The sequence below is a fragment of the Phodopus roborovskii genome, unplaced genomic scaffold, assembly GCF_943737965.1.
Source record: "Phodopus roborovskii unplaced genomic scaffold, PHOROB, whole genome shotgun sequence".
Lineage (NCBI taxonomy): Eukaryota > Metazoa > Chordata > Mammalia > Rodentia > Cricetidae > Phodopus > Phodopus roborovskii.
In genome coordinates this window covers 15,205,885-15,350,063 of record NW_026126480.1, presented here as the reverse complement: position 1 = coordinate 15,350,063, position 144,179 = coordinate 15,205,885, and the positions used below count along the sequence as shown (strand labels likewise).

At 38.1% G+C, this 144,179-nt stretch overlaps 9 protein-coding genes and 2 pseudogenes across 9 annotated transcripts; all 11 read left to right on the top strand.

Annotated features, from left to right (window-relative positions):
• The first annotated feature begins 27,967 nt into the window (after positions 1 to 27,967).
• On the top strand, positions 27,968 to 29,461 carry LOC127228076 (hemoglobin subunit epsilon-Y2). Its single transcript, XM_051192513.1, has 3 exons — positions 27,968 to 28,119; positions 28,234 to 28,456; positions 29,204 to 29,461. Exons 1-3 carry the CDS (start codon positions 28,028 to 28,030, stop codon positions 29,330 to 29,332), a joined length of 444 nt encoding a protein of 147 aa, XP_051048470.1. The 5' UTR covers positions 27,968 to 28,027; the 3' UTR covers positions 29,333 to 29,461.
• A 2,217-nt stretch (positions 29,462 to 31,678) lies between these two features.
• Positions 31,679 to 33,466, top strand: LOC127228077 (hemoglobin subunit beta-Y). Its single transcript, XM_051192514.1, has 3 exons — positions 31,679 to 31,836; positions 31,961 to 32,183; positions 33,287 to 33,466. Exons 1-3 carry the CDS (start codon positions 31,745 to 31,747, stop codon positions 33,413 to 33,415), a joined length of 444 nt encoding a protein of 147 aa, XP_051048471.1. The 5' UTR covers positions 31,679 to 31,744; the 3' UTR covers positions 33,416 to 33,466.
• A 4,134-nt stretch (positions 33,467 to 37,600) lies between these two features.
• LOC127228078 (hemoglobin subunit beta-H1) lies at positions 37,601 to 39,048 on the top strand. Its single transcript, XM_051192515.1, has 3 exons — positions 37,601 to 37,748; positions 37,873 to 38,095; positions 38,905 to 39,048. The coding sequence occupies exons 1-3, from the start codon at positions 37,657 to 37,659 to the stop codon at positions 39,031 to 39,033; spliced, it is 444 nt and encodes a 147-aa protein (XP_051048472.1). The 5' UTR covers positions 37,601 to 37,656; the 3' UTR covers positions 39,034 to 39,048.
• Positions 39,049 to 69,516: 30,468 nt separating this feature from the next.
• On the top strand, positions 69,517 to 71,035 carry LOC127228074 (hemoglobin subunit beta). Its single transcript, XM_051192510.1, has 3 exons — positions 69,517 to 69,659; positions 69,769 to 69,991; positions 70,772 to 71,035. The coding sequence occupies exons 1-3, from the start codon at positions 69,568 to 69,570 to the stop codon at positions 70,898 to 70,900; spliced, it is 444 nt and encodes a 147-aa protein (XP_051048467.1). The 5' UTR covers positions 69,517 to 69,567; the 3' UTR covers positions 70,901 to 71,035.
• Positions 71,036 to 84,230: 13,195 nt separating this feature from the next.
• LOC127228075 (hemoglobin subunit beta) lies at positions 84,231 to 85,777 on the top strand. The gene is made up of 3 exons (XM_051192512.1): positions 84,231 to 84,397; positions 84,507 to 84,729; positions 85,510 to 85,777. The coding sequence occupies exons 1-3, from the start codon at positions 84,306 to 84,308 to the stop codon at positions 85,636 to 85,638; spliced, it is 444 nt and encodes a 147-aa protein (XP_051048469.1). The 5' UTR covers positions 84,231 to 84,305; the 3' UTR covers positions 85,639 to 85,777.
• Positions 85,778 to 90,007: 4,230 nt separating this feature from the next.
• LOC127228079 (hemoglobin subunit beta-like) lies at positions 90,008 to 91,331 on the top strand (annotated as a pseudogene).
• Positions 91,332 to 100,517: 9,186 nt separating this feature from the next.
• On the top strand, positions 100,518 to 101,483 carry LOC127228058 (olfactory receptor 52Z1P). Its single transcript, XM_051192496.1, has one exon. The coding sequence runs from the start codon at positions 100,518 to 100,520 to the stop codon at positions 101,481 to 101,483; it is 966 nt and encodes a 321-aa protein (XP_051048453.1).
• Positions 101,484 to 107,591: 6,108 nt separating this feature from the next.
• Positions 107,592 to 108,542, top strand: LOC127228065 (olfactory receptor 52A5). The gene has a single exon (XM_051192503.1). It carries the CDS (start codon positions 107,592 to 107,594, stop codon positions 108,540 to 108,542), a length of 951 nt encoding a protein of 316 aa, XP_051048460.1.
• Positions 108,543 to 112,371: 3,829 nt separating this feature from the next.
• On the top strand, positions 112,372 to 113,857 carry LOC127228960 (igE-binding protein-like; annotated as a pseudogene).
• A 14,611-nt stretch (positions 113,858 to 128,468) lies between these two features.
• LOC127228064 (olfactory receptor 52A5) lies at positions 128,469 to 129,419 on the top strand. Its single transcript, XM_051192502.1, has one exon. The coding sequence runs from the start codon at positions 128,469 to 128,471 to the stop codon at positions 129,417 to 129,419; it is 951 nt and encodes a 316-aa protein (XP_051048459.1).
• Positions 129,420 to 135,710: 6,291 nt separating this feature from the next.
• Positions 135,711 to 136,670, top strand: LOC127228061 (olfactory receptor 51G2). The gene has a single exon (XM_051192498.1). It carries the CDS (start codon positions 135,711 to 135,713, stop codon positions 136,668 to 136,670), a length of 960 nt encoding a protein of 319 aa, XP_051048455.1.
• The last annotated feature ends 7,509 nt before the right edge of the window (positions 136,671 to 144,179 follow it).

Sequence of the window (144,179 nt, the reverse complement as noted above, 5' to 3'; positions counted from 1 at the left end):
ATACTGAACTGAATTTAGTACAATTAAAGCAAAATGTTATATGGGGCATAATGTGAGAAGGAATAAAATAGTGTGAAGATGAAGAGGTCAGTGATTAAAAGCATCAACTGAGCATCAACTGCTATTCTAGAGGATCTACATTCAATTCCCAGCACCCACATAGCCACTCTCAGACACTTAACTCCAGTTCCAGGGGATCTGATGCCCTTTTCTGGCCTCTGTGGACATCACACACACTTGGTACACAGACATAATATGATGGCAAAACACCCACTAGCATAAAATTAAAACAAATCAAAAAGAAAGAAAGGAAGGAAGGAAGGAAGGAAGAAAGAAAGAAAAGAAGAGAAAAGAAAAGTGAAAGGAATGAGATGGATATGAAGCTGGGCAGTTGGGTCTAAGTGTGGAAGTTGGAATTGCATCACAACATTAAAAGCAGCATGCTTCATAGTAAATTGTGATAGTGACTGCTGGTGATTTGCTATTCTAGGCAAAGACCTTATGAGAAAAAGGCTTGTTAAAGTCTAAAACAACACACAAAACCTTGCAAGACTGGAAATGAAGAATGGCCTGAAGATGTGCTACAATGATATGATGGTAGGAAGAATTCTGCTTTCTTCGATCCTCAGTCTCTGAACTGTCTTTAGTGGCAAATCCTACCATGAGGTTCAACAACAGTCATGCGGGATTGGAAGCAATTCAACACCGGATTTCTGGGCCTTTATTAGAAACAAATTTTGTTTTAAATAGTATTTCTGTAGTATGGAACAAAACAAAATTTCCATTCTTGTACAAAGAGGAAAGACAAATCAAGTAAAGAAATCTCTGTTACCCACCCCTCCTCTCAGAAAGAACAGAAAGAAATATAGGAAGTAATGAATGCACCAGATGGACTAATATGCAGTTCCATAGCCAAAGGCAAAAAAAAAAATCTCTTGTTTGGAAACATAAAGTTTAATGGACAGAAATAACTTGGTTAAGGCACACATTTATTCATATGATAATGAGGGAGATGATATGATTTTACAGTCTATCGATTTTTTTCTAGTACTGAATTGATTTTTTCTTCACTGTCTTGTTCTTAGTTGCTAAATTAAATTTGTGCCTGTCATTTTTATACATGTATACAATGCATTCTGATTACTCTTCTCTCTTTTGTGTCCTTCCCATATAAATTTTCTCCCTCCTCAACAAGCCCCCTTCATGTTTTTGGTTTGTTTTGTTTGATATATAACAGAACCATCTGCATCACTGTGAAACTCTCCTTTAGAGACTAGTGGGTTCACAGTCCTTTAAATGGAGGGTGATAATTCCCTAATCCTCAGAGTCTACCAGTATGCTCATTTTTGAAAAAAAAAATTCTATTACTTTGACATTATACTGTAATTACATTATGTCTATCTCCCCCTTCTTCTCTCCAACCCTTATTTTCATTAATTGTTGTTACATGTTTATATGTTTCTAAATACAATCTATTCAGTCTGTACAAAATTACTTGTATGTATGTTTTCAGGGCTGACCAATTGATGTTGGCTATTCAAGCAGTGTACTCTTCCTTGGGGAAGGTTAGCTTTCATGCTCATTATTCCTTAGTTGTCTATAGTTTTTTTTTTTTTTTTTTTTTTTTTTTGTATGGTTGAGGCCTTGTGAGCTTTTCCAGATATAAAGTGTCAATCATTGCTTTCTTTATTCAGCTCACATTTAGGCAATAATGTTGATGAGATTTTATGAGCATAGCTACTGAGATTTCATCTAATATCAAACTCTTTGCTCCTCTGACTATGACAAATTAGTTGTCAAAATCAATGAAGAAACAGGTTGAGCACTGAAAATTAGTTTCTGTAAATCTGCCTTTATACATTACAATGTTAAGGGAAACTTACAGTCCATGTTTAAAAAAGATAATTTATTACCTTGAAGACCCTTTTAAACTATTAACCCAGTGTCCACTCACAGATACAATCACATATAAAGTCATTTACTGCACAACTGAGATACAGACAATACCCTTCCCGCAAGAAGCATCTTTCAGACAAGTGTCCTCATCCTCATGCTGACATTCATCACCCTGATGCCAATTTCCTCAGTCAGGAGTCCTTTATAGTTAGTTCTGGACTCAGGGGTGCACTCCCACTGTCGGGGAAGGCAGAATACTTTATTCTCTCATGTAGTGAGTTCTGCCAGGCAGTGGCTCTTTCCCCTTCTGCTTAAAGTTATATTAGTGAATACACACAAAATAGTATTGCATTTCTTAAAAAAAAAATAAAGATTTTCTTTATGATGCCGCTGGGGCTGCTGTGTTGAACTCAGGATAGACTTTTATATCTTACAGATGTACCAATTATCATGTGTCAGTTCTTCCAAAGGCTTTGCATGAACTTCCTCAATTCATATTTGTGATGACTTAAAGGAAAAAAATAATCTTTAAAAGACATACAGCTACCCAAAATTCTGCAATTTCACAGTGGTCTCATGATGCTGAGTCATGGAGACACTTAGCAAATTAAACATGATCACAAAGACCATGATTCTTTTCACACCTCTTGGAATCTGAACATTTTCTTTTACATCCACATACGTGAAAAATTGACCAAACATCCAAAGGGTTTCCTGCTCTGAATCCCATTCAGCCTCTCTCCTGCATGGTCTGTGTCATGGACATGCCAGTCATGGACTGGTGTGCAGATGGTGAGAGTAGATATGTGTAAACATGTGACATTCTCCAGACATCTGTTCCCATGGTGAAACAAAGGCATTGGTGTTGTGCCTGTTTTCTTAATCTTTTATTTCTGTTTCTTTCTTTGGTAGTACATTATAAAATGGACATTGTATAGATCCATCACTCCAAACTAAACCCCATTTACACATATAGTGCTGAGCCCTGTAACAGAAGTCATGACAATTCCTTATATTTTCAACTTTGTGACATAACCTGATTAGAGAGGTTGTAATTTTTTGAGATTATGTCCCTTCACTCAGCATAGTGCTTTTGGGATTCAGAAGAGTTCCTGGATTTGGCAATAGTTTATTGCTCTTTAAATAGGTATTCCACATGTGAATATGACAATTTCCCATTTCCCAATTATTTTCAATCAGTGCCAACTCCCATCCTTCCCTGTAGGTATCCCCGAGACATTTTCTTGACCAGAATAACTCAATAATTTCATTTTAAATCTAAATCTTTCTTTTTTTTATTATTCATTTGCCTTATTGAAATCACTTAAGTCTTAACAGCCTTACATTTTTTTCATTCTCTTTTCTTCAGTCTATATCTCATGAGACACTCTCCCTAGGCAGTCTTTTTATCAGGCTTCTGACAGGTTCTCCTGCTGTATTCATTGGCCTTGGCTCCCCAGATAGTCTATCCATGCCTCTCTCCAGAAGCATCAAATGTTATCTTTGCTGAACAGCTGCATTCAGATGCATTGTTGAAAGATGAGGAGCAAAGAATAAAATGTGAAGAATGAATTAGAGTAGGTGTTAACATAATGCATTAACCTTCAATTCCACAGTGACAGCATCTTTTCAATATTATGAAGAGATGGGAAACTATACAGGTGGCTTAAGTGGGCTAAGTATTTTTATTAAAGAGCATACACTGTGAAACCCTGGTGGATTTATCTATAAACATTAGTATGTGGTACAAGCTTCTCTCTATTGTTGGTTAGGGGAAATAGTGATTACACTTCTAATGAGGCTCTGCATTTATGCTGACCCCTACTTCAAAACAGATGGAAGTTGAATGTGTCAGTGAAGCTCTGAGGGAGAAAGAGGTGGACTAAGAGTTTTTCTTAGTTGTCTGTATTTCTTCATGTAGAGTGTAGGCCTAGTGGGCTTTTATTCCATCCACTTTGGAGTCTCTGTTAGTTTTGTCTTGTTTGGTTAATGTTTAGGTAATCGTGCTGGTAAGAATTCATGGATGCAGCTTCTGACATCATTAGATGAGGTATTCTTACAGAAAACTTCACAATCCTTAGGCCCTTACAATCTTTCCAGCTCCTTTTCCACACTATTCCCCAAGCTTCAAGTGTGGGAATTGTTATGTAGATGTACCCACTGTTAATAGACTGCATAACTCTCTAATTTTTGACAAAATATTTCTCTAAGCCTAAGGATATTTTCTGAAATAGATGTTATTTAGGGCAAAGGAGCCTAAATTCTGAAAAATATGGTACAATTTAATGTATTTTTATCATTTCTAGTCTGTCTTAGGAATTATAAAGATATGATTCACTGGGTTTGTGAACGGCATAAATATTTCTAATTTTATTTCAGGAGTTTGGGGCCTCTGTGACTAATGGTTATGGGAGCAACACCCATCACTAAAATATTTGTACTCCTCTACAGTCATTCAGGTCAAGTGTCTAAGCTTGACTCAGTAGGTATTAAAAATAATGTGCTCCTGACCAAGATTTAATACCTTCCTCTGCCCCCAACCCCATTCTTTCTCTCCTTCGATGCAGCAGATGACAAAGTCAAAGGCTGGAATGTCAGTTTTCTGTGTTCTCCTCAAGAGATTTTTAGCCACAGACTGTGATAGGAACACACATCTAAACTGCTGGATAAAGTACCTAAATTAGTAAAGTGAGTTATGCTTATGTATGTTTTTATTGTTTGCATCCATGTCAGCTTAGTGGTATCAAAATTTATCTTTACCATGCTTCCCATAGATGGGGCTCATGGAGATCAATGCCTCACAGTTCATAGCATGTGAGCACTCAATCTTCCTTCCTTTACAGAATCCTCTATTCTGGTAACACAGTCATTGATCTGCCATGTGGACAGTTGTCCTTGTTAACACAGTCATTTCTGTTGCATGTCAGACATTTGTTACTGTATCCTGCTGGTACTTTCTGGCATATGCTTGATCCAGTGGCTTAACCTCATCACCTCTCTTGTTTCTCCTGCCTCTGTCTGGCCATGGTCCTCTTAGTCTGACCTTGTGCTTAGATTAATAATTGGTATGGTCTTTTACTGAAGTGTCTCACCTTGGTTTGTGAAATATTGTAAATAACTATTTTGTATGCACCATGTACACTTTTTTTATTTCTTAATTTGGAAAACATCTGTCAGTTTCACTTTAGTACAGGAAGCCTGAAGAAACTTACTTAGAATGGCTAAAATCAAAAACACCAAAGACAGTTTATGCTGGACAGGATGTGAAGAAAGGGACACACTCCTCCACTGCTGGTGGAGTGCAAACTTGCACAGCCACTTTGCAAATCAGTATGGTGGTTCCTCAGGAAACCTCAGGGAATCAGTTTACCTCAAAATCTAGTAATTCTACTCTTAGGTATATACCCAAAAGATGCACATTCCTACAAAAAAGACATCTGTTCAACTATGTTCATAGCAGCATTATTTGTAATAGCCAAGAAGCAACCTAGAAGCCCCTCAACTGAAGAATGAATGGAGAAAATGTGGTACATTTACACAATAGAGTATGACTCACAGGAAAAACACAATGGAATCCTGAAATTTGCTGGCAAATAGATGGAACTAGAAGAAACCATCCTGAGTGAGGTAGCCCAGTAACAAAAAAAGAGGAACATAGTATGTACTTACTCACATATGGACATAGAGAAAAGGATTACCAGCCTGAAATTCACACAACTGCAAAAGCTAGGAAACAAGGGAGACCCTAAGAGAGACAGACATACATGGTCCCCTGGAGAAGGGGAAAGGGACAAGATCTCCTGAGCAAATTGGGAGCATGCAGGGAGGGGAGAGGGAGTTAGGACAAAGAGAAGGGAAGAAGAGGAGTGGAGAGGTCAGCATGAGGGAATAGGAAGATTGAGATAGGGAAAGATTAGAGGAGATCAAGAAAAGAGATACCATAATAGAGGAAGCTATTATAGATTTAAGGAGAAATATGGCACTGGGGAAATGCCTATAGGTCTACAAGGATGAACCCAATTAACAATCTAAGCAATATTGGAGAGGCTACCTTGAATGCCCTTCCCTGATAATGAGATTGATGATTACTTTATATGCCATCCTAGAGCCTTCACTCAGTAGCTGGCGGAAGCAGAAGCAGACACCACAGCTAAATACTACCCCAACTCCTGGAATCCAGTTACAGAGAGGGAGGAGTGATGAGCAAAGGGGTCAAGACCAGCCTGGAGAAACCCACAGAAACTGCTGACCTGAATAAGGGGGAGCTCATGGACCCCAGTCTGATATTGGGAAACTTGCATTGGACTGACCCAGATCCCCTGAATGTGGGTGTTAGTTGGGAGGACTTGACAGTCTATGAGTCTCTAGTAATGGATCAGTGTTTATCCTTAGTATATGAATGAACTTTGGGAGCCCATCCCACACAGAGGGATACTTTCTCAGCTTAGACATATGGAGGAGGGCCTAGGCCCTGCTCCAAATGATATGACAGACTTTGAAGACTCCCAATGTAAGGCTGGGGTTTGGTGGGGGTGATAAGGGAGGATGGGACAGTGAGGGAACTGGGATTGACATGTAAAACAAGTTTGTTTCAAATTCAAATTAAAAAAAGAAAAAGAAAAGAAAGAAAGAAACTTACTCCAATTTAATATGCCACAGCCTGCTGGTCTTCATATGGAGTGGTCTCAGTGATCACTAGTGAAGGATAAGAAGAGAAATGATGATCACAACAATAAAACAAATGACTAAACCCAAGATAGCTTGCTTTAAGTGGCTTATATTTATTAACTGACAAGTAACTGACAAAACCAGAGAAAAATGATGAGCTGTTTTGACCACTAGAGGGAAGGCAGTTACTATGAAACCAAGAGACCTAGGTGTGTGGATCTTTAAGTGAGGGAATGGGTGAAAAATGTCTTGGCTGGAGATGGTTATTTCCACTTTAAAGGAACAGGACACTATGTGTTCTGCATAACGTCTCTATTCTTCATAGTACCTTCAGAGAAAATGTCAATACTTCTCCACTTACATTATTTAAAAGCAAAGTCAGTAAAACAGCACTTTAGATTTGCAAATGCAGAGGCTTTCAAATGATTTTACTGTTAGGCAGTCTTTTTTTTCAGAAAAGCAGAAAGGGAAAATTACTTTTAAGTTAGTGTATTAGAAAGCGATGTTTGCTAAGAAATAAACTAGTAACTGAGTTTTTATTATCCCCCTTCCCAATTCTTCAATCCAATCTCTTCTTCTCTGTATCTCTTCCTACAATTCTCCTTAATTTCTCATTTTTCAAAAATATAAGAATTATTATCAGGTAGCAGAGGCTAGCTTCCTCAAGGTAGATGAATGTGTCTGGGAAGACAAAGTTGCTATATGAATCTATATTACATATCATTTTATAATATAAACTTATTTTGCAGTTCTATATAAAATATCCAATATTTGACATCTTAAATATACTAAGTTATAATTTTCACTTCAGAAAAGGAAAAACACCTTCAACATTAGTGAGGATTAAGTAAGACGAGAGACCTAAAACTTTCATCAGACATGTGAACTGACACAGAGTAAGTAAGTGGTATTTATTTATTTTTTAAATTTTATTTTATATACCAACCCTGGTTCCCTCTCCCTCCTGTCCTCCCATTCCCCCCACCAACTCATCATCCCACCACCCATCCACTCCTTATGGGAGTGGTGAGGCCTTCCATGGGGGATCATCAAAGTCTGTCATATAATTTGGGGCAGGACCTAGGCTCTCCCCCATGTATCTATTTTGAGAGGATATCCCTCTATGGGGAATGGGCTCCCAAAGCTCATTGGTGCACTAGGGATAAATACTGGTTCTACTGCTAGAGGCCCTATAGACTGCCCAAGTCCCCCAACTGATACCCATGTTCAGAGGGCTTTGTTTGGTCTTAAGCTGGTTCCCTAGCTGTCAGTCTGGGGCCCGTGAGCTCCCACTTGCTCAGGTCAGCTGTTTCTGTGTGTTTTCTCAGCATGGTCTTGACCCCTTTGCTCATCACTCCTTCCTTTCTGTAACTGGATTCCTGGAATTCAGTTCAGTGTTTAGCTGTGAATATCAGCTTCTGCTTCCATAAGCTACTAGATGAAGGCTCTATGATGGCATTTAAGGTAGTGATATTTAAATAATGTCAAAATTAAAAAGTTGAAATCTTTTAATCTGAGCTAAATTGATCTATGCTATACTACAAGGTTCCAGTTTCAACACTATCATCCTAATTTGGGGCCAGAGAACTCCAGACTCCTGAAAATGATTAAGTTGTCTAATGGCATATTTCTTTTGAAGGCCTGAACTCATCCATGTTTTGTTTTGTTTTCATTTTCTATCCTTCCAATATGACAATATTGTGCTATATTTTGGAGAATTATTAGTTTTAGATTTTTGTGGATTGCTGAAATAACGACAGACTCCCTTCCTCCCACGAAGGATCTCGGTACACAGTTGTTCCAAGCAGGTGAAATAGATTTGCCTTCAGTTGTGTCCTTACTGCTGAGAGCACCAAGCTCTAACCTATCATTCTGAACCACGGTCTTACAGACAGTCCTGGTTAAACTCACCAGGTCACAAAACTAAAGAGGAAGACATAATGTGTGAAAGAGGTGGTACTGATGAAAATATGAGTGAAACAAGACAGAATGGGTGGTGAGAGTAATTAATTGAAAGGTATTATATACTTGAATGGATGTGTAGAAGAACAAGTTTAAGTCAGAATGATTTACAAAGAGAATGCAGTATAACAGAGGGACCACAGAGGGCAGCAAAGTTGTGCTCATCTTAGTTCCAACAACTCCCACTTATACAGTGTTGAGCACACACTTGCTATATTACACTGTAAGATTTGCTTTCATGTTTATAAAAGAATAAATGACAAATTATAGAAGATGGTAGATGGATTATAGATATATAAATAGATGGCAAATAAATATTAAGTATGTCTTCAAAATTATCTCCCTTTGTTAAAAAAAATTAATGTATTTTTTGAGAACTTCATATGAGTAGTATATTTACATCATTTCACCTTTCCCTTTCCTCCCTCCAACTCCTTGCATGCTCCATTCCTTTTCAAATTCATAGCCTCATATTCTTTAATTAATAGTTATTTGCATATATTCACACATGAATCTACAAATACAATCTGCTGAGTTCATTTAGTGTTGATCACATAAAATGTTCCTGTTTGGTCTCTATTCTATATAATGATGTTAAAATTATTCAAAAGACATGAACACAATTTATGACTCATCAGTTTCACAAGTGGCTGAATTAAAATGTTTCATGAGAGTGATAATAGAATATAGGCTTAAATGGCTCCTCTTTTCGCTACACCTGAGATCCCAACTTTCAATCTTTATAACTCAATCTGAACACAACAGACCTTGGGAGTAAACAAGCATTTTGAACTTAATCAACAAGGAATGAAGAGAAGTGTATCAGCCTTCAAAGCCAGAAATCAAAACCAGCATAGGACGGAACCAGGCCCTGAACATGAGTGTCAGTTAGGAGGTCTGAGCACTCTATAGGCTCTCTGGCAATGGAACCAGTATTTATCCCTAGTGCAGGAATGAACTTTGGAAGCCCATTCCTTGTGGAGGGATACTCTCTCAGCCTAGATAGATGGGGGAGAGCCTAGGCCCTGCCTCAAATGATGTGACAGACTTTGATGATCCCTCATGGAAGGCCTCACCCTCCCTGGTGAGTGGATGGGAGGTGGGGTTGTGGGGTCAGTGGGGGGCATGGGAGTATAGGAGGGAGAGGGAACTGGGATTGATAGAAGATCTTTCTAGTTCTCTAACACTGAAAGTCATCTCCTTTGATAATTTTGCCATCAGGCACAGGATATGTTTAACCTTTTTACATGAGGTGATTGTCATGCAGTCATAGAGTTTCCCACTAGGCAGTGCATTGAGAACACTTGTTCTCTCTAGGACTTCTATCTTGTCACAGGAAAATAGCATCTACGAGCCTTTTATTAGCTGTTCATTCCCATTCCCAACAATTTGAATGGCCAAGTGTTTGTCATTGACAATAAAGAGATTATCTCTTTATTTTGGAGGGTCATGAATTAAATTTTAATCTACATCTGGTATCTTTACCAGCCAGCTTTGGTACATATATGTGATGTGTGGTCCATTCTCTAAATTACCCAGAAAGTACCAGGAACTAGTCATTAAAATTACTCACCTATTGAAGTAGAGCTACTGGCAGTTAATGGTTTCTAAGGGAGACAGAGAATTTGAAGAGTTCCCTGACTGATTAGCTAATCTAAAATGGTCAGCCTTAGACACTTATCAGCAACACTAAGCGATTTCAGTGGTATCTATTTATAAACTTATATGCCTAAGTCATATACACAATTATATATAAAATTTAATTAATTTGAGGAGTGGGAGGTCTTCAATAATTGGAGAGAGGGAAATGATTAAAACACCACTATTATTTGAAATGCTCAAAAAATAAATAAAAGAAAAAATAAAACAAAAATAAAGTAAGTAGGAAGGGCAGTGTAAGAACAAAGGAAAAAAAACAAAAAACAAAAACAACAACAACAACAAAAAAAAAAAATCAGAAACCCTCATCTGTTTCATTGACTGTTTCAAAGACAAGCATACAGAGGAGAGGTATTTTCCACAGCTGGTGTTTGAAGAATATGAGGTTTGGAGAGGAACTGCATTCAGTATAATGATCTTGCCAACACTGTTATTTAAGAGGAGGGATACAGGGTGCATATAGAAACTCAGTGTTGTTTTTCCTTATATGAGGGTAGCCATGCCCTGACTTAGCAGATCAGCAACTCTTTGTCCTCTTGCATCCAGCAGCCATGTCAGAATGAGATGGAATTTCCCTGTCCCTTTGCTAGTCTGAGCCCCTCCCAGCCACAGCAATGGGAGTAAGATCCTGCCAGAGCTCTGATAACACTATCTACAGGACCAGGAGGCCAAGCTCCAGAGACTTGGCCTTCCAGCTATTGAACAAGAATTTATTTAAGCCATATATTTGTTTCTAAAGAAATAACTGGATGCATAACCATCCCATTCCGTGACTACCTTGAAACTTTTTGTTTTGTTTTGTGTGTATGTTTCTTTCCTTCTGTTCCTTCTTTCATAAGGAAAGGTTTTAGAGGCCTCAACTTCATGTAAATGCACAGGCCAGCAGGGGAAGGGCTTTGAGTTCCAGCTCAAAATTCCCATATTAAATTTAATAATATTAAGAAAGTCTCTAGCTTTTTCTGTTCTTTAGCTTTTTCCTCTGAAAATAATGGGCAGTAGTAAATTATTCTGAATGGAACTCTGAATGGAACTCTTTTCAATATATACTACATCAGTTAAATGTATGAACTTCCTCATTTTCTATGCCAGCAAAGTCACTGAACTTGAGACCCTCTATTGGCAGTCTGCCCAAAGGGTTTTCTAATTTAGTGAAACTCTCCTTTTTAACTAGGCCTACTGAACACTTGATGTGTGGGTGCTTTACACAGTCAAGGAAAAAAGATTCCCCTCTCCTTTCTATTCAAAAAATTATTCCCTTCCACACACATATTCATATCTAATAGGCCATTTTAGGTATTCAAAAGGAAGTTTTCTCCAGAACACTGTTCATCAGATCATCGATATGCTGAATACTCAGAACTTTTTGTTAGCTTCGTGATTCAGTTCCTTCATCAGTTATATGATTTTTTCCCCCGTTGGTTTATTTCTCCTTATTGAATTTTAAGTTTCTTTTACAGTGTTTTGGTAGTTCTTCAAAAGTTTCACAGAATGTGTTTTGATCATATTCACCCTCCTAAATCCTCTCAGATTCATAACTTTCTGTCATTAAAAACATAAAACACAAGTGCAAATCTGGCACTAGGGAAATGTCCAGAGATCTACAAAGATGACCCCAACCAACAATCTAAGCAATGGTGGAGAGGCTACCTTAAATGCCCTTCCCCGATAATGAGATTGATGACTACTTTATATGCCATCCTGGAGCCTTCATCTAGTGGCTGGAAACAGAAGCAGACACCCACAGCTAAACACTGAGCCAAACTCTTGGAATCTAGTTACAGACAGGGAGGAGTGATGAGCAAAGGGGTCAAGACCAGCCTGGAGAAACCCACAGAATCAGCTGATCTGAACAAAGGGAGCTCATGGACTCCAGTCTGATATTGGGAAACTAGCATAGGACTGACCCAGATTCCCTGAATGTAGTGTTAGTTGGGAGGACTAGGCAGTCTAGGGGGCCTCTGGTAGTGGATTTGTGTTTATCCCTAGTACATAAATGGACTTTGGGAGCCCATTTCAACATAGAGGGATACTCCCTCAGCCTAGACACATGAGGGAGGGCCTAGGCCTTGCTCCAAATGATATGACAGAGTTTGAAGACTCCCCATAGAATGCTTCACCCTCCATGGGAAGCAGAAAGGGGATGGGATGGGAGTGATGGGGGGAACAGGGGAGGACAGGATGGTGCAGGAACTGGGATTGTCATGTAAAATAAGCTTGTTTCAAATTTAAATAAAAAATTATTAAAAAACCAAATAACAAGAGCAAACAAACAGCAACAAAACCCAAAGCCTATGGTTCTTCCCAAAATATTCTTGGATGTGGGGCTTTCCACCAGAGCATGGTTGACTTATCAGAAGTTACACTCATAGAGTAAACTCACCATTCATTGCCCAACGGCTAACAATTGCTGGTAGCTCCATGACTAGGGGTGGGATTTTTACCCAAATACCCTCTCTCCTGTGTGGAGATCAGAGTAAAATTTTTGGGGTCAGTTCTTTCTTTTCATGTTGTCAAAGCAGGATTACTCTTGTTTCTGTTGTACTTCAAGCTATTTGGTTCATGAATTTTGAGGGCAATTCTCTTACCTCTGCCTTCTATCTCATCCAAGAAGTGATGGATTATAGATAAGCACCATAGCACCCAGCATTACATGGGCTCTGGGTACTGAATTGAAGTCATCAGTCTTGTGTGACAAATGCTTTTATCCACTGAACCACCCAACTGGCCCTGATAGAACATGTTTTTGATTCTACACTGTATTTTCCCAAGTTAGTATAAAATTATATCATGGTACTGATGCATTTTGATTCTTGGCACCCATGGTGGATAGTTCATGACAGCTTGTTACTCCAGATCCAGGTGATCCCACACCATTTATCCAAAGCCACAAAGACTAACTTAAGTAGAGTGGGTATACTGGTTATAGATGAGATAATTATCTTCATGAATCTAAAGACCATGATTTTCTGGTTTGCTGTTATGTCTAGCACTTGTTAAAGGGCATCCCTGTATCTAAAGTATACATGTTTCAGTACAAAAGGGTTATGTTCCAACTTAGTATATGACCTAGAATTAAACTATTTCCATATATATTCTCACACATACTCACACACACACACACACACACACACACACACACACACACACACACACACACACAATACTGCTTGGCAAAACCAAGGGTTCAGCCAAAAATCTATGAGCTTCCATTCATCCTTATGATAGTAAGTTTTTACCCATGTGTGAAAAGTTCCAGAAGGGCTGGTCCTGGTGAAGTCTCATATTCAAAGAGTTAGGAAAAGCCCTATGCCATGACATTTAATCCTAAACTTGATCATATATCCAATGAAAGATATATAAGGCACATAAGAAGGTTCTTCATTTACTTTTTGATGAGATAAATCAATGGCTATGATGTATTTAATGACAAAACAGAGCTAAAATCATTCTGTTAAATGGAAACTATAATTCTTTCTCCATAGTCAGAACTCTAGCAGGTAAAATTTGGGGCTTATTGAAGCTTCACCTAAATTCAGAGACCTCACAAAATATGAAAATTAAAGAGTCCAGAGACTGTACCAAACATGGTTCCTTTCTGTAAACTGGTTTCCTTCCTTCCCCATACTTCTGGTGTGCCTTTCTCCCTTCCTCAGCTTATCTTGTGCTTCATACAGATGCTCCTTCCCTGTGATCTGAGGGCTTTTATAGTTTGAATGACCATGACAAACATTCTTCTGAAACCTGGGAGACAGTCCTGATTTGCTTTTAGTTTTCTGAGAGGTACTGAGTTTAGGCACCCCCATTTGCCCTTTCTTTTGGCCTTGACCCCCCCCCCCATCATCTGAGATAGTTTATGTGAGAAACACTTCATTAAGAAAAACTGGAGTTGTCTCAGTTTAATATCTGGAAACAAAAAGCATAATAAGAACAATCATATAAGCAAAAAATAAATAGACATAAGGATGAAAGATAAATGAGGGTTGTGGGGAGAGAGATTAAGAGATGAGGCCTACTATTCCTCATCAAAACCTTTTGTGGTGCATATAGTCCAAGAATTTTATCCTTTTAAATATTCAACTCACTCTATGGATAGTTACCACAATATTTCTTATTTTTGTCAGACAGGATTGAGTCAGGACATTTTCATAAAGTCAAAATGTCAGAGAAAATACCAGATTCAGGCAGATTAAAGATGCTGTTGAGAAATCCTTATTGCCCTGATGAGGATTCAGTGAATTAGAGGAAGCAGAAGAACCAAGCTATAGATTGAGGAGAAAACAATAGGGAGGTCTATGACTTAAATTTAGGAGTACAGGTCTCCAGGACACTGACTACTGAGAACTTTTACTCAGCAAACCTACTGGCCCCTAGGGACTTTGAGAGCTGCTCTGGAAGATGTGTCTATCAGAGGTCCCAGATTGGACAGTGTTGAAGCTAGCTGCCAGCTATCAAGAAGGGTCACATACCTGCTGGCTCTGATAGATCACCAGTTCTCGTTTTCACTCTGGGTGGAGTCTGTGACTCTTAGGAAAGATAGACCTGAACATGAAAGCAGGAGAAAGAGGTGGGGAGAAAAAGTGTATGATATACATACATACATATATTATGTCCTACCACACTAGGCTCTCATTCTCTCAGCTTTGTGAGAAAAACTCTCCTGATTTTAGAATCATCATTTATAAAAGTCAGAGTTGCAGTCATGTATATCCTGAGCAGTTATTTGATGATCAATTGACACATACTTTCTATGGATCAGTGATCAACAGATCAGCTCAGAACTTTGGTCTTCCTTGTAACCAGAAGGCCCAAAGCAGCAAGCCAAGTTAGAGAATAATAAGACCACTCTAAGAATTGTAATGTAGCCTTAAAGCTTTATGATTATTTGGTAATGGGTGGATAATATTTAAAAAAAAAACATAGTCTGTCATATTAGGACCATCCAACTAGATACTTTACCTAATTCCACAGACCAAGTTGAAGATCACTGATAGCCATTTTGCAATCCAAGAACACCTCTCTAATCAATGAAGATCTAATCAAGAAAAGACACACAAATATCTACTTTTTATTTTATTTAATTTATTATTTTACATGTAGATCTCAGTTCCCTCTCCCTCCCTCCCTCCCTCCATTTTACCCTCTCTACCCCCTCACATGCACCCTGACCACCCTCCCCTCCCATCCCCCCACCCCAATTTCACATGTAGGGCAATGCCATCCAGGTGGGGCCATGTAGATCTGACAGGTCATTTGAAGTAGAGGCTAGGACTTCTCTCCTGTCTCTACATTAAGGCAGTATCCCTCCATGGGGGAATGTGTTCACAAGGTTCTTTTGTACACCAGGGATACATCCTGGTTCTACTGTCTGAGGTTCCTTAGACTGCTCAGTCCTTCTGTCTGAGACCCATATTCAGAGGGGCCTGAGTCAGTCCCATGCTGGCTTCCCAGCTTTCAGTCTGGGGTCCTGTTAGCTCCTCCTTGTTCAGGTCAGCTGTCTCTATGTGTTTCTGCAACCTGGCCTTGTCCTCTCCATCTGAATTTAGGTTCTAGCTCTACTCAGTGTTTAGGTACGGGTGTTTGCTTCTGTTTCCAACAGGTATTAGATGAGGGCTCCTTGGATAAGTTAGTTGTTGATCTCACTATCCGGGAAGAGCATTTATGGTAGCCTTTCCAACGGATGCTCAAATTGTTAGTTGGTGGCAGTCTGGTCAGTCTCTAGACTTTTCTTTGGGTTCAGTGTTCTCTTCAAACCAATATTGGCTCCCACTTTTATAGTCTCTCTCTCTCTCCCTCCCTCTCTCCCTTCCTCTCTCTCTCTCTCTCTCTCTCTCTCTCTCTCTCTCTCTCTCTCTCTCTCTCTCTCATCTTCTATTCCTACCCTGACTCAGTCTTCATGGTCACACGTGCTTTCCTCTCCTCCCCTCTCTTTCTCCTACTTCTCTCTCCATTCACTGCCCCCCCTTCCCCTGTGCTCTGGAGAGCTTTCCCTTCCTCCTTCTGTGAGGGACTTTATATGAATCTCTTAGAATACACCTTGTATCCTAGTTCCTCTGGTGGTGTGAATTATAGGCTGGTAATCCTTTGCACTATGTCTAAAATCCATATATGAGCGAGTACATACCATGTTCCTCTTTTTGTGACAGGGTTACCTCATTCAGGATGGTTTCTTCAAGTGCCACCCACTTGCCTGTGAATTTCTTTTTTTTTTTTAATTTAATTTTTCTTCAAATTTAAAACAAGGTTGTTTGACATATCAATCCCAATTCCCTCACCTTCCCATACACTCCTATCACCTCCACCAAACCTCAGCCCATCCCCTTTCTGCTCCCCAGAAAGGGTGAGTCTTCAAAGTCTATCATATCATTTGGGGCAGGACCTAGGCCCTCCCCCATGGACACACAACATTCTTAAACATAAAATAGCTTTTAGGATCCTGAGCATGAATTGAGAAGATCATGGCATGATGAAGAGTTGGAAACCTGATGAGAGATATTTGAAGATACAATCTATTTAGATTAATAGAAAATTAAAAGGATAGTACTCAATTGAAATCTTTCTATATTACATTGTCATTGTAATTATATGATGGTTAAATTCTCTGATGCATGTGTAATTAAATCCAATAATGATTTTTTTTCTAGTTCTATCAATTTTCCTGCAAATTTCATGAGGTCATTTTTTTAATAGCTGAGTAGTACTTCATTATGTAAAAGTACCACATTTTCCTTATCCATTCTTCAGCTTAGGGGCATCTAGGTTGTTTCCACATTCTGGATATTACAAATAATGCTGCAATGAACATAGTTTAGCAAGTGTCCTTGTGGTATGATTGAGCATCTTTTAGGTAGATGCCCAAGACTGGTATATCTGTGTCTTCAGGTTTATTCCCAGTTTTCTGAGAAACTGTCATATTGATTTCCAAATTGGATGTACAAGTTTGCACTCCCATCAGCAGTAGAGAGTGTTCCCTTTACTGCACATCCTTTCCAACATAAGCTGTCATCAGTGTTTTTGATCTTTGCCATTCTGATATCTGTAAGATGGTATCTCAGAGTCTTTTTGATTTTCATTTCCCTGCTACCTGAGAATGTTAAACAAATCATTTGAGATGTCTTGTTGACTGTGTTCTTTGATTCGCAGATGTTTCTCAGTTTCAGAAGGTCCCATTTATTAATTGTTGTGCTCAGTGTCAGTGCTACTGGTGGTACATTCATGAAGAAGTCACTGGTGACAATTCATTCAAGGCCACCTCCCACTTTATCTTCTATCTGATCCATTGTAACTGGATTTATGCTGAGATCTTTGAACCACTTGGACTTGAGTTTTGTGTATGGCGATAGACATCTATCTATTTACATTTTTTTTTTACATGCTGATATTTAATTATGCCAGCACCACTTTTTGAAGATGCTTTATTTTTTCCATTGTATGGTTTTAGCTTCTTTGTCAAAATCAGAGTGGTGACTACTTTAATGGTTATCAAAGAGCCTTTACCCAGTAACTATGAGAGCAGATACAGAGATCCATAGGAAAGCATTGAGCCAAGCTCCTGAAGTCCTCCTGAAGAAAGGGAGGTGAGATTGCATAAGCCAAGGGGGTATGGGAGTGGGTGGAGGAGAGAATGGGAGGAGAGGCAGGAGGATCACTGTGGTCAGTATATAAAATAAATGAAAATAAAATTTTAAAAAGGCAAACAGTAAAGGAAATAAAGTTAAGAATAGCCAATTATACTTCTATAAATCAAAATGAAATAAAATAAAAATCTAGTAATGCATACCACCTTTTGTGTACTGAATTGCTAGAATCTAATCAGAAATGGATTGTTTTCTTCACGGTTGAGGAAGGAACACAAACAATAGTGCAAATAAATTTCTGTATGGCAGAACTAGTGATTATAACCCAAGTATACTAATATGTTGTGGTATGTACATATAGTATGTTGCTTCTTGCTAAGTATGTGATATTGAGAACCAAAAAGATGATGTCACTGGCCAAAGCCTACAGAACTCTCCAAAGTGCTGAGGCATTCTCCAGTAACAAAACACAAAGGAAATAGTCTATTGTGAGCTCAATGAAACAGAAACATGGACTTCTCCTCCCTGAACACCTCTTTGAACATTTATTTCTTGAAAACATATGATCAGGTGACCATAAACATATACTACCATTTTGTACTTTGTATGTGAAGTACAATGATTGTAAGATCAGAATAATCAACCAAACATCAAAGATGTTGTATGCCTTATAGTATCTCTAAGAAAAGATGTAATTCTTAATGTAAAGAGAAGCCAGCAGATGTATCTTATTAGCCTGCAGAATTGCTTTCATGTTTAAAAAGTAGTGAAATTACATTTATAACAAAGATCAAGCCAGTTATCCCTCTAGCATGGAGCAAGAAGAGGCTCACATCCTTAACTGAGGGACTATTGACAGTTGTTGGCTTTTGGGTGAGGAAGAGTCCATTCTCTTTAAGGAAATGGCTCCAGAGTAGTTCCACCACCCTCTACCATCTATGGGAAGGATGAATGGGACTCAGGGAACGACTTAAAAGATTAAATTTTAAAAAAGGACAGGAGATTAAATTTAGGAGTGAGCAGGTAGGGGGTAGATCTTGGAGGGGAGAGGGGAGAAGAGTAGATATGGTCAAAATACACTGTAGAAAATCCTTAAAAATTAATGGAAATATTATCTTAGAATTAAATATATAAAAATTAGAGTTCAAGACACATGTCTTTATCGTAGTTCTTTAGCCATGACAGTATCTCATAGGAAAGTTTGTGAAAAAAATTAAATATATATTAAAAATGTCCATAATAAAAAGAGATATTCTCTTGAATAACAGCTATTTTTCCAAATGATTAATTATAAGTACATTGCTGAGGGAAAAGTAGAGGACATAAATGCTCAAATTGCCTAATGAGCCCTTGGCCAAGTGACAAATTGAGTTAAGGATACTGTCCTAACAACTGACTTCCCATCCATTGACATATACTCAGAGTTTCATTGTCCCCAAAGCATATAAATCTATCCATCTAGTGCATGTCTGTGTGACATTTTACCTCTCTCTAATCAGGCCTGAAGATATTAAACCAAGAAAGAGAGCATATACTGTGCTGCTACAATAGAAATACTCAACTTGCTGCAAAATGTTACCAGACCCTCTGCTTGCAGGGTCTGACAATTGAATAACCTCATGTATTACTGGTATAAATCTTACTTCACAAGCTAACAACTTCAGAATCATTCCGTGCTTCATAGTGTAGTTCTCATATCCAATGAGAATGGAAGAACTCAATATCAGGCCTGTAGAAGTTCTGATCTCATTTGTGACAGGCCTGTGCTCTCTTGTTCAAAACTCACCTGCCACTGTCCCTCTAAGGCAAAGAGTCTTTGTATTGTTTGGGGGCAATGCCTACTGGTCAGAGTCATGCTAGGGAGAAGATAATTTGTATAGGGACAAAGTAAAGAAAATGAATGCATAGGGGCATCTGGATAGAGAAGGTTGACCAGAAGTTCCAGCATGATAGTTTATAATCAAATATCTCCTCTGAAATTACTTTTGGGGACCTAAATAGTGTTTTACAATAAAATGAAGCTGCTTAAATTTGAAATTCAAGTAATAGCCTAAATATTAAACTAGCTGTGGACAAACTGTTCAAACAGCTTGTGAGAGACACCAGCATTCAAACCCTAACTCTCACTTTCTCCATTTTGTAGGCAAGGGTGTTGAAGGCCTGCGGGGAAAAGTAAATCCCTCAGTATCATACAAGTAGAAGGTCCAAGAGCCAGACTAAGGTTCAAGGGTAACTTTAAAGTCATCGAGATCCCAACCTCTCCCCTTGCCTGTGGCTCTTGCTTAAGAATACAATATTCACTCAGTATAAATTTCTAGAATTCAACATATTTGAAACTTATATGTGAATCTGTATTTTCCCTAAAGAGATATGGTAGAAGACATGTATATTTATGAAACAAAAAATAGATTTAACTTTGTAAATTAAAAAAGAAGTACCTCAAACATCTTTCTAATCACTGTTCAAAGTAACACATGAACTTAATAGTTACATATAACTTGAGATAATGTTGTTTAATAATTAATAGCTACTAAGCATGTACAATGTTCATAGTTCTCTAAACAACAATTTAATACTTAAAGACCTTTCATACTAGGCTATATTACCATTCTGTTTCAAAACCTGAAGAAGCCAAGCAACATGTTCAAGTTCACTTAGGAAATAGGTGATATTTCTAAGAAAACAAGTTCCCTGACATTTTTTCCTTCTTTCTCCCTCCCTCCCTCCCTTCCTCCCTCCCTCCCTTCCTTCCTTCCTTCCTTCCTTCATTTTGAGTCAGGATTTCACTACATAACCATACTAGCCTAGAACACACTATGTAGAGCATGCTGGTCTGATACTTAGAGATCTGTCTGCCTCTACTTCTCAAAGTTTGGGATTAACATAGAGTGTGACATCCTCCACTTTATGGTCACCCAAGTCACTGATAGCTTAGTTTCATCAGTAATGGGCTAGTTTTTGTTGCAGACCGTCACTGTCACTGGCATCTCATCCTTTTATATGGCCTGCTTTAACTGAGTAGGCTTATGGAAATTCTGGTGTAGAAGAGAGAGAGTTGCCTGTCCTAAATAGGGAAGTTGCTCTGTCTGTTACTGTTGAGCAAGGCTTCTGGATGTAATAAATCACATTGAGTCAGTGAATAGAAGAAGTTCTCTATACCTTGTCCAGAACAGGGAGAGAGCACAGGTCTACTCAATAAGAAAAACCTAGTTTATGTCCTTTACATCGTTACATGTTGTATTTGTCCCTTAGTTTTTAAAAGACATCTGCACTGAGAAAGACATGTATTTCCCACCTTTTAATATCTATGAATTATGGGACTATTACAACATTGTATTATGATTATTTGTTAGCTTTGACCAGGACTTCTGGCAAATGACATGTGTTAGTCTCACTTATTCCTCAAGCATTGATAATAATATCAGCACACTACAGGTGTTCCAAAACACTTCCTGAATGACGATTAGGCTTTCTATAAACTCACAACCCTCTTATTTCCTCCAGTCCCCATCTCTGATTTAAATAAACTACAGTTTTCCATTCCTTCATATTTTGTCTCTAGGTATCAATTGTTCCATTCCCATAGTCCAAGCACAGAGAAGGTTGGCTGGGCCCCAGCTGAGTCAGCTCTCATACACTCCCCCCACCGCCACTGTTTGGGCGTGTTTGGACTTCTGAGCTAGCATCTGGCCTGAGCACAGCAGTGCTGAGTCATGCTGAGTAATGCTGAGGCTTAGGGTGTGAGGCCAGATGTTTTCAGCCTTGAGTGATGAGTGCTATCTGGGTCTCTAGCAGAAAGTCCACAGAGATGGTGGCAAGAAGAGAAGTTTGCTACCTGGTGAAAATATTGCATCCACCAGCACCATGAAGGAAAAGGGACCCCGAAACACTGTGTGAGACATATCCTAGAGCAGTTTGTTTTCTGATTAAAAATTTCTCATTATTATTATTAGATGTCATATTATAATTTGTTCCTTTGAATTCAATGATTACACTTTAGTTTCATACCTAGAAGCAACAGGATCACACGTTTTATTACATGCACACAAGTTTTGTTCATAAAATATGCAATAGTTAATCAAATGCTATTAGAATAGTTGGGGTCATTGGACCTGTACCTGGTACTTCCTGGACAAATTCTCATGTACCCTGAATTCTAGCACAGAAACTTTTTAGGTTAGAATCAGTATTATAAATGCTGTAGGATTCTCCCACTCTCACACCATTTTGACCATGTAGGAAATAATCACAGGGATATAGGGATGCAATGCACATTTAGAGGAAGAAAAGGAAGCACCCAGCCCTCCTTTGTTAATGTAGAGCCATAGCCAGTGTAGCAAAGATTGTCACTGCACAAGTGTATTTCCTCTGATTATTCTGACATCATAGAGTTTTCTCTCTTCAAAGAAAATGTAAATTTCTTCCAGCTAAAAGGTCATGACTTGTAAGTCACTGGTCATCATCTGAAAGGGATATTGCCTGATATTGATTTCACTGAAGAACTGATATGTACACAAGTTCCAAAGGTGGCTTCTAACTTCTTTAATTACCCATGCAGTATGACTGCCATGACTTAGATTGTTAGTTGGGATCATCTTTGTAGATCTCTGGGCATTTTCCTAGTGCCAGTTTTCTCCTTAAATCTATAATGGCTTCCTCTATTGTGGTATCTCTTTTCTTGTAGTGGAGAAGCTATCTTTAATGTCCTTCCCTGATAATAGGATTAATGAGTACTTTATATGCCATCCTAGAGCATTCATCCAGTAGCTGATGGAAGCAGAAGCAGACACCCACTGCTAAACACTAGCCGAACTCTTGGAACCCAGTTACAGAGAGGGAGGAGTGATGAGCAAAGGTGTCAAGAGCAGGATGGAGAAACCCACAGAAGTGAACAAGAGTGAGATCATGCACCTCAGACTGATAGCTGGGAAACCACTGTAGGACCCATTGAGACTCCCTAAATGTGGGTGTTAGTTAGGAGGACTTGGAAGTCTATGGGGCCTATGGTAGTGGATCAGTATTTATCCCTAGTATACAAATGGACTTTGGGAGCCATTTGCACAAAGAGGGATACTTTCTCAGCCTAGAAATTTTCTCAGCCTTGAAACATGGGAAGGGTCTGGCCCAAAATGATGTGACAGACTTTGAAGACCCCCCATGGAAGGCCTCACCCTCCCAGGGGAGCAGAAAGGGGATGGGTTGGGGTTTGGTGGGGGTGATAGTAGAGAATGGGAGGGTGAGGGAACTGGGATTGGCATATAAAGCAATCTTGTTTCAAACTTAAATTAAAAAAAAAAAAAAAAAAAAAAAAAAAAAAAAAAAAAAGAACTGCCATGGCAGTTTTGATGTCATGGTTGTGATGACTACAGGTGTAGATGGAGGACAGCACAAAGTTAAAGTTTGCTTATTCAGCCTCAAAATCTTTATACTGATACAGACTCCCATTTGGAAATTAATATGAATTGGCATGAGTAGGTGTGTGTATACTCATGGCAGGCATCCTGCAACTATGCCATTGACACCATCATTGTGCCCACAGCTCAGGTGTGGTTTTTATTCATTTTCTCAGGTAGAGTAGAGTCATGGTCTAGAGAAACCATGTGAAGTCCAAAGAATCTCTGGGGCAGCCAATAGGAAACCTTCCTTTCCTACAGTTTCCCTCTGGGCAAGTTCCTTAATTACTAGCTTTTTAATTATATAGCAGAATTTAATAAAATTACAGTTGAAAGTCTCTGTTCCGGGGGGTCATTTTAGCTCCTTCATTACTCTTTGAGTCCCTCTTTTGATCATTTGAGTTTTTTTGTTTGTTTGTTTTATTTTCTAAGAAAAAATTCATCTCAGTGGAATTTTGAGAATGAAATTTATTTCCTTGGCTCTTTGGGTGTCATAAGCTACAGTCATGATATCATTGAAAATTTGGATAATAGCCACACATTTGTAGCAATATTTATATAATTATGAATGTATAACACAAAACATATTTATCAGGCCTTCCCAAGGCAGGTCCTCAAACTATCCCATAGCTCCTTCCTTCCATCTATTCATGAAGGGACAATGATGGAACAAAGAATGTAGGAGCCTGAACATTATGCATCTCACCCTCTCAGGAGAGCCCCAACCTTGACTCAGCTCTGTGCATCTCTGGTCCTTATCTGTCCCCACAGCCTCTCACTCCACCCACTGTCACCATCCTAAGTTCCAGCCAAAGAAAAACAGCAGCTCTTTCCACTTCTATTAAAATATAATAAAAGAAAGTCCCAAACACCCAGACAGATGAAGACAAATAAAAAGAAAGGAGAAGGAAAGAAGAAAAAAAAGGAGGAGATGGCAGGAAGGAAATAGGGCTAGTGAGAAACCTCCTTACAGGCCTGAATGAGGCTGTTCTTGAGGCGGCACTGTCAAGGACCCTGAAAAAGGAAGGCTTCTTACCTTTCTGAATACCTCAGACTCAGTAACCCAGAGGCTGAGATAACTTATGCTCAGAATAACTCTTCTGAGCTACAAATATTAAATCCTGCCAATCTCAGGGACAATAATCACATGGCTTCTCATAATTCTCACTGGGGATGACCTTGTTAAGGAATGGGACCTGACCTTTGTCAGGGTGGCTGTCATTTAATCTATGATTACTAGGCTAACCCTCACACTTTTGCATTTCTCCAGAAAGATGTGAATTTGCAGTTCAGGAATTACCCTATGCTATAACTCCCATATAGGACACTACAAATGCTGAAAAGGCATTGCCTAGGCAAGGGATAGTAGTTTTTCCTTTTTTTTTTTTTTAGATTTCAAAAATTACCAAATCTAAAGACATTTTTCATCTTGTCAACTAGAATTCAGTTGGACCCTAAGCACATCTTGTGGCAATGTCCAATAGATATAGACATAAATTCTAACCTCTGCCCATAAGAATAGCTTTTGAGTGAACTTTATTTAGAAATTATTCAATATTTAGTTAGTGTATATCTAAGAAGGGCTACATTTGAATACAGTTCATCAGTTGTTAATTGACTTAACTGGTTAAAAACAATGAAATTTGGCTATCCCCTAAGGTAGTGGTGTTAACTGAAGGAGAAAATTAAAACAAAAAGCACCCACCCTAATAAGAGTGTCTATCTTTTGACTATGTCAGAGTGTTTTGGTAGGTTGATCTTGGTTTGTAGAGTGAAAGAGGTGAGATTATTCAACACACAAAAAAACAAGAGTTCTCCAGAATTTTAATCCTGAAAACAGACAACTTTGCAACTTAATTTATTCAAGGACTCAAGTTTAAAAACAAACAAACAAACAAACAAACAACAATACAAGTATGCTGAAGAAACCAAAAAAACCAAGTGACAGTTTGGAAGAAAATAGGGCATTTATGACTTTTCTAGGTTACCAGAGTTAAATATGAACTTCAAGTTCCACAACTGAAGGAACTGGAGACTAACTGGGTGGCTGTGGTTTCCTATTTCCTCTTCCGAGTAAAAACATCTGTGGGTAATTAAAAGCCATACACATCTTTCCCTGGTTTACTTAGGGTAACCTTGGAAGTCAGTCAAGCAGGTGTCTATGCTCTGAACTGAATAGAGAAGTCACTCTGAGATTGAGATACAACTCTGCTTGCTGTGAAATGTGAGGCTGCTGCTTTAAGAGCTTCTGATGCTGCCCATGGCTTGTTCCTCATTTTCTGCACTGATACTAGGGAAAGTGTAGGCTTTCTGTGGGGATGCCAACTTGTTGCTCTTAGTCTGAAAATCATTCCTCAATAGTGCAATACTTAATAGAATTCTTATGTCCCATTTATTACTGTTATATGGATGTGAGTATAGACATGCAAAGGAGGAAAAGTAAGTGACTGTTTCTTTGAGTAAGAATTGCAAACTACTTTTTCCTGTTCAGTAACTTTCATTAATATTTTTCTATTTTAAAACTTTTTATGGTGAAGAACAACTACAGACACCTTTTTTTCTTTTTCCTGGATAACACTTAAAAACATGCATTGAAGGGATTATTTTACAACAAATAATGCATTTTTTCAAGTTCCCATACTAGTAGTATATAAAATTATAAAAATATTTGATTCTTTCTTTTGAAACACATGGACAGTCCTTAGGAGTGAATCCAATTCCTGGGCTTTGTACATGCTGACCAAACACTGTATTGTTTGAGTCTCTCAGAGTTGGGTTTCTGAGACAAGGGCCTTGCTGTATAACTCAGTCTGGCATACAGCTGTTTTATTTTTTGTCTGTTTAGTCTTATTATTGCATAATGAAACATATTTCTCAACCTAGAATTCTATTTTCCTCGTTTGTCTATTCTAGTCAAGGAAACCTTAAATTGGGCCCATAGAGCACTTTTAAAATGTTATGCTATAGACATTACAGTTACCTTTACCACTAATCATTATAAAATAGATGCGATGGTCACTATGGATCTACTACTAAATCTAATATGTTCATGAGGAAGTGCATACAACATTGCACCAAAGGTATCTAGCTATTTCAATATGTGTGTGGTAACTACATTGATATTCTTAGCGATCCTATGCTTATAATTTTATGCACACTATTTAGTAGTTAACAGTCTATTCAATTAGTCTATGTCATGAAAAAGATAAGTTCATATCTATATTGGCCATTGGTTGGAATCTGTACCCAAAAGATAATGTAGGTTTAAAACTGAGGGTAGAAAAGATCAGATTCAATAGTTTGTAATAATGCCAATTTGGGAAGACTTTAAATTAGATAAAAGCTCTGCAATATTAGAAAGAAAACTAGATATATTCTCATGTGTCAGAAATGGTTATGTTATACACATAAGGAGATACCATAAACATCAAGGCAAGCCAAAGAGAAAAGCATGTAGGTAAACTTGGAGCATGAAAAATAGAACTAAACTAAACAAATGTAATCTGCTGGAAGGGAAACTCTCAGGACTGTTAGGAGCACAGGGAGCAATAGAGGAGGTGAATAATAGAATGCATGCAGAACTGGCCAGAGGCAGGGACTCTGAAGGGCCACTAGATTATGGCAATGTATGAGAACTTTTCTGTAGATAGGAAAGCTAAACTGTGCACAAATCTGCATCCTCCCTCTCAGTCATCAGTTCTACCTTATTGTTATATCACCTTTGTGATTTGTTCCTTCATTTAAATAAAGTGTGGGTAATGATAATTATATTACCAGATGCAGGTTAAATAGGATGGTGTAGAGGCTATCTCATATGCACATGGATGCAATTTGAACACATACAAATGTAAATTTCTAACTTCAGGTCCAACAGGTAACAGCTGACAAGCAATATCAAGACATGAATAGAAATCAAGCTCACTGGAGATCAGAACCTTTGGATATAATGATGACTGAATATCTCCAAATGTTTCTCAAGGTAACTGATGTGTCAATTCACCTATTGCTGTTGGATCATAAGACCTACTTTAATGTAATTTTAGTTTCATTTCACAGATAAGAAATGTCTATATGGAGATAAACAAGAAAAGAGCACAGGGCAATATTTCCAAAGGAGCCAAGGTCCACAGAAGATTTGTCAGAGGAGTCTAGAAGTACAGAAGGTGAATTTGTATACATCTTTTCTGTGGTGTTACTCCCTAGTGTATTTTAGAATTGAGCTTTTGGTCCCATTGTCAATCCTTTGTTACTGTATTCATCTGATACATGCAACCATATATTATTCTTGTTCACTTGGGGTAGCACATATATAGAAGATATAGTTTTCGCCCACATCTCCCAAAATAAGAACTAGATATGATCTGTGTCCACAGCACAAATTCTTTTTTAACTTTGAGTTTGTTCTTACCGTTGTACCCATTTTTTACCAAAATGTTAAAGTATTTTTACCAAAATGTTAAAGTATTGTTAAGTTTTTTTTCCTATAGTGAATTAAACTTCTCTCTCTGCCTTTGTTGGAAAATGTGATGAAAGAGATTAGTATTACCTTAAAAGTTTACACAGGGGTAGAGCAGAATAAAAAACCAATAAGTAAAAAAAGATGTTTTTGTTGAAGGCGGAGCCAAAAAGAAAAAAAATGGCCCCATATCTAAAATGTATTATCATAAACTCAGTGTACAGTTACTACTGACCCTCCCATGATTTGGCTCCACCCATGAGGACCACAGGTCAAGCTGACCAATAGCTTCAAAGCATTGTACAGATCAAAGGCTCAGAATATCGTCAGTGAAGAATAAAAGGCCACCACTTCTAACAACAGCATGTACCTGCTTCTGACACTCCTGTGATCACCAGCAAGCTCGCAGATCTGACATCATGGTGAACTTTACTGTTGAGGAAAAGGGTCTCATCAATGGCCTGTGGAGTAAGGTGAATGTTGAAGAAGTTGGTGGTGAAGCCTTGGGAAGGTAAGAGTTGGTTGTTGACCCATCTGGGAGAAGGGTGAACAGTTCCTTGGACAAATGAGCAGGAAAGTCAAGAATTCTCAGGATCCCTTATTGTCTACTTCCCCCCCCCCACAGGCTTCTTGTTGTGTACCCATGGACCCAGAGATTCTTTGACAGCTTTGGGAACTTGTCCTCTGCTTCTGCCATAATGGGGAACCCGAGGGTCAAAGCCCATGGCAAGAAGGTGCTGACTTCTTTTGGAGAAGCCATTAAAAACCTAGACAACCTCAAGTCTGCTTTGGCTAAGCTCAGTGAACTGCACTGTGACAAGCTACATGTGGATCCTGAGAATTTCAAGGTGAGTTCAGGGCAAACTCACAAATTTATAATGCATTTGTCTTGGGGACACAAATGGAAGCTGAGAATATGAGTGATATTGATGCTAATATAGATCTCAAAATTCATTGGTCTAGGTAGGATGACAGTGGATGGCTGCAAGAAGCCTAAATTAGTTTACAAGCATTTAGACGATTTTGTCATGACAGACTTTTGTTGTACTTATTGTGGGGAGTAATGGGAAAGAATGGCAGATCTGTGCAAGAAGAAATGGAATCTGGAGAGGGAAAATAGCTTAACTTTTCTAGGTCATAATGGTTGATGTTGAAGAAAAGATTTGGGGTACAATTTAAAGATGGACTTTCTCTATCAACATTATAGAAATATACTACATTCCCAAGTGAATATCGTGACAAGTGGAAATTTGTTTCTACATTTGGGGTGGTTTTAAAACTCCACTAAGGGCACTTATAGCACAGAAATTCTGTATTTACAGATTTTAGACAACTGGTGCATGAGAAAGTAACAAGAAAAGCAAATGAATATACTGGGAAGAGGAGAAAGTGTGAGAATTCATGCAGAGCAGTGGTGAGGGGGAAGACAGAAGTACAATAGAATAAATGAATCTATGCTCATCAGAGATGACTGAATGCAGAGTTTGAGGCTGAAGATGTTATAGCATAGGCTCAAGATACTTCTTTGTTTTTCATGTATATTCTTTTCTGAACCTTCATTTAACACACCAATCTGTTTGTCTTTCCTCAAACAGCTCCTGGGTAACGTGCTGGTGATTGTTTTGGCTAGTCACTTCGGCAAGGAATTCACACCTGAGGTGCAGGCTGCCTGGCAGAAGCTGGTGGCTGGGGTGGCCACTGCTCTGTCCCATAAGTACCACTGAGCCCTCTATCTAGCTGTCCAGTGATCCCGTGTGTCCCATATGCCCTGTTTCTGCTCATGCGTACTGGACTGGTCCTTGAAAACACAGTTTGTTTAATAAAGATCATTCATTCTAGTAATCAAAAAGTCAGTTTTGCCTTGTCTATTTACTTTACTGATAAAAAATGATTAACGGGTTTGTGGGATATGGGAAGCACAGGAAGATACCTGAGTTTTTTGAAAGCTAGAAGGTCTCAAGAGAGGAAAATAGATGCCATGGAGAGACCCAGAGAGAGTCTAAAGACAGGAAAGAATTCTCAAAGATAAGAACGCTAATTTAGTGGAGAAGGACTTGGGTTTGTAACATATAAAAAGTTACTGTAGAGGGTGAAGAAAAGGTTGTCAAGTGACATATCATGGCAGGTTATGACACATCCCATTTCCAGTAAGAAAAAGCTTTAGAGATCCAAGATCTAAGATAGGATTGTTATTTAAAATTATTTAATGCACATTTTCTTCCTAAAAGGATTTATTGTATAATCAATTGGTATTTTCTTCCCTGGGGAAGACTATTTCTTCAGTTCTCAGCATTCTTTAGTTGCCTGTAATTCTTTGTGTGTGTTTGAGTCTCATGGGCTTTCCCTAACCAATGTTAGCATGTGTCACAAAACACTCCCTGATCCTCTGGCTCTTACAATCTTTTGTCTTATTTCTGTATTATTTCTTGGAACCATAGCTTTGGGAGTGTTTTTTAAATATATTCCCTGGGACTGGGTTCCACAACTCTGCATTTTGATATGTTGTGGGCTTCTGTAGTTGTCCCCATCTATTGCAAAGAGAAGTTTCCTGGATTAGGGACAAAGGCTACGCTTACTTATACATATATGCAAACAATAAGAATTAATGACGAGCAGGGTGATGGTGGCACATGTCCTTTATCCCAGCACTCGAGACGCAGAGGCAGGTGGATCTGTGTGAGTCCAGAGCAGCCTGGTCTACAAGAGCTAGCTCCAGAACAGCTAGGGCTACATAGAGAAACACTGTCTCAATCCCACCCAAAAGAATTAATGACAAAAGAAGATATAGATTTGAAAGGGAGAAAGTAGGATATATAGAAGGGTTTGGATGGAGAAAAGAGAAGGGAGATATATTGTAAATATATCATAATTTCAAGTGTTTTTAAAAAGATTTATTATTTTAAGTTTTATGAGTCAGTGTGTATATCTGTATTTAAGTTTGTATATGTGAAAGGAGGTGCTTCTGGAAGCTAGCACCATTGTTTTACACTAGAAATGGGGCTCAGGTGGTAATTTGACTACCATCTTACTCATGGCTCATGCAATAGATAATGTAGCTGGTTTTCTCTCAGACTGTATGTTCCATACTGGCACACTAATAAAAATTCCTTTCACCACTATATAGGAAGAGTGAAGAAACTTGAAAGCTCCTGGTGTAAGTCACTACTAGGAATGAAGTTCCTAATGAGTAATTCTGTCCTAGGTGTGACAGCACATGTGGACTGTTACTGTATGGAAATACCCTTCTAATTCAGGATTATTTTGTGAACACACATTATTTTGTGAAGACAGCCTGGTTGAAGTAATCTGAAATGTCAACCATTCAGCCTTCTAGTACTCAATTTGCCACGAGGACAGAGAAGGCTGAACCCACATGCTGTATCACCAGACAGCTACTTTTTTACAGTGGGGATGACAACTGCATGGTGACAACACAGTGCATTCACAGGGTAGAAAATGCTGTCATCTACACACAGTAGATTGCTTTGTTTCAAAGTATGATAAAGGCAAATGAAGAGACATGCTCTATTACACCACAGGTGTTTATTCCTATTCACAAACTGAAAGGTAATAGGAACTGCTTTCCTGAGGCTATGGGCAACTAGGGAAATCATAGCCAAATTATAAAAAAAAACATCCAAAGGTTGGCACACCACTTCTTTGTCATACATGACTTCTGAGTATGGGGCACATTTCTGCTACCAAGGTCCTGATTCCCATGCCTCAAAAGAGCCTCAAGCTAAGGCTGTTGCTTCAGCTTTAATATACTGGCTGATAGAGAAAAAAGGGAAAAGTGTGAAAAACACACTTGCAAATCTCCTGTTTGGAGGAGAAGGGAAGAAAGAGTAGAAGCTATGAAAACTTGAGCAGGAGGGTCTCCCCCCCCCCATCCCCCACAAAGGAGGGAAGGGGCCTACTTGAAGATATCTTAGTGCAAATGCTATCTAGACCTTGCTCCACTAGACCCCACCCTGTGTTGCCCAGCCTCCCTTGACCAATAGCCTCAGAGTCCTGGGGGAGGGGGTCAGGGGTGCAAGGTCCAGGGTGAAGAATAAAAGGGCAGGCCTTCAGCCACTTGAACACACTTGCTCCTTCCCAGACACCTGCGGTCTCTCCAAGCTTCTAGACTTGACACCATGGTTCACTTCACAGCTGAGGAGAAGGCAGCTATCACAAGCATATGGAATAAAGTGGACTTGGAAAAAGCTGGAGGAGAAACCTTGGGAAGGTAAGATCTGAGACCAGGGCAGGGGAGGAATGGAGAGAAAATTGAGCTTGGCAGAAATAGCCAAGCTTCCTTTAGGGGTTTTCAATATATTCTGATTTTAAACTGCTAATGCCCTGCGTTTTAGGCTCCTGATCGTCTACCCATGGACTCAGAGATTCTTTGACAAATTTGGAAACCTGTCTTCTGCCCCGGCCATCATGGGTAACCCCAGAATCAGAGCCCATGGCAAGAAAGTGCTGACATCCCTAGGCTTGGCAGTTCAGAACATGGACAACCTCAAAGAAGCTTTTGCTCATCTGAGTGAGCTGCACTGTGACAAGCTTCATGTGGATCCTGAGAACTTCAAGGTCAGTGTCAAACAATTCATGTGCTAAATTTAAATATAACATGGGGAAAAGAATTGAAGTTAAGAGCATGATTGGTTCCTAATGCTTTGGCTTGCTTCTAGGAACTTATTCTTCATATTGGGTTGCCTTGCCCAGCCATAATACAAGGGGAGGAGCTTAATCCTACCCAAACTTGATATGTTATGTTTTGTTGAAATCCATGGGGACTGGCCCCTTTCTGAACAGAAATAGAGGAGTGGATAGGAAGATAGAGGGATGGTGGAGGGAGGGGATGTGAGGAAAGGAGGGAGGGGAAACTGAGGTTAGTGTATAAAATAAATGAATTAATTCAATTATTGAGAAAGAAAAGCATGATTGGTTATGCTGGTCCAGATCTTAAAATATCTGTATTCAGAAACTTCTATAAATTTGTAAATATGCAGAAAAGTTTTTTAGAGAGACATGTGGTGTCTCAGTATACAACTCAGTTGTTAAGAATGGTATTTCAGGGTAAATGAAGCCTGGGACTCAATGTCTACCAAAAGGACAAAAAGTGCCAGCCTTTGAAGTTGGTTACAAATCCCCTACACTTAAAAAAAATAAATTAGGCCATATATAGGACTAGAAAAAAAAATTGGAGTTGACCCTTTGTTTTAGAGAAGGAGAAATTCACTGTTTATGTGGACTCTAAATGTTTGCCACTTTAGAAAAGATATGAGAGAAAATCAGACAGACTTTTCTTACCAGTTTGATGATCATTCTAAAAAAATTTACAATCCCAATGAGCAATATAAAGAGTGTCTATTTTCTTCATTATTGGAAACTTGCTCTGTAGTGAACATATAGTCATAGCAATTCTTCATTTATGAAGCCAATCCATTGACAAATAAGAAAAGGAACAAGAGATGTATAAAAATTGTCAGATTGAGGCAGATTGAGGAAGCAGGCAGGAGGAGGTTGAATGAGAGCAAGGAGAGCATTTGAAGATTGAAATTGAACCAACCACCTCATTAGGTGGATAGGAAGTTGGGAATTGGAGTCCTCAAGGAACTCAACTTAAATATTTTTTCCAAGTAAATTCTTTCTTGTATCTGTTTTTCTCATTTTTGTATTTACTCTTACAGCTCCTGGGAAACATGTTGGTGATTGTTCTTTCTTCTCACCTTGGCAAGGAATTCACAGCTGAGGTGCAAGCTGCCTGGCAGAAGCTGATGGCTGGGGTGGCCAATGCTCTGTCCCTTCAGTACCACTAGGCTCCCTTTCCTGATGACCAGCACTGCTGTGTACTCCTCATCCCCATTCTACACAAGACCACTGTGCTCAAATTTGAAGTCATAACTTCTGCTTAATAAAGCCTATTCTTTTCAGTAACGTGAGTCATATGTTCATTACTTTTGAGTTATAGAAAGAGGGTTGATGGGTACATGGTAGGGGAGAGGCACAATAGGACACCCAAGTTTCTTTGAAAACTTATCAGAACTCAGGAGAGGAAGGTAGATGATATGGGAGTTTTCTGTGGTGTCAGAGAGGGTGAAGAGTTAAGAATTCTCATATAGGAAAGCAAAGACGAAGGAATTGTATGTCAGTTACTAAAACTTAGGGTAGAGGATGAACAAAATCATGGCAAATGATAAAATGCAGGGTGTAATATGTATTGTTTAATTAAGATAAAGCTTTGTACAGATCTAATGCTTAAGTTGAGATAATTAATCTGCTAAGATTTTTTATTTTAAGAAATGATTTGTCTCTCTGCCTGTCTGTGTTTGGGTTTATGCATGTGAGTGCAAGAGTCTATGGAATCCAGGAGCTCTGGTCTTACTGGAACTGGAGTTACAGGTGGTAGTGAGCTGCCTGCCATGGGTGCTGAGAACTGAACTCAGTTCCTCTGAGAGGAGTATTTACTCTTAAACATTGAGTCATCATCTCTCCGGTTCTAAATGTGGATCTTTAAGCAGACTTCATCAGGCACCCTCTGAAACTGGTTCCAAGAAAAATTACTAATTTTTAGAGAGCAGTGAACATCTGAGAAAATGTTTCAATGAAATCACTATAGCTGGCTGTGTTTTAAAGTTAATTGACTCAATGAAGAATCAAATCTAAGAGATAATGTTCACTGTAATTTTCTGTAAGACTGTAATGAGAAATGAGATGGTGATAAAGGATATAAAATGAACTTTCTCAGGTTTGGTGGGGATGATGATTTCATACATGGGAAGTATACATGAAAGCTAAAAATTTCTGTAATCTAAAGCCATTGAAGTAGATCTTAATAATTTGATAAGAATAGAGGGTATTGAAAAGGCAAAATATTGGCAAAACTAAACAACAGGGACCTTGATTATTAAAACCTCAATTTCAATACTTTATTGGGTAGAAAACAATAATGGGCAGGAAACCTGGTGAAGCCTGCTCATCATCCCACTACTTAAAAGGTTAAACAAAGTGTCACAGTTTCAAGGACTGCCTGAGCTACAGAGTGAGTTCAACGCCAACCTAAGAACTTAGTGAGGATACTGCTCAGTGTGGAGCAAAGGAGTAATGTGGGATGCCAGAGATTCAATTCCCATTACTACTACACTAAAAATACTGAATGAATTGATTAGTAACCAATTAATAGTCTCAGGAAAACTGACTGAAGAAGTGGGACTATTGAAAAAAATATTCTTCTTATGAATCCAAAATTAGTTTAAATTCTTGGGAACTGGATGTCACACTGATATAAAAGTTTAAAATAAAGAGGTGAAACAAGGCAGTCAAGGTGATGATCAAAGCTGGGATGCAACAGACACAGTGCCATATTTATATAACATATGAGAAGAAAACAAGAGGCAGTGGATGGCAAAATCACAAATCTTGAGTTGGTATAACTAACAAAGTGTGCTTTTACTTGAGACACTCATGGAGGCGAATCACACTCATTGCTCAAAGACATTCAAGTCCTGAGTCAATGTCATGTCAAGGTTTGGGATCTTTAAATGGTAGACATTAAAGAGCAATACCTCTCTTGGTTCCATAGACTGGTCAGAATATGACTGGTGAATGGTATTTTGTGTTTGTCTACTTTAAAGATGAGGAAAGAATAATATTGTTTCAGGCTATTGACAACATTACTCTTTGTGATCCTGCTGGCCTTTCAATACAACACTAAGAAAAATCAGGCCTTATACATAACATTCACATTTGGTTTTCAATGGGTCTGTCAATAGATGAGACAATGCCCAGTTGCATCAAGTTCTTTTTCTTCTTTTTATCACTTCTATCAATTTATTATTTTTGCCTCCATGTATGTTTTGCCTCTAGATGTCAGCAGATGAAGGATGGCAATTGTGCAGTTGTGGGAAGAAGAAACAATTTACCACTTGTTTGAGAGCTAGATGTGCCCATTCCACTCCAATGTGAAAAAACAATATAACTAAGAAATAACTCTTAAAATATTTACACACATAATCACATGAATAAGTCAGGATGATACAGGACTGGCTTGTTTGTTTTATTTCTAGAGACAAGGTCATAGTCTGTAGCCTGGATGGCCTAGAACTTGCTATGCAGACTGTGCTGGCCTCACACTCACCAAGACTTGACTGCCTGGATTAAAAACATGTCATTATGTGCAGTTGATGATAAGATAGTTCAATGACAAAAGGATAATACTTTGGTAGTATACATTTACAATAAAATGAGATAAATGCCATACCACTGAAATTGAATTCCATCAGAAATAAGCAAGAGATTTATGTCATTATAGCATCTCATCTCTACCATGGAAGATGAGTTCCTCACATTCCTCAGATTGTATTTGCACTGTCACAACACACCTGCCATGATCCATTTTGTTATTTATATATTCTTTGCACGTGGATATTATCTGCTTCAGTGCCATGTGAATGCTCATTTTTTCCTTCTTCAGAACACTGAATTCATTCTCACAACATTTTATCCAGTAATTTCCTATGACAAGTGACAGGATAGTCATTCTGGACACAGCAAAGTTAATTCCTCATTATATACAGAAAATTATTCTGATGCTACTGTACCCTATTGAAATAAATTCCTCTCATTAATTTTCTTTCTAGGAATAATATGTAAAAATAATCTTTCTTTTATTCATGTATTCATTTCTGTATTTTACATCTCCTAGTAAATGAGCCTAGAGGAAAGTTTTATTCTGTTATTCATATATTATGAATCCCCAGAACTGATAATAATTGTGACATAGTTATGGAACACATAATGACTGAGTGAATGTTTGACATTATATGAACAAGCTGTCATAAAGAAAATATTTGAAGATTCTGACACAACATGACACAGGGAACATGGAGGGTATATTGACAAGCAAGAACTAATTAATAAAATTTGAAACAAAATTGCCCTAGAAATCTGAGGACAGCAAAGACTGCAAATGATTCCTGTATCACTTTTTAGGTTTCTTGAAGATGGTAGTTATTTTTCAGACATGTAGGATCACAGATTTCTCCAGAGTCCACTGAAGAGCAACTGAGACTTATTGGTTAAGATCTTTGGAAGCTTAGACTCTGGACTTCCAGATATCTGCCAAGATCAGACTACAGAAATAGAAACTAAAGAAATATATGTATGTATGTCTAGAAATAACTTCTTTTGAAAAGAACAGAGCATGTTCCTGAATACCAATAAAAATCTCTATCTACAATTACAATGAGGCAGCTAAAAACCTGTGAGAGTTGACAGCAGAAAGCCAGACAGCAGAATGAAGTTCCTAACGTGTAATTTTGTTCTGTGACAGTGTGTGTGGACTGTTACTAGATGGAACCATCCCTGTTACTTCAGGGTTATTTTATGAACACACAAAAAATGTAGACAGAGCCTAGTTGAAGAAATATTAATCATTCCTTTTTCTAGTACTCAACCTGCCATGGGCACAGTGAAGGCTGAACCCAAGGAAATAGGGAGATCATGATCTCAGCCTATAGAAAAATCATCCAATGGTTGGTACACCACTTCTTTGTTATATATGACTTCCTAGTAAGGGGCATATTTCTGCCACCTAAGTCCTGATTCTCATGCCTCAAAAGAGCCTCACACTCACTGAGGCTTTCACATGTTTGCCTATGCTTCAGCTTTAATATACTGGCCACTGACAAAAGGGAAAAGTGTGAAAGCTACCCGGGCAAATCTCCTGGTTGGAGGAGAAGGGACCAAAAGAAAGGAAGAAGGGAAAAAAGAGTAGAAGCTATGAAAACTTGAGCAGGAGGGTCTCCCCCCCCCATCCCCCACAAAGGAGGGAAGGGGCCTACTTGAAGATATCTTAGTGCAAATGCTATCTAGACCTTGCTCCACTGGACCCCACCCTGTGTTGCCCAGCCTCCCTTGACCAATAGCCTCAGAGTCCTGGGGAGGGGGTCAGGGGTGCAAGGTCCAGGGTGAAGAATAAAAGGGCAGGCCTTCAGCCACTTGAACACACTTGCTCCTTCCCAGACACCTGCGGTCTCTCCAAGCTTCTAGACTTGACACCATGGTTCACTTCACAGCTGAGGAGAAGGCAGCTATCACAAGCATATGGAATAAAGTGGACTTGGAAAAAGCTGGAGGAGAAACCTTGGGAAGGTAAGATCTGAGACCAGGGCAGGGGAGGAATGGAGAGAAAATTGAGCTTGGCAGAAATAGCCAAGCTTCCTTTAGGGGTTTTCAATATATTCTGATTTTAAACTGCTAATGCCCTGCGTTTTAGGCTCCTGATCGTCTACCCATGGACTCAGAGATTCTTTGACAAATTTGGAAACCTGTCTTCTGCCCCGGCCATCATGGGTAACCCCAGAATCAGAGCCCATGGCAAGAAAGTGCTGACATCCCTAGGCTTGGCAGTTCAGAACATGGACAACCTCAAAGAAGCTTTTGCTCATCTGAGTGAGCTGCACTGTGACAAGCTTCATGTGGATCCTGAGAACTTCAAGGTCAGTGTCGAACAAGCTCATGAGCTCATTATTAACTTTGCTAGGAACTCTCCTGGAAGGTGAGGCCATGAATGGCAATGCCTTTACAGTTTCTAAAGTACATGGGTCCAAAACCATTGTCAGTAAATATGCAAAAGAAGTCTAAATAAGTATTTTGCTGTACAACAGTTGTGGAAGACAAGTATATAGAATAGACTGCACTCCTACCATGCCTGGGGCTTTGGGTTAGATCCCTAGCATTGGGAGACAGAATGTTCAAATATTGGACTTTTGTTTTTAAAGGAATGTGTTTTTAGAGATTAGTAGATTTATGGAAGAATAAACAGAATTTGAATTGGATATCTTGTCATTAGGAAGGGGAAATGTCCTATTTCTCTGGTGCCTAATAATCAATGCTTTAGAGAAGACCTATGGAATAGCAAAAAAAAACTGATCTTTCTTATAATTTTGACAAACATTCTAAGTATTTTACATTCCCACTGAGTCATGACATAATTGGAGATTTCTTTCTCATTGATCAGACACTTAACTCTACTAAGCATCTTGTTGCACTGGAATCTTGTGTTCATTTAGATTATGTCAGGAAGCAAGGAATACAGAAGGTAAAATGTGCAGAATGAGGAATGGTACAGATATATCTGGTTGAGTGTAGAGTGGGTACAATAGGAGTCACAAAATTCAGTTGTCCAGTGTGTCACAGCTGAAGTGATAAGTAGTGGGGGACTGCAATCTTCAAGGAATGTAATTTTCATATACAATCACTTTGAACTTCTACCTATCAATTGTATGTGTTATTTTATTCTTTACAGCTCCTAGGCAACGTGCTGGTGATTGTCCTTTCTACTCATTTTGCTAAGGAATTCACACCTGAGGTGCAAGCTGCCTGGCAGAAGCTGGTGATTGGTGTGGCCAATGCTCTGTCCCACAAGTATCATTAAGCTCTCATTCCTGCAGAACCGCAATCCTGTGTGTCTTTTATACTCGTTTTGAGGACTGGATTAGGTTTGAGAGCATAGATTTTGTTAAATAAAGTTGGTTCTTAATAATCTAATGCTGAGTTTTGTTTTGTTTTTTACTTTTTTGTTGATGGAAAATTTTGGTGACCATATGGGTAGGGAGGAACGAACATATTGTGGGAAAGTAGTATGGCTCAAGGAGGATGGAAAGATGAAGAATTCTCCAGGAAGAAGAGAAAGCGTTCACTCAGTATATAGTAGGATACAAAAATATTTACTGCACAAGGTAAAAACTAGGGTAGCAAGTGGTTAGGGGGAAAGAAGACTAGTGAGAGGATACAATTTTTCTTAAGTTTCACTTTATGTATATGAGTGTTTTTCCTACATGTTTGTGCATGTATTACATGTGTGTAGACCAAGAGAGGATCACATTTCCTGGAAGTGAAGGTCCAGCTAGTTGTGAGTTGCTATGTGGGTTCTGGGAATTAAAGTCTGGTTCTTTGGAAGAGCAACAAATGCTCTTAACTACTGAGCTTTCTCTCTAGTCCCAAAACATGCTGGAGATTAAGAGAAAACCTTATGTATCTAAAATACAAGCTAAATGTATTAGTTTTAATGAATTGTACATTTTAACAGCTAGATATACCTTGTGAGACTGCTATATTAAGTAAACCGGGAAATTGAGTGTATTTGGGAACTTTCATAAAAGAGTCACAGGAATTTCTATAGCTACATTTTCTTTTATTCATTGTGTGATTGGCACAATGAACAATAATGGCTAAGGTATTTGGTGTTCTGGATTATTTAATAGGATGTATCATGTCATGAAGTAAGGTTATACTTAGAAGAGGAGCAGTAAATCCAGGGATCATTTGAGAACAAGGAAGATTTCATAAAAGTGAAGATTGCATAATTTTAAGAAGGCTCACTCTCTAACTATTGAATGATTTATTGGTATCTTTTACTTCCCTTTTTTTCCTGTCCCTCTCTCCATCCCTCCCTACCTTCTTTCCTCTCTCCTCCCTTTCTTTCTTTCTTTCTTTCTTTCTTTCTTTCTTTCTTTCTTTCTTTCTTTCTTCCTTCCTTCCTTCCTTCCTTTCTTTCTTTTTAAATCTGTCTGTCTGTCTATTTTATAGCCCAACCACAGTTTCTCCTCCTTCCTCTCCCCCAAGTCCCTACCCCCAACTCTACTCTGCTTCACCCCTCATTAGCTCCTCCTCTGTTTCTATTCAGAAAAGGACAGGTCTTCCATGGATATCAACAAAACATGGTATATCACGTTGTAGTAAGACTAAACACTAAGCCTTGTATTAAGGCTGGCAAGACAACCCAGTGTGAGGGATTGGTCCCAAAAGCCAGCAAAAGAGTCAGAGGCAGCCCCTGTTCTTTCCATCCCATTTCCTTCCTCTCCTCTCTGCTTTCTTTAAGCAATTCATTTCCCTTTTTCCTTTCCTTCTTTTCTCACAGCCTTTGTTTCTCCTCCCCCTTTCCTTTCCCCTCCCCATCTTTCTATCCATTTTCTCCCTTCCAGCTATAAATTTGACAGTAGAATTGAAATAAAAGAATAAAATTCCCTTTGAACTTTTTTTTTTAAATCAATTCTTCTCTCATGTAATGCATCTCATCTGCAGTTTTACCTTCTGTCATTTCTTCTAGTTTCTTCCCTACCTCCCCTCTCCCTTAGAATTCACTCCTCCTCTATTTCTCTTCAGAAAAGAGCAGACCCCCTCCAGGGATATTAACAAATTCAGCATAACAAGTTACAACAAGACTAGGCACAAACTCTCATATCAAGTCTGGCTGAGGCAATCCAGTAGGAGGAAAGGGGTCCCAAGAGCAGGCAGAAAGTCAGAGACACTCCCACTCCCACTGTTAGGAGTTTCACAAAAATACCAAGCTAAACAACAATCATATATATATATATATATATATATATATATATATATATATATATATGCAGAGGACCTAGCTCAGACCCCCGCAGGCTCTGTGATTGCCCCCTCAGATTCTGTGATCGCCTCTGAGCTCTGCTTAGTTGATTCTGTGTTTTCCTGGTGTCCTCAGTTTCTTTGTCTCTATAATTCTACTTCCCCCCTTCCATTATGTTCCACAAGCTCTGCCTAATAGGTCTCTGCATCTATTTCCATTAGTTCACTCTATGATTTTCCTTGAGAACAATAATCTTTGACTTTCTGTGCCAACATTTTTTCAAAGCACGGTTAGAATTAGCCTATTTGAGTAAAAAAAAAAAAAAAAAAAAAAAAAAAAAAAAAAAAAAAACAATATGATTTGTAGTTATTTCTATGGTCTTTTGTCATATTATTATTTTAAATAGCTATGTGATAACTATTGTGTGTGTGTCTTTATATGTTTCATAAAAATGTTCCATGATAGGCCATTGTCCCAAACCTATTTCTATAGGTACCAGAGTACTGTCTATTTATTCCATTGTTTATGGACATTCATTTCAATAAAAAAAATAAAATATTTTGGATATGTCAGGATTTTGTCAAAAGGGAAAGAAAATAAGGAAAAATTGAAACAAAGCACATGTGCATTTTACCACTTGAGTCCATGGGTTATACTTTAAAAAAGAGACAGAAGTTATGGGACTGACTGGAGGGAGAGTGGATCTGGGAGGACTAATGTGATTAAAATACATTTTATGACATTCTCTAAGAATTAACATTTTTCAATAAAAATTTAAAAAATACTACAGAAGACACAAATTTCTAGAGAGAGAGGAACTGAAAAGTCAAGACACATTCTACCACATGAGACAGAAGCATATGTTTGGATGAGGTGTTTAGAAGCAGTAGGTAAGTGAGACAGGCCTGCGAGATAGAGATGTTATGAGCAGTTTCCCACCAGCCTGGTCCCAGAGCCACATTAGTCCCAAAATAACATACAGAGACTCTATCAGTTATGAAACTGTTGGCCTGTTACTAGTATTTCTTATGGACTAGCTGTGTCTTAAATATTAACTCATTTCTATCAATCTAATTATTTCCACATGGTCTTATCTTACAAGAGAAAGGGTCTGGACTTCTTACTTCTCCCATAGACTACATCTTGACTGTCTCTACTACATCACCCAGAATCCTCCTTACCTTCTAGTCCCACTTATCTTGCTTTCCTATTTGCCAACAGTGCTTTATTTATTAACCAATAAGAGAAACATGTTTACAAAATGACATCTCTCATCATGTCTTCTTTTCTGTCTAAAATAAAAACAAGGGTTTTGATTTTAACAATGTAAAATATTTGACAAAAAAGTTATCAAATAGGAACTATAGTTAACAATATTTAGTCCATTAACATTTAGCAAGATTTAAGAAAATATTACATCATCTATCCTATCTTTGTGAGTCTAAAGTCTTATATGTAACTTACCTTTAATCCAAACTAAGGAAAAATATAACCATAACTATCTGTCTTCAACTCCCTCAAAGACCACAAAGGAATAGTATATAAGCTCTAGAAATGATAGAGACAACTCACTGCCTGCTCACTCACCGGAAGTTCTATAATGTTCCATCTTCTGCCTATAGGCCCTAGTGTGTCTGGCAGACTCCTCAGCAAAGCACAAAACTTTAAACAGTACACCTGTATTGGCAGTTTGTCAGTCACTTTTCTCTGTGTCTGTGCAATGTATGGCATACTCTTCCATGAAGCAGGAACCCTGTGGCAATGTCCATCTTGTATAGCAGTCACTTTTCTGTGGATCCTTCACATCTACTTTTTAAAGCATTGCGTTAAACAGTCTAGACAAGAGCAGGATCTTGCCCAATTGGCTAGTCTTGTCATAATGTAAGCAAACTCCATAACAAGTTTCTTTGTTGTCCACCTTCCTTTGTGATACAGGTGGTATTGCCAGGAACAGTTATGTCTCACTGTCAAGAAAACCCCTAAACCATTTTAGATGCTATATTTTGTAGGTCTTTACAGGGTTTGAAGAATGCCTATGTCTCCAAATGTCTATAAAAACCTAACAACCCTAACTATAAGTTTTGACTATTATAGATAACTATAATTTGTACTTAATTATACATTACAATTTTTATTAATTTATTTTATTTTATATAACAAAGTCCAATTAAATGAAAACAAACATTTATAGACAAAATTTTGGAATTTAGGAATTTAGACATCGTTCTTTCCAAACTACTTCCTGCTGGTAAGGGGCTCTGTCATGGGGGATTCGGAGAAGATTCAGAAATTGTGGCTGTAGTCTGTAAGGCTGCTTTGTTCAGCTGTTTTGAATGTAGGATCACCTGGTACTCTGTTTCAGGTGGTCTGGCTTGATCAAACCACATTAGTCTGGAAGGAATCCACATCTTTTCATTTTCTGTGGAAACAAAAATAGAAATCCTTTTCCCCAGTAACTTGTCCTTCAACTTAAATTTTGGAGTCAAAGCATTTTTTTAATTTAATTTATTATTTTACATATCGATCCCAGTTCCCTCTCCTTCCCTCCCTCCCTTCCCTCCCTCCCTCCCTTCTTCCTTCCCTTCCTTTTACCCTCTCTGCCCTCTCACATGCACTCCCTCCTCCCACCCCAATTCCATATGTAGGGGAATGCCATCCAGTTGGGATCATGTAGATCTGACTGGTTATGTGAAGTAGGGACTAGGGCTTCTCTCCTGTCTCTAGATTAAGGCAGTTATCCCTCCATGGGGGATATGTTCGCAAAGTCCTTTTGTGCAACAGGGATACATCCTGGCTCCACTGACTGAGGTCTCTTAGACTGCTCAGTCCTTCTGGCTGAGACCCATATTCAGGGGGGCCTGAGTCAGTCCCATGCTGGCTTCCCAGCTATCAGTCTAGAGGACGTTAGCTCCTCCTTGTTCAGGTAAGCTGTCTGTATGTGTTTCTGCAGCCTGGTCTTATCCTCTCCATCTGCATCTGGGTTCTAGTTTGACTCAGTGTTCATGTATGGGTGTTTGATCCTGTTTTCAACAGGCATTAGTTGACGGCTCCATGGAGAAGTTAGTTGTTAATATCACTCTCCAGGAAGGGCATTTATGATAGCCTTTCCATGGAAGCTCAGATTGTTAGTTGGGAGCAGTCTTTTAGTTCTCTAGACCTTTCTTTGTGTTCAATTTTATTGTCAAACCAATATTGGCTCCCTCTTTTATGTCTCTCTCTCTCTCTTTCCTGTCTTCTATTCCTAACCAGTCTCAATCTTCCTGGTCGCACATGTTTTCCTTTCCTCCCCCTCATTTTCTCCTACTTCTTTCTCCATTTGCTGCCCCCCCCCACTTCACCTGAGCTCTGGGGGACTTGTCCCTTCCCAGTTCTGTGAGGGACTTTATATGAATCTCTTAGAATACAACTTGTATCCTAGTTCCTCTGGTGATGTGAATTATAGGCTGGTGATCCTTTGATCTAGGTCTAAAATCCATATATGAGTGAGTACATACTGTGTTCCTCTTTTTGTGACTGGGTTACCTCATTCAGGATGGTTTCTTCAAGTGCCATCCACTTGCCTGCGAATTTCAAGATACCATTACTTTTTTCTGCAGAGTAGTATTCCATTGTGTAGATGTGTCACATCTTCATTAACCATTCTTCAATTGAGGGGCATCTAGGTTGCTTCCAGGTTCTTGCTTTTACAAATAGTGCTGCTATGAACATAGTTGAACAGATGTCTTTGTTGCATGGATGTGAATCCTTTGGGTATATGCCTAAGAGGGGGATGGCTGGGTCCTGTGGTAAACGAATTCCCATTTTCCTGAGGAACTGCCATACTGATCTCCAAAATGGCTGTACGAGTTTGTACTCCCACCAGCAGTGGAGGATTGTTCCAGTTTCTCCACATCCTCTCCAACATAAGTTATCACTGGTGTTTCTAATTTTAGCCATTCTGGCAGGGGTAAGATGGTATCTCAAAATTGTTTTGATTTGCATTTCCCTGATAGCTAAGGATGTGGAGCATTTTCTTAAGTGTCTTTCAGCCTTTTTGATTTCCTCTGTTAAGAATTCTTTCTTCAGTTCTGTACCCCATTTTTTAATAGGGTTATTTGGTGTTTTGTTGACTAGTTTCTTGAGTTCTTTGTGTATTTGGGAGATCATCCCTTTGTCAGATATAGGATTGATGAAAATCTTTTCCCAGTCTGTGGGCTGCCGTTTAGTCTTGTCCACTGTGTCCTTTGCTTTACAGAAGCTTCTAAGTTTAAAGAGATCCCATTTATTAATTGTTTCTTTCAGTGTCTGTGCCCCTGGAGTTATGTTCAAGAAGCGGTCTCCTATACCAATTTGTTCAAGGGTACCTCCTACTGTCTCTTCTAAGAGGTTCAATGTGGCTGGATTGATGTTGAAGGTCTTTGATCCATTTGGACTTGAGTTTTGTGCATGGCGACACACATGGGTCTATCTGTAGTCTTCTACACACCCTCATCCAATCGTGCCAGCACCATTTGTTGAAGATGCTGTCCTCGCCCCATTGTATAATTTTAGCTGTTTTGTCGAAAATCAGGTGTCCATAGGTGCGTGGATTAATATCAGGATTTTCAATTCGATTCCACTGGTCTGCCTGTCTATTTTTCTGCCAATACCAGGCCGTTTTCAGAACTATAGCTCTGTAGTAGAGCTTAAAGTCAGGAATGGTGATGCCTCCTGAAGTTCTTTTATTGTATAGGGTTGTTTTGGCTATCCTGGGTCTTTTGTTTTTCCATATAAAGTTGATTATTATCCTTTCAAGGTCGGTGAAGAATTGTGGTGGAATTTTAATGGGGATTGCATTGAATCTGTAGATTGCTTTTGGTAAGATTGCTATTTTTACTATGTTTATCCTACCTATCCAAGAGCATGGGAGATCTTTCCATTTTCTGGTATCTTCTTTAATTTCTTTCTTTAGAGTCACAAAGTTCTTATTATATAGGTCTTTTACTTGTTTGGTAAGTGTTACACCAAGATACTTTATGTTGCTTGTGTCTATTGTAAAGGGTGATGTTTCTCTGATTTCTTTCTCTGTCTCTTTATCGTCTGAAAAATGTAGGGCTACTGATTTTTTTGAGTTTATCTTGTATCCTACTAGATTGGTGAAGGTGTTTATCAGCTGTAGGAGTTCCTTGGTAGAGTTTATTGGGTCGCTTATGTAAACTATCATATCATCTGCAAATAGAGACAGTTTGACGTCTTCCTTTTCAATTTGGATCCCCTTGATCTCCTTTTGTTGTCTTATAGCATTAGCTAGAACTTCTAGTACGATATTGAAGAGATATGGAGAGAGAGGACAGCCTTGTCTTGTTCCTGATTTTAGAGGAATTGGCTTAAGTTTCTCTCCATTCAGTTTGATGTTGGCAATTGGTTTGCTGTATATTGCTCTTATTATGTTTAGGTATGTTCCTGTTATCCCTGACCTCTCCAAGACCTTTATCATGAAACGGTATTGAATTTTGTCGAGGGCTTTTTCTGCATCTAGGGAGATAATCATATGGTTTTTCTTTTTCTGTTTGTTTATATGGTGGATCACATTGATAGATTTTCATATGTTAAACCATCCCTGCATTCCAGGGATGAAGCCTACTTGGTCATGGTGCATGATTTCTCTGATGTATTCTTGAATTCGGTTTGCCTGTATTTTATTAAGTGTTTTTGCATCGATGTTCATCAGGGATATTGGTCTATAGTTTTCTTTCTTAGTTGTGTCTTTGTGAGGTTTGGGTACCATAGTTATTGTGGCCTCATAAAAAGAGTTTGGCAATGAACCTTCTGTTTCTATCTTGTGGAACAGTTTGAGGAGTAGTGGTATTAGTTCTTCCTTGAATGTCTGGTAGAATACTGCACTGAATCCATTAACCCTGGACTTTTTTTGGTTGGAAGGCTTTCGATGACTGTTTCTATTTCATTGCAGGTTATAGGTCTACTTAAGTTGTTTTTCTGTTCTTGATTTAATTTTGGTAAGTGATAGTTATCCAGAAACTTTCCATTTCCTTTGAATTTTCAATTTTTGTGGAATACAGATTTTCCAAGTATGACCTGAAAATTGTCTGCATTTCCTCTGTGTCTGTTGTTATGTTCCCCGTTTCATTTCTGATTTTGTTAATTTGCATGTTCTGTCCCTGCTTTTTCATTAATTTGGATAAAGGTTTGTCTATCTTGTTGATATTCTCAAAAAAGCAACTCTTCGTTGCATTGATTTTTTGTATTGTTTTCCTAGTTTCTATTTTGTTGATTTCAGCCCTCAAGTTGATTATTTCCTGGCGTCTACTCCTGCAGGGTGAATTTGCTTGTCTTTGTTCTAAGGTTTTCAGTTGGGCTGTTAATTCTCGTATGTGACTATCCTCTGTTTTCTTCATATGGGCACTTAGTGCAATGAACTTCCCTCGTAGCACTGCTTTCAAGGTGTCCCATATGTTCGGGTATGTTGTATCCTCATTCTCGTTGAATATTAGAAAGTCTTTAATTTCTTTCTTTATTTCTTCTTTGACCCAGGAGTGTGCAATTGCACATTGTTCATTTTCCATGAGTTTGCAGGTTTTCTGCTATTTGTGTTGTTGTTGAATTCCGATTTTAAAGCATGGTGGTCCAATAAGATACAGGGGACTGTTCATATTCTCTTGTATCTGTTGAGGTTTGTTATGTCACCTAGTATGTGGTTGATTTTAGAGAAAGTTCCATGTGGAGCAGAGAAGAAGGTATATTCTTTTGTCTTTGGATGGAATGTTCTATAGATGTCTGTTAACCCCAGTTTAGACATAACTTCTGTTAATTCTTTTGTTTCTTTGTTGAGTTTCTGATTTGTGGTCCTGTCTAGTGTTGAGAGTGATGTATTGAAGTCTCCCACTATAAGTGTGTGAGGTTTTATATGAGCTTTGAGTTTTAGTAGTGTTTGTTTTACGAATGTGGGTGACTTTGTATTAGGGGCATAGATGTTCAGAACTGAGACTTTGTGTTGATGGATTTCTCCTGCGATGAATATGAAATGACTGTCTTCATCTCTTTTGACTAATTTTGGTGTGAAGTCTAACTTGTTAGATATTAGGATAGCTATGCCTGCTTGATTCTTATTTCCATTTGATTGGAAAATCTTTTCCCAACCCTTTACCCTGAGGTAATGTCTATCTTTGAAGTTTAGATGTGTTTCTTGTATGCAGCAGAAGGATGGATTCTGTCTTCGTATCCATTCTGTTAGCCTGTGTCTTTTTATAGGTGATTTAAGACCTTTAATGTTGAGGGTGAGTAAGGACCATTGATTATTGATGCTTGTTTGATTTGGTTTTGTTGTTGGCAGTGGTATTGTGAATATATTAGTTCTGCTTCACCCTTGGTTTCTGTTGTAGTTGGATTATCTGTTGCCTACATTTTTGTGGGCGTAGTTACCTTCCTTGGGTTGGAGTTTTCCTTCCAATACTTTCTGTTGGTCTGGATTTGTAGATACATATTGGGAAAATCTGGTTTTGTCATTAAATATCTTGTTCTCTCCATCTATATTGATTGAGAGTTTTGCTGGATATAGTAGCCTTGGCTGGCATCCGTGTTCTCTTAATACCTTTAGAACATCTATCCAGGACCTTCTGGCCTTGAGGGTTTCCATGAAGAAGTCTGGTGTAATTTTGATAGGTATGCCTTTATATGTTACCTGTCCTTTTTCCTTCTCTGCTCTTAATATTCTTTCTTTATTCTATATGCTAGGTGTTTTGATTATTATATGTCGAGGGGTCTTTTTTCTTTGGTCCAGCCTATTTGGGGTTCGGTATGCTTCTTGTACTTTCATGGGCATGCCCTTCTTCAAATTTGGAAAGTTTTCCTCGATGATTTTGTTGAATATCTTTTTGGCACCTTTGAGCTGGGCTTCCTCACCTTCCTCTATGCCTATTATTCTTAGGTTTGGCCTTTTCACGGTGTCCCACATTTTCTGGATTTTTTGTGTTAAGGATTTGTTGGATTTATGATTTTCTTTGGTTGATGAATCTAATTCTTCTAGTTTATCTTCTGCGCCTGAGATTCTCTCTTCCATCTCTTGAATTCTGTTGGTTATGCTTGTGTCCGTAGTTGCCGATTTTTTGCCCAGCTTTTCTATTTCCAGAATTCCTTCAGTTTGTGTTGCCTTTATTTTCTCTATTTCAGTTTTCAAGTTTTGAACTGTTTCCTTCACCTGCTTAATTGTTTTTTCTTGGCTTTCTCTGTACTTTCCTTAAGGAATTTGTTCATTTCTTCCACTTTTTTTGTTTTTGTTTTTTCCTCCATTTCTTTAAGGGATTTTCTCACATCTTCTTTGAGGGCCTCTATCATTTTTATGATGGTAATTTTTAAGTTGTACCCTTCTGCTTCCTCTGCTTTGTTGTTGTGTTCCATTCTAGTTGGTGTAGATTCCCTAGATTCTTGTGGTGTCATGCTTGTCTTTCTGTTGTTAGGTGTTCTCTTGTATTGCCTTCTTCCCATAGCTTCTTCCAGTAGGTGTTGGTGGGGTCTCCCCCTCTGTCTATGGTACTTCCCCAATGGGCTTATGTGGGTCAGAGATTCAATATATGTAGCTCTGTGTGGTCCAAGCTCTCTAGGAGGTTTCTCCGCAGACAGGGATCCAGGGATGGGGTCAAGGATGAGGATCTAGAAGAAGATGCCAGCAGGTACTCACAGTGGTCCTCTGGCCAATAGCTCTGGCCAATAGCTGGCAGAAGAGGGCATGGGCTGAGCTGGAACTTGGGAAGGTTTTGCAGGATAGTCGGATCTCACTGGAAACTGAAGCTCTCCAGCTGAGACCTCTTTCTTTGGCAGAGGCCCAGATTTGGGGGTCAAGGATCTTGCCTGCAGGAACTCAGAGTGGACCTGCAGAGATAGGCGAATCTCTGGGAGGGGCCCGGGACTCCAGCAGAGGACTGGAGGCGGGGTCAGAGACCAAGCAGGTAGAAATTATGGGTGGTCCCTCGTGGATAGTCAGGTCTCCTTTGTTCAGAGTTGCTCAGAGAAGTCTCTGAAGTAGGGTAGACTGTTGGCTCCACCCTCTGTCCCATTGCTCAACCAGAGCAGCAGGACCATGGGTGGGGTAGGGCACAGGGTAGGGAGGGTAGGCTGGTGGTGGGGATGGGTGGGGGTGTATCAGAGCTCCAAGGGTGCTCTCGATGGGGACCGGAGACAGGAGCAGTAGGATCAGGGGCCAACCCAGGGAGTTCAGGCAGGGGAGGGGGGAAAAGAGGTTATAGGGGACAGGCAGCCCCAATTGGGCCCAGACTCTCCTCTGGCCAATAGCTGGTGGAAGAGGACAAGGGCTGAGCTGGAACTTGAGAAGGTTTTGCAGGATAGTTGGATCTCACTGGAAACTGGCACTCTTCAGCTGAGACCTCTTTCTTTGGCAGAGGCCAGGATTTGGGGGTCAAGGATCATGCCCGCAGGAACTCCTACACATTACATTTTTAAATTAGCTATATAAACATAATACCTAAACAAGAGGAGAAAAATACATATCACAAAATTGACCTTAAATTTGTATCAATAAATGAAAATTTATTCCAAAACAAAGTATTCATTTCTATATTATAATCCCCTTTTTGCCTTAAAAAAGAGATTGGTTATGATCATTTACCATTTATAACCAACAACATTTAGATGAAAACAAATATTTATAGACAATATTAGGGAATTTGGGCATTGTTCTTTCCAAACTATTTCCTGTTGGTAGGGGGCAACTGTCTTTGGGATCCTAGCAAGGCTCAGAAATCTTGGCTATAGTGGTCTGCAAGGCTGACTTGTCCCAGCTGTTTTGAATGTTGGATCACCTGGGACACTGTTTCAGGTTGTCTTGCTTGATCAAACCATGTTAGTCTGGAAGGAATCCACAGCTTTTTTATTTTCTGTGGCAAGAAAAATAAAATTCTTTTCTCCAGTAACTTGTCCTTAGACTTAAATTTTTAAGTCCTTTTTTTGTATTTGAAAGCATTTTTAAAATATGTAAGTTGGACTAATTCAGCAACATTGACAATCAAGTATATTTTAGCACTTGTTGTTCCTTCCTTAGCAATTGAGCAATTCAAAGACAACACAATAGCATAAAGTATTCAGACTCTCTTTGTATTTCCCATCTTTTTTTTTGGATTAAATTTACTGGATTAGTTTATTATTTTCCATCAAGGCTACTAAAAGACCTACATCATGAGACCAAAAAGATTTACCAAATAAAGCATCCTCTGAAACTAAATTCTTGAACTTCTTATGTCACTCTTTAAAAGTGTTTACCCATTCCTTAAAGTGTCACCACATTTTACAGTTTGCTATAGTAAAGAAATTTACTTGTGGGGTGGATGTCATCTATTTAACCACAGCATTGCCTTTCTTTCTTTCTGTCTTTTTTCTTTTCTTTTCTCTCTCTCTCTATCTCTCTCTCTCTCTCTTTTTTTTTTTTTTGATATAATGCTTTTGGCCAGGTACTAGTTTCTTATAGGCTAGCTCTGTCCTAATTATTAATCCATTTCTGTTAATCTAATATTTCCACGTGCTCTTACCAGAGAGCCAGCTGGCATCCTATTCTCTCCAGACTCTCCATCTTTACTCCTCCTTACTCCTTCCTCTTTCTTCCTTGTTCCCTAGTCCCGCCTATCTTGCTTTCCTATTGGCCAACAGTGCTTTATTCATTAAACCAGTATGAGAAACATATATACAGAATGACATCTCCCATCATCTCCTCTTTTCTGTCTAAATAAAAAGACAGGTTTTAACCTTAGCATAGCAAAATATATCACACAACACTTATCAAGTAAGAATCACAGTTAACCATATTTAGTCCATTAATATTTAGCAGAATTTAAGAAAATATTCCATCATATATCCTATCTTTGTGTATCTAAAGTCTATGTGTAACTTATCTTTAATTCTTACTAAGGAAAACTATAACCACAACTATCTGTCTTCAACTCCATCAAAGACCACAGAAGAATAGTATATAAACTCTAGAAATGACGGCGACAACTCACTGCCTGGTCAGTCACCTGAAGTTCTTCTGTAATCTTCCATCTTCATCCCATAGGCCACAGTGTGTCTGTCAGACTCTTCAGCAAAGGAGGAAACTTTAAACTGTTTTCTTGTATTGGCAGTTTGTAAGTCATTTTTCTCTGTGTCCTGCAGACTGTCTGGCAGACTCTTCCATGAAGCAGGAACTCTGTAGCAATGTCCATCTTGAATCAGCAGTCACTTTTCTGTGGGCCTTGCATGTCTAGTTTATACATCACAAAGTCAAACAGTCCAGACAAGAGCAGTATCTTGCCCAAATGGCCAATCTCGCCATATTGGAAGCAAACTCCATACGTGTTTCTTTGATGTCCATCTTCCTTTCTGACATAGGTGGTGTTGCCAAAAGCATTTATGTCTCACCTCCTTTAAAGGAGCTGTACAAGTTCTGCTTGTCTCTAGCAAAACAAAGCCTGCTCCAGAAAAATGCTGCTACCAAGAAGCCTTGCTTGTCTCTATTCTTTTTTTTAATCTTATTTAAAGCCTTTGTTAAGTTTTAAGTGGAAGTTCTTAGTACCAATGTTGTAAGCATCATTTTGTTACAAGCAGTTTCCCACCAGCCTGGTCCCACAGCTGCATCAGCCCCAAATAACATGCAGAGACTCTATTAGTTATGGAACTGTTGGCCTATTACTAGCATTTTTTTATTGGGTAGCTCTATCTTAAATATTAACTCATTTATATCAATCTAAGTATTTCCATGTGGTCTTGTTGGAGAAAAGGTCTGGACCTCTTATCCCATGGCCTACACCTTGACTCTACTGCATCTCCCAGAATTCTCCTTGACTCTTAGTCCTGCTTATCTTGCTTTCCTATTTGGCAACAGTGCTTTCTCCATTAACCAATAAGAGAAACATATTTACAGAATGATATCTCCTATCAATATTATGCTTTCAGAGTCTCCTCAAGGAAGAAGACAGAATGTGTGTTTCTAAGGGTTGTGGGGAAAAAAGAACAGTCAGAATTTTATGAAATTAGGAGCAAATGCAAAGATATGTGAAGAAAAAAAGAGTAGCCATGGATGGAAGATCTGAACATCATATTAGAGATGGGGCAATGGTAGTTGTAAAGATATAGTGCATCATCACAATTGATTATTAAGTGTACATATAGGATATATGTATATATAAAATATAGGTACACACACACACACACACACTTCCTTTTTTTTTTTTTTTTTTTTTTTTTTTTTGGTAGAAATTACCTAGGGATAAAATTGAGGTAAAATGTGGGCAGAAAAACATGGTGTTGGTACAGTTTCTCAGAAGCCAGCTTTATTTCTCTTCTTATCATATGTGTGTTTGTATGTCATCCTTTTCCCCACAGCTCTTAGGCAGAATGATAGTGATTGTGCTGTCCTGCAACTTTGGCCAGGAATTCACTCAGGCACTGTGGCTGTTTTTCAGAAGGTGGTTGCTGCTGTAGCTGCTGCTGTGGCTGACAAGTAGTACTAAGACCCCTGCTTCACCATGGTCATTGGAAAACTCTTCCCTAGAATCCTTTTAAAGTCTTTTAAAGGTTGGGGAAAATACCCATCTTCATGGTATAGCATCTTCCCAATAAATAATTTCAGGATTCATTTCCTTATTTTTTTCCCCAATAGGGATGGATAGCATCACAGAGGATCCACAAGGAAGGAGCTTTGTGCATTTATATAAAGAGTTGGAGGGAAACTCTGCATAGATACTAAGGACATTGAAATTGTCACAAATGTAGAGATGATCCTGACACTTTAGAGGATTTAAAAGAGACCTTAAATTGGACATACCATCTCAAGTCTGGATATTGTCATGATCCAACAATTATCATGCAATGATAGCACCTGAAGGAGACTCCCTATGGTGGCTCCCTCCCTGACCCCAGATTAGGCACAAACCACATCCAAACACCTGTTTTCACAGAGAAATCCTTTATTAAGCAATGAAGAAAAGTTAAAGTGGCTGCTCTCTAACTCAGGCAGAAAACCAGCAGTATATGACCTTGCAGGTGTCATTCTTAAAAAGAGAAAAATTGAAGGTCTGTGTTAGAATGGGCTAGGATGTGGTGGTAGAGGAGATAGAAGTGAGGGAAAAGGGAAAGGGAACCAGGCAAAGGGGGCAGGTGTATTTGTCTCAGGCTATGACAAAGGACTACCTTTGCATAAAAGGTAGACAGATGTGCCACATAGGAAAATTCCAGCTTGTACAGGTAAAATGGGAAGCCTCATGTTAAGATGAGGAGCTTAATATTAAATTGGTGGGTCAATTTGGCAAGCCAAAGGTCCTTTTTGATTGCAGAACTTCAATACTTTGAAAGCTGGATTTTGGTAGTCAGTCTCAGGAGGAAGTAGCCGAATAAAGGAATAGATCTTGGGGGTTAGCTTTAGGTTTTCAGTAAGGCAGAGGGAACAGGGAGAAGAGCAGGCCTGCAAGACACACTTATTCATATTTGTCCCTTCAGTACCAATCCAATACATCCTGATTGTCCAAAGCAAGGCCTTGATTCTTCTTTCTTCATCTGTATACTTTAGCTCACACTACAACATATCAAGTCTCTTCTATAAGGAAAAATCACCTTGGGTTACTAGCCTCCAAACATCTAAAATAAAAATAAGTCAGTATGTAAGTAAATATATGAATATTTCCTGTATATGCCTGTTTTAAAATCAGGTAAAATTCATTTTCATATTTAGCTCCTGATTTATGTTGGGCCCTGATTCAATAAACTTTTTAATACTACTTAAAAAATTATGTACCCTCTTTCAGTCTAGTGACTTTTTAGATTTCTTTTTAATACACACATACACTCCCACATATGCACACACACACACACACACACACACACACACACACACACAGAAACACACAGGTACACATATGATTCTTTACAAGTTTCTAGTTGTAAGAGAGATATCTATACTGTATTTTATCTTGTATTAAGTTATTATGTAGGAATTAAGTTGAGATTAACTCAGTGAAATAATTCATCAACTACCTGGATGGAGCCAATTGGAATAATATTACCATCTTACAAAGCTCTACTTGTGTAAATGCTACAAACTACAAGGAGGAAAGCGGAAGGAAACACAGAATTCTGACAATGGGTAGAAAAAAATTCTTCATTTGTTTCCAGGTTTTGGCTATTATAAATATTGTTGAATATATTGTTGTCATTCTCTTCCCCACAGCATGGTCTACAGAGTGAGTTACAGGACAGCTAGGGCTATACAGAGAAACCTGTCTTGAAAAACCATGAAAAAAAAACCTAATAATTTGTCATTATATCCTCATCCTTCACTAGAGTAGAACTGTGAAAATACAGGACTAGAACTTGCATTCTAAGATTTGAATTTATTCTTTTTTTAATGCATACTTTTGTGAGGATTCTCATTTCATTCAGAATTGTTCCATCTCTGAATGTCATGTTATAAAGGATAACAGACAGCTGGAAAGAAGGTAATTCAACACCCCTTAGAGAACTAGGCCTATTTATAGCCCATTTAAAGCCCATTTAAAGGAAGCATTTTGAAAACTAATTCACAAATTTACATAAGTACATGTTCACAATATAGGTCTACATGACTCAAGACTTCTAACAAGCAGACAGTAACTAAGTTTTTTGATAGTGAATATACATTGACTGAATAAAACAGTGCTAGAATAAGCTGTATATCCATGGAGTAGTATTCCATCTAGGAGTACCTAGTATTTAAAGGTTACATTATCACAGTTCCTTATCCCTACCATAAAAGGTAGGGATAAACTTATGGGCAACATAACCTGTGATTTGTTCCACCTTACTTTTTATGTATTTATTGCATATGACCATTATTAGTTTCTATATTACACAAATAGTAATTTTCTCCTGCTTCAGAACACTGACTTTGTTATTCTAATTTATAAAATATTTTTTTCTCCAGTACTTTCCCATGAAAGGTCATTTGGATGCAGGAAAGTTACTTCATCCTTGGAGAGAATGATCTTGTTATATCTATGTCCTATTTTATGAATCCCCCCCTATTAATTTACTTCTTAACAAGTAATATAACAAAACAATTTATTGAGTTAGCTCTTTATTTTCCATATCTGTAATCTCCTAGTTATGAGCCTAGAGGACAATTTTATTTTGTCACTCGTTTATTATAAACTTTTAGGACTAACAACTATTATGACATGGTCACCCAATGAATAGTTGTTGAATGAATGCTTGAAAGTTCACGAAAAAGCTATCATAAAGAAATTGTAGGTGAGGATTCAGGCACAAGTAATGGCATGTGGGAAATAAATGGCACAGCATTTATAGACATGTAGTAATTAATTAAACCTGGGAATAAATTGCCTCAAAAGCCTAAGAGGAAAGCAATGGTTGAAGATGACTCTTAGATTGCTATTAAGGTGATGAAATTATTTTTTAAGCATGTAAGGTCACAAACATCCTACGTGTCTTTGTAAAAGCATCAGGGGCTCATTAGTTAAGTATCAGATTGCCCCAAATTGAAACTAAGAATATGTGGCTATGCTAAAAGATTTGTATGAAGTACTATTGGCTCATAAATACTCTGCTTTGAAAGAGAAACTAGATGGTATTTTCTCAAGCTCTATACTCTTGTACCATCATCAAAATACATCTCTATCCACTCCTGTATATAACTGTAAGAGAAAATTACTGCTGATAGGAGAAGCTCTCCTTTATTTGGTCATATAATTATCCCCATCTGTGAGAAGATAGGATATTTGTTAGAGATAAAGGAGATTGAAAAGCTTTCATCTTAGCTATTAATTTCCTTCCATTGGAGACATTAAGGGATACACTGATTTGAAGGTAAAACTTCCATTGAATTAAGTGCCTTAGTAACTTCTTTACCTACCTTTTAATTACTTTATTATTATTGAGTAGGCAAGAATTTGTGTGGCAAAATGAAGATGGTGACAATTAGTTCCAGAGAATTGTGAAATATGTTCAACTTTTATTGTAAAAATCTTTTAAATGTTTAGGTTACAAACTAGGATTATTATATTAATTTTCCCAAGTGTGCATTTTGAAGCTGTTAAATTCTTCAAAACTTGTAAGGAGTAAGGCTTTCCTCCCTTCGCTAGTCTTGTCCCACCTCTGCGCCAGCCCCAAATAACTCTGTATTTGATATAATGCTGTTGGCCCATTACTTGTTTCTTATCGGCTAGCCCTGTCTTAAGTATTAGCACATTTCTGTTGATCTATGTATTTCCATGTGCTTTCATCTTACCGAGGAATGGGGCCTGTGTCTGGTCTCCCCAGTCTCTCCATGCTGAGTCCTCCTCTTTCCTCCTTGTCTCCTATTTCCGCCTATCTTGCTTTCCTATTGGCCAACAGTGCTTTATTCATTAAACCAGTATGAGAAACATATTTACAGAATGACATCTCCCATCATCTCCTCTTTTCTGGGTTTTAACCTTAACATAGCAAAATATATCACACAACAGTTATCAAGTAAAAGTCACAGTTAACAATATTTAGTCCATTAACATTTAGCAAGATTTAAGAAAATATTCCATCATCTATCCTATATTTGTGAGTCTAAAGTCCTATATGTAACTTATCTTTCAGCCTAACTAAGGAAAACTATAACCATAACTGTCTTCAACTCCATCAAAGACCACAGAAGGATAATATATAAATTCTAGAAATGACAGAGACAACTCACTACCTGGTCAGTCACCTGATGTTTTTTTGTAACCTTCCATCTTCATCCCATAGGCCATAGTGTGTCTGGCAGACTCCTCAGCAAAGCAGGAAACTTTAAACTTTCTTCTTGTATTGGCAGTTTGTCAGTAATTTTTCTCTGTGTCCTGCAGACTGTCTGGCAGACTCTTCCATGAAGCAGGAACTCTGTAGCAATGTCCATCTTGAATCAGCAGTCACTTTTCTGTGGGTCCTGCATGTCCAGTTTATACAGCATAAAGTCAAACAGTCTAGACAAGAGCAGTATCTTGTCTAAATGGCTAGTCTTGCCATATTGAAAGTAACCTTCATAACGTGTTTCTTTGATGTCCATCTTCCTTTCTGAAGCAGGTGATGTTGCCAGGAGCAGTTATGTCTCATTGTCAAGAAAAACCCTAAACCATTTTAAATGCCACATTCTGTAGGTCTTTGAAAGGTTTGAAGAATGCCTATCTATCTCAAATACATCTCTGTGTATCTTGAAAAACCTAACTAACTTAGCTCTAAGCTTAGACTATCATAGGTAATTATCTATAATCTGTACTGCATTATACATTGCATTTCTAAATGAGCTATATAAACACAATACCTAAACAAAAGGAGAAATATACACATCACAAAATTGACATTAAATTTGTATCAATAAATGAAAATCCCTTCCAAAACAAAGTAATCATATCTATACCATAAGTACCTTTTTACCTTTAAAAAAATATTGGTTGTGATCATTAACCATTTATAACCAAGTCCATTTAAATGAAAACAAACATTTATAAACAATATTTGGGAATTTGGGCATTGTTCTTTCCAAACTATTTCCTGCTGGCAAAGGGTGCTGTTATGGGGGATCCTAAGGAGATGCAGAAATCCTGGCTGTAGTATGCAAGGCTGCCTTGTTTAAGCTGTTTTGAGTGTTGGATCACTAGCGACCCTGTTTCAGGAGGTCTGGCTTGATCAAACCACATTAGTCTGGAAGGAATCCTCAGCTTTTTATTTTCTGTGGAAACAAAAATAGAAATCCTTTTCCCCAGTAACTTGATCTTAGGCTTAAATTTTGGAGTCAAAGCATTTTTAAAATATATAAATTGAATTAATCCAGCAGCATTTCTTTTAACAGTTGTTTCCTCAGCAGTCAAACAATACAAAGACAATATAATACCATACAGTGTCCAGATTGTTTCCATTTGTGGCTTTTTTATTAATCTGTTTCTTTTCTATTTTTTGAGACAGGATTTGTCTGTGTAACTCTTACCTGTTCTGGAATTTACTCTGCATACCAGGTTTACTTTGAAATCACAAGAGATCTGATTGCCTCTGTCTCTTGAGTGCTGGGATTAAAGGCATGTGCCACCACACCCAGATCCTCTCTGTCTTTTTAAAACCATTTTATTCTTTTTTTTCTCCCATGTCTACATATTTTTTAAAAACACACTGTAAACCTTTAGAAGTTTTTCTTAATATGAATCTGTCTTTACTGTAAATCTTTATCATTTTCTGGCCACAAGTCTTTTATCTGGTAAACAACAACATTGCTAAAATGAAAGTCATAGTTGTTTCTGCCACAGTTTATCAAAGATGGCAGCGGCTATTTTACTGCCAGCACTGAGAGCTGTGCTCACTGCCTTAGTCTGCGCTGCCATTCAGCAGCATGCTGCCAGCTTGGAGATGTGGTCACTGCCATTGCCGGCTCTCATACACACCAATGAATTGTTGGCAGAGTTTCTTAAAAGCCTTGTGGTTTTTTTGCTGCTTTTGCTGAGTCAGGAAACCTCTCTTAAAGGAGCCGTGCGAATATCTGCTTGTCTCTTGCAAAGCAGAGTCCAACCGAGAAAAATGCTGCTACCAAGAAATCTTGATTGTCTCTGTTCTTTTGTTTCTAAAACCCCTTTTTTTTTTTAAGCTTTTGTTGAATTTTAAGTGGAAGTTCTTATTAGCCATGTTGGGCACCATCTGTATGGAGCAAGGTTTTCCTCCCACTTCTGGTCTTGTCCTGCCCCACTGGTCTTGTCCAGCAGCCCTGCCAGCCCCAAATAACATACACTCTGTATTTGATATAATGCTGTTGGCCCATTACTTGTTTCTTATCAGCTAGCTCTGTCTTAAGTATTAGTCCATTTCTGTTGATCTATGTATTTCCATGTGCTTTCATCTTACCGAGGAATGGGGCCTGTGTCTGGTCTCCCCAGTCTCTCCATGCTGAGTCCTCCTCTTTCCTCCTTGTCTCCTATTTCCACCTATCTTGCTTTCCTATTGTCCAACAGTACTTTATTCGTTAACCAGTATGAGAAACCTATTTACAGAATGACATCTCCCATCAAAAATTTTTCTTTATTACTTGAGAATGCCATATATGCATAAAATATATTCTGGTTAAAATCACTGTTCAGTCCCTCCCCTCCAGCTCTTCCCTTATGCACCTGATCTTTTTCCTTTCCAGCTTCTAACAGCTTATTTTTAAATCCACCCATCCTGCTGCCAATATGCTGTCAATAGGTAGCCTTTCCAGAAATTCATCCTTCAATCAGATGGACTCTTGTTCTAACAGCCACCATAATTTTCAGCTGGGGGTGGGTACTTCATGAGTACTTTCCTACTTTCATGCTAGGACTTTGATTTGATCTTGTCCAGGTATTGGGTATGTAGTCACAACTGCTGTGACTTCAGGTATGCAGCATCTCTGTCATACATGACAAATACTGTTTTGGTGTAGGTGTCCACTACTTCTGGCTCTTACAATATTTTCACCCTTTCTTCCAAAAGTATCCTTGAGTCTTGGAATAAGGAGGTATTTATAAATGTCCCATTAAGAACTGACACAATCTAATTTTCTGCACATTGACCAGTTTTAAGTCTTTGTATTTATTGGCATCTGTGCAAAATAAGGAGCTTCTATGATGAGGGTTGAAAGATTTCCTAGTCTATGAATATAGGGGTTAGTATTTGGGGAGCAATTACTTTCTATGCCCAGGTAGAAGAGTAATTATATTAGTGTTTCCCATATGACTTAGGTAGTGATGTTTTTTACCCAGTAAACTGTACCAATCATGAATTCTATCTTGTAGAACAGGCCTTAAATATGATCAGAAAGTGGTTAGTTAGTTACTCCCATAGCATTCACACCACTATTATATAAGTGGGCTTATTTTACCAAGCCAGCCATTATTGTAGTTCACAGGGTTACAGCTGGGTTGGACTGTTGCTTACTTTTCTCCCCTAGCTCTGTCAATGCTAGCTAGTAGGGATAAGTGAAGCAGCTCACTTCTTACCTGTCTTGTAAGAGAGTTTTCAAGGTTAAGAGGGATAACTGAGCAATAACTGGGAATTTTCCAAAAGCAGTCTCATGAACCAACTGTAGCTACTATGACCCCCTTTTAAATTTTGGCTATTGAGATTATAACATAATTATAGCCTTTCCCACGTTCCTTTCTTCCACCCAAACCCTCCCTAACTTGCTCTCCCTTAAACTCATGACCTTCCTTTTCATTAATTGTTGTTATATACATATTCCTAAATACATAAGTGGCACCTGGTCAGTCTGCATAATGTAGCATGCAGTTTTCAGTGATGACAATATGGTTTTGAATAACCACTTAGTAGGATCCACCCTGGTGAAGACCTTTTATCTAGTTTTTAGCATTCTTTAGTTGCCTGCAGTTCTTTGTATAAGAGTCGAGTACCCCTGGGATTTTCCAAGTTCACTTTAATATGTCTATTGTCATTGTCTTTTTTCAACTCATGTTGAGGGAGTTATGTTGGGGAAACTTTTATGGGTTTAGAATTTGCCATTTCAAGCAAACTCATGGATCTTAGAGGAATATTTACAATTGCCACTTTCATAAACCAACATAATCACTAACTATACTCTAAATATTTGGTGGATTTATATCCAGAGATAAGTATGAATCTCACTCCTCATCAAGGAAACAGCAGAGGAGATGATTACAGAATATCACAGGCAATAAAACTGTTCTAAGGTATACGTGTACAAAACAACTCCCACATCTAAGACTAACGGATCCTTGCAGGGGAGGGAATCAGGGATTCTTCTTGTTTATAATTATATGTTAAACTTCCATTTTAATGGTTTCATTGTCCAATGAGAAATGAAATACAACTACTTGCTATTTATTGTATAAAAATATTATAGGCCCTATATTAAGGTTGTAGTGTATTCACACAACAAAACACACACACACACACACACACACTCACACACTGCTGAGTTCATTTGGCATTGCTTATATGTTCATGTGTCCAAGGCTCATCACTTGCAGTTGGACAACCTGTGCGTCACCATGTACCTAGAAGAAACTGATTATTCCTCTTTCCACAACTATTAGCCAATGGTAGCTTTTCATTTAGAAATAGGATCTGGTAGAATTTCACCTATCCACATTGGCATGTCAACTGGTACTGACATTGTGACAGTCTTGTTCAGACAGCCATATTGTTGAGAGTTCATGGATGTATTTTACCTGTTGTGTCCAGAGGACACTATCTCACAGTAAACATCCTGGTGCTCTTACTCTTAAACTATTTCTGTACCTCTTTTTACTGTGTTTCCTGACACTTAATGTAGGGATTGCATTGTTGATATATCAGTTGTGGTTGGGTACTCCAAGGGCTCTTAATCCCTACATTTTGAGCAGTTGTGAATCTCGGTATTAGTGTTCATCTGTTGCAAGAAGATGCTTTTGTATTGATGAGAGGTGAAAGCTACATTTATCTGTGAGTGTAAGGATAAGTATTTAGAATACAATTAGAAATTGCATTAGTTTAGGAAAATTGCAGCAATATATTCTCCTCTAGTGTCTTTGACCTCTTCTGCCACAGGTAATTGGTCATGTTTACAGAAATAGATGTGAATTCCTTTCTGTTGAGCATGAATTACATCTTATTAAGCTACTATTGGGTACCAGCAAGATAAAAGAGCTATAAATACACTGCTGCTATCTTGCTGAACCAATCATTATTGTGCTTCACAGGATTTCCAACTTGGTAAGACTACCAATAGTTCCTTTTCATGGGACATTTGTACCATACTTTCCTATAGTGTGAGAGTCCATCCTCAGGGAAGAATTCCAATTCAATTCTTCTAAGTCTTGTGCTCAGAGTTATTTGATATAATCATTAATAGAGTGTTACCTTCAAGTTTTCTTTCTTTCTTTCTTTCTTTCTTTCTTTCTTTCTTTTTCTTTTCTTTTTCAAAACATGGTTTCTTTACATAACAGGCAGACCTTCCTGTCCTGGAACTTGCTCTGTAGACCAGGCTGGCCTTGAACACACTCACAGAGATCTGCCTGCCTCTGCCTCCTGAGTACTGGGATTTAAGGCATGCACCATCATCACATACTACCTTCAATTTCTTGGAAGCAACCAAGGTTAATTGTAATAAACTATATTATTTTGCAAGGCTCTTATATGTGTCAGATCAGTAGCTCTAGGGAATGTTACTCATGCCTATCATGTTTTAGTTAAAAATTGGTTGTTTCTTGGAAATATCTATCTATCTATCTATCTATCTATCTATCTATCTGTATAATTTCAACTCTACTTTTTTTCTAGAGAATTAAGTTATGAGATATTCTATGTTCCTTAAGGCCCAGCCAGAATTATCTAGTTTGAGTAAAATAAGTCTTCTTTGTACTTCTTATTTTTTTTTCCACAGTCATACATAATTTGAAATAGTATTGGCATCTGGTTTGTGCCTTTGTGTCTCAACAAAATGTGTCAACATAGTTCATATTTTCAAGCTTTTTAAGGCTTTCAAGCTGCAACAGAGGCATTTTAAAGTTATTTTTGCAGACATTTATTTTAATAAAAGAAAGTAAAATAAGTGTTTTTTAGTTTGGGTGATTTTGCCAAAGGGGAAAAAAAAAAAAGAAAAAACTTTGACAAAATATGTATCAATTGCACTACTTAGGGAACTACTGAGACACAAATTTCTTTCTGTTCCTACCATCATATGAGGCTTAGGGAGATTCCTTAGAGAAGAGAGACACATATGGTTCTAGAGCCTCTGCATCATTCTTAAAATGAATAATAAGAATTTCATGAACTTAGGTATAATAAATGCAAAGATAAGTAAAAAAAATGAGTACCTGGGGATGGAAGACCTGAAAATAATATTAGAGATGGGGTGTCAGCAGCTGCTAAGAGATCCTACCATCAAACTCATCAATCAATAATGCAGTAAATATAAATTAATCTATTATATGGAAATGCAAATACATATACATATTTACTTTCTTTTCATTTTAGGAGATATTACCTAAACATCCATGGTGTTGTTGCCATTGCTCAGAAGACAAGCTCGATTTCTTTGTTAACCAGGTATTTGTGTTTGTATATTCTTCACCAGATTTCTTGGGCAGCATGGTAGTAATTGGGTTGTACCTCTACTTTGACAAGGGATTCATCCCAGCAGGACAGGCTACTTTTTTAGGTGGTGATGGCTGTGGTAGCCACTGCTTGGCTCACAAGTACCACTGAGGTTTTGGCCTGTTTCTTCAAGATCACAGGAAGACTAGTAGAACATTAACTTCTACATTCAGGGTAGAAGTTAATTCCCTCCTTTAAGAGTACTGCTTCTGCCTAATTAAAAAAATAGCTAAATCTCATTCCCCTTATTTGTTGTTGGTTTTCTCTAGGGGTGGGAAAGGTCTCAGAGGACTGGTAAGTAGGAAATAATTAAATCTCATTACTTCAGGGTTTTAGTGAAAACTGACTATGAAAATCGTATTCCAATTGTCACCAGAGAGTCTTCAGCCAGTAAATGATAGAAACAGATGCAGAGATTCACAGCCAAGCACTGGGGCAAGCTCAGGAAATCCTGTTGAAGAGAAGGAGGAAGGACTGTATGAGCCAAAAGGATCAAGAACATCACAAGGGAACCCACAGAAACAACTAATCTGAGCTCATAGGAGCTCACAGACTCTAGAAGGACAGCTACGGAGCCTCCATGGCTAGGCACTCTACATATGTGTGGCAGTTGTGTCACTTTATCTACTTGTGGGACTCCTAGTATTGGGAGCAGGGCCTGTCCCTAAGGCTTTGGTTTACTTCCAGGAACCTATTTCTCATACTGGGTTGCCTTGCCCAGCTTTAATACAAGGGAAGGAGTTTAGTCCTAACTTAACTTGATATGCCTTGCTTTGTTGACACCTATGAGAGGTCTGCCCCATTCTGAACAGAAACAGAGGAAGAGGGGATTGAGAGGGATTGGGGATGGGAGGATAGGTGAGGGGATGGGAGGAGAGGAGAGAGGGAAAACTGTTGTAGGTATATAAAATAAATAAATTTAATTACTAATTAAAAAAGAAAAAATATACCAGTGTATATAATATATATAAAAGTTATATATTACAGAAAATAATAAAGGTCCATATATAATTGTTACCTAAATTCCAGAGAGCTATAGAAGAACCCAGTCTTTTCTACAAGGTCAAGAATAATCTAAGTGAGTTAGTGAGTTTCATGTGCATGCACCCACTGAGGGGTTGGGAAAGGTAAAAAAAAAAATGAGGGGAGGAATCTATCCATCAACGAAGGAGGGACTACCTGAGGAAGGGAGCAATGAAAAATGTGTCAATCTTCTTGGAGCAGCAAATGACACAGAATTTGTTATTTGCCTGGTAACTTACTGAGACAAAGGCAGTTGCATTTTTATTTTTGTTTTTCTTTGTTTTTGTCAGGTTGTGGCTCCTGGAAGTTTGCCTATGTTCAAATGGTTGGACTTACATCAATGGTTATATGAGTAGCACTTGCTGAACTTAGTGGGTCAATAAAAAGAGGATGTGAAGTTAGGAAAAGATCAGGTGGGAGTGTTTGGGAAGGGTTGGGGAGAGGATATGTTTAAAATGCACTGTATGCATGTATGGCTTTCTAAAGAACAAGAAGTATATTTTTAAATTTGAAAAACATGTCTGAGCATATGTGTATGAGCTTTAGAACTGAAAGCATGCGACATTATTACTGAATATTTGTTGCTACTGATGGCCATGAAGAAAAAAATGTTTCTAGACAGTGGTTCACCTAGATAAAGTCTAGAAACACTTTAAATAAAAAAAAATAACACTGTAAATAGGAAAGTAATTTTCTACTCTCAGTTTAGGCATAAGACAAAGATCAGGTACAGATACTAAAAAGAGAGTGAAACCTAGCAGAGACCTTGGGAGTGTCAAGATCAGAACTTCATCAGAAATACTGCTTGTCCTCTTTACATTGTGGCCTTTGACATCAATAAGTCAAACTACTCAAGTTCTTCTTAGCCTGAGAAGGAATTAGTGTGTTACATGGGGGAAAATAAAAACAGGAAGAAGAAGGTATTGGAAGACCTATAGAGATGCACATGTAAATTTTGACAAGGTAAACAAGTTGAACAAAGCATACAGGGAAAATGGGAGTGGGTATCTTAAGGTTTCTATCACTTGATAAAACACCGTGAACAAAGCCAACTTGGGGAAGAAATCATTTATTTCATCTTGCCTCTCAAGTCTTAATCTGTCATGGAGGGAAGTCAGGGTAAGACCTCAAGTCAGGAACTAAAGTCAGGAATCAGGAACTAAAGTAGATGCCACAGAGGAATGCTGGCAACAGGCTTATTCCTCACAGTGTGTTCAGCTTGCTTTCTTACAGCATCAAGCACCACCTGCTAGGGGTGACACCATCATCCATGCGTTATGGCCCATAGCATCAGATATTAATCAAGAAAATACACTTTATGCTTGCCTACAGGAAACCTGATAGAAGTGTTTTTTTTTTCTTTCTTTCTTTTTTTTTTTTGTAAACCAAGATTTCTCTTCAAGTTTCCTTCAAGTTGACAAAACTAACAAAAACAAAAATTCAACTAAGGCATGGAGTAAAGAATTTTAGTCAAGACAATGATTCAAAATATAGTACACTTAATGGCTAACAGGCACAAGAACTGAATTCATGAATTAAAATGAATGAATGGATCAGTCAGCCACCAGTAACACGCCCTTCTACTTTCTAACCATTTGGCTCCAGGCACACTACCAGATTGCCACGGACAAAAACAGTTACTATCCTTATGTATTCCTACTTAGTCTCTACTTTGAGAAAATTGCTTCTCTTAATGTTCTAAAACATAGGATTCTAAATAGTATTATATAGATATTTTCTTCTTTTTTGTCATTAGCTCATTTTTTATTTAATTTAATATTATACATGTCGATCCCAGTTCCTTCTCCCTCCCTCCCTCCCTCAATCACTTTTTCCCTTTCTGCCCTCTCACACGCACCCTAACCTCCCTCCTCTCCCATCACCCCACCCCAATTCCATATATAGGGCAATGCCATCCAGTTGGGGTCATGTGGATCTGACAGGTCATTTGTAGTAGGGACTAGGGCTTGTCTCCTGTCTCTAGGTTAAGGCAGTATCCCTCCATGGGGGATGTGTTCACAAAGTCCTTTTGTGCACCAGGGATACATCCTGGTTCCACTCTCTGAAGTTCCTTAGACTGCTCAGTCCTTCTGGCTGAGACCCATATTCAGGGGGGCCTGAGTCAGTCCCATTCTGGATTCCCAGCTATCAGTCTGGGGGCCCGTTAGCTCCTCCTTGGTCAGGTCAGCTGTCTCTATGTGTTTTCTGCAACCTGGTCTTGTCCTCTCCATCTGAATCTGGGTTCTAGTTCAACTCAGTGTTTATATATGGGTGTTTGCTTCTGTTTCCAACAGGTATTAGATGAGTGCTCCATGGATGAGTTAGTTGTTGATCTCACTCTCCGGAAGGGCATTTATGGTAGCCTTTCCACAGATGCTCAAATTGTTAGTTGGCAGCAGTCTTGTCAGACTCTAGACCTTTCTTTGTGTTCAATATTCTCTTCAAACCAATATTGGCTCCCTCTTTTATGTTCTCTCTCTCTCTCTCTCTCTCTCTCTCTCTCTCTCCTGTCTTCTATTCCTACCTGGAACTTCTATTCCTATCTAGTCACAGGTGTTTTCCTCTCCTCCCTCTCTTTCTCCTACTTCTCTCTCCATTCACTGCCTCCCCACTTCCCCTGAGCTCTGGGGGACATGTCCCTTCCAGCTTCTGTGAGGGACTTTATATGAATCTCTTAGAATACACCTTGTATCCTAGTTCCTCTGGTGGTGTGAATTATAGGCTGGTGATCCTTTGATCTAGGTCTAAAATCCATATGTGAGTGAGTACATACTATGTTCCTCTTTTTGTGACTGGGTTACCTCATTCAGGATGGTTTCTTCCAGTGCCATCCACTTGCCTGCGAATTTCAAGATACCATTATTTTTTTCTGCAGAGTACTATTCCATTGTGTAGATGTGCCACATCTTCATTAACCATTCTTCAATTGAGGGGCATCTAGGTTGCTTCCAGGTTCTTGCTATTACAAATAGTGCTGCTATGAACATAGTTGAACAGATGTATTTGTTGCATTGATGTGAATCCTTTGGGTATATGCCTAAGAGGGGGATTCCTGGGTCTTGTGGTAAACTAATTCCCATTTTCCTGAGGAACCGCCATATTGATCTCCAAAATGGCTGTACGAGTTTGCACTCCCTCCAGCAGTGGAGGAGTGTTCTCCTTTCTCCACATCCTCTCCAGCATGAGTCATCATTGGTGTTTCTAATTTTAGCCATTCTGGCAGGAGTAAGATGATATCTCAAAGATTTTTTGATTTGCATTTCCCTGATAGCTAAGGATGTGGAGCATTTTCTTAAGTGTCTTTCAGCCTTTTTGATTTCCTCTATTGAGAATTCTTTCTTCAGTTCTGTACCCCATTTTTTAATAGGATTACTTGGTGTTTTGTTGACTAGTTTCTTGGGTTCTTTGTATATTTTGGAGATCAGCCCTTTGTCAGATATAGGATTGGTGAAAATCTTTTAAGAATTGAGAATTCTCTGCTTCTCTGGATCCCTAAAATTGACACAAATCACTAATGTACAGAGCATGTTCAACTCAAACTTATTTTTCAAACATTATTTATTTGGCTATGTGTAAAATTGAAAGAAACAGGTAAGTTCACATACACACATGGAGGCGCACAAATGTGAGCAGCATATGTTGCCTTCTTACAATTCAAAAGCTTAGAAGGCAGGGCAAGAAATCCCTGGAGAAGCAGGCTATACAAGCCAGGTACATTTGTGAGCTCTGGGTTTACTGGCAAGATCCTGACTCAATAAAGTAGAGAGCAATTGAGGAAGATTCACTGAAATCAGCTATTGGCACCATCATACACTCCTCCCCCCCCACACACATGCTCATAAAACTTGATAACACATATATACACACAAGTTAACTATACAAACAGTCACATATAAGATAAAAGAAAACTTGTGAGCAAATAAGCAAACTAACATTTGTTTTCTAGTCAGGAGGAATTGAAACCTGAAAAAAGGCACACTTACAAGCATGATGCAGGCATCAGAATTTGTGCTAATAATTGTGTTGCATGATCTGGAGCAACACTAAGAGAGAAGGAGGTCCTTCCATGAATTCAAACTGGGAATACCAAGAAATTCATTTCAAATTTTCTGCCTCAATTTATCACTTACATAATGAAAAAAATTGGGAAATTAATTTTAACAACCAATTTGGTGGTTAAGTTTATTTAAGGTTGCCAAAAAGGATGTTTTAGAGCCAGTATTTACTTTGGGGATAAAAATATTTATTATTCAGAAGGAGGACCCAGAGCTCAAACTCCTAACTCCAGTGCCATAGCTGTCAGGGAGAGATAGGGCTGTCATCACTGAAGCCTCACCCACAAGAGCCACACCCTGGCATTGGCCAATCTGCTCACACAAGGCAGAGAGGGAAGGAGCCAGGGCAGGGCATATAAAGCAGAGCAGGACCAGTTGCTCCTCACATTTGCTTCTGACATAATTGGTTTGTGTCACAAGCCCAGAAACAGACAACATGGTGCACCTCACTGATGCTGAGAAGGCCCTTGTCACTGGCCTGTGGGGCAAGGTGAATGGTGATGCAGTTGGCGCTGAGGCCCTGGGCAGGTTGGTATTGAAGTTACAAGGCTGTTCATAAGTTGGGTGCATGGAACTGGAGGTCTGCTCTTCACAGGCACTAACTACCAGCTTCCTCTGGATGTTTCTTCCTTCTTAGGCTGCTGGTCGTCTACCCTTGGACCCAGAGGTTCTTTGAACACTTTGGAGACCTTTCCTCTGCCTCTGCTGTCATGGGTAATGCCCAGGTGAAGGCCCATGGCAAGAAGGTGATCCACTCCTTCGCTGATGGCCTGAAACACCTGGACAACCTGAAGGGCACCTTTTCCAGTCTGAGTGAGCTGCACTGTGACAAGCTACACGTGGACCCTGAGAACTTCAAGGTGAGTCTGATGGGTCTGCCTGTGGCTTCCTTCCCCTGCCTTTCCTGCTCACCTTCCCATCAGAAGGAAGGGGAAGAGATCCTGGGGAGTAGTGAAGAAGGATGGTGTCTGCTTGTGCTGACAAGAGTTTGATTATTTTACCTTCCACTGGCAGTCCTTGTTTCCTCTCACTTTGTGCTGCTGTGTTGTGATTTCTTCTTTCTCCAGTAAACTTCTGTTTTTGAGTTGTAGTTTCAAGATGTGTTTCTTCTTCTTTATCTGCTTTTTTGCTTGCATGTTTTTGTTTTCTTCCCAGTGTTTCCTGGTAATTTGCTTTGAGGACAAGGAAGACAAGAGCGAGTCCCTGCCTTTTGAACAGCTATAAACAGAGTATCAGGCATAGCTGGCTTTCTGGCTAGGGCAATAGAGTCACTTGTCCCCTAGAAAACATCTGTCAGCTGTGGGGAAATCGATGAAGGCCTTTGGGCATGCGTGTTCTGACTAAGAAAAGGCATTTACTTTCCCTGTAGTGGTGTGCTAAATTATTTCTGTCTCTCATAGAAGGGTTCATGGTAAGATTTGAAGGTATAAAGAAGCGAGGGTTTGATACTGACCTTGGGGATATATTTTGCATTAAATTCTGCTTGAGACAGAAGAATTCTTACCAAAATTGGCCTGTAGGACACAGCTGTCATTCTGCTTATAGTTTAAGATTACAATCACAACTGCCATTTGAAATGAGCTTACAGTGCCTAGTATTTTTATTCTGCTCTCATATGATGCCTGTCCTGTCTTCCACAGCTCCTGGGCAATATGATCGTGATTGTGCTGTCCCATGACCTGGGCAAGGATTTCACCCCCGCTGCACAGGCCGCCTTTCAGAAAGTGGTGGCTGGTGTGGCCACTGCCCTGGCTCACAAGTACCACTAAAGCCCTCTTTCCTGCCCTCGTCTGTGCTCAAAGGCCATTTGTTCACTAGAGAACTGTGGTCAGCTGTGAGGAAAATGATGAAGGCCTTTGGGAATCTGTCTTCTGACTAATAAAAGGCATTTACTTTCACTGCAATAGTGTGCTATTTTTTTGTGTGTGTCTCATAGAAGGGTTCATGCCAAAGATACATGATACAAAGAAATGAGGGCTCAGTTCTGACTTGGGGAAAATAAAGCAACACCTGAGTTTCATGATAGTTGCTGAGACAGAAAGTTGTAAGCCACAGCCCCTAATGTGCTCTCCTAACCACTCTGAGAATAATTCAAGTGGTGGTTTCATTTACAGATTAGATTCTGGCTACATTTTATGTACATGATTTGTTTTCTCCAGTCTCCATTAATAATGTCTTTTGTCTTTTTCCTTGCTTACCTTCAACATTATTGACAGGTCTCTATCTCATGATTTTTCTTGCCTAAAGGTACCACTATTCCCTTAAGTTTTCTGTTCATGTGTCCCTAGCCTCATTGTTCATCATCCCCTGACTCCTCTTACTTTACACAGCCCTTAGTATGCCTCAGAGGTTTTGCTTAAACAGGGAATGGAAGTGATCTGTTTGTCACTTGTGACTTTGTCCCTCAGCTCCACAGTCAACAGTCACCAAGAGTTTTCATGTGGTGTTTCCCTGGGACCTGTATGCATCATGCCATGTTATGGCCTGATTTAGGAGTTGATAATGAGAAAATTATAAGACTAGAGAGAATAAGAAAATTCAGTTTGTATGGCTTATCGCTGGATTTGAACTTTTACATAAAAGCCTGTAGATAGATGCCCTATTCATTCTCAATATGTCTATCTTCAGTATCAAGGAATGGGTTGGGGATCCAATGTCCCCTACATGCTCTCTGATAGCTCTCCTTCATATGTAGTTAGTAGAGTTAACAGCATAGGTAATATACTTTCAATTTCTTTTTCTCTCCTTAGCCAATTGGGTCATACAGAAATTGAGTTTAAAGTGTTCTTTACAATCCTCTCTAGTATAATTTATTAAGATTTTGAAATGACTACATCTAATATGAGACCTTTAATTACAGTGTGATCTGTATGGGTTTTATTGAGATTAGAGAATGAAATACCCAATATATTATGATATTGTTCCACTATAATAAGACATAAAAATTCAGCTCCAAATAAATTGAAGATTTAGAGAAAGATGGAAAATTATAAAACACCTAGAATAAAATATAGGACACATTAGGACAGGTCCGGGGCCAGGTATGTCATCCATATGTATAGTCCCCACCAATACTTGCTAAGAAGCCAAGCATTTATGTAAATTCTGGCATCTTTGTATCTCATGCTCTGAAGCCACTTTGTCTCAAAGCAGTATATACTGGTTTCAAATGGAAGTAGAAATTTTTATAACTGTCCCATAATTCATGTAAGTAGGTGATGCTTTGGCTAAACAAAAAGATAGGATGAGCAATCCTTTTTATGGTAGATGGAATCCTTGCCTACTTTTTCTGGGTTTAACAAAGATCAATAATAGATACTGGTTTATAAAGAGGTGGTGATACACATCATTTCACAGCTGTACTCATTGATTTTATCCTAATTAAAGTGTATGATTTTTATTTTTCTGTGAGTGAAAGCAGAGCCTGGGTGCTTTTCCCAAAATACTTCTAGGTCCTGGTTGAGCTGTAGTTTAATCCAGAGATGCTCTCAGGATTGCCAAGAGCTAATGGCCTGGCTGAATGGTACTCTCTTTATTCACTGGTACTGAAGGCTCTCTCTGTCTCTCTCTTGTGTATATGTCCCTCATTCTCTTCCTGTTTCCCTCCCTACCTCCTTCCCTCCCTCCATCTCTCCTCAGCTTTCTCTATGTTTTTCTCTCTCCTAAGAAACAAATACCTTTTGTGGTATGTGCTTTACCAAGCAGTATATTAACTGCATATCAGATAACTAGCCTTCTCTATTAGCAGTTTCAACCCTAATGTGATGATGTATTGATATGAGACTATTACCACTTACTGACTTATCCTTAAAAAGTTGTTTTTGAATTATGTAAAGAGTACTGAAAATTAAAACAAGGTGGCATGCAAAAGATATTCATGGAAATATGTAGCATATATCTTGCCCAATATACAAATAGGTAGAAATTATTTATTAGTGTAGGTTGGAGGAAACTTAGACTAGCCTCTGTGTGAACCCTTGATATTGACACTGTTCTGAGAATCAGTAAGACTGTTTATGGGGAATGGAAGTGATTGCAGAAAGTCTCATCAGTCCAGATGAAATAGACATTGGCACACAGGAAAAGTGGAAAATGGAGGTGTTTAAGGAGACTTGAGTGGAGGACCATGCAATATAACACACAGACTTAGACACAAAATGGAGGTAAGCGAGGGAGAAAAAATTGATAACCCAGGGAATCAAAAGAAAGGGCTTAGAATGAAATGATAACAGTAATTTTAAGAGGTGAAATTTCCATCATTTTAGTCCCTTGGTTCTCCGTTTTGCAAGCTAATCTTTTTATGCAGTATTTTGGGCAAAAGTCTTTAATACAAGGACTAGTTTATTCTTAGAGCAAACCACCAGGTACATAAATTTAATTTTCTTTCTTATCTCCTGGTTGTGTCTCATTTACCCAAATTCCCCAATGTCTCTTCCTAATGTTTTTAAGAGAAATAAGTATTGAACATACCTCAATGGTCACTAAATTAACGGAAGTCCATGAATACCTGTTCATCTGGAGGGAACTTTTAAATGCTCAGACTTAGTAAAACTGGATAACATCTTTTGTGGTTTTCCATCCTTGCAACATAATGATGGAAAGAAAAGGAACTTGAATTAAGCATGGATGAATGATGTGGTGTTACTTGTTAGGAGTAAGTTTCCCGCCAGCCTGATCCCACTGCCACACCAGCTCAGCCAAGCCAGCCCCAAATAACACTCAGAGATTTTATGTCAGATATAAAGCTACTGGCCTGTTACTAACGTTTCTCATTGGCTAGTTCTGTCTTTTATATTAACCCATTTCTATCAATCTAAGTATTCCCACATGGTCTTATCTTACCGAAGATCTGGAGTTTTGCTCTCTTTCAAGATGTATTTGAGATGAATAGTCATTCTTCAAACCTTTCAAAGACCTACAGAATATGACACTTAAAATGGTTTAGTGTTTTCTTAACAGCGAGGCACAACTGCTTCTGGCAACACCACCTGAGTCAGGAAGGAAGATGGACATTGAAGAAACTTGTAATGGAGTTTGCTTTTGATATAGCAAGACTAGCCATTTCAACAAGAAATTGCTAAAGAGTGACTGCAAACCTTGCCTAGACTGCTTGACTGTTGCTTTATAAAGTAGACATGCAGGACCCACAGGAAAGTGACTGCTGATAAAAGATGGACATTGATGTAGGGTTCCTGCTTCATGGAAGAATCTGCCAGACATTCGGCAGGACACAGAGAAAAGTGACTGACAAACTGTCAACATAGGTGGGATAGTTTGAAATTTCCTGCTTTGCTGAGAAGTCTGCCAGACACACAACGGCCTATAGGCTGAAGATGGAACATTACAGAAGAACTTCAGGTGAGTGACCAGGAACTAAGTTGTCTCTGTCATTTCTAGAGTTTATATACTATCTTTCCGTGGTCTTTGAGGGAGTTGAAAACAGATTGTTATGGTTATAGTTTTCCTTGATTAAGATTAAAGACCCACAAAGATAGGCTAGATGATGGAATATTTTCTTTAAATCTTGCTAAATGTTAATGGACTTAATGTTGTTAACTATAGTTCCTATTTGATAACTGTTTTATTATATATTTTACTATGTTAAAGTTAAAAGCCTTGTTTTTATTTTAGACATAAAAGAGGAGATGATGGGAGATGTCATTCTATAAATATGTTTCTCTTGTTGGTTAATGAATAAAGTCCTGTTGGCTAATAGGAAAGTAAGATAGGTGGAACTAGGAGACATGGAGGATTCTGGGAGATGTAGAGGATAGTCAAGATGTAGAGACTTAAGGGAAGGTCTGTACCCTCTCTCTGGTAAGATAAGACCATATGAGAACTCTTAGATTAATACGAATTGGTTAATATTTAAGCAGATCTAGCCAATAAGAAATGCTAATAACAAGCCAACAGCTTTATATCTAATACAGTGTCTTTATGTATTATTTGGAGATAGCATGGCTGTGGGACCATGCTGGAGGGAAAACTGCTCATAACAGGAATATTCCTTTATACTGTGTGAACATGTGTCACTGTGATTGGTTTAATGAAGAGCTGAATAGCTAATAGCTAGGCAGGAAGAAGTCAGATAGGACTTCTGGGGATAGATACATCTTGGGGAATAAGAAACGCAGAGTTTCCAGCCATACACAGAGAACATGCAAGAGGAGAGGTAAGAGCCACGGGCCATGTAACAGCACATGAATTAATAGAAGTAAGTCAATTGAAGTTACAAGAGATTGATAGAAACAAACATAAGCTAAGGCTGAGCTTTCTTAATTAATAAGAAGTTTCCATGTGGTTGTGTGAGCTGGCTGTCAGAACAGAGAAGGACTCATTTACATGGCAACAACACCCAACATGTGAAAATGTGCACCTACATAATGTCTGAGAAACCCTCCTCCACAAAAAAAAAAAAAGTTCAGAAAATGTAGTCAAACAAGACTTCCTGGTAACCACAGTCTCTTGGATAGGCTCAGCATAGAGACTCACAGATACTGACAAGTGCCTACATCTTGGAGCCAGCTGCCAGCACCATGCACCAGTACTATGCACTAAGCTGAGCCATGCAGAGGCTGATGTTGCAGTTTAAGATTGGTCTCATGCCATAGGAATTCTGCAGTCTCTCAGTAAGGACAGATGCAGACAGAAAAAAACCTTCTAAACAGGTTAGTGTGTTTTTAAAAACAAATGTGTGCAGGCTTCAAAAGAAAATTGGTATAGCTTATAATGAAAAAAATAAATAGTTCATAAGCAAAAAGATAAAATCTTTAAAGAGATAAAAATAATATAAAAAGTATAAGCCATGTAAAGATTGAAAATATACAGAGTCTAGATCCTATAGGGTGTTGTGTTGACTTTAAATTTTTTGATTGCTAATGAGTGAACAATAGCTGCCGAGAGACATGCCAGAGAACAGGGAATGCTAAATTAAACTTGCTGAGATACTTTAGGAATACCTTAATTTTAAAATGGGATTAAAAATATATACTGCATTGGAGAAAAGGTTATGATTTTGCTGCCATTGGAAATGCAAAGATATAAATTCCTTTAAAGTTAATTGAGATCAGATCTGATTGGTGAGATGATCTGAAATATCCTAGAAACAGACATAAGCAAAATATAAAAGAAGTACAAAGTAAATAAAGTATATTTTACCTATTCAAACATAAAATGACATAGTCATCTTTGGTTTGCTTGTTTACAATGCATAGTCCATACTTGTGTTAGTGCAGTTATGTATGTTACATTTGAAAGCTTGTGTTTTTCAGCACAAGGAGACCAGAAACCAATGATAATGGGTGGCCCAGGTGATTCAGCTTCTTAGAGTGCCTATTTTGCAATTTCCCAGAACAGCTTCATGTCTACTGGCTGAGATACTCCAGGCTTGTACACTATAAAAGTCAGGACTTCAGATAAGCCTAGCAATCTACTGTCCTGCTGAAACTGATCAACAGCTAGTCTTCTAGAACTTGATTTTTTCTCAATTTTTCAGGGTCCCCTAAAGTTACTGTCTTCCCCAAACAACAGGAAGTAATTTTAAGAACATGACACCTGCATTCCCAAATAGTGTAGTAGATTTTTTTTTTTTTTTGTCATTCAATGGATATTTCTCATTATTTAGGGGAGTTTGTCACAAGTGGTTATTTTGTCACAGTCAGGGAGGATACTAGGCAAAGGAAGTTAGATTCAGGGATCTCATTCTAAAAAGGAAAAGGGGGTTATAGAAAAGGTAGAATAAAAGGGTTGATCATTGAATCGACTTTCAAACTCAAAAAAGCAAGTTCTAGTCTTAAATATTTTACACTGGTATGGATTTTTGTATATTGATACAAATTTAGGGTTATTTCTGGGAGACTATGTTTCTAGTCTTATTTTAGATATTTTTGCATGCTGATACAAATTTAAGGTTACTTTTGTTATAATGCATATACATTCCTATTTTTTTAAAGGTATTGTGCCTATGAAACACCTTTAAAAATGTACTTAAATTTCTAATCATTGAAAGCTATTAAGGATAATAAGGAAACAGGTAAAAAGTTAGTCATCTATGACAAACAAACTTGTAGTCATGTTTGGTATGTTTTTATGGTTAAACCAATGTATTATATATAGACAGTATTCAAACATTTCCAGAAACCTACAGAGTATGGCATTTAAGATATTTTAACAGCCTAAGACTTTTCATGATAATGAGACACGTCTTCTCCTGGCAGCACCATTCTATTTGATAAGAGGATGATGGGAATGGAAGAACCTCTATCTGGAGTTTGATTTCAAAGGTAGCCATTTGGTCAAGAAACTGCCCTTGCCTGAGATGCTGACAGTATACTATACAATAGGACAAGCAGGACACAAAAGACACAGACTGCCGAACTTTGCCAACATAGGGTAGGATATTCCTTAAAAATTCCTGCTTCACAGATAACTCTGTAAGATAGTCTAGGTCTATAGGTTGAAGATTAATGCTCCAACATTACAGAGGAACCTTGAGGTGACTCAAGGAGCCAGCTTTTCTTCAGTCTTTTCTCTAGTTTTGAAAGTTGTTTGTTCTGTACTTCCTATTTAGTCAGGTATTATTATATCCTTCTTGGGTATTTCACATATTAAAAGATTAGGCACTAAGCTAATAACCATAATGTGTATGCAGAGGACCTGGTACAGATCCTTGTAGACTCTGTGTTTGTTGCGTTGCTCTCTATGATTTCATGTGTGCCTTCCTTAGCTGGTTCAGAGGGCTTTGTTCTTCTGATGGCCTCTATCCATTCAGACTCTTATGCTCTTTCTGACTGTTCTCCCAACAAATCCCCTAAGATTTGGGGAAGGGCTTTAATGGAGACCTCCAATTTAGACTCTGTCTTCACATAATATCTGGGTGTGGGTGTCTACATCAGTTCCCATATGCTTCCCAAAGAAGCCTCTCTGATGATGATTGGATAACTCACTGATCTGAGTATAGCAAGATAGCATTAGTGTGGATGGACGTTTATGTCCTATCTGGTCCTAGCTGTGGTTTAGCCCCAAATAAATACCCAGAGGCTTATATTAATTATGAACTGTTTGGCTGATGGTTCAGGCTTCTTATAGGCTAGCTCTCTCTTAATTATTAACCCATTTTTAATAATCTGTGTGTCTCCAGATTAATATATGTCATCAAGGCTCCTTACAGCTGTGATGTACTCTACTAACAATTACTTTAACAATGGTATAATTAATCTGAAGCATAGTGGCTATCCAAGGCACTGGCATAGTTCCTAATCGCACATCTCAAAGTATTAGTCTACAGCACTCCCTATAAAGTCTCTCTGAAATAAGCAACGTTCCTTTGTGTCTGAAAGCTTTACCTCTCCAGCAAAATTCCCAATAGACAAACTAGGAAATATTCTTGATTTGCTGACTTTGTGATCCACTTCATTTCAGGAAAATTACATTTGAGTTTTCATTTTTTAATTACTTCAATGTCAGATTCAACAAAGTATTCAAAACTTCCTTGGTAATTTTTCACTTATTCCTACTTGAACAGTGTTTCAAAATTCTTTTTAACTAAACACATGACATGCCTTTTATAGTCTCTGTTTATAAACAGATGTTTATATTGCATTTTGACTTCATACTGTGACTTTTGCTAAATTATCCAATAGGTGGTAAGAAAAGGACTTGGTCCACTTATAGAACTCATAATGGTGAGAACAGGGGCTATCTCCAATTCTGTGGCTGGTTTTTAGGATTATTTCCTCCTACAGACTTAATAAGGGAGGATTACCTAGTGCCACTGAAACTTTATATGTCATGGCTGGCTATATCCATGGCAGGACTGTACTTTTTTGAAGAGAAAGGAAGAGGAGTGGATGGGGGAGGGGATTAGGAGAAGAGGAGGGAGGAAAAACTGAGGTCAGTATGTCCAAACAATAAACAAACACAAAGTAAATAAATAAATAAAACAAACAAATACAAAACAGAACAATTCAGTAAAATAGTCAATGGACAATGTAATTATTGTTTTCAAACTTGTATGACTAGAGCACAGACTAAGTGATAAGACCACCAACCATTTGACAGCTTTGGTGGAAATGCTATAATACCCAGTGAAGGCCACCAACCACGTGGTAGCTCTGGTGGAAATGCAATAATACCCAATGAAGAAGTGCACAGGAAACTAAAGCACTGCCTTCACAGTGAGCAGAATTTCTCACTTCAGTATCATTCTTGTCATGTATGAAGCTGCGAAGGCTTTAGAAATTTCTAATTTATATAGATTTGTTTATACCAATATTGTGCTCCTGTTGGTTATCTTTATATTTAAGTGCTAATGTACAAAACAATGTTATGTGTGTAAGAGTGTATTCATCATGACTCTGCGTGTACTGTCAAAATACATTGTCGATGTTATATTTATTTTATGGAGAATTACATTTGAGTTTTCATTTTTGAATTAATTCAAGTTCAGATTCAACAAAGTATTCAAAACTTCCTTGAAAATTTTTCACTTATTCCTACTTGAACAATGTTTCAAAACTCTTTTTAACTAAACAAATGACATGCTTTATATAGTGTCTGTTTATAAACAGATGTTTATATTGCATTTTGACTTCATACTGTGACCTTTGCTAAATTATCCAATAGGTGGATTTCTTTGCTTGTTACTTAGATTAAAATTTAATTATAACATTTCTTAGATCCTGACCCCCCCACAAACCATCTCAAATACCCCTCCCAACTCTCCTCAAAATTTTGACCTCTCTTTTCATTAATTGTTATTGCACATACATACAGATTAATATATATGCTCAGCTGTGCCAAGCCTAAGTTCTAATGGATTTTGTGCTCAACCACTTTTCCTGCACAGAGTATTGCACATAGCAGGTACAGAGATCAATTTACATTTGGAGAGAGTCTCAACAAGCCATAGGATATTCTAAGACATAAGGAGAGATACTCCAAAGTCATTTCAAGAAGCCTAGTGTGACATTCCTGAGCACAGTAAAATCTACATAAAAATTAGGTATGAAGCAGGAACCAGAGGCAAGACAGCCCAGAGATCAAGGATATAACTGAATACCACTAGAAAAAAAATCAATCAAATGACTCCTATTGATAGTCTGCTGATCTGTGACTAGCCCAATTGTCATCAGCAACTAATAGGTGCAGGTATAGAGACGCAGAGCCAAACACTAGTGGAGCCAGGGAGGCCCTGCAAAAGGGAGAGGGAGGAAGGATCCAGAGGGGTTGAAAGCACCAGAAAAACATGACTAAGCAACTAACAAGGGCTTGAAGGGCTCACAGAGACTGAAGTGATAATCACAGATGCTGTATGGGTCTGAGCCAGGTCCTCTGCATAGACATTATGGTTGCTTAGCTTGGTGTTCTTGTGGAACTGACAAGAATGTGAGGTATCTCAGACTCTTTTTTTCCTGTACTTGAGAACCCTTTCTTCTCTTGTATTTCTTTGTCCAACTTTGATAAGAGGGTTTGTGCACACTGTTACTGTAATTCGTTATGCCATATTGGGTTATGGGAGGCCTTTTTAAGAGTTTTCTTTTAAATGAGAATAAAGAAATAGAAGAGAAGTAGATATAGGGGAGGAAGGTGGAGGGGACTGGGAGGAGTGGCAGTAGGGGACACTGTGGTCTTGATACAATATATTTAAAGAGCAACAATTAATATGAAAAAATGAGGCATGAAAAAATGTGAGCTATTTGGGGCATGTGCAATAAAGTCACAAAATTTACAGATGACAAGATTTTTGAAAAGGGAGACAGGCACTCTAATTATTTTTGATCCAAATAAAAAAGAAAAAAATACAATAGCTTTCTGTATCACCTCATATTTCTTCACTCTGGAAGCAGACAACCACGGAAAGAAGTTAGGCCTAAAGCAATCACCATATTGGGGAACTCAGGGTAATTTTCTGAAACTTTTGCATAGTTTACTGTCTAGTTATTTCAGTTCTTGATGACTTTACTTACTACTGGTCCATTATGTTTTGATGAAGAGGTGTGGAGAAACAGAGAGATGTTCAACAGGCAGGTAGACAGACATGGGGGAGAGTAAAGAGGAAGGAATTTAGTGATGGAAGGATGGAGGGGTGAGATAGAGGTAGGGAGAAAACTAATCTCACTTTGCTTAGAAATACTTGTTGCTTTTCCTCTTTCACGGCAAGTTTTGAGGACATTGTTTGATATGTTCACACCTTTCTATAATGTCTGTTAGTCATTTTTCCCATGTATGCCTCTCTCTTTCTTCTCATGCTGTAGCCTTCCTTCCTAGAACCTCCTTCTACATTTATGTCTTTTTTTTTTCTTTTTTCTTTTTTTTTTTTTTTTTTTTTTTTTTTTTTTTTTTTTTGTGGCTTTCAGAGTTTATTTAGTTTCCTGTAGCTAGCCGAACACCAAAAGGAAAAGTACACTTCAGAAGTTTTTTTAGTGTAAAAGGTCAAGGGTGTTTTATGTCAGAATCTGGCGAGTGGAGAGTAGAGGGAGACTTCAAAAGACATAGAAATTAAAATTAAACAATTTAATAGTAACAACAAATAAGTATATAAAGCAAATGGAATGAGGTTATGACTATCAAAAATGAAAAGGATTCTAAAACATAACATACATTCTGCCCAAAAGGCAGCAAAATGAATGAATGAATCAGTGAAGAAAGCAAAGTGAGGACAGGAAGGAAGAAAAAAAAGGGAGGGAAAGAGAGAGGAAGGGAGGGAGGGAGGGAAGGAAGGAAGGAGGGAGGACAGATGGAAAATTTGAACACAGGAAGAATTTCTTTCAACCTCCCTGACACTAGCTTTACCTGATACTGAGTTGAAATCATAGGAAGTCCCCCTGCTCCTTCAGGCATCCACAGATGATTACAGACAGAAAAGTTTGCTGTTCCTTTTTAGTTTTTCCTTCCAGAAACCTGAGGCCATAAATATTACCTCCAATCTTTGGGTTCTTTTTTTTATTATTATTAAATTTCAAAACAGTCTTATTTTACATATCAATCCCAGTTCCCCCTTCAGTCATTCCTCCCACTATACCCCCCATCCCCTATCTACTTCTCAGGGAGGGTGACATCTCTAATGAGGAATCATCAAAGTCTGCCACATCATTTGGGGCAGTACCTAGGTCCTCCACTGTGTATCTAGGCTAAGAGAGTACATCTCCATAGGGGATGGGCTCTGAAACTCATTAGCTCACTACAGATAAATACTGGTTTTACTGCCTGAGGCCCCATAGACAGCCCAAGCCCCCCCCCCAACTGACACCCACAGTCATTGAGCTTGGATTGTTCCTTTGCTGTTTCCCCAGCTTTCAGAATTGGGTCCCTGAAATCCCACTTGCTCAGATCATGTGTTCTTTGTGGGTTTCCCCAGCACAGTCTTGACCCCTTTGCTTATCCCCCTCTCTCTCTACAGATGGATTCTAGGAGTTAGGCTCTCAGTGTTTAGCTGTGGATGTCTGCTTCTGCTTCCAACAGCTACTGGATGAAGGCTATATGGTGGCATTTAAGATAGTCATCAATCTCATTATAGGGGAAGGGCATTTAAGGTAGCCTTTCCACTATTGCTTAACTCTTACTTGGTGTCCTCCTTGTAGATTCCCAGAGATTTCTCTAGTGATAGGCATCTTGTTAAGCCCACAATGGCTCCCTCAATCAAGGTATCTCCTTGCTCTCCTACTCTTAAACATGACCTTCCTGACCCCTGATACTCCTTCCCCATCTCCTTCGCCTCTCCTCAATCTTCTCCCTCCCTCCCCACTCTGCCCCCATGCTCCCAATATACTCAGGAGATCTTGCCCTTTTCCCCTTCCCAGGGGTGGGGGGCATATATGTCTCAATTAAGGTCATCCTTGTTTCCTAGCTTCTCTGGAGTTGTGGATTGTAGACTGGTTACCACATTAGTGCTGTGTCTAATATTCACTTATGAGTGGATACATGTTTTTCTCTCTGTGCCTGGGTTACCTCACTCAGGATAGTTTCTTCTAAAATCCTTAGACATCAGGGAAATGCAAATGAAGACAAGTCTGAGATACCATCTTTACTTGTCAGAATGGCTAAAATCAAAAACAACATTGACAGTTTATGCTGCAGAGGATGTGGAGAAAGAGGAACACTATTCCATTCCTGGTGGAAACGCAAACTTCTACAGCCACTTTGACAATTTGTATGGTAATTTCTCAGGAATATGGGAATCAGTCTACCTCAAGAGCCAATAATTCCACTCTTAGGCATATAACCAAAAGAAGCACATTCATACCTCATTGAAATCTGTTGCAGCAATATTTGTTATAGCCAGAACCTGGAAGCAACCTAGATGCCCCTCAACTGAAGAATGGATGAAGAAATTGTGGTACATGTACAACAATGGAGTACTACTCAGTTGGAAAAAAACAATGACATCTTGAAATCCACAGGCAAATCTTTGGGTTCTAACTCTCTTTGTATTCATATTGATTTTCTTCTGAATTGAGAGTTCTGGGTCCCCAAAGCTAAAAGAGAAAGAAATGTATAGGACTCACTTAATTTAGGTGCTTCTCAAAATTAATTGCACTAAGTGAATGAATTAAAGAAACAAGGAAACACAAAAAAGACAAAGTTAAAATAAACGAACACATGTTTGTTTTCTTATCTGGAGATGTAATCCAATGCTGAAGAGAGTCAAACTTAGAGAAACAAAAGAAGAATGACTATTTTGTCTTCTTGTTTATGTTATGTAACTTGTATTCACAGGGAAAGCCTCTCAATCATTAATGCTGAAAAGAAAAATAGGCCAATTTCTTATGCATAATGTGCTTCTATTTTTCATTTGTGTAGTAAACAATATTGAGGAAGTAATATCTAATATACAAACTTTGTTATTGAACAAAAAATTATAAAAGTAATAGTCAAATAATGTGTTTTAGGTAGGGACAGTATTTGCTTTGCAGATAAGAACAGACCATACTGGAAAAAAAAAAAAGATGCAGAGCTCAAACTACTAAGCCTATGCCATATCAACCCTGGGTAGGTATGGCTGTCATCACTGAAGCCTCACCCACAAGAGCCACACCCTGGCATTGGCCAATCTGCTCACACGGGGCACAGAAGGAAGGAGCCAGGGCAGGGCATATAAAGCAGAGCAGGACCAGTTGCTCCTCACATTTGCTTCTGACATAGTTGTGTTGAGTCACAAGCCCAGAAACAGACAACATGGTGCACCTCACTGATGCTGAGAAGGCCCTTGTCACTGGCCTGTGGGGCAAGGTGAATGGTGATGCAGTTGGCGCTGAGGCCCTGGGCAGGTTGGTATTGAAGTTACAAGGCCGTTCATAAGTTGGGTGCATGGAACTGGAGGTCTGCTCTTCACAGGCACTAACTACCAGCTTCCTCTGGATGTTTCTTCCTTCTTAGGCTGCTGGTCGTCTACCCTTGGACCCAGAGGTTCTTTGAACACTTTGGAGACCTGTCCTCTGCCTCTGCTGTCATGGGTAATGCCCAGGTGAAGGCCCATGGCAAGAAAGTGATCCACTCCTTCGCTGATGGCCTGAAACACCTGGACAACCTGAAGGGCACCTTTTCCAGTCTGAGTGAGCTGCACTGTGACAAGCTACACGTGGACCCTGAGAACTTCAAGGTGAGTCTGATGGGTCTGCCTGTGGCTTCCTTCCCCTGCCTTTCCTGCTCACCTTCCCATCAGAAGGACGGGGAAGAGATCCTGGGGAGTAGTGAAGAAGGATGGTGTCTGCTTGTGCTGACAAGAGTTTGATTATTTTACCTTCCACTGGCCGTCCTTGTTTCCTCTCACTTAGTGCTGCTGTGTTTTGATTTCTTCTTTCTCCAGTAAACTTCTGTTTTTGAGTTGTAGTTTCAAGATGTGTTTCTTCTTCTTTATCTGCGTTTTTGCTTGCATGTTTTTGTTTTCTTCCCAGTGTTTCCTGGTAATTTGCTTTGAGGACAAGGAAGACAAGAGCGAGTCCCTGCCTTTTGAACAGCTATAAACAGAGTATCAGGCATAGCTGGCTTTCTGGCTAGGGCAATAGAGTCACTTGTCCCCTAGAAAACATCTGTCAGCTGTGGGGAAATCGATGAAGGCCTTTGGGCATGTGTGTTCTGACTAAGAAAAGGCATTTACTTTCCCTGCAGTGGTGTGCTAAATTGTTTTTGTGTCTCAAGGAATGTTTCACATTAAGAATTGAAGATATCAAGAACTGAGGGTTTGATTCTGACCTTGGGGATTTATTTTGCATTAAATTCTGCTTGAGACAGAAGAATTCTTACCAAAATTGGCCTGCACAACTCAGTTCTCATTTTGCTTATATTTTATGATTACAACCACAAATGCCATTTGAAATGAGCTTACAGTGTCTGGTATTTTTGTTCTGCTATTATGTGATGTCTGTCCTGTCTTCCACAGCTCCTGGGCAATATGATTGTGATTGTGCTGTCCCATGACCTGGGCAAGGATTTCACCCCCGCTGCACAGGCCGCCTTTCAGAAAGTGGTGGCTGGTGTGGCCACTGCCCTGGCTCACAAGTACCACTAAAGCCCTCTTTCCTACCCTTGTTTGACAAGTATCAAAGGACACTTGTTCACTAGAGAACTGTGGTCAGCTGTGACGAAAATGATGAAGGCCTTTGGGAATCTATCTTCTGACTAATAAAAGGCATTTACTTTCACTGCAATAGTGTGCTATTTTTTTGTGTGTCTCATAGAAGGGTTCATGCCAAAGATACATGATACAAAGAAATGAGGGCTCAGTTCTGACTTGGGGAAAATAAAGCAACACCTGAGTTTCATGATAGTTGCTGAGACAGAAAGTTGTAAGCCACAGCCCCTAATGTGCTCTCCTAACCACTCTGAGAATAATTCAAGTGGTGGTTTCATTTACAGATTAGATTCTGGCTACATTTTATGTACATGATTTGTTTTCTCCAGTCTCCATTAATAATGTCTTTTGTCTTTTTCCTTGCTTACCCTCAACATTATTGACAGGTCTCTATCTCATGATTTTTCTTGCCTAAAGGTACCACTATTCCCTTAAGTTTTCTGTTCATGTGTCCCTAGCCTCATTGTTCATCATCCCCTGACTCCTCTTACTTTACACAGCCCTTAGTATGCCTCAGAGGTTTTGCTTAAACAGGGAATGGAAGTGATCTGTTTGTCACTTGTGACTTTGTCCCTCAGCTCCACAGTCAACAGTCACCAAGAGTTTTCATGTGGTGTTTCCCTGGGACCTGTATGCATCATGCCATGTTATGGCCTGATTTAGGAGTTGATAATGAGAAAATTATAAGACTAGAGAGAATAAGAAAATTCAGTTTGTATGGCTTATCGCTGGATTTGAACTTTTACATAAAAGCCTGTAGATAGATGCCCTGTTCATTCTCAATATGTCTATCTTCAGTATCAAGGAATGGGTTGGGGATCCAATGTCCCCTACATGCTCTCTGATAGCTCTCCTTCATGTGCAGTTAGTATAGTTAACAGCATAGGTAATATACTTTCAATTTCTTTTTCTCTCCATAAGCACCAGAGTTGTACAGAATGTGAGTTTAATGTGTTCTTTACAATCCTCTCTAGCATATTTTTGGTAAGATTTTGAAAAGACTGCATCTAATAAGAGACTTTTAATCACAGTGTGATCTGTATGGGTTTTATTGAGATCAGAGAATGAAATACCCAAGATGTTATGGGATTGATCCACTGTCATAAGGCATAAAAATTCAGCTCCAAATGAATTGAAGATTTAGGGTAAGATGGCAAATTATAAAACACCTAAAATATAGGACACATTAGGACAGGTCTGGAGCCAGGTATGTCATCCATATGTGTAATCCCTATTAATTTTGGCTTCTTAGGAAGCAGTAACTCATGCTCTGAAACCACTTTGTCTCAAAGCTGTATATACTGGTTTGAAATGGAACCGGGGATTTTTATAACTGCCCTATAATTCGTGTAAGTGGGTGGGGCTTTTGGCTAAACAAAAAGATAGGATGAGCAATCCTTTTACAGTAGGTGGAATCCTTGCCTACTCTTTCTGAGTTTAACAAGGATCAATAATAGATACTGGTTTATAAAGAGGTGGTGATACACATCATTTCACAGTTGTCTTCATTGATTATATCCTAATTTAAATGTATTATTTTTATTTTGCTATGAGACAAAACAGGGCCTGGGTGTTGTTCCTGTAGTGCTTCTATGTTCTGATGGAGCTGTGGTCTAGTCCACAGATGCTCTCAGGATTGCCAAGACCTGAAGGCCTGGCTGAATGCTACTCTGCTTTCACTAGCACTGGAGGCTCTCTCTGTCTCTCCCTTTATATGTGTGTCCCTTCTTGCCTTTCTCTGTCCCTCTTTCCCTTCCTCTTTCTTCCCTGCCTTCCTCCTTCCCTCTTTGCCTCCATCCTTTCCTCCCTCCATCTCTCCTCAGCTTTCTCTCTGTTTGCCTTTCTCCTAAAAAAAACAAATATCTTTTGGGGTTTGTTTTACCAAACAATATATTAACTGCATATCAGATAGCTAGCCTTCTCTATTAGTAGTCTCTACCCTAATGTGATGATGTAAAGATATGAGAATATTACTACTTACTGGCTTATCCTTAAAAAGGTGTTTTTGAATTACATAAAGAGTACTAATAATGAAAATAAGCTAGCATAAAAAACATAATCATGGAGATATGTAGCAGATATCTTGCCCAAATCAGAAATAGGTAGAAGTTAACAGTATAGGTTGGTGAAAACTTAGATTAGCCTCTGTATGAACCCTTGCAATTGACATTGATCTTAGGATCAGTAAGACTGTATATGGGGAATGGAAACAATTGCAGAAAGTCTCATCAATCCAGATGAAATAGACGTTGGCACACAGGAAAAGTGGAAAATGGAGGTGTGTAAGGAGACTTGAGTGGAGGACATGCAACACAGACTTCCACACATAATGGGGGCAAAGGAGGGAGAAAAGTTGGTAACTCAGCATAAGATAGGGCATAGAATGAAAGGATACCAGTGATTATAAGAGGTGTAAGTATCATGATTTTAGTCCCATGCTTCTCCTTTAGCAAGCCAATGTTTTTAGGCACTATTTTGGGGAAAAGTCTTTAATACAAGGATTAGTTTATTCTTGGAGCAAACCACCAATTACATAAATTTAATTTTATTATCTCCATGTTGTGTCTCTTGTTTCCCAAATTACCCAATGTCTCTTCCTAATGTTTTTAAGAGAAAGAAGTGTTGAACAAACCACTATGATCACTAAATGGGCAGATGTTTATGTATACCTGTTCTTCTGGAGGTGAAGGGCATTTAAGGTAGCCTCTCCACTATCCTTGTAGATTCCTGAAAGTTTCTCTAGTGTTAGGCATCTTGTTAAGCCCACAATGGATCCTCTATTAAGGTATTTCCTCCTTGTTCTCCTTCTCTTGAACTTGACTTTCCTGACTCCTTATGTACTTCTCACCCATCCATTTCTACCCTCCTATTTCTTCTCCCTCCTTCCATGCTCTGTCCCCGTACTCCCAGTTTACTTGGGAGATCTTGCCCTTTTCCTCTTCTCCAGGATGCAGGTATGTCTTTATTAAGGTCATCCTTGTTCCCTAGCTTCTCTGGAGTTGTGGATTGTAGGCCGGTTATCCTTTGCTGTATGTCTAATTTCCACTCATAAGTTAGTATGTATCATGTTTTTCTCTCTGTGCCTGGGTTACCTCACTCAGGATAGTTTCTTCTAAAATCCTTAGACATCAGGGAAATGCAAATGAAGACAAGTCTGAGATACCATCTTTACTTGTCAGAATGGCTAAAATCAAAAACAACATTGACAGTTTATGCTGCAGAGGATGTGGAGAAAGAGGAACACTATTCCATTCCTGGTGGAAACGCAAACTTCTACAGCCACTTTGACAATTTGTATGGCAATTTCTCAGGAATATGGGAATCAGTCTACCTCAAGAGCCAATAATTCCACACTTAGGCATATAACCAAAAGAAGCACATTCATACCTCATTGAAATCTGTTGCAGCAATATTTGTTATAGCCAGAACCTGGAAGCAACCTAGATGCCCCTCAACTGAAGAATGGATGAAGAAATTGTGGTACATGTACAACAATGGAGTACTACTCAGTTGGAAAAAAACAATGACATCTTGAAATCCACAGGCAAATCTTTGGGTTCTAACTCTCTTTGTATTCATATTGATTTTCTTCTGAATTGAGAGTTCTGGGTCCCCAAAGCTAAAAGAGAAAGAAATGTATAGGACTCACTTAATTTAGGTGCTTCTCAAAATTAATTGCACTAAGTGAATGAATTAAAGAAACAAGGAAACACAAAAAAGACAAAGTTAAAATAAACGAACACATGTTTGTTTTCTTATCTGGAGATGTAATCCAATGCTGAAGAGAGTCAAACTTAGAGAAACAAAAGAAGAATGATTATTTTGTCTTCTTGTTTATGTTATGTAACCTGTATTCACAGGGAAAGCCTCTCAATCATTAATGCTGAAAAGAAAAATAGGCCAATTTCTTATGCATAATGTGCTTCTATTTTTCATTTGTGTAGTAAACAATATTGAGGAAGTAATATCTAATATACAAACTTTGTTATTGAACAAAAAATTATAAAAGTAATAGTCAAATAATGTGTTTTAGGTAGGGACAGTGTTTTCTTTGCAGATAAGAACAGACCATACTGGAAAAAAAAATATGCAGAGCTCACACTAATTAAGCCTATGCCATATCAACCTTGGGTAGGTATGGCTGTCATCACTGAAGCCTCACTCAGAAGAGCCATACCCTGGAATTGGCCCATCTTTCATACAGGGCACACAAGGAAAGAGCCAGGGCAGGGCATATAAAGCAGAGCAGGACCAGTTACTCCTCATATTTATTTCTGACATAGTTGAGTTACAAGCCCAAAAATAGACACCATGGTGCACCTCACTGATGCTGAGAAGGGTCTTGTCCCTGGCCTATGGGGAAAGGTGAATGCTCACGAAATTGGTCCTGAGGCCCTGGGCAGTTTGGTATTGAGGTTACAAGACAGTTCACAAGTTTAGAGCATGGAGCTGGAGGTCTGCTCTTCACAGGCACTAATGTCCAGGTTCCTCTGGATGTTTCTTCCTTTTTAGGCTTCTGATCATCTACCCTTGGACCCAGAGGTTCTTTGATCATTTGGAGACCTGCTGTCATGGGTAATTCCCAGGTGAAGGCCCATGGCAAGACGGTGATCCACTCCTTCGCTGATGGCCTGAAACACCTGGACAACCTGAAGGGCACCTTTTCCAGTCTGAGTGAGCTGCACTGTGACAAGCTACACGTGGACCCTGAGAACTTCAAGGTGAGTCTGATGGGTCTGCCTGTGGCTTCCTTCCCCTACCTTTCCTGCTCACCTTCCCATCAGAAGGACGGGGAAGAGATCCTGGGGAGTAGTGAAGAAGGATGGTGTCTGCTTGTGCTGACAAGAGTTTGATTATTGTACCTTCCACTGGCAGTCCTTGTTTCCTCTCACTTTGTGCTGCTGTGTTTTGATTTCTTCTTTCTCCAGTAAACTTCTGTTTTTGAGTTGTAGTTTCAAGATGTGTTTCTTCTTCTTTATCTGCGTTTTTGCTTGCATGTTTTTGTTTTCTTCCCAGTGTTTCCTGGTAATTTGCTTTGAGGACAAGGAAGACAAGAGCGAGTCCCTGCCTTTTGAACAGCTATAAACAGAGTATCAGGCATAGCTGGCTTTCTGGCTAGGGCAATAGAGTCACTTGTCCCCTAGAAAACATCTGTCAGCTATGGGGAAATCGATGAAGGCCTTTGGGCATGCGTGTTCTGACTAAGAAAAGGCATTTACTTTCCCTGCAGTGGTGTGCTAAATTGTTTTTGTGTCTCAAGGAATGTTTCACATTAAGAATTGAAGATATTAAGAACTCAGGTTTTCATTCTGACCTTGGGGATTTATTTTGCATTAAATTCTGCTTGAGACAGAAGAATTCTTACCAAAATTGGCCTGCAGGACCCAGCTCTCATTCTGCTTTTATTTTAAAATTACAACTACAAATGCCATTTGAAATGAGCTTACAGTATCTGGTATTTTTGGTCTGCTATCATGTGATACCTGTCCTGTCTTCCATAGCTCCTGGGAAATATGATTGTCATTGTCATGTCCCACCTCCTGGGCAAGGATTTCACCCCCTTTTCACAGGCTGCTTTTCAGAAAGTGGTGTCTGGTGTGGTCTCTGCCCTGGCTCACAAATACCACTAAAGCCACTTTCCTGCTCTTGTCTATTCCCAAAGTCTTTGTCCCGTACAGAAAAATACTGAATTGTGGGAAAAATTAGGACGGTCTTCGATCTTTAGGCTTCTATCTAATAAAAGATAATTTTCTTTCATTGCAATGTGGTCTTTTACTTGTTTTACATGGACAGACTCATGTGAAACATTAAGATAGAAAGTATGTGGGACATGCTTTGGGGGGAAGAAGTCATATTATTCTATTTCAAATAAAAGCATTCAAAAAATACAAAAAAGAAATGAGTATTCCAAAGAAGTTATCCAGTTTAACTTTGAACCAATAACCTGATACCTGATACTTCATGATGCGTGATGAGATGGTAATCAGCTAATATATGGGAAATCTTGCCTGATGCCCATTCCCTAACACTCAGAAAGGAATGTAAGTTTGGGCTTGAATTATAGCATAGATTTTCACTATGTTATAGTAAAGCAGTTTTCCTAATTGTTCTCACAAATGTCTCTTATCTTTCCATTTACTGCCTAGCACCTCAGAAACTTCAATTCCATGATTTCTCCTGCCTCAAGTTCCCACTTCTCTTAAAGGCCTTCTTTCTTCCTTCTTTCCTTCCTTCCTTTCTTCCTCCCTCCCTTCCTTCCTTCCTTCCTTCCTTCCTTTCTTTCTTTTTCCCTGCATTTCTACAGGCATGTTTCACTCTTTCCTGGCCTCCCTTATCTTAGACAACCCATCTGTGTTATAGAGATATGCTGGACACAGGAAAAAGAGGAGCTCTTGAGCCCTTGCCCCTGCTTCTGCCAGTAGCAATGATCCTGAATCTTCAAATCGTCACAGCACGCACAGGTCAGGATGTGTGAATACGGGGTAAATGCAGGACTAGGGAAAAGAGGAAAATGAACATTTTGTTCCTTGATAGTTATTCTGACTTCTGCAGCTTTCATGAGCTCACAGCAAACAAAATTATATTCTCTCCCAATGTGTTTGTTTTGAATATCCATGAAGGCATTGTAGATTGTCATTTTTCTAAACATGTTTCCAATGAGTTTTGTTTGTTTGTTTGTTTGTTTTTTAGTTTTTTTTTCATGGCTGTGTAATTGTTCCTGTTACTACCGGCAATAACTCACACTTGTATTTCCCCCTTTATAACCTTTTGGATATGCTAAATTCTGGATACAAAATCTGAGCTTCAAGTGTTCTTTATCCTCTAGCCTACTATAAGTTTGGCACTGTTATTTTACTAATGCATATGATACCTGATGTATAATTAGATATCTATTATGAGATTACAAGATGAAGCCATCAACATGAAGTTAAATTTAACTGAGGAATATGCTATCTACAAAAATACCTTGCAAGGATACCAACTTCAGCACTGCTAACTTCATATCGCTAACATGTGTCTTTTGCCTGTTTGATAATAGCTATTCTAACATAAAGTGATATCTCTTGGTGTTTTTTATTTGCATTTCCCCAATATTGAGTTTCTTTTTATATATTTGTAGGAAATTTGTGTGACTTCTTTTTGTAAAATATTATAACTGTTTCGTTCCTTTTTCCATATTCTTTTTAGTGGATTATGCATATTAATCCATTCTTGGAATTAGTTCACAAGTACTCTCTCCCATTTTATAATTTGACTTTCATTTTATTGATTATTCTCTATGCTATGTGAAGCTTTATTACTCCTGTCTCATTTTACTTGTTCAGTTTTGTTTTCCTGTCCATGCATTTTTTTTTCTTTTCCATGTTTTTCTTGTCTATGTTCATAGGCATGATGAGATATTTTAGGCTTTGCATGAGTTTTTACTGGAGGTCAGTGGTATGCACACAGACTATCACAATCTAGTCAACTGCATAAAACAATGACCTGGGATCTTAGAATGTCTTTAGTTTAGATCTGAGTGTCTTAGAGTTTGTCTCCAGTTAAGAAGTACCTCAAAAACAAAAATAAAATAACCAGCAACAAAACTTTGAATAATGTGGCACACCACTAGTTTCTTTCCTCATAGTGACCCATCATCTACCTCAGATCAATGAGGACAGGGAACAGCTGAACACTGGGTTAAAAAATGCATTCCTGTTAAGAGAGTGAAGATTTTATAAAACGTGGGTCTCCCCTGATCCCTTATTTGCCAATATGAAAGCCATCTTCACTTGTTCTGGAAGCAATATCTTCTTGTTACATATGGAACTAAAGATTTTCACAACCTACCCAATAATTGACACAGGTGAACTTTCTAACTTTCCAAAGAGATAAACAACAAGCCTTCCACACAGCAACTGGGCTCACTGCTCATTTTCATCAGGGTTTAGAATGCTAGTAACAAATACAGGTTGGTAAGAGGCAGTACATGTCAATTAGGAGCTATACCTGTAGATTTAACCATTATAAAATGTATCATTTTTGTTTTGTTTTGTTTTGTACCAATTGTTAATTCTTAGTGCTTGTGGTGATTTAATCAGAAACTCCCCACACCAGGTTCTGAACTTTCATTCAGCATACTGAAACAGGCATAGTTCATTTACATCATGTATTGTTAGGAAAATAAAAAGTGTACATGCTGGGAAGGAAAAAAAAAAGACAGGACACTTATGGTGATTTTTGTTGCACCAACACTAATTCTGAGAAAAAGTTCCTAATCTCTCTCTCTGTCTCTGTCTCTGTCTCTCTCCCTTTATCTCATAGGTATATACACTTCAAAAACCAAGAATCTAGGCATGATGTATTTTTAGTTGTAGTGACTTCACAGCTAGCCTTTCTTATCAGCAAAGACAGTCCTCAATGTGGCGATGTGTTGGTATGAAAGCACTACTCACCGCTCCTTCATCCTGACAGAACTTGTTGATACAGTGCCCTAGAGTACTAGATGTAATAAAGGGGTAAGGGGCTATAACAGAACAGTCAGCCACATAGAAAGAGGAAGGGGAGACAAATGTTGACAACTCAGGGGATCAAATGACTGGCCTACATATGGAAACGAAAAGCAAGCCATATCATTTGATAATTTAAGGTCACCTCTTTTATGCAAATTTTTTTATAAAATATTTTAAATTAAGGAGGAGTTTATCATAGGTACAAACTGGGTTTGGTATTTAACTTCAGTTTACTCTCAGATCAACTCATTTTGTATTTATTACACAGGTCTTATCTTTACTTCTTGGTTTTTCCACTTGTAAACATCTCTAGGATTTTTAATATAATACTAATTAATAAAAGAAAATGATCACTAAACATTGCTGACAACCAAATTAATAATCATTAATGGAGATTTTTCACCCCCCCTCCCATGTTGACTTTATTTAAGAGAGAAATGGTGAAGATTAATAAAAAGCAGATACATCATAGAAATATAGAAAATTCTCTTTTATCTGAAAGTCAAGTATAATTTGTCCCTCATATGGAAATGGGTCCCACATTCTGGCATCCACCAAATAGTACTAGTGGCATCATTATTCACATTAATACAGAACACAGAAACTTAAATATCTACAACACCTACACAGATTAGAGCCAGAATTACTTTAAAATTATTTTTACCTTGTATCTATTTTCTAGGTCCCTTTAGTATTTTCTGATGTTTTGAGTGATATTAAAATGAATATACCTACTAAGTTCTTATAATTAAATGAGAAAGAGGATTCACATTGGGATGTCCTGGGGCTAGTAACGAATCTTTCATAATCAATCTAATCAAAGTGAGTTGACTGAGAACACACTGGGTTTCTGAATATTTCAAGAGAAATGTTTTTCTGGGCCTTGATGCTGTTAGTCCTAGGTTTATCATGTGCACATTAACTATGTTAGCATAATAGAGGGGTGAGTGATGTCTTGCAAACAAGCACATAACAGAAAATATACAGGATCATAAAACAAGCCAGGATGTGAGTTGTACATGTTTCAAGAGCTCTGAGCTGTCTTCTTAGTCATCTTAGGGCAATTTTGAGCTTGGAATTTACAGACACACACACAATTTTGGAGACTGGTACAACACAGAAGGTTCTTGTTCTTATCTTTCTTGTAATAGACCACCCATAGTTATAGACACACCTGTATATCAAATGGCCTGTCTTTAAAAGTTCTTCCTGATGTCCACCTGGTAAAGAGTTCCTCAGAAGCCCTGGGTAGCCTCTTCACTTCATTTACAGCCTCTGTTGCTGAACTGAACAGATATTTGGAATTTTCATGAGGTCCCATTTGTCAATGTTGGTCTTGAGAGGCCAGAGTTTTATTGGGAAAGTCCTTATCTATGCCTGTCTCTTGGAGTGTTTACCTTTTCCTCTAGAGATTTTAGGCCTTACAGGTTTGTACCAAAGTGTTTGATAAACTTAAAGTTGATTTTGTGCTGTGTGAAAGAAAAGGATCCAGTTTCATTTTTCACAGTTAGAAATCCAGTTTCCTAAAACCATTTACTAGAGAATCTGTTTTTTCTTTTCTTTTCTTTTCTTTTTCTTTCTTTTTTTTTTTCATTGTTCAAGCTGGAGATCAGAGAAGCAAAGCAGCCAAACTACCAGAAAGCTCTGAGAATCTGCCTTTTCTACAGTGAATGTTTCTGGCATTTTCCCCCCTCAAAAATGAAATAACCTAAATTTTGGTGCAAGCTATTCAGAACCTGCAGATGGCTACAGCTAAATAGATGTATTATTCATATATATTTTGTCACATTTCTATAAAATATAACACATATTTAAATATATAATAATAATAGAAAATAATGCATTATAATATATTATAGAATATAAAATATATTTCAGTTAAGATTAGAATATTCTTTATAGACATAAAATATGCAATGAATAAAATAATAGAGAAAACATGAGTAACTTAAAAGAGCATTTAGAAAATAATAACCATAACAATGCACACTGGTATTTATAAGTTCTTTTAAGTTTGTGGTCAACTGTTCTGTCTGCTATCAGCATTTTTGGAACCTCCAAGACCCCACTTCTTTGGAAAAAAACTTGTAGGAGGTTCTTATCTATGTTTTCAGACATGCCAAAACCCTAGCTGACCTGACCACTTTTAAAAGCAAACTTGCTTCAAGTATTCATGAAAAAAACGAGAAAAAGAAGAATAATGGAGCACTTCTGCCCCCTGTCGGTATGCGACAGGATCTTTAGAGGAATTATTTTTAAAAGGTAGTGATAACAGTGTGCCTCAGTTAGCTTTTATTGTTATCCTGAAACAACCTAGAGTCAACTGACTCAATTGAATTTCCGAGATGCGATTGGCCTGTGGGTATACCCCTGAAAGATTATTAACTAATGCAGGAGAACCCAGCCCACTGAGGGTCCATCCTTAGGCAGGTGGTCCTAGTCTTTATAAAAAAGCTGGGTAATTGGAGTTCATTTTCAAGCATCCACATTAGCCTCATAATAGCAGCTCACAGAAGCCTTTTAATTCTAGTTCCAGGGAAGCTGATGCCTCTAGCCTCCATGTAACCTACACACACACACACACACACACACACACACACACACACACTTTACAAAGATAAAAATTAAACTTAATAAAATTAAAATATTAAAAACATTCAAAAGGAAAAAAGTTTCTGTGGCATCTTATTACAGTTTTGGAGCCTTCTAATTCCGAATAATCCTATTATGTGATCAAGACAACAGAATGAAAAACAAAGAGCCTTAAGATTTGAAGGAACATAAGATAAAAAAAGTACTTACTATAGTGGCTTCTAAAAACCATGCAGCACTCGGCCCCATAGGGTACTTAGAGCCCTATTACTATAGATGTCTCTGCCAAACAGGATTGTGCTAGTACAAGTCTCTGGCATGCAAAAAATACCCTGCACCTGTGTGAATTTTAGTGTCTGGGAATGGTAACCAGAAGAAATATTTCTCAGACTCTGGAGGAGGAGAAGGCAAGAAAGTTCTCAGGGGAAGAGCCAGTGATGTGCAATCTCCTGTGGTAGGATACAACTTACTGCTCCTGGGCTAAATAAACATCTAGGTCTCAAGAGAAACCGAAAAAGAGGTATAAGTAAGTGGTCCAGATTTCCTTTCTGGCTCTAGGAATCTCTTTGCTGTTACCTTTTCTCCTAACCTGTTAAGTATCGTCAAACTTCTAACAGAAGCTAGTAAGTACATGGTTATGCTCAATAGAAGCTTGTAGCAGAGGACAGCAGGAAAAACAGGAAATGGCAGAAAGTGTTCATTAGTTCTTGAACTTTCTGTGTTTTCTGCAGTTCTGACCTATAGGGTGCAGCATTTAAGTTTAGTCAAGTTGATCTGCAACTGTGGTATAAATCTATTTTATGTTGAGTAACTGAGTCATCAGACAAGACTTCCTCTTTTAGATTGTATTTTTACAATGCCCCCCTTTTTCTATCAACTCACAATACATTTCATAGTGGTAAGTAAGGCTTAGTTGTTTTATAAGTTTAATAAGAACAATCCTTATATGCATGAATATTTTCTACAAAATGTACTGAGCATTATAATATCAGGTACTGGTCTGGATTCAGAGATGATGTTAACTCTCAGTGTGATGAAGGTCTCACACCAATGACTAGGTAGGAATAACAATCCATCATTGGACATTACAAAAACAAGCAATGATTTTACATTACAGATTGCTATAGCCAGCATAAGGTAATGTATCTTGGTTTTGGGGGTATGCCACAAACAAATTTAATCTGAAGTTCAGAAAGCTAAATTTGTTTAAAGTGGCAATTATTTTTTGTCTTAATAGTGGTAATTTTATGTCATCTGTTGCTGCAGTAGAGATTTATTTCAATTATGTAGTTGCTGTCCTCAGATGCTAACTTGAGAATGCATTCATAATAGTGCTAAATTTTTAGGTAATATATCAGCAACAGAATTAAACTTCAAAATAACAGTCTCCATCACACAGTCAAGCACATCTCAGCTGATGGAGCTCAGGTCCAGTTGTGTGCGGACTCAGTCAGAATATGCCATCAAGATTGTCATGACACAGCACTTCAAGGAACACAGATCAATAGTTTAGGTACTTACAAATCTTAGTATCACAATGAAAGACAAATGAAACAACAGATTAGTGATGGCTAACATTCAATACCAAAAAGAAAACCTGAAAGTTCTGTTTGCTTCCCTTCTATCTTTACATAGTCCCATTCACAACTGGTTTATGGGAGGGTAGCAGATCCATAGGTGTCCATTATTTTTAAAGAATTTCATGCCAAGTTATGGTAAGGCCAATATGGCTGACTGTGCCTTATATATTTAACTAAAATAAGTGGTCTCTAAAATTTAAATCAGATAAAAGAGGCTATTTTGTGCTAATAGCAAATGAAAACTGGCAACAATACAGCACACTGGTGCACAATTAGAGCTGTCAAGATATAAAGGCCAGCTTCTTCTCTTTAATTAATTTTTTGGTTATGCTCACACAATGTGTTTCATTTTTACATATTTCTCCAGCTATATAATTATGCTTAGTTCTGAATATCTATGTCATTATACATACTAGTTCCTTCTATAGCATTATACTTAGCATCTTACTATCCTCGCTTAACCTCTGCTCCACCTGCCCTCATGCTTTTACCAAACATTTCCTCCTACATTCATTATATAGGTATTCCACAATCTCCTCTAGCACCATTTATGCTCTTTTAGTACTAACCTTACTTTGATGATCTACACACATATGTGTACATATCCATGTATACACCAATATGTAAATTTAAATTAATGTTCCACATATGGCAGGAATTATTCCAAATTTGTCTTTGGCTGGATCTGGCTTATTTGGTTAACATAATAATCTCCAATTGTACTCACTTCCCTGCAAATGCCATGGTTTCAGTATTCTGGCTGAGTTGCGGTGGAATCTCAAAGGAGTTTTCATTTGTATTTCCTTAATGGTAAGAATGTTGATGGTAAGAATGTTTATTTAGCCCAATATCCCACATACTCAATGGATGATTTTCTTGTTCCATATTAGTTTTTGAGTTCTTTATGCATACATGATATTAATTCCCTGTTGGATGTACAGCTGGCAGAGATTTTTCTCTATTCTATAGATTGTAAGATAATAATTTTGTACATCCATGTGTCCTTTAGGGAGTGAAATCTATCATCATGACCTTTTGTTGGATAAAAGTACTGGAAGAATATTGATTAGAGGTATCTACCAATTACAAATCTCATATTGGTATTTATATAGTGTTATATCTACACACACACATACACACACACACACACACACACACACACACACACACACATACACACAGTGTGACAGTGTCTTGGCCCTTTCTGTTATCCCCTTATTCAGAACTTGTAATAAGAAAATTACATTTCCATTTTTTATTGTGTGAGGGGATTTATCTGATTTATGTAATTATCACCATTTGCTTCTATGCTGTGCTTGATAATACAAAGATATATTGTCTGAATTTTCAATAGTGAATTAAGCAGACTGTAGTATAATAATTTTTCTTAATTACATAGTACTTTTGTGTATTTCAGAGCCCAGTAAACTGGGGTTGTAAATAGATTAGATGTTTAAAAAATCTCATATATATTTGAAAATTAGTTAGTAGGCAGGCAGATACATTTAATTCACTTTTATGATTCCAATGGTTAATTAAAGTCTTAGAATCAATTTATCGATCACTTAACATAGAATAGGGCATATTATATTTATTATAAGGCTTGAAATCTACCTCATCAAACTTTATTTCATGGGTAACAAATCTGTTTTATATCTACTTTCTCTAGGGATATGATGAGTGACAGACTTGATAATGTGCATATTCTGTGTCTAGTTTTATCTTGATGTATATTAGTAGATGATGACTAAAATCAGAACTCTCAGATTTTCTCTGCCAGACTTTTGGATTCAATGAGTTCTAGGGAAAAAAAACACTAAAAGCTCCTGGAGCCATCCTTTTCTGTCCATGAGAATAATTGTGTATAAGCTATATGGGTTATCATAGATACCATTTCAGTGGGTTATCATAGGCTTTAATAAGCTTACATATGTAAGATGCTAAAATACATAGCAAACACTTATTAAATAATAACCATTTCTTTCAAGATACAAGAATTAATACCTTGTACAAAGGAGTGCATGTTTAAGCTAGTTAATCCTCCTTAATGTTTTTCACATGAATGCAAATATTGGAGAATATGATCAGACCTCTTTCAGCCCTGACTGTTCAACCTTGTTATGTTTGTTAAGAACCAAGACTTGTATAGAAAATGAAAATGGCCTCTACTTCTCACAATCTCACCAGTCCACAGGACGTGTGGTATGTTCTGATTGGAATCCCAGGACTGGAAGATTTGCATACCTGGATAGCCATCCCCATCTGTTCTATGTACATTGTGGCTGTCATAGGCAATGTTCTCATGATCTTCCTGATAGTGACTGAACGCAGCCTTCATGAGCCCATGTATTTCTTCCTTTCCATGCTGGCCTTAGCAGATGTCCTCCTCTCCACAGCTACAGCCCCCAAGATGCTGGCAATCTTCTGGTTCCATTCCAGGGGTATATCCTTTGGTAGCTGTGTGTCCCAAATGTTTTTTATACATTTCATCTTTGTGGCAGAGTCTGCTATTCTTCTGGCCATGGCATTTGACCGCTATGTGGCCATCTGTTACCCACTAAGATACACCACCATCCTCACCTCCTCAGTCATTGCCAAGATTGGCACAGCAGCTGTGGTCAGGAGCTTTTTCATCTGTGGTCCATTCATCTTCCTGGTATATCGACTTCTGTACTGTGGGAGAAACATAATTCCCCATTCATACTGTGAGCACATGGGCATTGCCAGATTGGCATGTGACAATATCACTGTCAACATCATATATGGCCTGACAATGGCTCTCCTGTCAACAGGGCTGGATATAATACTCATCATTATTTCCTATGCTATGATCCTTCGCACTGTTTTTCAGATCCCTTCTTGGGCTGCCAGATATAAAGCCCTTAACACATGTGGCTCCCACATCTGTATCATTCTTATGTTCTACACACCTGCATTCTTTTCATTTTTTGCTCATCGCTTTGGAGGCAAAACCATCCCTCGCCACATCCACATCCTTGTGGCCAACCTCTATGTGGTGGTACCCCCAATGCTCAACCCAATCATTTATGGGGTGAAGACTAAGCAAATCCAAGACCGAGTGGTTTTACTTTTCTCCTCAGTGAGTACATGCTGTTAAAATGAAAACTGATGTTGAAGATTGCATATTCCCAAATAATATTCTCCTTCTAAATGTCTACTTTGTGAGAAATAGGAGTAATGAAATTTATCTAGAAGCCCTTACTTTCAAAATGATGATATCCACAGGCGTTTTCAATGTATTAGCTAATATATCCAGAGATTACGAGAAAATGTCTTAATAACTGCTTAACAGCATGGATTCAAAATTATATATATATATATGATATATATATAATGTGTGTACATGTATATGCACACACACACACACACACACACACACACACATATATATATATATATATAAAACTCTGAAAAATAAAATTTTTATGTAGAGAAAGGAAATGGCAACAGAAAGCAACTGAATAGCTTAAAATTATTTTTATTAATTCCCTGAGAATTATGTCAATTGTATTTTGACCATATTCCAAAGTGAGTCTCACTTTCTGCTGAAATGTAAAGCATTTCTGTGCCCATCAGCAGATGCAGGCGGGCCAATAGCACAAAGCCTTTATATGATGTTATTTTTGTTAGCACCTATTTCTTATATTAAATTACTATCTCTAAAATCATACATTTTTAGATTCCCTGATGATTCATGAAGTCTATGTTTTTAATTAAGACATTTTCTCACTTTGCAGCCCAAGCTGACTTTGAACTCACAGAGATCTGCCTGTCTCTACCTTGAAAATATATATATATGTATATTATATAAAGCCACTTTTAAAGTATAGGCTTATACAATATATTCATTAAACAAGTTGTCTATAATGAGTTAAATAAATTTACCTTGACAAAAAAATATATGTGTGTATTATATAAATATGTTATATACATTTGTGATTATATGTAATCATAAAACCACTTTTAAAGTATAAGCTTATACAGTATGTACATTAAACAAGTTGTCTATAATAAGTTAAATAAATTTACCATGATAAAGTTAACTCTCAATATCAACTGAGTTTTATAAGATCTAATTTTTCACATATATAATGGGGATTTCTGTTCTAAGCCAGAACATCCTGGTATAAATAGAAGCTCTGCAAAAGTACATCACTGGAAAAATCCTATGCCTAATAGTTAAAAAATCCAACAGAAGTTTCATTAAAATATTCACATAGAAAAGTACACTGAAAAAGGCTCTACTCAGACAACATACATGTGTGTGAACTTGTTTTGATGTTATATGATAATTCAATTTGCTAACTCTTTCCATATTTTTCCTGTTAAAATCCACAAAAATCCATGCAAATGTAAAAAAAAGATTCAATTTATACAAAAGAACAAAACAATGACATCTAGGAATTCAAAATGAGCTTTTTAACATCTCTGTAACTTGTTCAGGGTTTGTTGCTATGTTGTTTACCTGTGTATACACATACACTTACTTATGCATATATATGCACAAACATTCTCATATACGTAAAGCAGACTCACATATACCAAATGCTTTAAAGAGCTTTGAATGAGCTTTCATGTATTATTTGCTCCATGAGAAGAAAGAAGAGAAATAAGTCTAACCATAAAACAAAGTACTATGGGCCACACTGCTGACAAAAACGACCTCTTCCTCCCTCAATAGTCATCTCCTACCCAAAGTTCCTCAGATAGATGGGGTCTCATGAACCCCTCTCCTGTGTTTGTTGAAGTGTTGATTGATCCTGTAAAGGACTTGTGCAGGCAATCTCAGCTGCTATACGTTCACAAGTGCAAGGTCTTCCCCATGTCTAGAAGATACGTTTTCCCAGAAATTCTATCCAACATCTGGCTGTTCTTATTTCTCGTCTTTCAGCAATTAAAAGGAAGGCTTCTTTTCTTTCTTTTTTTTTTTTCGTTTTGGACAAGGTCTCACTATATAATCCTGGTCTGCCTGAAACTCACCATATTAATCAGGCTGGTCTCAAATTCACAAAGATCCCCTTGCTTCTGTGTCCTCCATGCTGGGATTAAAGTGTGTGCCACCATACCTTGTCCAAGGTGAAATTTTAATATTCTGTTATTGAAATTAATATTGTTTAGGGACTTTTCTCATATAACCTTTACTTTGGTGGGAAATTTTCCCTATTTATCCAATCTGTTAAGACATACCATCATTAAAGGATGATAATAAATTTTCACATAATTAATGATAGTATATGAAAGTATCTCTGATTTTAATAAAGTGTATTAAATTAATTCATGTGTGAACATTGATTCATTGCTATGTATAAATCACACTTTTTCATGGAGTACTATTCACTTAATATGTCCCTTCATTTTGGTTGTTATTTTCTTGCTGAGGATTGTTACATCTATATTCATAAGGATATTTTTCTGTAACTATATCTTCTTATGGTGTCTTAGTCTCTTTTGGTCTTGAAAAATAAATTTTTTATATATTTCTTCAACTTTGATTTATTTTGCTTGAGAAAAATTGGTATTTAAATGTGTCATTGATAGAATTCAGCATTGAAGTCAAGTCATCTAGTCCAGACTATCTCCTATTGTGTTGTTTTGTTTGTTTATTGAGACAAGATCTCATTCTGTGATCTATGCTTTGTAGGTAACCTTCAAGTTCCTAAGTGAGGAAATGGCAAGTGTGGGCCAAAATATCCAATTCTGAACTATTTGTTTATCTATCATCTATCTATCTATCTATTATTTGTTTATTTTATGGGAGACTATGTTTCTGATTCAATTCCCCTTTTTCTTGTCTGTTTCAAGTTTTGTGTTTCATTATTCAGTTCTAATATGTTAAGTCTGTCAAGTTACATCCACGCATATAATAGGAATAAATACTGATCCATTATCAGAGGCCCCATAGACTTCCCAGTCCTCCTAAGTAACACCTACATTCAGAGAGTCTGGGTTGGCCTTATGCTAGTTTCCCAGCTATCAGACTAGACTCCATAATCCCCACCCCCCCACCCCCCACCCCCGTTCAGGCCAGCAGTTTTTGTGGGTTGCTCCAGCCTGGTCTTGACTCCTCCCTCTCTGCAACTGGATTCCAGAAGTGCAGCTCAGTGTTTAGCTGTGTTAGTTTCTGTTTCCATCAGCAACTAGATGAAGGTTCAAGGATGGTAAATAAGATAGTCATCAATCTCATTATTGAGGAAAGGCATTTGAGGTAGCCACTATTGCTCAGATTGTTAGTTGGGGTCATTCTTATAGATCTCTGGACATTTTCCTAGTGCCAGATTTCTCTTTAAAACATATAATGGCTCCCTTTATTATGCTATCTCTTTTCTTGTTCTCCCCTATTCTTTCCCTGACTCAATCTTCCTGCTCCCTCATGCAAACCTATCCCATCCTCTTCCTCTTAACTCCCTTTCTCCTCTCCCCATGCTCCCAATTTCCTTGGGAGATCTTGTCCCTTTTCCTTTCTCCAGGGGACCATGCATGTCTCTCTTAAGGTCCTCTTTGTTTCCTAGCTTTTCTGGCAGTGTGGATTTTAGGCTGGTAATTCTTTGTTGTAAGTCTAAAATCCATATATGAGTACATACTGTGTTTGTCTTTTTGTGATTGGGTTACCTCACTCAGGATGGTTTCTTCTAGTTCCAGCCATTTGCCTGTGAATTTCAAGATTCCACTGTTCTCCCCTCCCCACACTGAGTAGTACTCCATTGTGTAAATGTACCACATTTTCTCCATCCATTCTTCAGTTGAGGGATATTTAGGTTGCTTCCAGGCTCTGATTATTAAAAATAATGCTGTTATAAATATAGTTGAACAGATGCCCTTATTGTATGAATGTGCATCTTTTGGGTATATGCCTAAGAGTAGAATTACTGTATCTTAAAGTAGACTGATTCCCATTTTCTTGAGGAACCTCCATACTGATTTCCAAAGTGGCTGTATGGTTTGCACTCCCACCAGCAGTGGGGGAGTATAACCCTTCTCTACATCCTTTCCTGCATAAACTGTCTTTGGTATAAAATAAGGGTATTTTAAAGCAATTTAAAATCAGGTGGGCAGAGGGAACAGGAGGAGAGGAGGGAGGGAGACTGTGTTTTTTATGTAAAATAAATAAATTTAAAAAATTGTACGACATGCTATTCTTAGTTTTAGTCAACTTGAACTTATTGGATCTCTCAAATGAAAGTTTTTGTCTTTTGAAATGTATCTTCCCAATTTCTTTGTATCCACAGTCTCTGGTAATCAAGATTTTACTCTTGGTCTTTGAAAGTTCAATTTTTAAAGTCTTTTTTACTGATCAGGACATTAGTTTTGAGCATATTGATATCATAAGTGTTATGAAATTTTGACCAAATTGCCTATCACCAATTCAAAAATTTTTGAGAACAGTGTAATGAGAGCTGTCATAAATACCGAAGAGCTTCGGGTCACCCAGGTTCAAGTGGAAGACTTACAGGTGCTAAAATTTGATTGAAGTTCTCAAGTACACTTATTTTCTGAAGCCAACCTCATTTATGGGTCTGAAAAGAAATCACTATTGATTGCACCAGAATCACATTTAAAAGTATCTTATTTCTTTCCCAGTGTGGTTGACAGTGACTCATTTGTCCTCAAACTCTTGTGCCTCCTCCTAGGTTATAGCCAAATTTAACTTGAAAATGCTCATGCACAGCATATTAAGTAAGGAACAAACAGAAATTCTGCTGGCTTTGGGACAGGTGAACGCATAAGTGTCCAGTATAATTTAGGCACTTGAGAGACTTCCATAGAGAATAAGTGCCTCATCTCTCTGAAGACTGTTCAACATTTTTAAAGATGACTCCTTAACCTGAAAATTTCAAAGAAATTTGTCATAATCGAGCTACTTGTATTTTCACCTTTAAGTACTTATTTTGAAAATAAGTGCTAACACATGGTTTTGTCATCTAAGGACCTTGTGGTGTCATTAACTTTCAAAAGTAATTTTGGTTCTGTGATCCAAAGGGATAGAGAAACTGGAGAAAGAAATATATTCTGATAAACAGCATCTGCTAGTTAATTAATTACCTCATTTCTCAAATATTTTCTGTTTTCCTTTTTGTTTTTCACTGCCATAAATAAATCCAGGGCTTCCCACTGAGCTGTCTGAGGCCATAGTCTACTTCCCTTTTTGCCTTTGTTATGAAGTGACTATCAGATTCACCAGGGACTAGAAACTCAGCTCCACAGAGACATACTATAGTATAAAACCTTCACCCTTCACTGACTTAACTATCACTAAGATCCCACAGTATGAGTGCTGTATGTCTCAACAGACAGCTGCAGGTGAGTCTGGGGGGCTTGAGGTTCTGTACCATTAGTGGGAAAGTAGAAGAAGAAAGCCAGCTCATAGCTTCTATCTTCAGCCTGTATCTCTGTCTTCAGTATACATCCCAGTGTTAGCATGCATTAGAACTTTATTTCTATTCATTGCTAAATAGCTGTCTATTTTATATAAATGCCTGTCTACCCTTGAGTTTAACATGATAAACTTTTCTAAAAATCCTTCTATTTTGCATTTAGAGAATTTGGGAAATTTTAATAGTCAGGCCCTATACATTTTTTTTCTTGTGTCACATAAATGTGTTTGCTCTTTATTGAAATTGATCAACTATTCATTATTTAAAATTTTCACAGGATTGCTACGATATAGAAAATAAATGATTGGATTTAAGAAAATACCAAAACTTTGAAAGATTAATTTGGATGTATCTCATCAGTAGAACTATAGACCTGGAAGATGTTCTAAAAGAAACTAGCCTTCTTTTGAGAAGACTGGAAACTCATCCACTCTAGAGGATTGTTTGTGTCTAGTGTAGGTTGATGTGAGATCATATAACATCTTCATTCTATGACTTGCACTTAGAAGTCCATAACAATGCACAGACAAGCAAAAAGGGATTTTTGTGGGTCCAGTGTTCTTGGAGAAGAAAAAAAAAAAACCACAAAGCAATTTTGATTTCACTAATAATGTAATTATAACTTAGAACTTATTGTTTCCTTTTAAAATACCCAGGAAAAGGGAGACAAGATTCAAAGAGTAGTTGAAATGAGAAAAAGGGTGGTATACACTTAACTTATTTAGAATATATTTTGATTATGAATTAATTTCTCTTGTATTCAATGCATCAAGTCATAATATGAAGCTGAAGTTGAAGAAGAAATACTCCTACATATTTCTACTGAGCTCACCATGCTCACGTTCAATGGCTCAGTCTTCATGCCTTCTGTGTTAACATTGGTTGGCATCCCTGGCCTGGAGTCAGTGCAGTGCTGGATTGGAATTCCATTCTGTGTCATGTACATCATCGCTTTGATTGGGAACCCCCTAATTTTAGTTATAATCAAAGGTGAAAAGAGCCTCCACATACCCATGTACATTTTCTTGGCCATTTTGGCAGTTACAGACATTGCTCTTAGCACATGCATTCTCCCCAAAATGTTGGGGATCTTCTGGTTTCATGTACCACAGATTTCCTTTGATGCCTGCTTGCTGCAAATGGAACTCATTCACTCATTCCAGGCAACAGAATCAGGCATACTTCTGGCCATGGCTCTGGATCGCTATGTGGCTATCTGTAACCCCCTGAGACATGCAACAATCTTCTCTCCACAACTCACAACTTATCTTGGAGCTGGAGCATTAGTCAGGGCTTTCATTCTTGTATCCCCATCCATATTGCTCATCAAATGTCGCCTTAAGTACTACCAAACTACTATTGTTTCCCACTCTTACTGTGAACACATGGCCATTGTGAAATTGGCAGCTGAAGATATCAGAATCAACAAGGTATGTGGTCTCCTTGTTGCCTTTGCCATCTTAGGGTTTGACATAGTCTTCATTACTTTCTCCTATGTGCGAATCTTCATCACTGTCTTCCAGCTGCCCCAGAAGGAGGCTCGATTGAAAGCCTTCAACACTTGCATTGCTCACATCTGTGTCTTCCTACAGTTCTACCTCCTGGGCTTCTTCTCTTTCTTCACACACAGGTTTGGGGCTCACATACCCCCCTATGTGCATATCCTCCTGTCAGATCTTTATCTGTTAGTCCCACCTTTCCTCAATCCCATTGTCTATGGTGTTAAAACTAAACAAATCCGTGACCAAGTTCTTAAGATGCTTTTCTCCAAGAAACCTCTGTGAAAAATAGTAATTCACTGTGTTGAAATGTTGTGTGGTTTCTAAATAGTAAGGTGAATGAATTAAACTCTATGTCTTCTACAAATGGGAAAGTATGTTATAGCATGTGAATTTCAGGTAGTTTTAATTTAGAGAAGTATGTGTTAAATACAATGCAACCTTTTGGCTCACATATAATTGGATAATTCATTGATGGTTTGACTTCAAATTACTACTATTTGTTTTACATTTTGAGATTATAATGTAATTACATGATTTCCCCCTTCTCTTCTTCCCTTCAAGTCAGCCTATATAAACTTTCTTGCTCAATTTCAAACTCATAACCTATCTTTTCAATGTTTGTGTCTGTCAATTTAAATTTTCTTGTTCTTGAAATTGTTGATGCTCTAACATTAAACTGCAGACAACAGCACTTGTTTCAGATAAGCCCAAAGGACAACTTTGTACATTAGTACTCTTAAACTTACAACCACAGAAGCACTTGTAATTTGGACTTTGTTCCATTTCCTAATGGTGTTGCCAATCTATAATATGATAAATTCAGAATCATTTATCTTTTCATGAAATTTTTATAAGTGCTCATTATTCATGTAAATACAATAAGTAATAAATGCTGCACACAAATGTATTCATTGATATTCCAAAACTATAGAAGATACAATGTTGTTTGTATAGAAATGATGTAAAGGAAGATACTGAATTGGCATGTCCTTAAAGACACCTTCAGGAAAATGGAAATACAGACAGACACTTACATAGGTGATAAGTTCTTTGAGCTACATAAATTAGAGAATTTTAATTTCAGTGAAATTTTACTTTTACTAAAATTTAAAAAAGAATGAGAAATTAAACACAGAGGCTGGCTGTATTTAAAAATTGCCTAATGTTAGCATTTGAGTGCTGAGTGTAGCTGCTCTTCTGTATGAGATGCTTAGGGCACTATCTGACACTGTTTAGAACATCTGAAGTCTTTGTTTTCCCCTAGTATTAGTCAAGAGTATTTCATTGACAAGTATCAAATCATATGCTAGTATATACTAAAATCAGCCATTTATAGAAGATGAGTTTACTCCACTATTTTTAAGGAAAATGAGTATTTAAAAGAATAATTGGAAACAAAGTTGAGGAGGAAGAACAACATAGAGAGAGTGTATACAAAAAAAAAAAAAAAAACAGATGGAAGGCTGCTATATCATAATCCAATGCAATAAAATAGTGGGACGAATAGGGAGCATTAAGGAATAGTTGTGTGAGGGAAAAATATAAGCAAAATATCTAGTATGGACTTCTCAAAGATAATTAAAACATTATTAAAATAACTGAATTTCATAATATAATACCTTTTAAATAAAGTAGCAGGAGTATATTAGGGGTTAAAGGAATAAGCTGGAATGGGTATAGAAGGTGCAGAAAGTGTGTGGTCTAAGGATTTATAAAAGTTGCTTATGGAAATTTCTTAATTACTAAGCTAATGTCCTAATATAGCTTTGAAGTAAATTTTTAATTTTTAAATTTCATTTTACATTCCAACCACAGTTCTCCCTCCCACAACTCCTCCCACTCCCCCTCCCCTCATCCTACTCCCCATTGTGTCCCCCCCAGCCTACTCCTCATGGGTAAGGGCTCCCATGAGGAGTTTACATAGTCTCTGACACAATAGGGCAGGGCAGGGCCAGGCCATCTCCAATGTGTTAAGGCTGAACATTGCATTGCACAATAGGCTTTAACAAGCTAGCTCATGTACCAGGTTTGTATCATGGTCCTATTCCATGGTCCCCTCTGATAGCCCAAGTTCCACAACTGTCTCCCACATATAAAAGGCTTAGTTTGTCTCCTGGAGTCTCCACAGTTGTAGGTCTAGAGCTCATGAGTTTCCATAAGCTTGGTTCAGCTGTCTTTATAGATTTCTCCATCATGATCTTGACCTCCCTTGTTCATATATTCCCTCCTCCGTCTCTTCTACTGGATTCTAATAGCTTGGCTTGGTTCTTGGTTTGGGTCTCTGAGTCTGGTTCCATCAATTACTGGATGAAAGCTCTATGATGATAATTGGGGTATTCATTAATCTGGTTATAGGGTGTAGGCCAGTTTGGGCATCCTCTCCACTATTGCTATGAGTCCTAGCTGGGGTCCTCCTTGTGGATTCTTGGGAGTTATCCTAGAACTAGTTTTTCCCTAGACCCATAGTGGCTCTCTCTGCTAAGATTACAAACAGATCCATTCCTATTGGCATGCTCAAAACTCAAATCCAAGTGGATCAAGAACCTCAACATAAATCCAACTACTGAACCTGATAGAAGAGAAAGTTGTAAGTAGCCTTGAACACATTGGCACAGGAGACTACTTTTAAAATATAATATCAGTTGCACAGACACCAAAAGCAACAATTAATAAATGTGACCTCCTGAACCTGAAAAGCTTCTATAAGACAAAGGACACTGTCAATAAAACAAAATGACAGCCTACAGAAATGGAAAAGATCTTCACCCACCCCACATCTGACAGAAGGCTGATCTCCAAAATGTATAAAGGACTCAAGAAACTAGACATCAAAATACAAAATAATCCAACTGAAAAATGGGGTACAGAGCTAAACAGAGTCCTCACCAGAAGAATCTCAAATTACCAAAAACCATTTAAGGAATTGCTTAACATCCTTAACCATCAGGGAAATACAAATCAAAATGACTTTGAGATACCATCTTACACCTGTGGGATTGTCTAAGATCAAAAATATTGAGGACAGCTTATGTTAGAAAGGATGTGGAGTCAGGGCAACACTCCTCCCATGCTGGTGTGAGTGAAAACTTTTACAGCCACTTTGGAAATCAGTATAGTGCTTTCTAAGAAAATTGAGAATCAGTCTACCTCATATGCCCAAAGAACACCTAATCAGATGACAAAAACACTTGCTCAACAATGTTCATGGCAGCATTATTCAGAATAGCCAGAACCTGGAAACTATTTAGATGCCCCTCACCCAAAGAATGGATAAGGAAACTGTGCTGCATTTACACAATGGGGTACTATTCAGGTGTCAAAAAAAATAATGGCCTCATAAAATTTTCAAATAAATGAGTGGAACCAGAAACAAACAAAAAAAAAAAAAAAAAAAAAAAAAAAAAAAGAAAGAAAGAAAGAAAGAAAGAAAAGAAAAGAAAAAACAAAACAAAACAAAAAAATCATCCTGAGTGAGGTAATCAGAAAGACAAACATGATATGTATTCACCCACAAGCAGATTTTAAATACAGAGGAAGGGATAAGTGAGCTACATTCCACAGCTCCAGTAAAACTAGGTAACAAGTAAGACCCTAAGAGGGACATATGAATCACTCTAGGAAGGGAAATTTGATGAGATCTGTGGTGTAAACCTGGGGCAGGGGAAGGTAAAGGGGAGGGGAGGGGGAATGAGAACATGAGGGAATGGGATGGTCAAAGGAGGTAGGGATAAAATGGTGTAGAGAGCCACCGGTGCCATTCCCGAAGATGGCACCGGTTTCCTGTCCATAAGCCAGCAAGGCGCAGATGTGCGATCCACGTCATGGGGTGACCGTTACGACCGTTGCAGGCTGCAACTGTCAGTAACGGACACAGCTCCTCTGCAACTGTCAGTAACGGACACAGCTCCTCTGCAACTGTCAGTAACGGACACAGCTCCTCTGTATAAGCAGAGCCCTTTTTCCTCCTCGGGGTCTTCCCTCAACTTGCTGTAATGAGTCGCGCAATAAACATAGCTGCAGAAGAATCCTGTTGTTGAGCGTCGTTCTTGCAGGCAAGGCAATAGCGCTCGACAAGTGGTGCCGAAACCCAGGAAACTGACATCAACGGCACATGGGGGACCCTTCAGGAGACTGGAGAGGATTCAGAACTGTGGCACAAAGGTAACAAATAAGGTGAGTTCTGATAGTCATGCTACTGTTTGGGCTTGATCCTGCCATTGAAGGGTTGATTATTGTGCGTTTGGTTGCCTGCTTGTTTTTACTGTATTTGTTTTGTCTTGGGGAAGCACATGATAGGCAACTAAAAGCAGGCACTAGACCATTATCAGATTTTCAAAAAAGCATGTCAGAAGCAGAACATGAAGAAAAGATGGGTGCACGTAAAAAGAAAAAACATAATAAAGAGAAAGTGAAAGGGCCCTGCGAGACGGATCCATCTCGTAGAGGAAAGAAAAAACATCTTTATCCTTTAGAGGAATTGGAGGCTTTAGAGCTTTCCAGTCACCCCTCAGAAGAGGAACTATCACCCTCTGAGGAGGAAGATTTGGAGGAGGCTGCACGAGTCCCTACTGTGCCTCCTCCTTATGCAGGGAAGGGATGTAAATACTCCTTTTGTTCACCTGAAACTAGACATGAGATAACCCAGATGTTTCCTGTGTTTGAGGAAGATGGGAATCGTACCCATCACCTTCTTGAGCATAAACAGGTTAAAGAATTGGTAGAGTCTGTTCACACTTATGGTATCAGCGCGAACTACACTCCGTCGCAAATAGAAAGACTGTCCGCAGTGGCCATGACTCCCTCGGACTGGATGTTTGTTGTGAAGGCTTGTCTCACTATGGGACAATACTTAGAGTGGAAGGCCATATGGCATGATTTGAGTCAATCACAAGCCCGCACTAACGCGGCAGCGGGGCAGCCCGCTTGGACATTTGAAATGCTCACTGGACAAGGACAATGAACAAATAATCAGACAATGTATCCTTTAGAGGTCTATGTTCAGATTAACACATGTGCTATTAAGGCCTGGAAGGCACTACCTACTAGAGGGGAAGTATCAGGGAACCTTACAAAAGTCATTCAGGGACCAAATGAACCATTTTCAGACTTTGTAGCACGTATGATGGAGGCTGCAGGAAGGATTTTTGGAGATCAAGAACAGGCTATGCCCTTAATAGAACAACTAGTTTATGAACAATGCACCAAGGAATGTAGACAAGGCATAACTCCTTGGAAAGGAAAAGGCTTACTTACAAGCTTGCCTTAAGGCTTGCAGAGAAATAGGAGGTCCTTTGACCAATGCAGGGCTGGCGGCCGCCATTTTACAAGGACAAAGAAAGGGCAATATGGCAGACAAGAACAAGACTTGTTTTCAATGTGGCAAAATGGGACATATACAAAAGAATTGTAGGGAGTGCATGTCAGGACCTAAGAGGATGCCAGGAATCTGTCCCCAATGTAAAAAAGGCAAACACTGGGCAAATGAATGTAAGTCAGTCAAAGACATTAATGGTAAACCATTGCCTGAGCCAAAAAACGCCCTGCGGCGCCCCGCCCTCAGGGCCCTCAAATATATGGGGCAACGAGCTCCCCCCTGAGCCTAGAAAGGAGGAAGCCCCACAGAGAGCCACTGCAGGTTCTGCAGGATTGGACCTCTGTGCCACCACTAGAATTGTCTTGACCCCCCCAAATGGGTATACAACCTGTTCCTTCTGATTTTTCAGGCCCTCTGCCAAAAAACACAGTAGGACTATTACTAGGAAGGTCATCTACTATCCTAAAAGGTTTAATTGTCCATCCTGGAGTTATAGATCAAGATTATGAGGGACAACTCAAGATCATGTGCTCATCACCACGTGGGATCTTCCCATCTCCGCGGGTGATCGCATAGCACAGTTACTTATTCTTCCTAGTTGTCATGAGGATTTTGGGGCAATTAAACAAAACAGAGGGGCAGAAGGATTTGGCCACTCAGATAAATTTGATTCTGCTTATCTTGCAGTTGATCTTCATACCAGACCAACATTAACATTAAATATAGAAGGAAAGAATTTTCAGGGAATTTTGGACACAGAAGCTGATAAAAGCATCATTGCCACCTCCTGGTGGCCTTCAAAATGGCCAATAACCCAATCAGAACCTTCATTGCAGGGACTAGGGTATGAAGCCACTCCTGCTATCAGCTCTAAATCCCTAAGATGGAAGGCACCAGAAGGTCAGTCAGGGTTGTTTACTCCCTATGTTCTTCCCTTGCCGGTAAATCTATGGGGAAGAGATATTTTAAAAGCTTTAGGATTAAAATTAATGAATGAATATTCCATCTCTGCACAAAATATGATGTTAGATAAGGGATATATACCAGGGCTAGGGATAGGAAAGCAGTACCAAGGCATTAAAGAACCTGTTCAAGTCATTTCAAAAAATGATTGTGCAGGATTGGGTTTTTCCTAGGGGCCATTGGGGAAGGGATGCCCATACCATGGATAACTGAAGTGGCAATATGGGTACCTCAATGGCCACTTTCACAGGAGAAATTAGAGGCCGCTTGTCAATAAGTAAAAGAGCAATTAGATTTGGGACATTTGGAAGGATCCAACTCTCCTTGGAATACTCCTATTTTTGTTATCAAGAAGAAATCTGGAAAATGGAGATTGCTTCATGACCTCAGAGCCATTAATGCACAAATGCAACTGTTTGGCCCAGTCCAACGGGGCCTTCCACTTTTATCAGCTTTACCTAAGCATTGGCAAGTTATTATAATAGATATTAAGGATGTTTTTTCTCTATTCCATTGTTTGAGCAAGATAGAGCTAGATTTGCCTTCACCTTACCGGCCATTAATCATGAGGGACCAGATGAGAGGTTTCAATGGAAGGTGTTGCCCCAAGGCATGGCCAATAGCCCCACTATGTGTCAACTTTATGTACAACAGGCATTAGCACCAGTTAAGGAAAAATATATTTCTCTAAGAATTATTCATTATATGGATGATATTCTTCTTTGTGGGAATAATGAGAAAGAGCTTGAAAAGGCTTATGCAGATTTGGTAAAAATGGTTGGAGAAATATGGTCTGAGCATAGCTACAGAGAAAGTACAAAGGTCGGAAGTAGGACAGTTCTTAGGGGCTGTTGTGCGACCAGAGATTATACAACCTCAAAAGATGGAGATTAGAAGAGATCAACTTAAAACTTTGAATGATTTTCAAAAATTACTAGGAGATATTAATTGGCCACAGCAGAGTTAAAACCATTGTTTGATGTGCTTGAAGGGGATCCACAATTGACTTCATTAAGAACCCTATCTCCTACAGCTGCGGAAGCTCTTCATAAGGTGGAACAGGCGATCACTGCAGCACAATTAGTTAGAATCTCAGCGCAGGAGCCTTTTGATCTTTGTGTGTTACAGACCACTTTGCTGCCAACTGCAGTCTTATGGCAATATGGTCCATTAAATTGGATACACCCTCAAGTTTCCCCAGCAAAAACTATAGAATATTATCCAACTGCTGTTGCAAAAATTGCCCTGAAGGGCTTAAAAACAGCTCTTACCCATTTTGGGGAGTTTCCTAAGCAAATTATTACACCTTATAATATGGAACAAATTCAGACCCTATGTGCTATGAGTGATGATTGGGCAATTCTTGCCTCTACCTTCTTGGGAACTTTTGATAACCATTATCCCAAACATCCCTTATTAACATTTGCTAGAACACATCCTTTGACTTTTCCAAAAATGGTAAGTGCCACGCCTCTCCCTGATGGGGAGATAGTGTATACAGATGGATCAAAAACAGGAATAGGGGCTTATGTACATGAAGGAGTTGTTACCACTAACAGATATGTACCAGACTCCCCACAAATGGTGGAATGTAACATAGTTTTGGAGGTATTAAAGGTGTTTCATGGACCTTTGAATGTGGTCTCTGACTCTGTTTATGTAGTCAATGCTGTTAAAACCTTAGAATTAGCTGGATTAAGCCTTCTAGTACAGTGGCTGAGATGTTTAAGGAGATCCAAAAATGTTTATTAGCAAGACAATATCCTGTTTTCATTATCCACATCCGTGCCCATTCAGGTCTGCCCGGGCCAATGGCACAAGGGAATAATCTGGCAGATTTGGCCACTCGAGCAGCAGCTTTTGCTATTTTAGATCCTATAGAAGCAGCCACTAAATTTCATTCATTATTTCATGTAACATCAGAAACCCTGCGCAAGCGTTTTTCTATTTCCAGAGCATCAGCACGGGAAATAGTCTTGCAATGCAAAAATTGTTCTGAATTTCTTCCAGTACCTCATGTGGGCATTAACCCACGAGGCCTTTGGCCTCTACAGATATGGCAAATGGATGTCACTCATGTGTCATCTTTTGGAAAAATGAAATATTTACATGTTTCTGTGGATACCTGCTCGGGTATTATCCTTGCCTCCCCACTAACAGGGGAAAGGGCCTCTCATGTCATCCAGCACTGCCTCGAAGCCTGGAGTGCTTGGGGCATGCCTCAAATATTGAAGACAGATAATAGACCTGCATATACTTCTGAAAAAATTAAGCATTTTTGTCAACAGATGGATGTCAAACACCTCACTGGTCTACCTTATAATCCACAAGGGCAAGGCATTGTGGAACGTGTCAATCGGACGCTCAAATCTTATCTAATAAAACAAAAAGGGAGAATAGAGGAAATGCCCTCTCTCCCACCAAAAGCCACCATATCTTTTTCACTCCTTACTTTAAATTTTTTTAAATTTGGATTTTAATGGTCATTCAGCGGCTGATAGACATAGCCTCTGGTCTATACCTCCAAAAGAACAAGTCAAATGGAAAGATGTACTCTCAGGTACATGGAAAGGCCCGGATCCTATCTTAATACGATCCAGGGGAGCTATTTGTGTTTTTCCACAGGACGGACAAAATCCAATTTGGGTACCAGAGCGATTATCTCGAAGAGTGACAACCATCCCTCAAGAAGATGCTCCTGTGGCTCCTATGGTTGATGATACTCCTTGTGAATCCTCCGCGAATATCAGCAGAACCCAGATGGGGAATACTGTCGGTGTTTCCTAAACCCATGCCCAGTCATCATGATGCATGAGTAACCTTTCTAAACAACTTTTTCAGTATCTTTTAGGTGAACAGGAGAATTTGATAGCCTGATGGACCAACTCCAAATGGCCATCGTCCATGTGAATTCCACCCGTGTGGACGCCTCTCTATCAGAAGGATCATTCTCCTGGATCTCCACCGCTTTTTCCCACTTTAAGGAATGGACGGGTGTAATGGGGTTTGGCCTGCTTTTATGTGGTGGGGTGGTGCTCCTGCTTTGATTGGTATGTAAGCTACATGCTCAACAGACACATGACAAAGTGGTTATCTCTCAAGCCCTAGCTGCTATGGAGATAGGCTCCTCTCCCACTATGTGGCTAAGCATGTTTAAAAATGGACATTAATTGTCCAATAGGATAGCCCTTGCACCCTGAGTCTTCTATGACATTGCACCAGGTTAGGGTGTCCATTTTTTACCAGAAACAGCCCTAATGCTCTGCGGGGGTTTTTTCCCATTGCACGCAGACAGGTGCTTCTTTAGTTTAGCCTACTGTAATAAATTCTTCATGCTCAGGTTGTTTGACTTAGCACTGCACTCCGTGTTGACTCTGGCCATGAGCAACTCTGAGAAGGGCAAGTCTGGTTGCATGTGGGTTGGTGTCCAAGGCCCCACCTCCAGGGAAAAGATGCCGGACGGGTATAGCACTGACTTGGCTGACTACCAGGATTAAGGGTCATTACAATGTCCATCTCATTACTGGAGATCAGACCACTACCCTTGCCTGTTGTGCTTATAAAACAAAAAGGGGGAGATGTAGAGAGCCACCGGTGCCATTCCCGAAGATGGCACTGGTTTCCTGTCCATAAGCCAGCAAGGCGTGGATGTGCGATCCACGTCATGGGGTGACCGTTACGACCGTTGTAGGCTGCAACTGTCAGTAACGGACACAGCTCCTCTATATAAGCAGAGCCCTTTTTCCTCCTCGGGGTCTTCCCTCAACTTGCTGTAATGAGCTGCGCAATAAACATAGCTGCAGAAGAATCCTGTTGTTGAGCGTCGTTCTTGCAGGCAAGGCGATAGCGCTTGACAAAATGGAAAAGTAAAAGTAACTTAAAAAAAAAAAAAAAGATTTATTTATTTATTTACTTATGTATTGTGTTCTTCCTGCATGCATGCCTACGGGCCAGAAGAGGGCACCAGTTCTCATGACAGATGGTTGTAATATGCCATGTGGTTGCTGGGAATTGAACTTGAGCTATCTCTCCAGTCCCTAAACGTTAAATTGATGTTTACTGAATATATGGATTGTGCCACTTCAAGACTACATGGATCATTAATTGAAAATTTTAGAGCAAGTCATGAGTGCCTCTTTATGACTTATTAGGCAGGGAGACACCAGATACCTCAAAATTTACTCAGATTATTGTCATTGCCCTTGGTTACAACCCCTTATTACATGGTTTGACCCTCTTGCTAAAGACAGTACATACTCTGGCCGCAGGACATATGGAAATCTATCTTAAACTTACCAGAACACTTTGTTCCTGCTGGTCAGCTTTCATTATATGGTGAAATTCCATATGCCAAGGGGAGGGACCTGAATGCAGTAGTACCTACATGCCAGAGATATAAACGCACTTGTTCAGTAGTTGCATAAGTGTTTTAGCATAAATAATGACTTTCTCATTGGATTCAGGACTTCCCACAGGAGAGCATTTTATGCTGGCACTTTAATTCTGGCCAAAAGACCATGGCTTGGGAGGGCATAAATCCATAGAATCTGCTATTATGTTGCTAATTGGTCATGATATTAAAGTACTTTCTAAACACTTGTGTTTCTATTAATAGGCCCAGGCTGTTTTCAGTCTTGGCCAGATAAGCTGCTTTAGGCAGTGGGCATCAATTGACTATAAGATTCATTTTAAGCTCAAAGGCATCACCCTCCCTGTGGAGTGGGATGTGAGGGTGATGAGGAGCATAAGAAGGGAGGGAAAGAGGGAGGGAGAGAGGAAACAGAACTGGGATCAATATGTAAAATAATAAAAAAAAATAAAAATAAGATTCACTTTAAGCAAAAGTACTTCGAATGACAGACTGAATGCTCAGTCTATACCAGACACCTACATCACCTCCACCACACGTTTGCACAAAGGCTCAGGTTGAACAGGACAAGAGGCAGGAAAGATGTGAAAAATGAGAGGGTGTCTTATGAAATACTACCACCTGGATATGACATAGCTATATCCTCACACTCATGAACTCACAGCAGATGTGGTTTCTTGCACAAGATCTGCTCAAAATAATTTCAGCCAAAATTCTTGCATAGGTTTGGTAGATGGTCTCTGTCCCCAAGTCCTATGTGAGTGAGCTATCAGCAGTTGAAAGTTTGATGGGAGGTGGAGATTAAGCATTCTTCTTGAAGATTTGACCACTGGTAGCTTTCCTAAGAGCAAGTGGGTCATCTAACAACCATACCTATACACTATGGAAAACACTACCTGAATTTAGTAGGGTTGTCAAAAAATAAGGCATGAATTTTGGAGTTGGACTTTTCAGAAGAAAAGGGAAAACCAGGAAAGTTGAAGATGAGGCAGTAAGTTTGATGTAATTCATTGTATATATGCCAGAAATTCTCAAAAATAAAGAAAATTGAAAACAAAAGTATTCTATGTTCCCGAGGTTCAACACGAGCCTAACACAATTGACTATGAGCAGACAATTGATCTGGATCTGTCTTCCCTCCTCTTTGCTACATTTTCAACTTTTCTTGGTCTAATGTATTTGCAGACATCATGACTAAATGTCCTTCAATAAAGAATGAGTGAGAAATAATAAGATAAGTATAAGCACATAGAGAAAGCATTATAGATCTCAATTCAACATTTTGGGTAAATGGATGGATGTTCAAGTAAATGAATAAACAACAGTTGGAAGACTTCTTTCTGTCTGTCAGTTATACATACACAAAGACAGATATACACATGAGGCAATATCATTCAATAGGAAGATGTAAACTTTAAGTTAGAAAAAAGAATTTTGGATACCTGAAAAAAAAACTGAACATGTTATATAAGGTATTTTAAAAATAAAATTTAGTAGGGATGAAGGGATGGGCCAACATCTAAGAGTTTGTTGCACAAATGTGAGGGAAGGAGATTATTCTAAGTTATCCATTGCATGCCTGATTGACACAGTGTTCTGTCTGTAGTTGTAGCCTTGAAAGGCACATATGGGGACTTTTCAGTGCAAGCTGACTAGCAAAACTAGACATATCATTGAGCTCTTGGGTTGTTGTTTGCTTTTCAAAACAGAGTTTTCCTATGTAACAGCCCTAGCTGTCCTGGGATTAGATCTTGTAGACCAGGCTGGCTTTGAACTCAGAGATCCAACTGTCTCTGCCTGCCCAGTGCTGTGATCTCTTGGTTTAATTGGGAGGAAAGCTTTAATATAGACAAGGTGGAAGAGCAATAAATGATAATGGCTAAAGTCAATCTCAGGCCTCCATGTGCAAAGCACACAAGTGTATGCACATCCACACATGGTTTTTGAAATAAGAATATGCATAGACACATATGTAAGCCACATACATCAATAACTGAAAAATAAGAAAATAAAATAGCATAACCCATTATGTAATAAGTAACAAAAGTTTGAAAATAATATGTTGATAGACAACATGAAAAATATCTTGGATGTTCTAATAGAAATAAATGATTGAATAAATTAGATTAATTCTGCATGGCATAGTCAGATATGCCACTATTTGAGACACAAAGTGCTATAGAATACTCAATGAGAAATCAATGTCTTAAAAGGAATAGCAATTACCAATATAGAAATTCCTTCAGAAATAATTGAAAGTTAATAAGTGATATAGATGATATTGTTGAATAAGACATCAAAACTAATAGAAGGTGAGCAGCACTCACTAATCACGAATGAACTCAATTCAAAATAGTAGGAATAAAATGTATCAAATACAAAAATCAACTTAGACTAAGTTTTGTTAGTAATACAGTCAACTAAAAGGCAAAACTCCCATCTAATTGTAGCAGTAAAAAGTACACACCATATTTCTTTGTCTTTATGAAATCTTGGGTTCATTCTCTTCTGAATATGAAGTATCACAAATAACAAAATTAAAGATGAACATTGCAGGATAGAAAACAATGATTTTTAGATGAAGTTTGATCATGGCAGTCTGTTGGCAGTTAAGCCATATATATTTAAGGACAGGGAGTAGTAACGTAGCAAGAATTTTCTCTGTATGAGACAGGTTGAACAAATTGAGGAAAATGCACCTCAAAAGGCCTCGTTTCTCACCTGCACGTACTGTAGGAAGTTACAGGTTAGTCTTTGACTTAGGTGAATAGAAAAAGAAAAGTACTACAGCCACTGTTACATGCACACTTATCTTTATTGCAGATATGTGATGGGAGATATCATTCTGTAAATATGGTTCTCTTATTGGTTAATGAATAAAACACTGTTGGCCAATAGGAAAGCAAGATAGGCGGTACTAGGAGACAAGGAGGAGAGAGGAAGTAGTAGGGAGGAGTCAGCATGTAAATACTTAAGAGAATAGAGGTCCAGGCCCTATCTCCGATAAGATGAGACCATGTGGAAATACTTAGATTAATAGAAATGGGTTAATATTTAAGACAAAGCTAGCTAATAATTAACTAGTAACAGACCAACAGCTTTATATCTACTACAGGGTCTCTGTGTGTTATTTGGGGCTGGTGCGGCAGTGGGCCCAGGCAGCAGGGAAAAACCTGCTCATAAGAGATATATAATTTTTAAACAGGAGAGGTTGTAAAACCAGTTATTATAAAAGGAATAATAATCAACAACTAGCTAAACAAATGAATTGTTACTACCTACAGATCCCACAACTGTCGATTTATTACCTGTGTTATATTTCAAAACATAAATGTATCACTTCATGTTCAAATTCAAATACATGCTATAGAACAAAGACATTCAATTAAAATATTTTTTATATTATTTATGGCAATGGTACTAAAATCTAGCTTTTTAGTGATGTGTAATGCAGAATATATTGTTCTAGCTTTACTCAGATTCAACTTATTTTACCTACTCACATAAATATTATCTCCCCAATTTCTCTGTAATTAATCTCTGGTAGTCAATATTTTATGTTTTTTTATGAGAGTTCAACATCTAAAATAAGTTTTTGAACATATATCCTTTCTATTCATTAAATAGAAGCTGTGATAATAGTTCTGAGTAGTAGATTTAAAAAGTGAAATTAGAATTATTAAAAATATGTATTGCCAGTTCAAACTTTTGATGAGAACATTTTGTTGAGAACTGACTGTAACACAGCAGCATTTCATGTCACAAATGATGAAATGGATTAATTTTGGGAAATGGAAGTCATTTGAAGCCTCATTCATGGACCTGAGGAGAAATCCCTGTTTATTTCTCTAGAATTCCAGTTAAAAATCTTCCGTTTCCTTCTTCTTTATCAGCTCATACTTGTGTTTATATGTGATTATTTAAAAAAAAATTGATTATTAGTGATTTTGTCATCTTGGGACCCTGTTTTCTCATTAATCTTATAAACCAAGTTTCTTTTGTTTCTTGTGTCAAAAGTATAGCAGAGTTCCAAAAAGAAAATAATTAATACAGGCCTTCTTTTAGGCAATTAATTGCCTAGTACTTAACAATGATCTTCCTTCTCTCTTTTTCTCTCTCCCTCCTCTCTCTCCCTCTCTCCCCCTCTCCTTCCCTCCCTCTATCTCTCTTATTTTTACCTTTGAATCTTCACAAATAATACACAGGTCTCCCCAACTGAATCACTTGCCAGGTGTGTTATGTTTTCTTTTCACCCTTCAGATTCTACAGGGACTAGGAAACTCATTTCCACAGAGACACATTGATGTATAAAGCACTCATCCTTCAACTGACTGAACTATCAAGAAGATCCTATTCCATGAGTTCTGTGTACATCTCATTAGATGGCTTCAGGTAAGTCTGTGGGCAAAGAACTGTGTTATGGAAACATGCCGATCCCATGTGATGGTAGAAGAATAAAATGTAGTTGATTGTTTCAACCTTAGAAATATTTTCAATAATTCTGTGCACTTGGAATCTTTCAGAAAGTGTTAACAAAATATGCTATAATAAAATTGAGGCAGAATTTCGGCAAACCAGAGGACCTGAGGAGAGCAATGTGAACAGAAGTGAAAAAAAGTAAGTGGACAACGTATTAACTATACGGTTAAGATGGCTATATCATGCTTAGGCCTGGTTACAGACTCATTAGGCTCTAATTCTGTGAGGCAATGTGTGCTGTCTAAATATTTAAAATGCCCTGTCCTGTTCAAATTCATGACCTTTGTTCAATGTGTTTCTACATGATTCTTATTTTACCTATGTTGAAACTAAATAACTTAATTTATTAACAATATCCAGAGACAGAAGGATAATCAGCAACAGATCTACATCTGAATTGTCTTGTCTGACTGCAGGTTTTAACCAGTTCACTTTATGCCTTACAGGAAACATCTGTGATGGGGATGTGGACTTAAAACTTTTATGCAAAATAAAGAGGAGGTAATTTGGAGCCAATTATAAAGAATAGCCAGTTGACCTGGGAGCTGTGCTGCAATGTGGTTGACTGCCTCAGAAAACAGCAGAAGTTTACTGATATTGGCAGATAGAACATGGTAAACATCAGAGGAGTAGTCTAAGACAGAGACATTATTGAGATAGTAGAGAATTCAGACTAGGCTTCATAGGAGTTTTTGGTTCTTAAGTTCTTACAGCCTTGAACTCTGGAAAACACACTCAGAACAAGAGTTCTAGGTAACATGCTTTAGTGTATATGCTGGTTCAGATGTATCAATGGGATAAGGTTTTTTTCTTCTCCTTTTATATGTATGTAATTTGTACCCACACACTTCTTCTATATACTTCCCTTTCTCATCTTCTCCAGTTAACTCCTATCCTGAGGCCATCTCTAGCCCTATCTTTTTATGTTTTTTATTGTTGTTGTTTGTTAGTTTTCTGCATCAGTCAGCAACTATCACTGACTTGTTTCCCAGTCCACTCTACTACATTCACATTATTGCATAGCATCCTGTGTGTAGTAAATAACTGCCGTGGTATTTTTCTTATACTATCTTGTAGCTCTGTATACTGACATATATCTATAGACTAGTACCTAGCAGACAGAGACAGGAGAGTTAATGCAGTTCCTGGTCAGTCTTGTTTGCCTAGCAAGTTTTAGATCAATCACAGCAAGTCACTGACATGTTCCTCATTCCCCTCAGTTTCAGATATCACAGAACACTGATGCTAATAACACACTCTAAACAAACTAAACATCTAAAGTGTTTACAATCTATACAGAGTAATGATATTTAAAATATATTTAATGAATTATAGACACTGCTATTTAAATTTCAAACATTGAGCTTTATAAGGACATCATAAATGAACTTTCACTCTTTCCTCAAATGTTTTAAAGAATATTTGAATTTCTTGGGCAATGATTCTTAATAAAATTAGTAGCATACAAAATTCCAATTTGTGTGTATTAATATTGCCTTGTACAATAAAGAAGATTTAATTAAACACACTTTGGTTTGAAGAAAGAGTTTTCTGTAAGAACATTCAGGAACAAGGGTCTGTATAAGAGTTAGATGAAGATGCCTGCACTTTTCTGAAAAGAAAAGTGGATGGGGGAGAAAGAATATTGGGAGGAGGGGCTGAGAGAAGAGGAGGGAGGGAGGGGAATCTGATAGGGTATATACCATGTTTTTCTTTTCTAGACTGGGTTACCTCACTCAGGATGGACACATGATCTGATAAGATACAGGGGGTAATGTCTGTCTTGAAGCTGAGGTGTGTTCTTGTATGCAGCAGAAGGATGAATTCTGTCTCTATCCATTCTGTTTGCCTGTGTCCTTTTAGAGGTGAATTGAGTCCATTGATATTAAGGAATATTAATGAACAGTAATTGCTAGATCCTGTTATTTTTGTTTTTGTTGTTGGTGGTGTTATTGTATGTGTGTTTTCCTTCTTTGGATTTGCTGGTGTGGGATTATCTATTGCCTGGGTTTTTGTGGGTATAGCTAACTTCCTTCTAGTCCTTTCTGTATGGCACAATTTGTGGATAGGTGTTATTTAAATATGTTTTTTCATGGAATATCTTATTTTCTTTGTCTATGGTGATTGCAGCTTTGCTGGGTTTAGTAGTCTGGACTGGCATCCATTCTCTCTTAGTGTCTCCATAACACCTACCCAGGACCTTCTGGCTTTCCATTGAGAAGTTTGCTATAATTCTGATAGGTTTCCCTTTGTATGTTACCTGGCCTGTTGCCTTTGCAGCTCTTATTATTCTTTATTTTGTATGTTTAGTGTTTAGATTATTAGGTTCTGAGGGAACTTTTTGTTGTTCAGTATTTGGTGTTCTGTAAGCTTCTTGTACTATAGGTATGTCCTTCTTTGGTTGGGAAAGTTTCCTTCTTTGATTATGCTGAATATATTTTTTTGTGCCTTCTCTTTCTTCAATCCTTATCAAGTTAGGTTTGGTATTTTCATGGTGTTCAAGATTTCCTGGATCTTTTGTGTTAAGAATTTGTTGGATTTAACATTTTCTTTGTCCTGTGAAATCTATTTCCTATATTGTATCTTCAAAGCCTGAGAATCTCTCTTCCATCTCTTGTATTATGTGGCTTATGATTCCATCTGTACATCCTGATCATTTACCATTTCCAGAATTCCCTCCATTTATGTTTTCTTTATTGTCACTATTTCATTTTTTAAGTCTTGGACCATTTTCTTTACCTGCTTGATTGCTTTTTCTTGGTTTTCTTTATGGGATTTGTTGATTTCTTCTAATTTATTTCTTTGTCTTTTCCTCCATTTCTTTAAAGGAACTTTTTATTTCCTCTTTAAGGTCCTCAAATCATTTTCATAAGGTTATTTTTAAGGTCATTTTTTTTCTGCTTCATCTGCATTGGAATGTTCAGGTCTTGCGGTTTTAGAACTACTAGTTTCTGGTCATGCCATATTGTTCTTTGTTTTGTTGTCTACCAATCTCTTCCCCCAACCCATAAAGTTGGAGCTTGCTTTTCAAGGGGTCCATCTTCCTCCTATTGGTGCAACTTGGAGCTGTGGCTCCACAGATCCCTCCTCCAAGTGCAGGGGGATCTAATGCTCCAGTTGATGCAGCTGGGTATCACATACAGAGAATGGCACTGGATGCTGGCTGGTACTCAGGTGTTCTTTCCCATAGGCGCTTCTCAAGATACTTTCTGGAAACTGCTGCTGTTAATGCTTCGGGGCTGCTTGGTTGCTGATGTTCTATCTCTATCTAGTTTTTAATGAAAACTGTATCCTTTGCTATTGTCTCCCATCTCTTCACCATCCAGGGCTCTTTGTTCTGTTTCACAGGTGAGCAGGATTGATTCAACAATGTGAGATTTGCATCTGGGAAAGAAATTCTTAAGAAAGAACTGGGAACTTTTCATGGAACAAAAGATAATAACACCCAGGAGATTACAGGGCCTCCTGGCTGCATTTTCTGTCACTGCTTTGCTGATTGGTGACTTTCCCTGGCTGCCCATGTGTCAACTGCAGGCCTGGGAAAGTTTTCAGGTCCAGTATACTTGGCTGGGTTCTCATTAGCCAGTATGGACAATGTAGCTCCCCCGAGTCAACAGGAATTGGGGGATTAACTGTATTTCAGCCTCCAGATGGTCTTCTTGAGTGAGCTGAGAAGGGGTAGGCATCATTTCCTTCCTCAGAGACAATCTATATTTATTAAGGTTAAAAAAAATTAAAAATAAAAAAAATAAATAAAAAGAGCAACAACTAACGTATTTGCTGAACGGAAAGGAAGACACATTTATGTGGTGTGTCTTTTCATCAATTTGGCATTTTAGTTTATTCTCACAGCATTTAATACTTAATCCATCTCAGGAAACAGGTTTGTGGATTGCTGAAAGAAAATAAACGCACTTTCTAAATCATTTGCTACATTATATCCCCTGGAGTGGAAATATTTCTTGAAAGAGATATAAATACAGGTTTCAAATCACCATTAAGCAAGACTTCCCCATGCCTCATGCAGCTTTGGATACATGACAAAGCAAAGGCTGTCTGCTCAGGACCATGTCTTTAAGCCTGTTTTAATGTCCTAGGTGTGAGTCATTAAAGGAGGAAGATAAAGGGCAGAAGATTCCTATAGGAATAGTCTCCCAGGAAATAATGTAAAGACAAACAAACAAAAAGTCTTGTCTATAGAAGTCACTTCCCTCCTGCAGATAGAGGACATATTAAAACTTTAGTAATTCCTCTCCATTGCTTTCAGTATGATTTAAGAACTTAGGTACAAACAAACAGTAGCCTTATGTAGGTGACTTAGCTACTGATAAAGAAGAATGAGCTGAGGTGAAGGTGGGGATTTGTTAAATATAAATGATGTGCAAGGTACAGAAAATGGAAGGTGTGGTCCATCTATGGCCAAAAAAGGAAAAGATGGATGAATTAAAAAAATAAAATGGATAGATTCTCAGAATACAGGCAGAAGTATAAAATAATCAGTTGAGCTTGGGGAAAGGATAAATGGACAAAATACTACTTTGTATAAGGTCCAGTAGATCCTTTTAGAGAAGGACCAGATAATGAAGACACCTGTAACAACTGTTAATGAAGGACAGACATAGAATTTCTTCCTGACAAACTTGCTTTGTGAAAATTGAGCAATTTTCCACCATGGTGGATTATTTATGTCTATAAGATTCAAGTTCTTGCAATATCTTCATTCTGTGTATTCCAGTTGCAAAGAGACAAGAGTTCATAGAGGACAAGTATTTAACAAAAGACATTTTTGATAAAATGCTTTTGGTCTTGGAGAAGAAGTAAACAATCTGTTGAATTTAACTTCCTGAGAGAAAATGAGTCAGGTAAGAAGTAACAAAAAATTTTGTGATTAATTTTTAAATTCCCCAGGAGAGGGGAATGTTTGGGGTTAGAAAGTGGGGATGGTATGTTCCTAATCTTATTCCTAAATTACATAGAGTTTATTTTGCTAATGTATCCATTTCTCTTATATTTAATGTGCCCAGTCTTAGACCGAAGAAGTTGAAGCACTATACCACTACACAGTTCTACTTACAGATTCACTATGCTCATGTTCAATGGCTCAGTCTTCATGCCTTCTGTGTTAACATTAGTTGGCATCCCTGGCCTGGAGTCAGTGCAGTGCTGGATTGGAATTCCATTCTGTGTCATGTACATCATCGCTTTGATTGGGAACTCCCTAATTTTAGTTATAATCAAAGGTGAAAAGAGCCTCCACATACCCATGTACATTTTCTTGGCCATTTTGGCAGTTACAGACATTGCTCTTAGCACATGCATTCTCCCCAAAATGTTGGGCATCTTCTGGTTTCATGTGCCACAGATTTCCTTTGATGCCTGTTTGTTGCAAATGGAACTCATTCATTCATTCCAGGCAACAGAATCAGGCATACTTCTGGCCATGGCTCTGGATCGCTATGTGGCTATCTGCAAACCCCTGAGACACACAACAATCTTCTCTCCACAACTCATGGCTTGCCTTGGAGCTGGTGTCTTATTCAGGTCTCTCATTCTTACATTCCCAATGATATTGCTCATCAAATGTCGCCTTAAGTACTACCAAACTACTATTGTTTCCCACTCTTACTGTGAACACATGGCCATTGTGAAATTGGCAGCTGAAGATATCAGAATCAACAAGGTATGTGGTCTCCTTGTTGCCTTTGCCATCTTAGGGTTTGACATAGTCTTCATTACTTTCTCCTATGTGCGAATCTTCATCACTGTCTTCCAGCTGCCCCAGAAGGAGGCTCGATTGAAAGCCTTCAACACTTGCATTGCTCACATCTGTGTCTTCCTACAGTTCTACCTCCTGGGCTTCTTCTCTTTCTTCGCACACAGGTTTGGGGCTCACATACCCCCCTATGTGCATATCCTCCTGTCAGATCTTTATCTGTTAGTCCCACCTTTCCTCAATCCCATTGTCTATGGTGTTAAAACTAAACAAATCCGTGACCAAGTTCTTAAGATGCTTTTCTCCAAGAAACCTCTGTGAACATTAGTGATTTGCTGTGTTGAAATGTGTGGTTCCTAAATAGCACCTTGAATGAGTTAAACTCTATGTAGTCTACAAATAGAAAATTGTGTGATAGCATGTGAATTTCTGTTACTCAAAATTTAAAGAATTATGAGTTAAATAAAAACAACCTTATTTAACTCTGTTTTAGTTTCAGATTTCTTAATGTATTTTCTGGCTTTGAACTACAGATATATAGTCTTATATGTTCTTTCCTGACACTACGGAGTCATATGTAAAAAGAAATTTCAGAATTAGCATTTTCTTTAGGAAAGTTTCAGAGCAAGTCCTATAAATCACCATTATGAACTTCTAACCTAACTCATATTCATAATTTTGTCTATGTTTTGCTTTCTGGTATTACCTTCTAATCTATATTCTGACATAATTTGGAATGGTTAATCTGTTTTATATACCTCTATAAATAAAAACATAGTAATATATAATACTTATTCCACACAAAATTATACAATGAATTCTAAAACCCATTAAAGATACCAAGAAACATGTACAGGGAAATTCGAAAGAAAGAGCAAGGAATTAGCATATTCACAAATTAACTTTTAGGAGAACTTGAAGCAATGATATAAATGTAGGTGTGGATATTGATTGAACCCTGATATGTTAGTTATTGTAATGTAAATTTCCTGATATGTTAGTTATTGTAATGTAAATTTGAGTTTTATTTATGCTTTATTGAAATTTAGAGATTGAAAAGTAATTGAATACCGAGGCAAAACTGGACTATCTAAAACTTGCTTACTGCCAACATTGTCACTAATTCATCTTACCCACCCTTAACTCACAAATCCTAAGATACACTGCCTGGCATTTAGACAAGTGATATTTGCATTTATGGAGGCAAATGTAATATGCAAATCTGTACAGAAAATTATATATTCAGAAGTTTATTCCAAAACTATTAAGGTAAAGAAAGCATGAAGACAAAAGGATAATTATATAATCCCATGGCTTATATAAGCCCAAAACACTGGCTATGAGCAGCAACTCCTCAACTGTCCTCATATTTTTCACAGCCTTCTCTATATCTTCAACTTATTATTTTGATGTATAAATATCATTTCCAACTTTTCTTCAACAAAAGAACAAACCTGAGAACATATAAGTTGATTACAAGCATACACTAAAAAAAAGAAGTACAGATGGATATTTTTGGATAAATAATTGTTTAAATAAGGAAAAGAAGAAAACATCTATAAAAGAGAGGCAATTGAAGGGAGGGAAGGAAGGGGAAGGAGAGACAGAGAGAGAATCATTCAATAGATAGATTTAAAATTTTGAAAAAAGGAATTTTTCAAAGACACAAATGTAAACTAGTAATTATGTTTTGAAAATAAAATTTAATGGGTCTGGAGAAATGGATCAGTAGTTAAGCCCTTGCTGCTCAAGTCCAGAATTTTGATCCCCAGAAATTCACGTAAAGGGCAGGTGGTCATGCCAGACTGCCTGTAATTCCCAACTGAGGAATATGACATCAGGACTTCCCCAAAGCAAGTGGGCTAAGAAAGATAAGACACATGGGCAACCTCTGGATTTGACTTACATACCTTGTCTTGTTGAAAAATATGAATATTTACCCAAGACTTGGGCTTCTCCATTCCATGCGTACATCTGCATGATTGCCTCTACACATTTAAGAACTTGTACATGCATGCACTTGTACACCGCACACACACAATATGAAAAATTAGTAACATGAAATATATTTTACATAATAAATACAGTAATAAAAATCATAGAAAATTTTTGATAATAAACAATACAGAAGGTGTTTAATGAGATAATAGACATGAATAACTTATTTTAATCCTGAATTGGGGAGATGTAGTCCAGTGCTTGTGACACACTTCAGAATCATTAAACAATAAGGATTAAACTTAAAATAAATGAACATGATGAGTGCAGAAATCCTAGCATAGCTATAGGGAAGTTAATGAATATATAGCATGAGTGGTATTTTTAAATATGGAACTCAAACTAATAAGATATTGTAAACATCTATTTAACAGGAGTGAATTGAACAACATCAATTTTAGGTATTAGATGTAAATGTGTACTATGTACCTTTTAAATTAATCCGATGTTTGTTGTTAACATAAGCAACTGAAAATTGCAAACATAGCTCAACTGGACCAGAAAAAAGTAAATATGATATATCTTTATGAAATTATGTGTAATTTATTATAAGCATGAGGGATCATAAACAATAAAAACATTAAACCACACATTTAAAACCATAATTTTTAGCTGTACTTTAACTCTGGGAATCTGTTAGCACTCAAGCTATTTGTGGGTATAATTAATTAAGCACAATTTCAAGAGATAGTTTAATAAGAATTTTCTGTGTATAAAGTGGATCAAAGGAAAACCAGTAAGGGAAGAGACAGTTCAAAGGAAAACACACTGTCTCAGTGGACACACTTCACTTTTTGAGTTCAATCTTGACTTAGGTGATTATAAAATGGTAATACAGCCTTTTATCATTCTTTCAGGTACGTAATTCATAAACAGGAGAGGTTATAAACCCCAAAGAAACAGTCATTAAAGTAGCTCTAGCTAGAGAAATAAATACTGACTCTCTGAGGTTCCTGAAATGGTGTAACTATTACTACAAATGTCTTATTTTCCCTATGGCAAGCTTCACAGAAACATTTAATAAAATTGTTTGCTCCCCCCCCCTTTTATGTATACCTAGAGTATGTGTGAACTTCTAGTTCATTTTTTGATCAAGATTTTGAACACATTGGGTCACACAATGTATAATGGCCTAGCTGGTGGCCATTTAGCTTTTATTAAACCAATCACAGTGACACATCTTTACACAGTGTAAAGGAATATTCCACAGCATTTCTCCATTTTGTGTCTAAATAAAAAGAAAGATTTTAACTCTATCACATTTAAACTACATACAATAAAAACAAATATCTATTAAGAATTACATTCACGATGTTAATGTATTTGGCAAATTTAGAAAAAAATACATTATCTATCCTATCTTAGTCTAAAGTTTTACCACCTTAAAAAATATCTTTTTATACCTTAAAACACCTTTTTAGGTAAACAATTTAGGCTTTAAGTCTCTCAGCCTTATAGATTCTACACCTTGTGTGTGTGTTTTTAAGATTTGGTAACAAAGAAAACTGGCCTTCCCTTATATTCAGATGGTGAATACTCCACCTATCATCATGGAGACTTCATCCAGTAATTGGTGAAACCAGAAGCAAAGATCCACAACCAAGGACCAGGCTAAACTCTAGGAATCTAGTTCAAGAGATAGAGGAGGGAATAAATGAGCAAGGGAAGTCAAGATCATGATGAAGAAATCTATAGTGACAGCTGAACCAAGCTTGTAAAAGCGCACGAACTCTGAACTGACAGCTGTGGAGCCTCTGTGGGACTGGGCTAGGCCCTCCACATGTGAGAAACAATTGTGAAGCTTGGGCTATCTGAGTGGTCCCTGGCAGTAGGACCAGGATTATTCCCTGTGCATGTGCTAGCTTGTGGAGCCCATTCTCTATGAGGGGATGCCATGTCCAGCCTTAACACAGGGAAGAAGGATTTGGTTCTGCCCCATGTTAATGTTCCAAACTTTATTGAGTCCTGATGGGAGCCCTTACTTGTTGGGAGAAGTGGATGGGGGTCATGCTAGGGAGCAGTGGGGGGGGGGCAGGAGGAGAGGTGTGAGGGAGGACTTTTGTTGGAATATAAAATGAAATAGAGGATACTCCCTCAGCCTAGACACTTGGGGGAGGGCTTTGACCCTGATCCAAATGATATGATAGACTTTGAAGACTCCTCATGGAAGGTCTCACACCCTCCCTGGGGAGCAGAAAGGGGATACAATATTTTCCACATAGTCAGACATACAGTGATGGATTTTGGAAATAAATCAATCATACTCTTCACAATTGTATCTACTCTTACTCAGTGTGGCTTAGTTAGTGTCCTATTGTACCTCTAAAAGCTGTATTCTCCCACCTAATGAGATAGTCAATGCTGAATTTATGGGCCAAGATCACTAGACAGAGATATAACAAATAACTATGATTTATTTTATTGTAATATGTTAGTGAATGAGTTATTCATTGAACAAAAGTTGTTATCTATTGTTAGATTAAAAATATTTTATTTTCCTTGGTAGAAACATTAATAAAAGTACCATTTTTGGAGAATCCAATTTCAGGTATGAAACTGGATTTATTTCCTACTAAATGATTTTCAAGAAGACATCCCAAATAATGAGTAATTTGTTATCACCTAGAACTAAAATATAGGTACCTATAGTTCTTAGCTATAGACTGTGTTCTTTTCCACAGTCTAGACCACACTTGAAGCTTTTCATTGTTGTCTCATGTTCTAGACGCAAACCCATATCTCATTAACATGCTGTGTTACATCAGTTTTTCCAGACACGGAGATAACAAATACTTAAAAATCTCTAGAGAATTCTTTATTCCCTGCACGTAAATTGTGACATCCTGCTGTAATCTTGTTGGTGGAATTGCAGAAAAGAATTAGAAAAAAACACAAATTGAAATGTTGGCACTGACAGGGTTACAGCCGCTCTCCTGCATGTATCCTGATTCCTCTCTAAGGACAACAGGAAATCTTATTAAGTCATCTCGCTTGCTTTCAGAGTTGGAATGTTCACTCATGGTGAAAAGAATTTTTTTTCTACAAAGTACGTAAGATCAGGGGAGATATAAAAGGGAGGCTGAAAGAAAGCACAGAAGGGATGCTGAGAAGCAAAAGGGAGAAGGGCAAACATCAGAAGAGTGAAGAAAAGAGAAAGACCAAGCATTCTCAACTCATTTTTAGTGATTCTCTCTCTTTCATTCTCTCTCTCTTTCATTTTCTCTCTCTGTCTCCCCCCCCCCGTATTCTTGTACCACTGGACTTAAACGAGAAAAAATTTTACAAGCAGGCCTTATTTAGGGTGCCCAGACTTCCATTTCATGTAGCATCTGTCCAAGCACTTGTGTACGTGAGACAAAGGGCTATTTCAGACATAACAGAGGAAGAATTTCAGAAAGTTGAAATTTCAGCAGACCTTAAAACGCCTACCCTAACCCAAATATTACTAACTTCAATATGTTCTTATTTATATATTCTTACATTTCAGAGTCTCAAATACACTTTGCAAGTCTCCTAGACTTTCAAATTTATAAAGTAACCCTATAAACTCCAAACTGCATTTGTTAGGAAGGTGCTGGAAACTATGCCATGCCTATGTGGGTGAGTTTGAAATTATATTGTTAGAAGCAGTAGAAGTTAGACTGTCAAAATCAAGCAAAGCTACAGTGTGAAGGGTTGTAAGATAAGAGGAGTAGGTAGCATTCACTAGCAAATGTTGTGTAAAGGTGGGAACTTCAGAATGCTAATGTGGCTCCATGCACTTACAGCTTGTTGACTTTCCTAGGATTTTATTTGCACCCTATGTGGGGAAGCTTTTCTTTTCAGAATCAGCACTGGTTTGAATACAAGGTATGTCATGTAGTTCACAGTGTTAGAGGAGCTTCATAGTAGAGAAAAAAGATTAAAAGGTGATGCATATCTTGATATGGATGGTTCATATGTTGGGTCATCACCGTGTGACAAAGAGATGAAATTGAGATGAAATTCACCTATCCCATCTCTCTCTCTCTCTCTCTCTCTCTCTCTCTCTCTCTCTCTCTCTCTCTCTCTTTCTCTCTCTCTCTCTCTCTCACACACACACACACAAACACACACACACATACATACACTCATTCTCTCTCTTCTCTCTCCCTCTCTTTCTCTGTGTGTGTGTGTTGCTACTTTTTAACTTGTTAATTTTAGGATAATATGCAAAATGATGAGTTTCTTACCTCCAAGGTGATTCACTCTCTTTTCCCAGTTAATTCCAACATCTGCTGTCATATTACTGTATTCTACTACCCTCTCAATTTCCCACGTTCCTTAAGATCTCCTTTCCCTTTCAAGATCAGAGGGAACTTTAAAGAGCTTGTCTTTGGAAAGCTGAAGGGAAGGTCTTAAGGTCAATAAAGGACACACCTTACCTACTTTAATGTTAACCAACAATGAAATGGAGATGATGAATTTGAGTATAGCATGGATTAAGGAGTGAATGTACATAAGCACTGAAGTTTTTCTTGTTGCTGTTGTTCTTATTCACTGTTCTTCCCCTACACAGATCCTGGCCTTGTCAATGCTGCTCCTATAACAAAATAACTGTAGAATTTGATTGTGCTCTAACAGTCAGTCAGCCCAATGGCAACCTCAAACTCCAGTAGCATTGTTTCCTCCACATTCTACCTCACAGGCATCCCTGGCTATGAGAAATTTCACCACTGGATTTCCATCCCTTTCTGCCTCCTCTACACTGTTGGAATAACAGGCAACTGCTTGATCCTGCACATTGTACGGACTGATCCCAGACTTCATGAGCCCATGTATTACTTCCTGGCTATGCTTTCACTCACTGATATGGCCATGTCCCTGCCCACAATGATTTCACTTTTTAGGGTGTTGTGGTCCATTTCACAAGAGATCCAGTTCAATATCTGTGTGGGCCAAATGTTTCTGATTCATACCTTTTCCTTCACTGAATCATCTGTGCTCCTGGCCATGGCCCTTGACCGCTATATGGCCATCTGCCACCCCCTGAGATATGCTACTATTCTCACCCCAAAACTTATTGCCAAGATTGGAATTGCAGCTCTGCTTAGGAGTTCTATTTTGATAATTCCACTTATGGCCCGTCTAGCATTCTTTCCTTTCTGCCATTCCCATGTTTTTTCTCATTCCTACTGTCTGCACCAAGACATGATCTGCCTTGCCTGTGCTGACATCAGGTTCAATGTCATATATGGGCTAGTCCTCATTATTTTGCTGTGGGGTCTGGACTCCCTGGGCATTTTTGTATCTCATCTTTTTATCCTTCACTCAGTGTTAAGAATTGCATCCCGTGAGGGTAGGCTTAAAGCACTCAATACATGTGCATCCCACATCTGTGCTGTGCTCATTCTATATGTGCCCATGATAGGATTATCTATTGTTCATCGCTTTGCCAAGCATTCCTCTCCCCTAGTTCACATCTTCATGGCTCATATCTACTTATTGGTTCCACCAGTGCTTAACCCCATCATCTATAGTGTGAAGACCAAGCAGATCCGCCAAGGAATCTTCCATCTGATTTGTTCTCCCAAAATCAGCTCTATTACAATGTAGGTGTTTCACCAAGACAAGAAAGGCATCAGTATTTGCCATGTGAATCCTGGTAAATTGTCTGCTCCAGTGGTCAACAAAAGACTAGATAGATTAAAAAGCAAAAGCAAGTCAACAAAGCACCACAAAGAGGCTGTGAAGGAGCATGCTGCTCTCCACTGTGTCAGAAAGCCTATCTTCACATTCCTTTGTAAACCTTCAGTTATGGATATGTTGCACAGCAGTATACTGGTAATCTTTTCCATTTATTCTCTACCACTTCTATCTCAATCTTAATTCAAGATGATTTATCCATGAATATAATGACTTCATATTACTTTTGATATTATATAATATGTATCATAGAGTTTTAAAATACCTCACTCTTCTATAATTATTACATGTGTTAATGTGTTTAAAGGTAGTGAATTGTTATCTAGATATGTGAATGTACCACAGCTTAGAGTAGATCAATATTCATACTCCTTAGCATCAATTTCAAATATTTACATACTCATCTCTTCCCTATCTGTGAAAAGAAAAGAAAGGGACAGCCTCAAATTTTTATAATTTAATGTTTTTCTTTTTTTGTTTTCTTTTTGTGATGCCTAAGTCCAAGCTTAGTCCTTGGTGTATGCAAATAAACTCTTCTACCAATGAGCTCTTCCCTGAGTCTAAAAATTTTAATATTAAAGAAAGCAAAGAGTAATTTCTGGACAATTTTCTAATTGTTACATGATCATGTGTAACTAATGTTATAATCTATTGAATTAAATATGTCCTAATAATACTTTATATATTAATCTAATTAATATTAAAATTATTACTAAAACTAATATTTTAAAAATGGTGATAACTGAAGTATAAGATCTTAGAAGTTGTGTTAGCAGGAAACAGATAACCTAGGTTTATTAGTTTTCATCCAGACCCCTTTTTAATGTATAAAACCATTATTCATTATAGTTTTGAAGTTATTTAGTCTGTGGTCAAGCATTGAATAGGATAATAATACTTTCACAATTAACTGGCTTTTCTTAGATCATGTGTCTACACTAGCAACAACAGGAATACAGTTAAGCAAACCACCAGATGGAAAGAGAAGTTAAGACTCAAGAGTGTCTGTGTCCCCTATATGTCTCAAAAAATAGATAATACATTTTCACAAGTATTTTTCTGTCTATTGTATAGGAATTGTGGCAATTGAATTGTGCTTGCTTTGAGGACTTAAAGTTGCTGTGTATAAAATTATTATGAAATAAATTAGTTCTTGGAAAAAGAATGGCTCATTTTTGTATGTATATATGTATTTATGTATGTATATTTGTCAATTTGTCAAGAGACCATATTTTAAAGCATAAAATTGTTTAATAATTTAAAATTAAAATGTTCAAATTGTAAGCATCTGATGTCATCCTGAAAAAACCCACAAACTACTGTTTGCACCTTTAAGCTTGGTTGTCTCTGTTTAAACACCCTATTTGTTCTTTTTCCCCCCTCATTTGTTCAAATATTTGTTTACTTACTTACTTTATATCCCAATTGAAGTTTCCTATCCCTCTTCTTTCTCCTTCCCCACGCCCTTCAACCTTCCCCAACCTCTATCCATTCCTCCTCTGTTTCTTTTCAGAAAGGGACACCCCCCCCATAGGAAGCAACAAAGCATGGAAAATCAAGTTGCAGTAAGATTAAGCACCTTCCCTTGTATTAAGGCTGGGTAAGGCAATCCATTATGAGGAATAGGTTTGCAAGAGCCAGCCAAAGCATTAGGAATAGCCCCTGCTCCCATTGTTAGGAATCCCACAAATAGACCAAGCTGTACAAATGTCATATATATGAGGAGAGAAGGTTACCCTATTTAATCTTACGTTGGGCCTATATATTACCCCATCCTGCAACATACATTTTGACAAATGGAATATAAAATAAAGCAATAGATATGACTATCAAATGTCATGATTCACTTTATAATATGACTGTAAAATCAAATTGACTTCATGAAAATACTTTTAAAGATACATTTATTTTTATTAGAATGTGTATGGATGTTTGTCTGCATGCATGCATAAGCACCACATGAGTGACTTGTGCTCACTGAGGCCACAAGAGGATATAGGATGCCCTAGAGCTTTATTTTTAGATAGTTTTAGCCACCATCAGTATTCTTGGAATCAAATCTGGGTTCTCTGCAAGAACAGGAAGTACTCTTTTTGTTTTGTTTTGTTTTGTTTTGTTTTGTTTTACCACACTGAATTTCTCTGTGTAACAGTCCTGGTACGTTGAACTCACTTTGTATACCAGGGTGACCTCAAACTCACAGAGATCCACCTGGCTCTGCCGCCTGAGTGCTGGGATTAAAGGTATATGGCACCAACATTAGGCCTGCAAAAGTATTCTTATGTGCTAAGCCATCTCTCCAGTTTCTCTAAGAATACCATTTACAAAGAATATGAGCATCATAATTCATCAATAACATTTTATAGTTATCATATAAGTGACACTTTCCAAGGCAAAGTTATCTTAAAAATATGTATATTGAGCACATTGAATCAGATCAACTGTACATATAGAAATTACTTCACAGTAGGATGGTACAACATAATAATGGCAAATTGAAATCCTAAAATACTCAGAGTTTCATGATCTTTATGGAATTATTATTCCTTTGCTCTACATTAGAACTGCATGTTTCTGATCCTGTACAGGGTCTAGAATACCCTGATAATTTTAAGATGTCATGTCTCTACGAAACTTATCTGTTAACATTTACATAACATTATGTATGGTAAATCTTTAATATGTATCCTACTTCAAATGAGCAACATAGAACTGTTTCTAGACAGCATGCATTATAAAATGAAGGCAGATAAACTCAATTTGCATATCATCATTGGGGAATGTAAAAGGCCATTGTTTTTGCTTTCATGTCCAAATGTTTGCACAAAACTGAATTGTTTTCTTTACATGTGTATAGACATGGAATCTCCATGTTTTCCAAAGCCCAGGAATAACTAACCATCAATATAACTCACTGCAGAATTAACATAACTACCAACTTTTCCACCTAGGACTTCATCCTCCAAAGCTACAGCTCTTGTATATTCCAATCATTCCTAGGCTTTGTGTTGACATTGTAGTGTGAAGCAATTCTACTAAAACTTTCATAAAGTAGAGTTTATTTTAGCTGCTATGTGCAGGATTATATATGATAAGCTAGTTGAAAAACATGTGAGAAAAAAATATTTGTAGATACAAAAATTACAATTATGTGCTTTAGGAGTAGTTATCATTATTTTTGTCATCATACTTAAGAAACTAGTTGAATCAAGTTGTAAATTCTGTGTAGTAGAGCTCCCACATCTATAATTATGAAATTCATTAAAAATCAGGAGAATTTTCAGACAAAGAGCCACTTGCAATAACAGAAAACACTGACTAGGTGCTCATTTTCTGCTGTGTGTCCTATTGAATATTTTATATCTAGAAACTATGTAAGTATTTGGGAAAAAAGTGATTGAATGTAAAATATTGCTCTCTCCCATTCTATATGTTGGTATATTTTAATTTATTACACTTGGTAGTCCATTGATGAAAGCAAATTTTGAAGTTATGATTTTATTTCCCTTCAGCCCTTGCAAGCACACACACATATGCACACACATACACACAAGTAAAAGTAAAAGTCCTCTAAACAATAAAAAAAAGCATACAGATAAAGCTGAAACAAAGACCAGAAGACAAAACACAAGATATGCTGACCCACACCAACCAGCAAAGCTCAACTTTTCTAATCTTCCACCATCCTCTCAGAGCAGTGACTCTTGCTGCTCAAGCTCTCAAATACATGAGCCTGTGGGTGACATGTTGTGCTCAAACTATAAATATATTTATAAAAAGCATAATTCTACAAAACTTTGTAATTTACAGAACTGAAGGAAGATAAATGAAGCTAAATTTTCAGAAATATATATTCATTTTCCCAAGAAAACCCCTAATGTATAAACAAAAATTTAGCATGATATTGTAAAGATTATGGCATGAAATAAATATAAAAATAACTAAACTATTCACATGCAGAACTTTTAATTTTACCTTCTAAGAATTATTTTAGAAAAAGATTATATTTTATAAAACTTTGATTTTTATTTGTAGGTATATGGGTGCATGCCACATGTGTGCAGGTACTTGCAGAAGCTGGAAAAAGGAATTGGATTGCCTAATGTTGAAGTTATAGGTGGTTGTGAGCCTCATTATGTGTCAAGCGCTATCGCCTTGCCTGCAAGAACGACGCTCAACAACAGGATTCTTCTGCAGCTATGTTTATTGCGCAGCTCATTACAGCAAGTTGAGGGAAGACCCCGAGGAGGAAAAAGGGCTTTGCTTATATAGAGGAGCTGTGTCCATTACTGACAGTTGCAGCCTACAACAGTCGTAATGGTCACCCCATGATGTGGATCGCACATCCACGCCTTGCTGGCTTATGGACAGGAAACCGGTGCCATCTTCAGGAATGGCACCGGTGGCTCTCTACATCTCCCCCTTTTTTGTTTTATAAGCACAACAGGCAAGGGTAGTGGTCTGATCTCCAGTAATGAGATGGACATTGTAATGACCCTGAATCCTGGTAGTCAGCCAAGTCAGTGCCATACGCGTCCGGCATCTTTTCCCTGGAGGTGGGCCTTTGGACACCAACCCACATGCAACCAGACTTGCCCTTCTCAGAGTTGCTCATGGCCAGAGTCATCCCGGAGTGCAGTGTTAAGCCAAACAACCTGAGCATGAAGAATTTATTAAAGTAGGCTAAACTAAAGAAGCACCTGTCTGCATGCAATGAGAAAAAACCCTGCAGAACGTTAGGGCTGTTTCTGGTAAAAAAATAAAAAAAAAATAAAAAATAAAAAATAAATGGACACCCTAACCTGGTGCAATGTCATAGAAGACTCAGGGTGCAAGGGCTGTCCTATTGGACAATTAATGTCCATTTTTTAACATGCTTAGCCACATAGTGGGAGAGGAGCCTATCTCCATAGCAGCTAGGGCTTGAGAGATAACCACTTTGTCATGTGTCTGTTGAGCACGTTGGTTACACACCAACCAGAGCAGGAGCACCACCCCATCATATAACAGCAGGCCAAACCCCATTACACCTGCCCACTCCTTAAAATGGGAAAAAGCGGTGGAGATCCAGGAGAATGATCTTTCTGATAGAGAGGTGTCCACACGGGTGGAATTCACATGGACGATGGGCATTTGGAGTTGGTCCATCAGGCTATCAAATTCTCCTGTCCATTCACCTAAAAGATACTGAAAAAGTTGTTTAGAGAGGTTTGCACCTCTTATATAATTTTCATATTGTACACTGGTGACACATAAATTGGAATATTTCAATTGACAGCCCAGTTGGGCTAGCTACCAGAGTGTGTCAATTTGGTCCTGCACCAAATCAATTCTCTGACTACCATCAATCCTCCTTTTAATCGTGAATCAATGGAGGCCTGTGATTGGCTAAGATCATGCATATGGCTTTCCATTCCAAATATTGCCCCATAGTGAGGCATGCTTTTGTGACAAACATCCAGTCTGCAGGGGTCATAGCCATAGCAGACTGTCTCTCTACTTGTGAGGAGGTGTAGTTAGCATTAATGCCATAAACACAGACAGATTCAGCCAATTCCTTAACCTGCTTATGTTCCAAAGTTTGATGAGTACGATTTCCATCCTCCTCAAAAACAGGAAACATCTGAGTTAACTGCAAGGCTGCTTTGTTATTTCCTGTTGAAACAAAAATAGAAATCCTTTTCCCCAGTAACTTGTTCTTGAACTTAAATTTTGGAGTCAAAGCATTTTTAAAATATGAAAATTGAATTAATCCAGCAACATTTCGTTTAACAGTTGTTTCCTCAGCAGTCAAACAATACAAAGACAATATACCATACAGTTTCCAGATTCTCTCCATCTGTGGCTTTTTTATTATTCTGTTTCTTTTCTATTTTATTTTTTTATTTTTATTTTATTTTATTTTATTTTATTTTATTTTGATCAGTCTCTCGGGGCTCTTTCACTTTCTCTTTGCTAGCCTTTTTCTTTTTGCGCGCACCCAACTTTTCGTCACGTTCTGCTTCTGACATGCTTTCCTGATAGCATGTCTATCAGAGCTTACCTTATTTTGTTACCTGTCTGCCACAGTTCTGAATCCTCTCCAGCTGACTGAAGGGTCCTCCTTGTGCCTCTGATGTCAGGTTCCCGGGTTTCGGCACCACTTGTCGAGAGCTATTGCCTTGCCTGCAAGAACGACGCTCAACAACAGGATTCTTCTGCAGCTATGTTTATTGCGCGGCTCATTACAGCAAGTTGAGGGAAGAACCCGAGGAGGAAAAAGGGCTCTGCTTATATATGCTCAGAGGAGTAGTGTCCGTTACTGACAGGTGCAGCCCGCAACCCCATGACGTGGATCGCGCATCTGCGCCTTGCTGGCTTATGGACCGGTGAATGGTACCGGTGGCTCTCTACAATTATGTGGATGTGGAGAATCAAATTCTAGTCTCTGGAAGAACAGTCAGGGCTCTTAACATTTTGACAGTTTTCTGGCCCCCAGATTGTATATAATACAAAGAAATTGCCTAAATATATATAAACTCAACCCCGATGTTTTGGGATTTGAATTTAAAGGCTGAAGTGATACTTGGTCCACAAAATGATTGATTAATCTCATTACAGATTTATTCAGATAGTTGTTTGATTGACATCTTAGCATTTCATTGACATGATACCATGGACAATGCCTTACACTCATGGACATAAGTTTACTCCATATAAGAGCTCTGGGGAGTTAAAAGGTTAATATAGCTATGTCTAGGGGACATCATCACTGCCTGTGTTTGACTCTGTCCCACATCTTCCTCTTTTTGCTCACAGGCCACATAAGAGAAAGAACAGCTCAGGAGGATAATCACAGAGATGCCAACACATATAGCCACATTTACTACATACATAATATTCCCAAGGTCCTTTCAAAACCTTGAATAATCGTCAACATTGTTATTCCCAGCCTAAACTGCAGAGTTTGTATTTCTATTTCAAGTTCATACCTTTCTTATCAAGAGCTTTCCACTTAAGTTGTTCTCATCATTTCTATTCTTCATTAGTTTCTTAGATAACATAAGAATTAAAATAAACTGTAAATGCTTCCAAAATGTACTCTTTCTGTACCAACATTAGACATGATGTTGAATGGGTCAGGGTTCCTTTACAATTTGCAACTGCCAAGGTGTAATTTTTTAGAAATTAAAATGGGTGGATTTTATGTATTTCCCTATCCAAGTCCTCCTTAAATATTTCATATCTCAATAATATCACATGGGGCACAAAAATAAGTATCCTTTTGTATCCTTTCAGGATATAAAATACATACTTGAAGAAAGTTTTTGTAGTACATATGATAGTTTACTAAGTCACTAAACATTCATTTTAAATTTAAAAATGGCATTTATATCTTCATATAGTGTAGTTTTAATTGTAGCCATCTTTTAGTAAAAT

Coding starts and splice junctions, on each gene's coding strand:
- LOC127228077 (XM_051192514.1), top strand. CDS start 31,745: ATGGTTCACTTCACAGCTGAGGAGAAGGCAGCTATCACAAGCATATGG. Junction 31,837..31,960: donor GGAGGAGAAACCTTGGGAAG/GTAAGATCTGAG, acceptor CCTGCGTTTTAG/GCTCCTGATCGTCTACCCAT. Junction 32,184..33,286: donor TGGATCCTGAGAACTTCAAG/GTCAGTGTCAAA, acceptor TTACTCTTACAG/CTCCTGGGAAACATGTTGGT.
- LOC127228075 (XM_051192512.1), top strand. CDS start 84,306: ATGGTGCACCTCACTGATGCTGAGAAGGCCCTTGTCACTGGCCTGTGG. Junction 84,398..84,506: donor GGCGCTGAGGCCCTGGGCAG/GTTGGTATTGAA, acceptor CTTCCTTCTTAG/GCTGCTGGTCGTCTACCCTT. Junction 84,730..85,509: donor TGGACCCTGAGAACTTCAAG/GTGAGTCTGATG, acceptor TGTCTTCCACAG/CTCCTGGGCAATATGATTGT.
- LOC127228058 (XM_051192496.1), top strand. CDS start 100,518: ATGAAAATGGCCTCTACTTCTCACAATCTCACCAGTCCACAGGACGTG.
- LOC127228061 (XM_051192498.1), top strand. CDS start 135,711: ATGGCAACCTCAAACTCCAGTAGCATTGTTTCCTCCACATTCTACCTC.
- LOC127228065 (XM_051192503.1), top strand. CDS start 107,592: ATGCTCACGTTCAATGGCTCAGTCTTCATGCCTTCTGTGTTAACATTG.
- LOC127228074 (XM_051192510.1), top strand. CDS start 69,568: ATGGTGCACCTCACTGATGCTGAGAAGGCCCTTGTCACTGGCCTGTGG. Junction 69,660..69,768: donor GGCGCTGAGGCCCTGGGCAG/GTTGGTATTGAA, acceptor CTTCCTTCTTAG/GCTGCTGGTCGTCTACCCTT. Junction 69,992..70,771: donor TGGACCCTGAGAACTTCAAG/GTGAGTCTGATG, acceptor TGTCTTCCACAG/CTCCTGGGCAATATGATCGT.
- LOC127228064 (XM_051192502.1), top strand. CDS start 128,469: ATGCTCATGTTCAATGGCTCAGTCTTCATGCCTTCTGTGTTAACATTA.
- LOC127228078 (XM_051192515.1), top strand. CDS start 37,657: ATGGTTCACTTCACAGCTGAGGAGAAGGCAGCTATCACAAGCATATGG. Junction 37,749..37,872: donor GGAGGAGAAACCTTGGGAAG/GTAAGATCTGAG, acceptor CCTGCGTTTTAG/GCTCCTGATCGTCTACCCAT. Junction 38,096..38,904: donor TGGATCCTGAGAACTTCAAG/GTCAGTGTCGAA, acceptor TATTCTTTACAG/CTCCTAGGCAACGTGCTGGT.
- LOC127228076 (XM_051192513.1), top strand. CDS start 28,028: ATGGTGAACTTTACTGTTGAGGAAAAGGGTCTCATCAATGGCCTGTGG. Junction 28,120..28,233: donor GGTGGTGAAGCCTTGGGAAG/GTAAGAGTTGGT, acceptor CCCCCCCCACAG/GCTTCTTGTTGTGTACCCAT. Junction 28,457..29,203: donor TGGATCCTGAGAATTTCAAG/GTGAGTTCAGGG, acceptor TTCCTCAAACAG/CTCCTGGGTAACGTGCTGGT.